Source organism: Podarcis pityusensis, assembly GCF_964106645.2.
Source record: "Podarcis pityusensis genome assembly, chromosome: 12".
Taxonomy (NCBI): Eukaryota; Metazoa; Chordata; class Lepidosauria; order Squamata; family Lacertidae; genus Podarcis; species Podarcis pityusensis.
In genome coordinates this window covers 4,213,829-4,328,728 of record NC_138037.1, presented here as the reverse complement: position 1 = coordinate 4,328,728, position 114,900 = coordinate 4,213,829, and the positions used below count along the sequence as shown (strand labels likewise).

At 47.5% G+C, this 114,900-nt stretch overlaps 4 protein-coding genes across 5 annotated transcripts; 2 read left to right on the top strand and 2 right to left on the bottom strand.

Moving 5' to 3' along the window:
* Window positions 1–308: 308 nt before the first annotated feature.
* On the bottom strand, window positions 309–37,483 carry KIF9 (kinesin family member 9). Its single transcript, XM_080974054.1, has 21 exons — window positions 37,325–37,483; window positions 32,917–33,023; window positions 32,534–32,699; window positions 31,054–31,160; window positions 29,426–29,638; window positions 28,160–28,243; window positions 27,265–27,357; window positions 25,802–25,949; window positions 25,441–25,505; window positions 24,261–24,338; window positions 22,903–22,971; window positions 20,366–20,470; window positions 19,264–19,319; window positions 15,782–15,872; window positions 15,034–15,167; window positions 12,623–12,823; window positions 10,552–10,760; window positions 6,363–6,542; window positions 4,701–4,816; window positions 3,384–3,488; window positions 309–623 (listed from the first exon to the last, which is right to left on the bottom strand). The coding sequence occupies exons 2-21, from the start codon at window positions 33,010–33,012 to the stop codon at window positions 516–518; spliced, it is 2,424 nt and encodes an 807-aa protein (XP_080830180.1). The 5' UTR covers window positions 33,013–33,023; window positions 37,325–37,483; the 3' UTR covers window positions 309–515.
* A 157-nt stretch (window positions 37,484–37,640) lies between these two features.
* On the top strand, window positions 37,641–82,786 carry KLHL18 (kelch like family member 18). 2 transcript variants are annotated; one of them, XM_080974136.1, is made up of 10 exons: window positions 37,641–37,991; window positions 53,764–53,894; window positions 55,973–56,113; window positions 61,601–61,799; window positions 65,336–65,496; window positions 70,943–71,079; window positions 73,629–73,851; window positions 75,685–75,789; window positions 76,641–76,752; window positions 79,923–82,786. In XM_080974136.1, exons 1-10 carry the CDS (start codon window positions 37,851–37,853, stop codon window positions 80,307–80,309), a joined length of 1,737 nt encoding a protein of 578 aa, XP_080830262.1. In that variant the 5' UTR covers window positions 37,641–37,850; the 3' UTR covers window positions 80,310–82,786. The 2 variants fall into 2 exon arrangements, with proteins under 2 accessions (XP_080830262.1, XP_080830263.1); XM_080974137.1 differs by having other exon boundaries at window positions 37,671–37,991; window positions 73,614–73,851.
* Window positions 82,787–88,782: 5,996 nt separating this feature from the next.
* On the top strand, window positions 88,783–98,445 carry LOC308459146 (cathelicidin-4-like). The gene is made up of 4 exons (XM_080974317.1): window positions 88,783–89,084; window positions 94,647–94,754; window positions 96,400–96,486; window positions 96,937–98,445. Exons 1-4 carry the CDS (start codon window positions 88,896–88,898, stop codon window positions 97,063–97,065), a joined length of 513 nt encoding a protein of 170 aa, XP_080830443.1. The 5' UTR covers window positions 88,783–88,895; the 3' UTR covers window positions 97,066–98,445.
* A 3,627-nt stretch (window positions 98,446–102,072) lies between these two features.
* LOC308459147 (cathelicidin-related peptide Oh-Cath-like) lies at window positions 102,073–106,541 on the bottom strand. The gene is made up of 4 exons (XM_080974318.1): window positions 106,253–106,541; window positions 104,933–105,040; window positions 103,826–103,909; window positions 102,073–102,434 (listed from the first exon to the last, which is right to left on the bottom strand). Exons 1-4 carry the CDS (start codon window positions 106,436–106,438, stop codon window positions 102,300–102,302), a joined length of 513 nt encoding a protein of 170 aa, XP_080830444.1. The 5' UTR covers window positions 106,439–106,541; the 3' UTR covers window positions 102,073–102,299.
* Between the last annotated feature and the right edge of the window lie 8,359 nt (window positions 106,542–114,900).

Sequence of the window (114,900 nt, the reverse complement as noted above, 5' to 3'; positions counted from 1 at the left end):
CTTTCCCCCCTATTATGTTTTTACTGTGATTTTATTTTATCGGTGTTAGCTGCCCTGAGCCCGGCTGTGGCCGGGGAGGGCGGGGTATAAATAAAATTTATTATTATTATTATTGAGGGATTCTGGATTCATTGCATTACCTATGAGAACATCCAAATTATCGAGTAAGCCTTGCAGTCCTGTTTTGCTTTTGCGAGGAGAGAATTGGTGGGACGCTCGCCTGAGAGCCTTTCCTCCCACATTGACAAATCTTCATTTGCACCTCCCCCAGCAGAACTCGGAGTCTTATTCCGACACTTTCAGCAAAGTTTATAAGTTTTCTCTCACTAATTTATTACCAATCTCTGTGACTACCATTTGGTGAAATGTACAAGTGTTATTAACAATGTAGATTCCCTAGACGTCTGTTATACTCTCTGCCTATTCCAAAAAAACAAAACATATTTTGACGCGCTCAGAGGTCCATTTCTTTAGTTCCACCCGTAAGAAATAAGACCCGGCGCGTTCCGGCTCTGCTACACGATGCTGAGGACGGAAGGGGGCTTGTTCTTCACCGCAGCTTGGACGGATCCAGGCTTCTTCCGCATTTGCTCAAGGGTAGACATGGCTCCAGCGTATTTGTGCTTTCAAACAGAGAAAGAGACGGGGCTGTTATTCCTGGCATTCTTGGGGGGGGGGGGTGTGCAAGCACTCTTCCAAAAAAATGCCTTGAATTAAGAGGGATACAAGATCTTGCCAACCAGAAGTTGCTTCTCAGAGCCCTGATAATCTTGGCTTTTAGTTAAAACAAAATCTATTTAAGCCTCCAGCCCATGTGGGGTTTTAGAAGGTTTCTTGTCAAGGCCTGGGAGGCTTACAGTAATTTTGGATGGGGTGCTCGGTGCTCAAAATTCCCACTGCTCTGTTCCTCCTAGGCCTTTTCTCCCCATCCCTTTAAATACTCAAACTTCCCCCACCCCTAACCTTGACATAAGTTGTAAAAATAGATTCAGCATTAGGTCAAACCAATAGTTCAAACAAGCACGAACTTTTTGCAGGCCTCTTCCATGAGACCAAGTGAGTATTTATAGAGTGCTGAAGTGCACAACGAGCTCCTCTGCGTCCCTTTTCGGTCTCATCCTGGCCTATTTCTGCAGGCAAAAGGCTGCCAGTTAAGCTGCCGTGTTGCATATGACGTTGTGATGCAAGTTCTGTTGTCCAATAATTTATAGAAGCGGCTGCACTCTCTGGCTTGCTTACTATTCTAGCAAAGCGCTTGCCACTTTCGATGGGCAGGTGAACGAGGGGAGAGGCCTGCGGCATGTTAACATCCTGCTGGAATTACGGTGCTGGGCCCAGGGGTAACCCGTGAAACGCGGTCCAGGACCAGACCAGAATCCGAAGGTTCTGCGGGAGTCGGTCCGACGGGGCCAAGGCAGGACACGAGGCAGGAAACCAGGCAAGGGCAGGTGCAGGATCTAGCACACAGCAATGTTGCTCCTGCAACATGGGGCAGGGTCCAACAGCCTTTGTCGGGGCAGAGGCCGGTCCTGATCCCCCGGTGACTCACCTCCCTGTTTCGCCCGAAGGCGAGCATTCCTCCTGTGAGTACAGTGGTACCTCAGGTTAAGTACTTAATTCGTTCCAGAGGTCTGTTCTTAACCTGAAACTGTTCTTAACCTGAAGCACCACTTTAGCTCATGGGGCCTCCCGCTGCTGCCAGAGCATGATTTCTGTTCTTATCCTGAAGCAAAGTTCTTAACCCGCGGTACTATTTCTGGGTTAGCAGAGTCTGTAACCTGAAGCATATGTAACCCCAGGTACCACTGTACTCAGGTCGCTCCTTCTCTCAGACCTCAGTCTCTGCAGCTCGGGAGACGTCGGTGGGTTACTAGACCCAGAGGCCACCTCAGCCTCCCCTGACCCAACCGGTAGTGGAGCAGCTGTAAGTGATGGCCCAGCTGGAGGCAACGAGGTCATCCCCGCATCTGGAGCCAGGGCAGGATCAGGCCCCTGACTCAGCCCAGCTGGTGCGTGTTGCAGGGGAACCTGTGCAGACTGGAGCTCTTCAGAATCAGGCCCCAGACTCGGTTCAGATGCCGCCTAAGGCAAAGGATCCGGTGTAGACTGAGACTCTTCTGGTTCTGAGCCCAAGCCCGAGCCCCAGGCCATCACATACTGGGACAGATCTCTGTTTTGCAAGCTGAAAGCCAGCAGCAACATCCCGCCCTCTGGATTCTAACCAGCAGCAACTCATAAGCTTTTGTCTGCACAACTGGATGAGACCAAAACAGAAGATGAACATCCAAGAACCCGTCCCACCTTTTTACACACCGGTTGCTCGTTATTTGTGGGGCAAAAGGTTCTGCGAAATATGAACCCTTTAAATGCCTTTCTATTCCCGCTGGGGTTTAATAAGAGACATCGTTTTGTTGATTTTACTTCTGTAAGATCAATGCAGGTGCCAACTTTGATCCGTTATAGGGCATTAACGGGAATTATAAGAAGAGGTTGGCTGCTGAATAAGGCCAAAGGTCCATCCAGTCTCACAGCGGTCAAAATTCCCCCCCCACCCGCCCTGCTGTGTTGACCGGGATGCCCCAAGGAAAACCCAGAAGCTCTACTTCCCTGGAAAGCAAAGGATACAAGAGATGCCCGGCTGGATCAGACCAAGGGTCCATCTGAGTAAAATATTAGCCCCTGCTAGATGCCTCTGGAAAACTCAGAAAGAGGAGCTAAAAATACATGTCCTTTATACCTGAAGGAGCATCTCCACCCCCATCGTTCTGCCCGGACACGGAGGTCCAGCTCCGAGGGCCTTCTGGCGATTCCCTCACTGCAAGAAGTGAAGTTACAGAGAACCAGGCATAGGGCCTTCTCGGTGGTGGCGCCTGCCCTGTAGAACGCCCTCCCAGCAGATGTCAAGGCAATAAACAACTATTTTACTTCTAAAAGACACCTGTTTAGGGAAGTTTTTAATGTCTGTATTGTATTGTTTTTGATATTTGGTTGGAAGCCGCCCAGAGTGGCTGGGGAGACCCAGTCAGATGGGTGGGGTATAAATAAATTACAGTGGTACCTCGGGTTACAGACGCTTCAGGTTACAGACTCCGCTAATCCAGAAATATTACTTCGGGTTAAGAACTTTGCTTCAGGATGAGAACAGAAATTGTGCTCCGGTGGCGTGGCGGTGGCAGGAGGCCCCATTAGCTAAAGTGGTGCTTCAGGTTAAGAACAGTTTCAGGTTAAGAACGGACCTCTGGAACGAATTAAGTACTTAACCCAAGGTACCACTGTATTATTATTATTATTATTATTATTATTATTATTAGATAATGGCCATCTCCTGATTCCCTTCAGCATCTGATACAGAACCAACGGAACCTAGAGGTTCTCAGTTTTACCTTCCGGTCCACTTTTGCTTTGGCATTGTAGAAGGAGACAGAATCCGGGCAGAACGGCAGGACTTCCTGCTGCATCCGCTCAAACCTCTCCTGTTCGTCTTCATCCTGGAAGGAGGAGAAGAAGAGAGGAATGCAAAAGCCAAGAATGAAATAGTGGGGCACACAGCAAATTTGACCTACCGGATGATGGGAAGCAGGGCCAGCCCAGGACATTTTGGCACTGGGAGGGGACACACACCGCAAAACGGTGCCCTGCCCCACCAGGGGAGAAGTGGGAAGCAAAGACAGTCTACCTGGCTGATGCACGCGCCAAATATCTCCAACTCCAAAGGGGGAGAAGTCATGGTCAAACAGATGCAGGGAGCCCTGAGAAGACTAGGACTAGCCGCCTGAGAAACAGTTTCTATCCAAATGCAATTTTGGTTTTAAACGCAGTGTAAGGTAGCCTCTGGGACGCGGGTGGCGCTGTGGGTTAAACCACAGAGCCTAGGACTTGGTGATCAGAAGGTCGGCGGTTCGAATCCCCGCAACGGGGTGAGCTCCCATTGCTCGGTCCCTGCTCCTGCCAACCTAGCAGCTCGAAAGCACGTCAAAGTGCAAGTAGATAAATAGGTACCCCTCCGGCAGGAAGGTAAACGGTGTTTCTGTGCGCTGCTCTGGTTCGCCAGAAGCGGCTTTGTCATGCTGGCCACATGACCCGGAAGCTGTACGCTGGCTCCATCGGCCAATAAAGTGAGATGAGCGCCGCAACCACAGAGTCGGCCACGACTGGACCTAATGGTCAGGGGTCCCTTTACCTTTAAGGTAGTCTCTGTGGGAGTATATTGTATTTAATTATGGGGTATCAGAGTTTTTGGGGGGCTAACCAGGCTGGGATAGCAGGCTTGTTGGTTTTTGAATGTCTGATGTAGATTTTTTTCAATTTCGTTGTTCTCTATGGGACAATGACAATAAAGATTATCGTATCGTATCGTTGCAACACCAAGCAGTGTGTAGTGGAGGGAGGAATCGGGAAAGACCTCCCTTTTCCCCTCTTATAAATCATGGTGTGTCCTTCAGAAGATAGGAAAGGTCACCTTCCCTTCAATGAATCTTGCACTGTGCATCGTGTGACACACACACAAACACATCCCTTTCCTCCCCCTCCTAAGGGCACAGGGATTCTTGCAAGAGATATCGGGGGTTTTCTGGGGCTGCAACAACTTGGCAGTTGCCAGTGTGGATCAGCTCTTGGGTCCCAACAGCTGATTAGCGCTTAGCAGCTGATCAGTGAAACAGGGTGAGGAAGGCCAAGGTATGTGTCTCGGCTTTACTTACCAGAGTTAGGACTCTGTTAATTGGGATCATGCCTAGCCTTATGGCTCCCCCAGGCCTTAAGGCTTCCTGGACCTCCTCTGGGATGAGGAAGGACTCGTTGTACCAGATTTCGAATTCTGAAAGGAGGTGGGCATATGGTCAGTTATCTCCTATATCCTATAGATTGCCTGTGTTTTGTTTTTCTTTGTGTATTTTTCAAATCGCATTTGAACAACCAAGTCCATTTTGCCTGTCCGTAACCATCAGTCAAAACACGCAGGTCACACCATCCGCATGCTTGTTCTCTGAAAATTCACTTATCTGCACTTAAATAATTACACCCAAACCTCACTACACTCTGCAGATTCACTTATCTAAACAGTCGACTTCCTTTTTTTGTGCTTTGCTGGTCAGTGGCAGCCACTTTCAGTCAGAAAGCAGGAATAATAATGTAATAATAATAATAATAATTTATTATTTATACCCCGCCCATCTGGCTGGGTTTCCCCAGCCACTCTGGGTGGCTTCCAAGAGAATATTAAAATACAACAATCTGTTAAACAGGGCTGCCTTCAGATGTCTTCTAAAAGTCTGGTAGTTGTTTTCCTCTTTGACATCTGGTGGGAGGGAGTTCCACAGGGAGGGTGCCACCACCGAGAAGGCCCTTGGAGCTGGATCTCAGTGCAGTGGGCTGAACGATGGGGGTGGAGACGCTCCTTTAGATGTACTGGGCCGAGGCCGTTGAGGGCTTTAAAAGTCAGCACCAACACTTTGAATTGTGCTCAGAAACGTACTGGGAACAAGAGCAGATGAATTGAAGAGCCGAAAAATCTGACAAATGAGGGAGGGGAGGTCAGGCAAATCAGTTTTTAAATTTTGCCTCTCTTTTACTGATAGGCTGCAGTGATTTCAGGAAGAAACCATGGAGCAGGTCGGGAGTGGACAAATTCTGCATTAGAAACGTCCCCTTAGGAAATAATGGAAATTGTGGACTTGTTGTGCGAACACTCTCCTAACAAATGATTTCTTGGGAATGCACTGTGTTCAGTAAGCGGGACCTGTGCGTACTAAGGGCACTGTGATTCTCATTTCAGCCTGCTGCTATCATAATTTCTTTCAAGAATCTGGAACGTTTCATCTATTCCCCCAGAGTATTTTCAGGCCCTTCCGGTTTGGGGTCCTCTGTCTCTGCCCTATTCCAAGCCTCTGAAGATGCTTGGGGGTGCTGAACGCCGCCCTCCAACCAGCTAAAACCTTCTGGTTGTTCCAGCTACCGTATTTTTCGCTTTATAAGACGCACCATACCATAAAACGCACCTAGTTTTTGGAGGAGGAAAGCAAGAAAAAAAATATTCTGAATCTCAGAAGCCAGAACAACGTTGCACAGCGAAAGCAGCGATCCCTCTTGCTGTTCTGGCTTCTGGGATAGCTGCACAGCCTGCATTGACTTCATAAGACGCACACACATTTCCCCTTACTTTTTAGGAGGGAAAAAGTGAGTCTTATAGAGCAAAAAATACGGTATTTTTGACCTGAGGAAGCCTGCTATGAGACCAGCAACATATGGATTTCCTGTACTTCTGCCCAACAAGACCAACGCAGGCCATGTGCTAAGGCTTAGCGCATGCTCAGCGCACGCCGGGCTAGAAAGCGCATGCCAGGCCCTTTGCCCACCGGCAGTACCTGAGACCAGCCTGTTGCGGCACTGGTCCACTAGGTGCTGGCAATACTGGACTTCCGACCGGAGGTTCCGCAGCTCCTCATAATCCACCCGGTACTGTTTCTTCAGGTCCTTCATCTTCATAATCAACATGAACTCCTCTTCGTCAATAATGATTTGTCCGTCCTCGCTCTGGTATTCTCCTGGAGGGTCCAAGAACAGAACAAAGTTTTACGGGTTGGGAGTGCACCTCAAAACCACGATGCCGTCCATCTCGGGGCGTACAGAGGAGTTGAAATCGCTTGTGAGCTTGCAAGCAATTTAGCAATCGCCTGGAAATCTCTTGGTTTAGTTAATGCGCATCAGCACATCTCCTGAGCTGATGCTTTGGAAGCGGGAAATGTCGCAACAAGATTTAGAATATGAGTTGGGGGTGCAGATAAGAAGTGATATATGGGAGTCATGTATAAAATCAACAGAAATAGCTTCTATAGATCTAAGACTTAAGACTTATTCAGCAGAAAATAATACTCAGAGTCCATTGGACGCCATCAAAACCTTACCAGAAGAAAATAACAAATGCAGACAACTGCTGGAGATGTGGGAGTAAAAATGTGAACTTAGTACATATGATGATTGGCTGCCCGATGATAAGATCATTTTGGTGCGAGGTGAGGATATATATAGCAAGAGTAATTTTAAAAAAAAGTTATTTAGGGGATTTGAATTTAATTCTGAATTATATACCGGAAACGTGGGAGATTACAAGGGGTCAAAAAAAATGGATGTACCGTGCCATATTAGAAACAAAAAAACTTGTTCTGATGAATTGGAAGAGCCGCAAAAAGATCCCATTGAGCACATGGATTGACAATATGGACAGACTAGTTACATACGACCGAATTGCATATCGACGCCAATTAAGAATGGATAAATATGAAGAAATCTGGAAGGATTACTTAAGAGATAAGGCGGAAAGTGGTGGGAAGTAGGGGGAGGAGAGGTGGGGAAATATTGTTAAAAAGGTCGAGTTATAGGTATATCAGTCCTCAAATCTGAATTGTTAAATTGTGTTCTTAGCGTTATTGTGGTTTTGGTTGTATGTGTTTTTTGTGGTCGCTGTTTGTGTTGAAAAAATGATTAAATAATTAAAACAACAACAACAACAAGGGGGGGCACATGGGCCTACCCAAGAGGCTGGCCCACAATGACTTGGGTACAATCCCAGCATGATGTGGTTGGTGGCAGTCCGGCAGCCTATATGATGTCCTTCATTAGTTCTGCCTGTGCCGACTCCATTTCTTTTACTGTCCTCCACCTGCTCTTCAGTGAAAGCGGGGAGTCTGGGGAAAGCCCTGCCAGTTTCATCATAGAATCATAGAATCATAGAGTTGGAAGAGACCACAAGGGCCATCGAGTCCAACCCCCTGCCAAGCAGGAAACACCATCAGAGCACTCCTGACATATGGTTGTCAAGCCTCTGCTTAAAGACCTCCAAAGAAGGAGACTCCACCACACTCCTTGGCAGCAAATTCCACTGTCGAACAGCTCTTACTGTCAGGAAGTTCTTCCTAATGTTTAGGTGGAATCTTCTTTCTTGTAGTTTGGATCCATTGCTCCGTGTCCGCTTCTCTGGAGCAGCAGAAAACAACCTTTCTCCCTCCTCTATATGACATCCTTTTATATATTTGAACATGGCTATCATATCACCCCTTAACCTCCTCTTCTCCAGGCTAAACATGCCCAGCTCCCTTAGCCGTTCCTCCTAAGGCATCGTTTCCAGGCCTTTGACCATTTTGGTTGCCCTCCTCTGGACACGTTCCAGTTTGTCAGTGTCCTTCTTGAACTGTGGTGCCCAGAACTGGACACAGTACTCCAGGTGTGGTCTGACCAGAGCAGAATACAGTGGCACTATTACTTCCCTTGATCTAGATGCTATACTCCTATTGATGAGGCCCAGAATTGCATTGGCTTTTTTAGCTGCCGCGTCACACTGTTGGCTCATGTCAAGTTTGTGGTCAACCAAGACTCCTAGATCCTTTTCACATGTACTGCTCTCAAGCCAGGTGTCCCCCATCTTGTATTTGTGCCTCTCATTTTTTTGCCCAAGTGAAATACTTTACATTTCTCCCTGTTAAAATTCATCTTGTTTGTTTTGGCCCAGTTCTCTAATCTGTCAAGGTCGTTTTGAAGTGTGATCCTGTCAATGCTGGTGAAACTGGAAACCAGTATAAACTTCGCCAGTGGCCTCTCTCCTCACCACCCACTCGCCTGCTCTAAAGGATATGGGTGATAAAAAAAAAAACCTGAGTGAAGATGGCGGCTGCCAGCAGCGAGAAGACCTTTGGATTGATTTGGCAGAAAAACCAGCGTGTGAGGAGATGCTGCAAACTTATGGAGGGGAATCATAGACATAAAATCCACACAGAAATACATCACTGTTTGTTTCAACTCGCTTGTGGGGACAACTTGGAGGCCATGAAAGAAGGAAGGTTAACAACAGGAAGAATTAGAGGAACCATCAGAAATGACTATGAAAAGCAGTAGAGATACGAGATGATCAGAACCAAACTTGAAGCATGGGAAGCCCCATTAAAAAAATTATCATTTGGCAGAATATTTGGATTATTTGATATGTACATGTATAATTTGGAATATTTGTTGTGATTTGATTGGATTGTTAAAGTGGAAAACTTAATAAAAATGAATTTTTAAAAAAAGATAAAAACAGATGGTTTTTCTTTTTGATTAACATTTTATTTGAGTAATTTCATTCATACAAAGAGAAGAATGAGAAAAGAAAGAAAGAAAGTAAGTGAGAATGGGGGGTGGGGAATACTGTTACATTACCACATATTAATACACAGATGTCTCGCTATGTAACAATTTGGGCATCCAAGCTACGGTTTCCTATTCTTACTGTCCTAACACACACATAATTGTCAATAACCTCATATATTCTGTGTAAACTCATTCCAAATATCTTTGTGTTTATGGGAGGATGCATCAGGGAAATGGACCGGTTGTTCTGCCTTACCTTTCTCCAGAGCTAGGAGGTGGAGAAGGAAATAGAGAAGGAAAAGGAGGAAGACTCAGGTCAGGGTGACCAGCAAAAACGCTTCCACACAGAGGGAAAAGGCTAAAATGTGAAAAGGCCATTCCCAGGTGTGCTCGGCTAGAGAGAAAGGAGCGCTGAAAAATGCACTTTGGAATGAATTCTGAACACTGAACAAAAGATACATAAAGGTGGCGAAGACGCCTCTTCCTATTGGGCTAGGAATCTATTTAAGTGCCTGGCCAGAGGCATATAAAACTGCATTTTTATCTGCCACACCAAGGCAGGGTGAGGGAGGAGGTTCAAGGGCACCTGAAGCTAAATTAAAAGGTAAAGCGACCCCTGACCGTTAGGTCCAGTCGTGACCAACTCGGGGGTTGTGGCGCTCATCTCGCTTTATTGGCCGAAGGAGCCGGCGTACATGTGGCCAGCATGACTAAGCCGCTTCTGGCGAACCAGAGCAGCGCACGGAAACGCCGTTTACCTTCCCACTGGAGTGGTACCTATTTATGTACTTGCACTTGGACGTGCTTTCGAACTGCTAGGTTGGCAGGAGCAGGGACCGAGCAACAGGAGCTCACCCCGCCGCGGGGATTCGAACCGCCGACCTTCTGATCAGCAAGTCCTAGGCTCTGTGGCTTAACCCACAGCGCCACCCGCGTCCATGGAAGCTAAATTACCGTACATATTGGAAATGAGTCTCTCATCTCCCCATTTCCGCAACAACTTGTGATTTTAAAAAAATCCACGTAAAAATTCACTGTGTTAGGGGCGATTTCTCCTAATGAACACATTGTGGTATGTGGTTTCGACAATCACATTTCTTCGAGTGATTGCCCTTAATATAATATATCTAGGAATGTCGTTTCCCCCTGAATTTGTAACTTGGCGGGAGGACTGCATTGCAGAATCTGGAGAAAGGAATTTTGGAGAACTTCAGTTCTCAGGCTGCTTCTGAAAGCGTGACTTAGGTAGGTTCTCGTTTAAACGCAAACCAAATCGAATTTCTTTCCCCTCCCTAGTTGGCAGGCATGGCACGGCATCTCTCCCCGCCCCAACATTAACCTGAGTCTCTCCCGCTCTCGGGGTTGGACTAGATGACCCTCGGGTCCCTTCCAACTCGTAAGATTCTCTGACGCAGCCCAGGCCCTGCTCACCCTGCTGATCGCGTTCAGCTTTCTGGGCGTCCAGTGCCTGCTTGATGTTGTCCATCTCCGTTTTGAGCACGTTGATTCTCTGGGCAACCTCGTTCATTTTGCCTTTGCGGTCATTCAGGATGGCTTTGTTCTCCTTGAATATCCGGTTGATTTCGCTGCCGCGCTCGTTCTTGAACTCCTCAAAGGCTGCTGTCTTTGCAGGTGGGGAACTGTTTCCAAAGAATAATAATAATAATAATAATAATAATAAATTTTATTTATACCCAGCCAAGACCGGGCTCAGGGCGGCTAACACCTGATATAAAAACAAACTGATTAAGATACAACTTAAAAACAAGATTGAAATACAACATCAAAACATTAATATGGTAAAATGCACCCTCATTTCAATGGAAACTCAGATCAAAAACTTTTTGGGGGGATGAAAACGTCAAGTCAAGAAGAGAAGGACAATTAAAAAAAAACCCCAGCCATTGCAAGCCAGAGGTGGTATGTGTGTATGTTTGTGTGTGTTGACCATTTGGGACATTCTGTGGGGAGTCATGAATTTCCCTACAGAGCCAGGAGGAAAATAAACCCTTCAGGGCATAGGGTGGGAAAAGGCTGAGCTTTGAGGCTGGTGATAAGCCCCTTAAGAGTCTGCCTGAGTCATAATCATAGAGTTGGAACGGGAGATCAAGAGTCTTTGCAATGCGCTCTATGTGGGGCTACCTTTGAAGGTGACCCTGAAATTACAACTAATCCAGAATGCAGCAGCTAGACTGGTGACTGGGAGTGGCCACCAGGACCATATAACCTTGGTCCTGAAAGACCTACATTGGCTCCCAGTACGTTTCCGAGCACAATTCAAAGTGTTGGTGCTGACCTTGAAAGCCCTAAACGGCCTCGGTCCAGTATACCTGAAGAAGTGTCTCCACCCCCATCGTTCAGCCCGGACACTGAGGTCCAGCGCCGAGGGCCTTCTAGCAGTTCCCTCGCTGTGAGAAGCCAAGTTACAAGGAACCAGGCAGAGGGCCTTCTTGGTGGTGGCACCCGCTCTGTGGAACGCCATCCCACCAGATGTCAAAGAGAAAAACAACTACTAGGCTTTTATAAGACATCTGAAGGCAGCCCTGTTTAAGGAAGCTTCTAATGTTTAATAGGTTACTGTATTTTAATATTCTGTTGGAAGCAACCCAGAGTGGCTGGGGAAACCCAGCCAGAGGGGCGGGGTATAAATAATAAATCATTATTATTATCATCTTGTCCAACCCACCCTCTAAAATGCAGGAATCAGCTAAAGCATCCATGACAGATGGCCATCCAAACTCTGTTTAAAAACCTCCAATGAAGGAGAGTCCACAACCTCCTGAGGAAGTCGGTCCCACTATTGAACTGCTCTTACTATGAGAAAGTTCTTGCTGGTGTTGAGTCAGAATCTCCTTCCTTGGAACTTGAAGCCATTGGTTCGAGTCCTACCCTCCACAGCAGGAGAAAACAAGCTCGCTCCTTCTTCCATGTGACATCCCTTAAGACGGTGATGGGCAAACTTGGCCCTCCAGCTGTTTTGGGACTACAACTCCCATCATCCCTAGCTAACAGGGCCAGTGGTCAGGGATGATGGGAGTTGTAGTCCCAAAACAGCTGGAGGGCCAAGTTTGGCCATCGCTGCCTTAAGATATTTGAAGATGGCTCTCCTATCTCCTCTCAGTCTCCTCTTTTCCAGGCTAAACATACCCAACTCCTTCAAGCGTTCCTCATAAGGCTTGGTTTCCAGACCCCTGATCATCTTGGTCATCCTCCTCTGCACACGTCCCACCTTGTCAATATCCTCCTTAAATTGTGGCGCCCAGAGATTTCTGAAACTGGAGTGCCCAGTACTGGACACAGGACTGCAGGTGGGGTCTGACCGAGGCAGACTAGAGCAGTACTATTACTCCCCTTGATCTGGCTTTGAGTGAATTTGAACTATAAAAACGGTGGGTGCGCGCAGGCGCAGAGATGGTGGTTATCCCCACCATCAGTTTTCGGAACAGCACCCTAGTCGGCTACAGACAGGGCTCACGACCTTCCTAAGAGGCAAAAAACCAACCTGGGCCTCGTGCTGGGCTCCTCTCTTGGCGCAGAGTCAGAGCGATGGGTCTCGAAGCTGACGGCGTCCTGCTCGCGGATCAAGCCCTCCCTTGCCTCCGGGTCCTTGGTGACTGCCCCTACCTGGCTGCGGGAAGGAGAAAGGGTCTCCAGGTCCTTCCCAGAAAGAGGACTTGCCAAGCCTTCCTTCTTCAGAGTGGGACTGGGAAAGAAGAAGAGGGCAACGTTTTATGGCCGGATCCAGGGCTGAGCTTGAGCTCCACTGAGGCCGTGACCTGACCCTTCCTCAGCAAAACTGGGAGGTGCTCAGCTCTAGTTTGGGGCACTTGAGGATGCAGCTTTGAGGACCAGCACCCAAAGCTGGCCAAGGGGAAGACCGGTGATGAAGAGATCAAAAGTCCTGCAAGAGCTTTCCAGTCCTCTGGGAGCCTTTGGTGCCTCTGAAAGGGGGCATATTACCGTATTTTTCGCTCCATAAGATGCACCTAGTTTTTAGAGGGGGAAAGCTAGGGGAAAAAATTATTTAAAGGGAGCGCTGAGCAGAGCCTGTCTGCATCCCAGGCTCTGCTCAGCGCTCCCTTTCACAAGCCGCGTGGAGCGTGTGTGCGGCTCTTGCTGGTTTTTGCGGGAGGTGGGGGAAGGGTCAGAGGGCAGCCCATCAGTCCCTTCCTCCACCTCCCGGAAAAGCCCCCAAGAGCCACGCTCCCTTTAAAGAGCCGTGTGGAGTGTGTGTTGGGGGCTTTTCCCTGAGGAGGGAGAAGGGACTGATGGGCTGCCCTTCTCCCTCCTCGGGAAAAGCCCCCAAGAGACGCACACACGCTCCATGCGACTCTTTAAAGGGAGCGCTAAGCAGAGCCTCCCGCTTGCATTCGATCCATAAGACGCACACACATTTCCCCTTACTTTTTAGGAGGGAGAAAGTGCGTCTTATGGAGCGAAAATACGGTATATACAGTTCTCAGAGCCAGGACCAGAGAATTGTAGAGTTGGAAAGGACCCAAAGGACAATCTAATCCAGCCCCCTGCAATGCATGCTCCGCCATCAGGAGCGAGCCAGCAATAAAGAAACAGGATCTGCTCAGGAGTGTCAGGCCTAATGAGGACAGCAGCTCTTCTCAGAAGGTCTTGCCCCTATGAGGCAGTTGTGCAGACTGAAGGCCTTCCCAAAGCTGCCTAAGTCTCCTCCTCTCCCGGATCTTTCACAAGCAACCCTAGACGATGCCGGCATGTCTGCCTTTGCTCCTCCCACCTCATGCCTCTCTGGGTTCTGGGAGACCAGTGAGGAGGAGACACCCATGCTTCTTCACCAGCCTGATTCAACTCTGCCTCTTGGCCTCCATCATTCCACTCTCCTGCTTCTGCTTCTGGACTCCCCTCTGCCACATTCTCCCAGCCCACTGAGCCCTCTTACCTCTTCAGCTTCCGACACCACCTCCTCCCAGTCTTCCCACCACCACCACTCCCTTAGGGGGTCCCCCCAGCTGGTTCCTCCCACCATTCCTCTGCGTCCAATCAGTCCAGAACACCTGCTCTGCTCAAGACCTGCTCTGTTCCGATGCCTCTCCCGTATTCAGGGATCAGAAAGATACATGATTCTCCCTGGCCACCTCCTTTCCCCTTATTTTGTGCAGTCCAGCACGCTCCTGAAGGAGCGTCTCCACCTCCATCGTTCTAGCCGGACACTGAGGTCCAGCGCTGAGGGCCTTCTGGCAATTCCCTCCCTGCAAGAAGCCAAGTTACAGGGAACCAGGCAGAGGGCCTTCTCGGTGGTGGCACCCGCGCTGTGGAACACCCTCCCACCAGATGTCAACGAGAAAAAACAACTGCCAGACTTTTATAAGACATCTGAAGGCAGCCCTGTTTAGGGAAGCTTTTAATGTTTAATAGGTTATAGTGGTATCTCGGGTTACATACGCTTCAGGTTACAGACTCCGCTAACCCAGAAATAGTACCTTGGGTTAAGAACTTTGCTTCAGGATGAGAACACGCCTGCGGCGTGGCGGCAGCAGGAGGCCCCATTAGCTAAAGTGGTGCTTCAGGTTAAGAACAGTTTCAGGTTAAGAACGGACCTCTGGAATGAATTAAGTACTTAACCCGAGGTACCACTGTATTGTATTTTAGTGTTCTGTTGGAAGCCGCCCAGAGTGGCTGGGGGTATAAATGGGCAGGGTATAAATAAATTATTATTATTATTAATCTGCAGTGAGGGGGCACAGAGAAGCCCTGGTGTTGCCCACACCGGCTCCTGCCTCTCGGCCACAGGAGGGTCCACAACCCAGCTGCCAACCTCCCAACCCTGCCACTACAGCAGGCAGAGAAGCAATGCTCAGGGGTCCGCATTTGCCACGGCCCACGGGAGCGTAAGAAATCCGACCTGAAGACGCCTGACTGTGGGAACAGGAGGGAACCAACCTGACTTGCTCCTTGCCTCGCTTTGCTTTCGTTTTCTTCCCTCCGGGCTTGGATGAGAAAGGAGCGACTCCGATGCCAAATCCTTGCCCGTCAACTTCCCCAACCAGGTGGCCTTCGGCATCGACCAGTCCTGCCTGGCGACAGTGGAGATCAGAGGGGCTGTTAAGCGGTTTCAAATCTCTGCCCCTGGAATCTGCAGCTGGGATTCCACTCGTTGGGAAATGTGCCGCCTCCCCAGCAACTTACATACACACACACAAGCCAAACTCTGACGACATCAGAACATGAGAAGAGAGGTGCTTATTATGGGATGTTTGAGAGCAGGATCCGAGCGTGAGGGCCCACTGTCTCCTGCAGTTTCTGGCAACGGGCATTCAAAAGCAATTGCCGCCTCTGTTTTTAGGATACCAGGATTATTCAGTCGAATTGGATTGCATGGGTTTAAATTTGGGAGGCAGGTTAGGAGTGGAAATTGGCCGGGACACGGAAACACTGAGCTTTAGAGAACCGTGTTTTTCTGATGTGGACAAACAGAGCCATCTGAAATGCGTGGCCCGCAAAATATTGCCGGGCTGCAATGCCTCTCATAAGTTTTCCGGGGTGGGCCTTGAAGTGGAACCAAATATAGGAGAATTGAAATGCAAATGCTGAACTGGGCTCTGGGCTCCAGCCCAATGATCTCGGTTTCCCTCTCTCCCCCTCCCTCCTTCTCTCTCTCACACACGTATGCTAGTGCACAAACACCAACCTTTTGAACTGCAGACAGGGTTGCGTAGTCGTTTTTGTCTATCAGGGTGTATTTATTCCGCAGCCTGGCTTCCACTTCCTGCTCTTGCTGGCTAAAAAAGAGAAACATGCAACAAGATTTACCAGCTATCGAAGAAGGGCAGATGAAGATGATGGACTATATGGAACTTGCCGAACTGACTGGGAGACTCCGAGACCAGAGAGAAGAGATGGTGGAAGAAGACTGGAAGAAGTTTAAAGAATCTTTGAAAAAATATGTTAATATTTAAATCTTAGAATAGCTTTGGAAGTGGATATAGGCTGTAGGGTCAGAAGCAGAAGATAGTGTATTTTAAAAGAGTATTATTTGTAAGTGAATAAAATGTGAAGATTTTTAGGGTAAAAGTAAGTGTGGTTTAAAAAATGGTTAAAAATTATGATACAGTGGTACCTCGCAAGACGAATGCCTCGCAAGACGAAAAACGCGCAAGACAAAAGAGTTTTTCGTTTTTTGAGTTGCTTCGCAAGACGAATTTCCCTATGGGCTTGCTTCGCAAGACGAAAAACGAAAAAAACGAAAACGTCTTGCAAGTTTGTTTCCTTTTTCTTAAAACCGTTAATACCCAGGGTGACATCGAGGAGCAACTCATAGCATGCGGTGTGGTAGCCTTTTTTGAGGTTTTTGAAGACTTTGGTGATTCTGAAGACTTTGGGAAACCGTGCTTCGCAAGACGAAAAAACTCGCAGAACGAATTAATTTCATCTTGCGAGGCACCACTGTACTGTATATGTAAATCAGATAGGGGGACTTGGGGAAGCTCACCTAACAATGTTTAGAAAAAATAAGGATAAGACAATAATTTGTTTGTATTGTTTGTTTTTCTGTTTGTGTTGTTCAGTTGTGTTATAAAATGAATAGATTTTTTTTGGGGGGGGGAGAGAGAACCATGCACCCATACCGTTGGGCTGAGCTGTCATGACTGCCTCCTGCACCCGCTACCCCTGCTCCACCTTCTCCCAGGACCAGGAGAGGATTGAAGCGGGAGGAGAAAAAGGCGGGTGGCACGCAAGTGTAGTCTTTGCCTGCCTGAGCACAGCTTGGTGGTGGGGGAGAGGCGCAAGTCGAGGTCAGGGTCTCTCTGTTGCGGCAACTGCCTCATTGGGTGCACACCTGTGCTGGTCCCGGGGGGAAGGTTACCGTTGGCGTAGTCAAAGTCCAGTCCTGGGTCACTGGTCTGGAAACAGTTCACAAGGAGCGAGGCGAGGTCCGAAGCAGGAAGCCGGGCGGGGACAGGATCACTGGAAGGTCAGGTCTGGGTCCGGGCAAGAGCAGGTACTCAACGACGTTGCTCCCGCAACCTGGGACCGGGCTGACTGGCCTTTATCTTCTCTGAGGCCAGGGGCGGTCCCGGCCCCCAGGAGACCCGCCTCTCCTGGCCTTAAGGCGAGCACTCCTCCTGGGAGAAACCAGTTCCCTTCGCCTCTCTGCCCTGAGCCTCTGCAGTTCAGGAGAGGCTGAAGGGTTACTGGACCCAGGGGGAGACTCACCTGTAGGCACTGAGTCCTCAACCACCTCCGGAGCCAGAGTGGATTCACCTGGTGCCTGCTCCTGAGGATCCGGCACAGGTGCAGGCGCTTCAGAATCAAGGCCCTGCCCCAGTTCAGCCGGCCCTGGAGGCGGGGACTCCTGTGCAGGCTGGGATTCCTCCGGTTCAGCCTCTGAATCGGATTCCCAGGCCATCACAACACCTAGAAGGAGCTGAGACATAGGACTGATGGACATGCCTTTCCCTAACTTGCAAGTGTTAGAATTCCTGATCTATGATTGCAGTCATGGGACTTTTGTCTTTCACATGACGGTATATGTTTTGACTCCACAGAGTGGGAAGTGATGGAGACAGGATGTTTGTGTTACTGTGTTCCGTGAAGTGGGACTCTTGTCCTTTGTTCTTTTTCTCTTTGCTGTCTGATGCTAGAGAGAGAGGGAGCCATGTTACAGTGCTCCATGTGTGTTCATATGTAAATAAAGTAGATTAGCCAAAATGCTGAGTTGCTGAGGTCTGCCACGCCATGCTGTGAAGACTCTGTAGATCCCTAAGTGTGCCGGTGTCTGTGGGCATCGGTCGCTGTGATGTTCGGGCTGAAGAAAGCTTTTGAAGCTCCTGAACGATCGACCAGGAGGGAGAGAACATGCCAGTCGGGCATGTGTCTCTACCAGAGTCCTACTCGAGTGTAGGACAAGCTCCTGACAGCAAGTGTACTTTTGACAATAAAGAGTTAATTCCTTCCTCTGGACATGCCTAGCCTGAGAGCACAACAGGTACAGCATGGGGAGAAGATATGGCCAGAGAGAAACATGGCAGCTGAACCTGAGGTTCACCACCCTAGTTCTAGAGAATCAATGGAGGTTGTGTCTGTGCGTCCATGAAATACAGTGCTACCTCGGGTTACATACGCTTCAGGTTACAAACTCCACTAACCCAGAAATAGTACCTAGGGTTAAGAACTTTGCTGCAGGATGAGAACAGAAATCGCGCGGCGGCAGCAGGAGGCCCCATTAGCTAAAGTGGTGCTTCAGGTTAAGAACAGTTTCAGGTTAAGAACGGACCTCCAGAATGAATGAAGTTCTTAACTTGAGGTACCACTGTATACCCTAACACAGCCTTCCCCAACTTGGTGCCCTCCAGACTTTTTGAACTACAACTCCCATCAGCCCCAGCCAGCATGTCCAATAGTCAGGGATGGTGGGAGTTGTACTGCAAAACCATGGTTGGGGAAGGCTTCCCTAACAAATACCAAGCAGATGTGATGTTCTGCAGGAAAACGGCTGGGTGAAGAGAAGCAATGCGAGGCACCAGCCGGGGAACCTCCAAGCGAAAACCTAGAGGAGGGAGACTCAAGAGCCAGGGGGTTGGTGGTGGGACACCGAGCAGAGGTCAGAGGGAGAAGATTGGTGGAAGGAGGTGTCGGAAGCTGAAGGGACAATAGGCTTTAGTGAGCAGGAAGAGCCTGTGACAGGGAGCAGTGCAGACTCCGAGGCTGAAGCGGAGGAGCGGGGTCAAGAGACTGCAGAAAAATCCAGGGAGTCTTCCCCTCCTGCTGCGACAAGCTCCCCTCCCTGCTGGTCTCCAAGGAAGTGCAGAAGAGCAGGATGAGGAGGGCGGAACAGAGGTCAGAGGTGTGCAGACACAGTTTGATAGTGCTTGGGAAACATCCAGAAGAGGAGTCATCTTAAGGGTGGTAGAGGAGGGGTCCTTCAGTTCTGGCAACTGCTCCATAAAGGCAAGACCTGCTGGGAAGGGTTGCTGAGACCACGAGGCTGAATAAAGCGTTAACTTCACTGGCATCGAAGATTTGCTTTCTTTCTCGCTGGCCTGCGTCCGACTCCAGCCCTGACAACGGCATCGTAGGTGGACGGCGTGAGTGAGAATTACGAACACCAGTGAAGGGTTTCTAAGTGCAGGCGTCAGCGGGATGTAAGCACAGGCAAGCCAAAGCACTTACCCCAAGATCATTTTGAACTGGTTGAATATTTCGTGGATTTGTCTGATGCTCAAAATCTGGCAAAGCAGAGGGAATGACATAATGAGGCAGGCAGTCTGGCCGACGTTTCCAAATGTTTCACGGTAAAATGAGAGTGGGGGTCAGCAAACTTTTTCAGCAGGGGGCCGGTCCACTGCCCCTCAGACCTTGTGGGGGGCCGGACTATATTTTGAAGGGGGGGGGAGAACAAATTCCTATGCCCCGCAAATAACCCAGAGATGCATTTTAAATAAAAGGACACATTCTACTCCTATAAAAACACGCTGATTCCCAGACCGTCCGCGGGCCGGATTGAGAAGGTGATTGGGCCGGATCCGGCCCCGGGGCCTTAGTTTGCCTACTCATGAATGAGAGGGTCAAATTAGCTTCCTGCTGAGGTACCCGGTTGGCCGCTATGAGAAGAGGATGTTAGATGAGGGGCCTTTGGCCTGATCCTGCAGCCAGACTGTGTTTATCTCCCCTTAATCCGTATGGCCCTGCCTTGGGCCTCACTGCTTCCGAATGAGCAAGAAACTATGATTTGCCCAACCCATCTCTGAAGACACCCCCTGGATCTGCAAGATGACAACTACAGTGGTACCTCTGGTTGCGAACAGGATCCGTTCCGGAGGGGACGGGATCCGTTCACAACATGTGTTATGTACTGAAGTTCTCACCCTGGGCCAGCAGGGGGATACTGTAGATAGTTATGCAAATGAAGGATCGAAAGTGACGTTCGGTGATTGGATAGTTTTAGAAAGTTGTTACAGTAACAAGGTACTGGAGCTCTATATAAGCAGGCTGACTGAGCCCTTCAGTTCAGTTCTGTTCTGGCATCTGAATAAAGAGCTGTTTGAAGAATCGCTGTGTCAACAACATGAGCAGAATGCAACCCACGTCTGCGCATGCGAGGGTCGCGATTCGCTGCTTCTGCACGTGCGCGTGACATCATTTTGCATGTCTGCGCATGCGCGAGCGACGAAACCCAGAAGTAACCCTTTCCGGTACTTCTGGGTTGCCGCGGGTCGCAACCTGAAAACACGCAACCTGAAGCAAACGTAACGTGAGGTATGACTGTACGTACATCTAACTCATCTATGGTTCCATCGAGGTAACGGCGGACTTGAGAGCTGATCTCTGCCACCTGGATTTCATTCAGGGGCTCGTAAGACACTGGAGGGCGGTTGAGCTGCAAACGTAAGAGAACAGAAGGTCAACAGTTAGGTGACGGGAGAGGCAGGCCCATCCCTGTTCTCCATAATGCTAGAAGTTCTCCTGGCCATGCCAAAATCGCTTTCCGTCCAATGCTTCATGGAATCACAGAGTTGGAAGGGCCCCCAGAGATCCTCTAGTCCAGCCTTTCTCAACCTGTGGGTCCCCAGATGTTGTTGGACTACAACTCCCATCACCCCTAGCTAGCAAGGCCCAGAGCTCAGGGATGATGGGAGTTGTAGTCCAACAACATCTGGGGACTCACGGGTTGAGAACTGCTGCTCTAGTCCAACCCAATGCAGGGATCTCAGCTAAAGCATCCATGACAGATGGCTTCCAACCTCTGCTTTAAAATCTCCAAGGAAGGAGAGTCCACAACCTCCCGAGGGAGTTGGTTCCACTGTCTAACACAGGGGCCGGCAAGGTTTACCTCGCCTGGGCCGGTTTACTCAGCAGACATCCCTCCTGTGGCCCAGATTGCGTGCTCGGCCACATTTCCGGCGTCTGCACAGACGCGATTTTCAGTCTCTGAGCATGCGCAGACGCGATTTCTGGCACCGCAGAAGCGAGTCCCCACACTGCGCTGATTTTTTATATATATACATTTGTATTAGTCTTTTTAACATATCCTTTCCAACAATCATATAACATATCTTCTCATCTTATACAATATTTTAGACTTCCGTCATCACCCCTGATGATTTTCCGTTCTTTCTCCCTTATTCTGCATTTCTTAATTTTTCTATTATTCTTAATTATCATTAACTAATAATTCTCCTCATAGTCTTGCAATATTTGAGATAGTCCTCCTTACAGAACTTCTTGCAGTCCTACTAGCGTAATCTGTTCACTATCATAGCTCAGTCTCTTAGTCATTGCACTATACCAACCAGTCTTGTAGCAAAAGGCTGGCCATTATGATGTGTGCGTGTTGCTTGTTTCTATGGCTGGACAACTGCAGTGCAAAATTCGGAGAAATCTGAATTTCAATAATAATAATAATGTATTCTTTGTACCCCGCCCATCTGGCTGGGTTTCCCCAGCCACTCTGGGTGGCTTCCAACAAAGATTAAAAATACATTAAAATGTCACACATTAAAATACAATAACCTATTAAACATTAACAGCTTCCCTAAACAGGGCTGCCTTCAGATGTCTTCTAAATGTCAGGTAGTTGTTTATCTCTTTGACATCTGGTGGGAGGGCGTTCCACAGGGCGGGCACCACCACTGAGAAGGCCCTCTGCCTGGTTCCCTGTAACTTGGCTTCTTGCAATGAGGGAACCGCCAGAAGGCCCTCGGCGCTGGACCTCAGTGTCCAGGTAGAACAATGGGGGTGGAGACGCTCCTTCAGGTATACTGGACCGAGGCTGTTTAGGGCTTTAAAGGTCAACACCAACACTTTGAATTGTGCTCAGAAACGTACTGGGAGCCAATGCAGATCTCCCAGGACCGGTGTTATGTGGTCTCAGCAGCCGCCCCCAGTCACCAATCTAGCTGCCGCATTCTGGATTAGTTGTAGTTTCCGGGTCACCTTCAAAGGTAACCCCACATAGAGTGCATTGCAGTAGTCCAAGCGGGAGATAACTAGAGCATGCACACCTCTGGCAAGACAGTCTGTGGGCAGGGAGGGTCTCAGCCTGCGTACCAGGTGGAACTGGTAGACAAAGGACAGCTCTGCTTTGCTTTGTATATTGTTTTGGATTTGGCAGATTTGCCTTTAAATGTGAATCAAATTCTCCCCCATTCCCCAGGGCCAGGAGAAAAGTGGCTAAGAACAGTTTATGGGGAGGAGGGAGAGAAGCACGGTCCAGCTGCCCACCCCACGTTGTGTATTAAAGTTTCCTCACCATCCCTTTATCGGTAGGTGGCCCAATCTGGGTTGGGTGATGCTACCATCATAGAGCTGGAAGGGAGTACCAACGATCATCTAGTCCAACCCCCGGAAATGCAGGAATCACAGCTAAAGAATCATAGAATCATAGAGTTGGAAGAGACCACAGGGGCCATCGAGTCCCACCCCCTGCCAAGCAGGAAACACCATCAGAATCACAGAATCACAGAATCATAGAGTTGGAAGAGACCACAAGGGCCATCGAGTCCAACCCCCTGCCAAGCAGGAAGCACCATCAGAGCACTCCTGACATATGGTTGTCAAGCCTCTGCTTAAAGACCTCCAAAGAAGGAGACTCCACCACACTCCTTGGCAGCAAATTCCACTGTCGAACAGCTCTTACTGTCAGGAAGTTCTTCCTAATGTTTAGGTGGAATCTTCTTTCTTGTAGTTTGGTTCCATTGCTCCGTTCCCGCTTCTCTGGAGCAGCAGAAAACAACCTTTCTCCCTCCTCAAGAATCCTTGAGAGGCCGTCATTTTCAAAGCCTAACTGCGTCCCCAGAGGCTGATTCTCACCAAGCTGTTGTGCATGGCCAGCTCCTCCTTCAGGTAAAGGACTTCTTTTTCCAGAATTTTCACCATTCGCTAAGCAAAGGGAGAGAATGAAAGGTGAGAATGAAGCGGGAAAGAGAGAGAGAAGTAGAAAGTTCCAGAGCTGCATTTCAGTTTCCAGTCCTTCCTGGTTGCCGCGATCACCCCTACTCTACCTCAGCCAGCAAGAAGAGATTTATATTGCTATATTTCTTCTAGTTCTTCTATTTTTATTGCAGAAATTAAGAAACAGCCTTCCAGTGCATTTGCAGTAATCAGGGTGACTTACAACTATTGAAGGGATGCGGGTGGCGCTGTGGGTTAAACCACAGAGCCTAGGGCTTGCCGATCAGAAGGTCGGAGGTTCGAATCCCCGTGCGAGACCCTCACCCACGGACCATGTGCAGGTAGGGTCTCACAGCCCAAGCAGTTAGTGACCCCATTCACTTCCTACTGTTTAGGAAAGTTTTTTAATGACTGATGTTTTAATGTATTTTTAATCTCCTGTTGGAAGCTGCCCAGAGTGGCTGGGGAAATCCAGCCAGATGGGTGGGGTATAAGTAATAAATTATTATTATTATTATTATTATTATTATTATTATTACAGTCATACCTCATGTTACGGACGCTTCAGATTACGTCTTTTCAGGTTGCGTCCCGCAGCAACTCGGAAGGGGTTACTTCCGGGTTTCGCCGCTCGCGCATGCACAGAAGTGCTAAATCGCACTTTGTGCATGCACACAAACACCAAATTGCACCGCGCACCTGCGCAGATACAGCAATTCAGGCTGAGCTCTTTTCAGGTTGTGAATGGGCCTCTGGAACTGATCCCATTTGCAACCAGAGGTATCACTGTATTATTATTATGGTAAGGTAAAGGTAAAGGACCCCTGGATGGTTAAGTCCAGTCAAAGGTGACTCTGGGGTTGTGGCGCTCATCTCACTTTCAGGCCGAGGGAACCAGCGTTTGTCCACAGACAGCTTTCCGGGTCATGTGGCCAGCAGGACTAAACCGCTTCTGGCGCAACGGGACACTGTGACGGAAACCAGAGCAGCATACGGAAACGCCGTTTACCTTCCTGCCACAGCAGTACCTATTCATCTACTTGCACTGGTGTGCTTTCGAACTGCTAGGTGGGCAGGAGCTGGGACCGAGCAATGGGAGCTCACCCCGTTGCAGGGATTCGAACCGCCGACCTTCTGATCAGCAAGCCCAAGAGGCTCGGTGGTTTAGACCACAGCGCCACCCACGTCCTACTAACCACTCATCCGCTGACCAAACCTCTCTTCCCAGCCAGCCAGCCAGCCAGCCAGCGGAATTGCCCACACAGGGTAGCACCTACCTCAGGGTTTATTTTTTCATTCACAATTGGCTCAGTGGTCACCCATTTCATTCTGGTGGCAAAACGCAGCGTGGACAGCTGAAGAGAAATGAATGTCACTTAGCAATTGTCCTGGAGTCAAGAAAACCGTGCCCAAGAGCCTATCTGAATGCCAAATAATTATTTTGAATTCTTATCTGCCCTTCACCACAAGGTTCCAGTGCCGGGGGGCAGGGCAAAAATCCACCCTTGCTCTTAAAGGGGCTTGGAAATGGACTGGCATGTTAATGTATATGGGTTTATGCAGAGAAAAAAGGACAGAAAAGATGTTAAGTTAGGTGTGCTCAGTGCTTTTTTTCTGGGGGGATGCAGGGGTACGCATACTCCTAAACATTTTGTGAATCTTTGTACTTCTTTTTTCCAAATTCAAAATCCATTTTCATTTTGTAACATAAGCCTATTACATATACCTACATCTGGTGGGAGGGTGTTCCACAGGGTGGGCGCCACTACTGAGAAGGCCCTCTGCCTGGTTGCCTGTAACTTCACTTCTCGCAGTGAAGGAACTGCCAGAAGGCCCTCGGAGCTGGACCTCAGTGTCCGGGCAGAACGATGGGGGTGGAGACGTTCCTTCAGGTCTACTGGGCCTTTGCGGCCGTTGAGGGCTTTAAAGGTCAGAACCAACACTTTGAATTGTGCCCAGAAACATACTGGGAGCCAGTGTAGGTCTTTCAGGACCGGGGTATGGGTGGGGTTCAATCACATACAGGAGAATTCAGGTTGCAGACTGTATACCCTAATGTGGCACCCAGTGCAGTTAGGCTAGAAGTGGCGTTGCACAGATATCCCACCTGCAGTCTGAAGTGGAACAGTCCACTCTCATTCTGCTGCCTATGTAGAGCACACCTTAAACCAGGGGTACCCAATAATAATAAGAATAAGAATAAGAATATTTTATTTATACCCTGCCCGTGATGCTCTCCAGCAATTTCCAGACTCCAGCTGCCATCAAATCCAACCAGCACAACCAAAGGCCAGGGATGATAGGGAGCTGTAGTCCATATGGAGGCTGCTACATTGGCTCTCCCTGCCTTCAAACAATCCCAGTTTTTCATTTGGGTGCATGTGCCCTAAACACCTGGAACGGTCACTTCACTTCTATCCATGTCTCAGTCCCTTGAGTCCCCGCCAGGAGGCTTACCGTCTCCACAATGTGGATGGCTTCACTGCAGATGTTGGCTACGAGGACCGTGTTGCAATTCCCGCCTAGGAGAGACACAAAGAGAGAGAGAGATGATTTTCTTTTTAATGGGAACCTTGCAAATAAATTATAAATTTTAATGGCACTTAATTTTTTTCCTGGCCACTTTAGGAGCTGTTTAACAGAAAGGGGGAACAGAAGCAACTACATTTTAGAGATCAGGTGATGTTAAACTAAACTCAGAGTGTCGGCGTAGTGTCATAACAGCCCTGTCAAGGCCAGATTTGACATGAGCAGGGACTTGAACCCGGGTTCGTCCAAACCCAACACTCCAGCCAGTACCACCAACCCAAGTCCTTACCCAATGAATCCTTCAGGGTGTAAGTGAGCTTGCTCTGGCGGAAAGGAACGTGTTCCCGGTTACGGTCAGCCAACGCAATAATAACTTGTTCCAGGTACGACAGAGACCTGTTGATGTAAGTTGCTTCCTTCAGTCCATACCCCTCCGACTGTTAAAAAGGGGAAGCAAGAGGACTTGAATTATTTTATCTGGCTTTTCTGTATACCCACAGTGGCTAACACAGAAAAACAGAATAGACAAACAACCACATGATTACTAAACAACAGCAGCAAATTTAAAACAGAATTAAAATGCAAGAGAGCAACACACTAAGTTGGGCTGTGTACACACCACACATTAAAAGCACATTTCCTTGAGATATTTGAAGACGACTGCCATATCTCCTCTCAGCCTCCTCTTTTCCAGGCTAAACATCCCCAGCTCCTTCAACCATTCCTCATAAGGCTTGGTTTCCAGACCCTTGATTATCTTGGTTGCCCTCCTCTGCACACGTTCCAGCTTGTCAACATCCTTCTTAAATTGTGGTGCCCAGAAGTGGACACAGTATTCCATGTGTGGTCTGACCAAGGTGGAATAGAATGGTACCATTACTTCTCTTGATCTAGATACAGTGGTACCTCGCAAGACGAAATTAATCCGTTCCGCGAGAGTCTTCGTCTAGCGGTTTTTTCGTCTTGCGAAGCAACCCTATTAGCGGCTTAACGGATTAGCGCTATTAGCGGTTTAGCGGCTATTAAAGGCTTAAAGGCTTAGGGGATTAGCTGCTAAAAGGCTATTAAAGGCTATTAAAGGCTTAGCAGATTAGATAAAGGGGGGGGAAAGCGAAAAAAAAATCTCTAGACTCGCAAGACATTTTCGTCTTGCGAAGCAAGCCCATAGGGAAATTCGTCCTGCGAAGCAACTCAAAAACGGAAAACCCTTTCGTCTAGCGGGTTTTCCGTCTTGCGAGGCATTCGTCTTGCGGGGCACCACTGTACTATGCTTCTGTTGATGCAGCCTAGAATAACATTAGCCTTTTTTGCTGCTGCATCACACTGTTAAGCTTGTGGTCCACCAAGATCCCAAGATTCTTTTCACATGTACTGCTAGTAAGCCAGGAGTCCCCCGTCTTATATTTGTGCGTCTGGTTCTTCCTGCCTAAGCGCAGAACCTTACATTTCTCCCTACTGAAATTCATTCTGTTAGTTTGGGCCCAGTTCTCCAATCTGTTAAGGCCATTTTGAATTCTGATTCTGTCTTCTGCGGCATTAGCTACCCCTCCCAGTTCGGTACCAGCCGCAAAGTGACAACAAAATGAGCATCCCCTCGACACAATCACACAGAGACAGACACTTAATGCACACATTGTCATGGGGATTTCTTTTTCCGTTAGTGTAAAAGGAAAGGTAGCTTCTTGACCACTTAAAACGAAGTTAGCTAACTCACCGGCTGCAGGCAAAAACAAGCTCTCCCACCGGACTTACTTTGGTCTTTGCCAGCCTCTCTGAGCCTGCTAGATCCACCAGGTTAATTTTGGAGGTCACGTAACGGGCATCAGAAAGAATTCTGGAATGACACTGAGGTGGGAGATCAGGGACATTAGCGCACCTTGAACGCAAGAGGACTCTTGAATTGCACCAGAGGATCCACAGACCTCTGGATTTTCCCGACCACCCCATGAAAACGCCGCCAGCCCTAAATAAAAGGTGACGCAGTTTTTAATCGGGATCTGCCATTACGAGACAGGCTATGTTGCAGAGATTAATAGCCATAGGGGGAGGCGAGCCATTACTTTGTTATCATGCTTGCATTCTAAGATCGACTTGGCAAATCTTCCCTGAAAAGGCTAATTTATGGTGCAACTTGTCTGGGGAAATTAATGAGCAAACGCCTAGATTCTATTTCATCGGAACTGAGAAAGATGGCGTCTGCCACCCGAGGAGAACTTTTGGAAGGATTCGGCATAAATAACAGCGTGTGAGGATTTATTGCAAACAAAAGACTTACCAGCTTAAAAAAAAAAGGGAGAGCCATACAAAGTTCACACAGAAGCATAATACTGCTTACTTTAACTCGCCTGTGGAAACAACTCAGAGGCTATTAAGAAGAAAAAGGATAACAACAAGAAGATCGAAAGATGGGACTGGTGAATACTAAAAGCAGCAGAAATATGAGATGATCGGACCCTACTGAACTCGAAGCATGGGAACCCCCAACAAAAATTTATAATTTGGCAAAATATTTGGACTTTATGATATGTATTGGTATAATCTGGAATAATTAATGTGATATGATTGGATTGTTAAAATGGAAAACTTAATAAAAATTATTATAAAAAGAATTATTATAAAAAGAAAAGAAAATGCCGCCAGCCCTGACCTCGATGTAAATTGTGAAGATGCAATGGGACCTGGAGGAATTCCTGTTCAGAGCGTGTTGACCAACAGATCTATTGGTGTCCCCCTGGAGAAGGAAGTGAAAAGCAGAGGAATAAACCAAGGACAGAACAAAAGGAGTTCGTTTCTCTGCTACATTGATAGGCCTCTCCACAGCTACATTCTCAGGACAGCTTGCAGTGAGGAATAAACACAAAGGGTGCCTTCAGACTGCCTGTCTTCTAAGCAGTCCTCCTCAGTGGTTTGCAGGGAGACAAGATGACACTGGGTCAAAGGAGATTCTACCCTATATTATCCCATTCTTTACTGCAAAAAAGTCCAGTCTTTAGGGAAAGATGGGTTGGCGTAGAATACTTCCCAACCGACTATTTCAGTTTGGGCACTTCCAGGCAGTTGCTGTTTTAATAATAATAATAAAAAATAAAAAATTATTTATACCTCGCTTATCTGGCTGGGTTTACCCAGCCACTCTGGGCGGCTCCCAACAGAATATTAAAAACATGCAAAAACATCAAACATTAAAAACTTCCTTAAACAGGGCTGCCTTCAGGTGTCTTCTAAAAGTCAGTTGTTTTATCTCCTTGACACCTGATGGGAGGGCGTTCCACAGGGTGGGTGCCACTATCGAGAAGGCCCTCTGCCTGGTTTCCTGTAACTTGGCTTCTCGCAATGAGGGAACCACCAGAAAGCCCTTGGAGCTGGACCTCAGTGTCTAGGCTGAATGATGGGGGTGGAGACACTCCTTCAGGTATAACGGGCCGAGGCCATTTGCATGGGTAGGCAAACTCTGGCCCAATCGCCTTCTAAATCCGGCCCGCTGGCGGTCCGGGAATCAGCGTGCTTTTACATGATTAGAATGTGTGCTTTTATTTAAAATGCATCTCTGGGTTATTTGTGGGGCATAGGAATTCGTTCATTTCCCCCCTCCAAAATATAGTCTAGTCCCCCACAAGGTCGGAGGGAACAGTGGACCAGCCACCTGCTGAAAAAGTTGGCTGACCTCTGATTTAGGGCTTTCAAGGTCAGCACCAACACTTTGAATTGTGCTCAGAAACGTACTGGGAGCCAATGTAGGTCTTTCAGGACCGGTGTCATATGGGTGGGGTTCAATCACATACAGGCAAATTCAGGTTGCAGGGCCTGTAAGTGGCTGATTCAATGACTATAAAACACTTAAGAACAGAAATGTAACACAGCACAGAAGTAACATGGAGGAGAGAAAACGGAAGGCCACTCTGACTCTTCTTACCTCGAACAAGAGATTTAAAGCAATTTCTTCGTGGGGGGCTGCGTGCACCGTCAAGCCTTTCACATAGACGCCTTGGGGTCCCTCTCCTATAGACAGAGGAATGTCACTGGGTGTCGTGGCTAAAAGGTCAAAGATGATCTCATTGTGGATTTCCAGGTACGAAATTCGAACGGTGATGAACTGACTCCCGTGTTCCTCCATCGACTTGAATACCTGTAGAGAAGGATGGACGGATCTCAGAAAAATTTGCTGTCAATCAGGTTATCTGTGCTTTTTTTCCAAGATGGGAAGAGAGGGGGTTGGAGACCTCTAAATCCGGCTCAGAGTGGACCCGCTGAAATTAATACACCTACTCGTACTAGTGTCTGTTAATTTCATTTGGGTCTGCTCTGAGCAGGACAAGCGTTGAGTACTACCCAGGGGTGGTAAATTAAGAGCACAGCCCAGTCGGAAGTTCTCCCATTCAAGTGGGAAAATCATCCTGAGCAAGAAATAAGCAGGAACTGCAAAAGAGGCTCTTTGCAACCCAACTAGCTGAGAGCTCCTTTTTAAAAAAGTTTTTATTTAATTTTAATATGCCACATACAAAAGGAAAATATGAAGATACACAAATACCCATCACCTCCTAACAACTAAAAAAGAAGAAAAGAAAAATAAACAAAAACAACACCAATACATTAAATATTACTCACAATACATTTAACATAAAAATGACTTTTCCCTATATAGCTGACTTCCCGTCTACTCCTCACTTCTTCTATTTCTCATCCATTATTCACTACCATATTATAGCATATTTTGGCTTTAATGTTATTTATTCTATCCTAGGTTTTCCATCAGATTTAAAACTCCTACTGAAGCTGACCGGACACGGGTTAGAGCTCAATGTCGAGCCTACCAAGTGGCGGTAGCGACGGCGAAGAAGACTTTTTTCACCGCCTCTATTGCATCTGCAGAAAACAGCAGCAGGAGACTTTTTCAGGTGGTTCGCAATTTAGCGGAACCACCTGCTACATCAGGGCCCAGTATGGGCCACATGATCTCCTGCAATGATTTTGCAAAGATTTTTGCAGATAAAGTTGCAAAAAAACCCCAGCCAGATGGGTGGGGTATAAATAAATTATTATTATTATTATTATTATTATTATTATTATTATTATTATTACTGAAGTTATTCAAATGCTGCTACAGACTTCAAACTGCCATTGCTATTTTTCAAACAAATTTTAAGGACTTCCCATTTTGTGGTAAATACTTCCTTTGATTTCTTTTTTATTCTTTCTGATAAATGGTCTAATTCAGCATATTTGGTCATTTTTTGAGAGCTCCCATTAAAGGACCTCAGATAGCCAGATGGAGAAAGTCTCTTAAAGTTTAACAGGATATGCCAGGGATTGAAGTGTCACCTGGATGGGGGCCAAATAGGTGCAGAATCAGGACCTCCCGTGCCCCTTCACTGCTCCTTGTCTAGGAGGTAGGGGCTGCCCCAGGGCTCCCCCCCCCCTTTCTGTTCTGTCAGCGACAGCAGCCTTAACCGTCACAGGTTGGCAGGAATTCCCATGTGCCCACATGGACAACTGTTTTAGCTTCCTCCTTCATCGACATCACTGCATCGTGGAAAGGGTTACCTGTTGGATAGCTCGGGGTATGATCCCTCGATGCTTGTAGTTTCCCGTTGTTCCCGTCATAGTGAAAGTCTTGCCAGCTCCAGTTTGCCCATAGCATAATATAGTACCTGCAAGTTTCAAATGCATAGCTGTCAACTTACAGATTTAAAAATAAGGGACCAGCAGCCTCGAAAATACGGAATCAGTAGCCAAAATAAGGGATTTTCCAAGGGGCACAGGTATGTTCAGCTTCTGAGCCCCTCCGTGCCAAAGGCAGAACGCCCAGCCAGCAGCCAAACAAAGCCTCAAGCGGTGGTTCCCACAGCGCAGCAACCCGGCAAATGGGATGCAGCAAGGAAAACCACCGTCACCTCTCCACTGGGAAGCGCTGAGCAAAGGCGAGTCCCCAGGCAACGCGGCTGATTTGATTGGCACAAGGCATGCAAGCTCCACCCCACCAGTTGTTCTTAGACTCCTTATTGGGTGAGCAACACAGCCAAGCAACACAGTTGGAGCCTCCCTCCTCCCTGGCTGGCAGGGAGGGAGGGAGAGGAGCTGCTTCCGTTGAAACCCGAGAAATTTAAGGGACATCATCAATAAGGGACAGCAGCGGGACACGGCGCAGGGATAAGGGAATTTCCTGCCAAATAAGGGACGGTTGACAGCTATGTTCAAATGAGACACCGTGAACTCATAAGAAGAGTCTTCTGGATCAGGCCAATGGCCCATCTAGCTCACCATGGCAGGATGGTTTGAGAATATTACACCGATCCTGGATTGACTACACTGACTGCCAGTTAGTATCCAGACCCAAACCCAATTAAAAGTGCTAGTTTTGACCTATAAAGCCTTAAATGGCTCAGGACTGCAATACCTCAAGGACAGCCTCTCTCAATATGTGACAGACAGTGGTGTCTTGCAATAAATAAAGAAGAATCAAAAGATCACGCAGAGTCAAAAGATTCACAGTAAAGGAAAAACTTTACTGAGGTGAAAAAAACTTCGTTACAAGCAACGTGCAAGGAAAAGTAAGAGAGAGAAAGTGCAGCTTGCTGAGCGCAGGAATTTATTTCTCCTGGCTCAGCGTGACCTTGACATAGTCAGCATGACTAAGCCGCTTCTGGCGAATCAGAGCAGCGCACGGAAACGCCGTTTACCTTCCCGCCGGAGCGGTACCTATTTATCTACTTGCACTTTGACGTGCTTTTGAACTGCTAGGTTGGCAGGAGCTGGGACCAAACAACGGGAGCTCACCCCGTCGTTGCGGGGATTCGAGCCACCGACCTTCTGATTGGCAAGCCCTAGGCTCTGTGGTTTAACCCACAGCGCCACCCGCGTCTGGTACTGCATGCCTAACAGATTGGACCATCAGAATAGGATACAGGGCCTGAAGGAACATTCAGACTAGGCTGCCAGAGGAGTGCTGAGTAACACACATGCAACGCTGCTCCCATTCTTGATGGAAACTGAAGACTGCACAGGCAATGACAAGAACATTTACCATTATATCCATTTAGGGCCTGAGAGACCAAGTCTCTGGCCACTGCATCATAAACTGCATCCTGGGGGGCATCGTGAAGAACGCCATCTAATTTAAAGGACCAGTCTGTCTGCTTGTTGTTGACCACTCCTTTCGTGCGGTCTCTCTCAATGTATATTTCCATCGTCTGGAAAGTACAAAGAAAATGGAGTGTGGAAATTTGTAATCTTGAAGAACGTAAGAACACGGCGTGAATTTCCGTCGGCCCCCACAACCATATTCTGCTTTTCCTTAAAAATTAATTCAAAGCATCCTCGAAGCTTTAAAACAGAAACAGACCAGTAAAAGACATGCACAGAGGTAGACCAGAACGGTTTTGTTTCTGCTGAGCTGTGTTCACTGACCTTATTGTCTTCCCCGAACTTGATCATGTCTTGTGGGAAGTCACCTGTCGGCTTGACTCGTGCAAATGCGCTAACTCTCTTTGGACAGGCGCACATGGTGATGTGCACTGGGGGGGGGGGCATAGGAATGGAAAGGAAAAACAGGGAAAAAATGAATTTCTTCAAGGTTCAATTCACATCAGCACTTGAATCTCAAGGTTAAAAAAAAAAAGATTAAACCAGTGCAAATGATAGGCTGATTACTGTTATCTCTGGATCAGGAGCAGGAGCTCAGATTAAACACTTCCAGTGTTTAATAATAATAATAATAATAAATTTTATTTATATCCCGCCCTCCCCAGCCGAAGCCGGGCTCAGGGCGGCTAACAACAATAAAACAGTACAACTGTACAACACAACACAACACTCTAAAATCATTCATTATAAAATTAATTCAAATCAAACCAATGGCAACCATTGGGCCAGAGCTCCGCGAAGATTGCTGAAGGAGGGAGTCAGGCTGTGCCCTGGCCAAAGGCCTGGTGGAACAGCTCTGTCTTGCAGGCCCTGCGGAAAGATGTCAAGTCCCGCAGGGCCCTAGTCTCTTGTGACAGTTTTCCACCAGACCGGAGCCACAGCCGAAAAAGCCCTGGCTCTAGTTGAGGCCAGCCTAACCTCTCTGTGGCCTGGGACCTTCAAGATGTTTTTATTTGAAGACCATAAGTTTCTCTGTGGGACATACCAGGAGAGGCGGTCCCGTAGGTATGAGGGTCCTAGGCCGTATAGGGCTTTAAAGGTCAAAACCAGCACCTTAAACCTGATCCTGTACCCCACCGGGAGCCAGTGCAGCTGGTATAGCACCGGGTGAATGTGATCTCGCAGCAAGGACCCCATAAGGAGTCTCGCTGCAGCATTCTGCACCCGCTGGAGTTTCTGGGTCAGTCTCAAGGGCAGCCCCACGTAGAGCGAGTTACAATAATCCAGTCTGGAGGTGACCGTCGCGTGGATCACAGTGGCTAGGTCAGGGCGAGAGAGGTAAGGAGCCAACTGTTTGCTTGGCGGAGATGGAAAAATGCCGCCTTTGTTATAGCTGCAATCTGCGCCTCCATGGAAAGGGAGGTGTCGAAGATTACACCCAAACTCTTAACGGACAATGCTGGCACTAATTGCACCCCCGCAAGAGATGGGAGTTGCCCCCCCATCCCATATCGTTTGACACATAGAAGGTGAAATTCCAGTGTCAGAGGCAATATGGGAGTGTAGTTCTTCCCAGAGCCTCCCTAGTAGAAGCAGTTCCTTCCAGGTGTTGGTGAACGACAACTCGCATAATCTCTAACCACTGGTCATGCTGGCTTAAGGATGAAAGGAGAAGATCATCTGGAGGCCTCCATGTTGCCTAGACTGGTGAGGAACTTGATGCCTTCTAAGCTTTGCATGCAAGGAAGACACTCTGAACAGAGCTACAGACATTCTCCTGCCACAACTTGAAAGCAGCAAGACTGCTCCCTCAGTTTCCATGCCCAGCTCCCACCGGCAAGATGGAGTGGCGGGAAGGAACAGTTGATCAAACTCCCCCACCCTCCTTTTTGCGAAGGCTTCATATCAGAGACAGGCCTTCCTCCTTCTCACCCGCCACCAGTATGTCTCAGCAACTGAGCCAAGAAATATAGAACTCTGGGTTTAATTTTGAATAAAATGAAGGTGGGGTGTGCGTAAGTCTTCATTCCCTTGAGTGGAACTACTTCTGGAGCTATTCTAAGAAGCAACAGGATTTTGGAAACCAGAGATGCTAAAAGGCTGCTAAACCATCTAACCACAGGGACTAGGATTCGGTGGCCTTCCAGATGTTGCTGCGCTCTCATCAACAGCATCTGGAGAACCACAGCGCTTCAACGCTGCCTTAAGCAAAAAGGTTTAGCTTTTCTGCTTCCTTACAAAGAATCCTGAGTAACTTGGAGGTGGGAAAATAGAGATGTGAGCATGTATCTCCCCAACTACAATTGCTTCCAGGTGGCCTCTTCATTGAGCATTCACCCTGATTTGTTCGTGGGGAGATTAGATGGCAGGTGCTTCCAGACGCCATCCCAATCTGTGATGATTTGGCAACCTGAATTCTCTGGGATGTTCTCCTACTTGCAAACAGCAACTTTTTTGAAGTGTCTGGCATTGGCTGTTAAATGAGCATTAATTCTAATGTCTTTGCAGGGAGGCTGACATTGCATCAAAGGACATTCCAGTGCATTCCCTCGCCACTTTTCCTTATTGCAAGAAGTCTGATCTTTGGGAGAAGCACATTTAATGTACAAGACCTCCCGGTCAACTGTAATTGTGCAACCTGAATTTGCTGGGGGTGTTTTTTTAACTGAATCTCACTTGAAAATAGCAACATTCTGGAAGCGCCCCCAGCAATCTCTTGTTCCTCAAGGAAGAACAGACAACAGGAACCTCACTGTACTGCACGAATCGCCCATCTCTCAAGGGCCAGGGGCCAGGACAACCTGCAATTCACTGGGGAGGGCTGCTTCTGCGACTTGGGGTCTTTATTATCCTTCACCTGCCAACCCCCACCCATCCTAAGCTCTATTTTATTTTACAAATTATTTTTATTAGTTTTCCAAATTGATACAAATCAAACCCAATTGCTTTAATTTAATACGGTTTTTAAAAATCAGGTTTCCCGCTCCTGTTGCCAACATATGTCCATCTCTTCTATTGCTGCCACATCATTTCCCCCCTCCCTCCAGACGTTCTGCCATCAACTGCCAGGGAGCAGATGATGCTGGTCAACAGAGGGGGTATGTCTGTGGGGTGGCATCTTTGCCATCAAGCTCCACTCCCCTGCCCCAAAGTCCACCTGAAGGGAAGAGTGTGGAACTGGCTTAGCCCCCCTCCCCACCTTTTCCAATTTTCTCCTCCTTATAATTCATTATCACTGACAGCAATATTGTTATTCTTAAGCCTTGCATGCACCGCCAGAAAGGCGATATACAAGACTGCAATTCTCTAAGTAAACTGTGGAGTTTAAAAAGTTAAAGGGACCCCTGACCGTTAGGTCCAGTCGCAGACAACTCTGGAGTTGCAGCGCTCATCTCGCTTTATTGGCTGAGGGAGCCGGCGTACAGCTTCTGGGTCATGTGGCCAGCATGACGAAGCCGCTTCTGGCAAACCAGAGCAGCGCACGGACACGCTGTTTACCTTCCCGCTGGAGCGGTACCTATTTATCTACTTGCACTTTGACGTGCTTTTGAACTGCTAGGTTGGCAGGAGCAGGGACTGAGCAACGGGAGCTCACCCCATCGCGGGGATTTGAACCGCCAACCTTCTGATCAGCAAGCCCTAGGCTCTGTGTTTTAACCCACAGCGCACCTGTGTCCCCTCTGTGGAGTTCAGACTGCTGCAGTTTGGATCCTATTCAACTCAGTACATAACAACTTCTATCTAAATATTGCAAAGGAAGGAATGTGCAGCACAGGTTAGTAAATAAGTAAATAAGAATTAGTCATGAATCTAAACTGAACTTCTGTGGACAAGCACAGCAGCACAAGCACAGCAGCCCTCTGACCGTAAAACCCAGGTGCTGCTGGGTGGTGGAAGACAGTTATTGAGGGCTGCTGAAGAAAGAGATCAACATGCTTAGGGAAAACCCAAGTGGCAGACTGTCACTGGAAGGACAGATCCTGAAGCTGAGGCTCCAATACTCTGGCCACCTCTTGAGAAGAGAAGACTCTCTGGAAAAGACCCTGATGTTGGGAAAGATGGAGGGCAAGCTATGGTTTTCCCAGTAGTGATGTATGGAAGTGAGAGCTGGATCATAAAGAAGGCTGATCGCCGAAGAATGGATGATTTTGAATTATGGTGCTGGAGGAGACTCTTGAGAGTCCCATGGACTGCAAGAAGATCAAACCTCTCCATTCTGAAGGAAATCAGCCCTGAGTGCTCACTGGAAGGACAGATCCTGAAGCTGAGGCTCCAAGACTTTGGCCACCTCATGAGAAGAGAAGACTCCCTGGAAAAGACCCTGAGGTTGGGAAAGATGGAGGGCACAAGGAGAAGGGGACGACGGAGGACGAGATGGTTGGACAGTGTTCTCAAAGCTACCAGCATGAGTTTGACCAAACTGCGGGAGGCAGTGGAAGACAGGAGGGCCTGGCGTGCTCTGGTCCAGGGGTCATGAAGAGGCGGACACGACTAAACGACTAAACAACAAATATTTTAGCCCAGTCCCACCCGCATCTCTTAGCAGCCGGAGGACCCAAGAGAAAGCTGCAGCTGTTGCCCCAGAGAGAGAGAGACCCCCTATGCCCCTTGGGGGGCTCCCTCAAGAGGGGCAGATAGAGAAAGAAAGAAAGAAAGAAAGAAAGAAAGAAAGAAAGAAAGGAAGGAAGGAAGGAAGGAAGGAAGGAAGGCGGGCACACGCGGAGGCACTGACCCTCCCCCGGGGAGGCTTCTCCTGCTCCCGCCGCCGGCGAGGGAGAGAGCGAACGGGAGCGCGCGAGCGAGCGCCTGAGGCATTAAAAGAGCGAGCGCGCGGGCAGGGCGAACGGCGAGAGGGAAGCGCGCCGTCGCCATGGCGACCGCCGCTTCCCGTATCCGCCGTCGCCATGGCCACCGCCGCTTCCGGCTTCGAGCGCCGGCCTTGGCCGGAAGGGGACGCTCTCGCGCCCAAGGGGCGGGTAGGCGGGGCTAGTAGCTTCCGGCGCGTCTTTCTCTCTCTGTGCCTCCCCCCCCCTCCCTCGTCGGGCTGAGGCGAAGAAAGGGGCCGGCCTCGTCCGGGTTACGGTGGCCGGGCGGGGCCAGGCGGCGCCCGAAGCGAAAGCGAGGAGAAGGAGGGCTGGCTGCCCCTGCCTCTCTCCCTCCCTCCCTCCCTCCTCCGCCTCTGCGCGCGGCGGGCGCCGGTCCCGGCCGGACCCGGGGCTTGGCAGGCAGGCAGGCAGGCAGGCAGGCAGGCAGGCAAGATGCTGGAAGCGGCCGGGCCGGACCCGGAGCTGGACCCGGAGGACCTGGTGCACTTCTCGGTGGGGGACCTGCCCAGCCGGGGCTACGGGGTGATGGGCGAGATCCGGAGGCAGGGGAAGCTCTGCGACGTCACCCTCAAGGTAGCGCCTCAGGCGGCCGGGGGGGGGGGAGAAAATGGGGGGGGGGTCTTTTCTCTGAGGGAGAGCTGGGGGGTGTCTTTCCCTGAAGGGGAGGGGGGGAGATGTGGGGGCTGGCCCTGGGGGGGAAGGGAGGGGGAGAGATGGGGGTCTTTTTTCTGAGGGAGATTTGTGGGGGGGGGGTCTTTTCCATGAAGGGGAGGAGGGAGATGTGGGGGCTTTCCCTGGGGGGGAGGGGGAGGTGTGATGGGGGCCCCTGAGAGGGAAGGGAGGGGGAGAGATGGGGGTCTTTTCCCTGAGGGAGATTTGTGGGGGGGGGTCTTTTCCATGAAGGGGAGGAGGGAGATGTGGGGGCTGGCACTGAGGGGGAGGGGAGACAGATGGGGGGCTGTCCTGGGGGGGAGGTGAGGTGTGGCGGGGGGTCCCTGAGGGGAAGGGAGGGGGAGAGATGCGGGACTTTTCCCTGAGAGAGAGGAGGGGGTCTTTTCCCTGAAAGGGAGGGGGCAATTGTGGGGGCTGGCCCTGAGGGGGAAGAGAGAGAGATGGGGGGGCTGTCCCTGGGGGGGGGTGAGGTGTGGCGGGGGTCCCTGAGGGGAAGGGAGGGGGAGAGATGCGGGTCTTTTCCCTGAGGGAGAGGGGGGTATTTTCCCTGAAGGGGAGGGGGCAATTGTGGGAGCTGGCCCTTAGGGGGAGGGGGGAGGGATTGGGGGCTTTCCCTGGGAGGGTGAGGTGTGGCGGGGGGTCCCTGAGGGGAAGGGAGGGGGAGAGATGGGGGGTCTGCCCCTGAGAGGGAGGGGAAGCGGTGGGGGGGGTCTGGTCAGCATTCCCCTCCCCCCAACGAGGAGGGTATAAATAAATGAGGCAGACTGAACTGGTTTTCCAGCATACATGTTGCGCCTGTATCGGAAGGTAATCTTGAGTCACAGAGTTGTAAGGGGGGTCCCCCAGGGGTCATCTAGCTCGGCCCCCCTGCAACGCAGCTGCAAGAAACCTCGCTGCGAGTCGACCTGAGACTGATCTTGTAGGAGGTGGTGATAGATAAAACAAGCAGCAATACACACTCCCTTATTGTCTGTTCAAGCAGCACCCAAAAAAGTGGCTTGTTTTGGGGTGGGAAACGACAAAAATGCAATATTTGAATCGGCGTTGAACAATGTCAGGGCCAGCAGCAGTGTGTTGTGTTCACTGAGCTCTCTCCGCTAGAGTTTATTCGGCTTATTTTATGGATCCCCACCCCCCATAAAAGGTCGCTTTTGCTATGACAACTAAGGGAAGACGATCACTTCCCTGTAAGCAGCTGGGAATCGGGATGTTATGAAAGGAGGGCCTGTTGAAGAAAAACCATATAGGAAAGATGGTGGATGTGATTTGGGATGGGGTGAGGGGGAGGCAGGAGCAGGAGGGGTTGCCCTGCCCTTGAATCTCCAGGTCAGCTTTCCCCAACTAGGTGCCCTCCTGGTGCTATTGGATTCCAGCTCCCATCAGCCCCAGCTCCCATGGCTATAGGTTGGGGGTGCTGTGAATTGTAGTCCAGTAGCCTTCAAAGGGGACGCGGGTGGCGCTGTGGGTTAAACCACAGAGCCTAGGAGTTGCCAATCAGAAGGTCGGCGGTTCGAATCCCCGCAATGACGGGGTGAGCTCCCGTTGCTCAGTCCCTGCTCCTGCCAACCTAGCAGTTCGAAAGCATGTCAAAGTGCAAGTAGATAAATAGGTACCCCTCCGGCGGGAAGGTAAACGGCGTTTCCGTGCGCAGCTCTGGTTCGCCAGAAGTGGCTTAGTCATGCTGGCCACATGACCCGGAAGCTGTATGCCGGCTCCCTTGGCCAGTAAAGCGAGATGAGCGCCGCAGTCCGGGAGTCGGCCACGACTGGACCTAATGGTCAGGGGTCCCTTTACCTTTACCTTTTATCCTTCAAAGGCTGCCTTACTGTCAGTGGGGAGGGCCAGAGGTGTGCTTTAAGAGAGAAGATGCAGCAAGTTTGGGACTAAGGCGGTACCTCCCACCTAAAGGAAATGCAGGTTTATTTGGCATCCCTGAGTGGTGTAACCCTGACGGGTAGAAGGGCCCACAAGGAAGAAGTGGGGACCTATATGAGATGGGGTTTGGGATCAGATTGGGGCTGGGAAACGGGTAGAGCCCAAGTAGCAAAAAGCTGCAGTTGAGGGCGATACTACAAAGCCCATGTTTTTGTTCAGGCTAAAGTTTCCTGTTCAGCATTTGTTTGTTTGAAGGTATTATAATGAGGTGGCAGCACCTTGTTTGGGGAGCTTCTCATCCCGGGTTTGCCCTTTGATTATAATCCAGCGGAGGATAACTTCGGTCCCAATTATTAGGAGCAACCACATTTGCATAGCATTGCCCTTTAGTCATCGCAAGCTGTGCAACCTCTCAGGAATGTGTTCCAGGTTGCCCAATGGGGTTTTGAAGCCTAGGTTGCCGGTGACAGCAGTGCTTCCTAGCTAGTCCTGGTTTTAACGTTTTGTGGGTGGTCCGTCTGTAAACTGGATTTCGGCATCGGCCCAGCTTGTGGTGTTCCACCTCCTGCATGCAAATTGCAGCTGCACGCTCTCCTCACAGGAGAAGCAACCCAAGGACTGAATGACTCATGGAATGAATCCTTCTTCCCGGCTTGGCATGTGGCTGCTGTGAAGCAGATTGGCAGCGGTGGTTTGGCAAAGGGCATCATCAAAGGCTCTCATCCTTCTTTAAAGTTGGGATGCTCCAGCGTTGCAATCCTCCGGAAGTCCAGAAAACATTATCTGATCTTCCCTTTTAGACCTCCTACACAGTTTCAACAAGCATTATAGCATTAAAAACTTGCCCTGCTGGGTCTGACCCAGGTTCTAATTAATTCAGCAGTTCTGTTTCCAGCAATGAGGATATGATGGCATCAGCCTTTCCCCATCTGTGTTCTCACAGCATCCTGTATTCAGAGAAATGCTCACTTTAATAATAATAATAATACATTTTATTTATACCCCGCCCTCCCCAGCCAAGACCGGGCTCAGGGCGGCTAACAACCAATAATAAAAACAAGTTGATTAAAATACAACATTAAAACATTAGGATGCAGGCTCTTCACAGGAGGAGAAAGGACAAAGAAAGAGGGGGAGGGAATCAAACTGATTCTAAGCCAAAGGCCAGGTGGAACAACTCTGTCTTACAGGCCCTGCGGAAATAAATCAGATCCCGCAGGGCCCTGGTGTCATGAGACAGAGCGTTCCACCAGGCCGGGGCCAGTGTTGAAAAGGCCCTGACTCTGGTTGAGGCTAATCTAACTTACTTAGGGCCCGGGACCACTAGGGTGTTGCTATTTATGGACCTTGAGGCTCTCTGTGGGGCATACCGGGAGAGGCGGTCCCGTAGGTACGAGGATAAATGATGCCCTGGGGGATACCAGGACCTCTTACCCATAGGTACGAGGGATATATAGAGGTCCCAATCTAAGCTAGTATGTTTTATCGTCACTAAGGCTTAGCCTTCATGAGCCTGTTTCCGACCTTCCTCAGTCTTAAGGGTACCAGACTGAAGGCAAGTTCAGTCCCTTTTTTAAAAAGCAGGCATAACCTGTTGCCTCCTATATCAGGGATGTGGAGTCTCTGGCCCTCTGCATGTTGCTGAACTGCAGCTTCCCTCAGCCTCAGCAAGCATGTTCACTGACTAGGGATGATGGGAGTTGTAGTTGACAACATCTGGAGGGCCACAGGTTTCCCTGTCTCCTGTTTAAATCCATATTTTTTGGGGGGTGGATAGGTTTATTAGGTACAGAAAACCAGTATGAAGTCTCCCACCACAATGCACTTAAAATCCAGACAGCTCCATATGGCTATCCCTCAGCTGTCATCTAACATCAGCTGTGCCATATGGCAGTAGCCCGATGAGAGATGAGGAGCAGGGCCCACTTCAACAGCTCCACAGAGACACTAGCTGTTGCTGGCTCCTCCTCCCGCTGAACCATTTCCATTCAAGATGGTCATTGCAAGAAGTTCCTAACATTAAGGCCAGTTGCCCGACTGCATTCTCCCTCCCTCCTCACTCCATTTGCCTTGTGCGTCATGCCTTTCAGAAGGTTAGCCTGTGGGCAAGAACTGTCTTGTTTATTATTGATCATAATATTAAAGCTCTTTTAGCCGAAGAGCAGTGGTACAAAATGTTTTAAATGAATGACAGTCCCCAACCTCATTTAACCCACCATTTTCCTACCCCTGAACTAGATAGAGAAGTCCTGTAATATCTGAATGAAATGTTCAGGTTTTAGTGGGTTTCTGAGAAGGGAATGTTCATTGCTGAACAAACCTTTCTTTGTGCGCATGGTTTGTTCGCAGAGCACACGGACCCCTTATTGCAGAGGTTTTCAACCTTTCTGAGTCCACGGCTCCCTTGACCAACTACATACTTTCTGTGGCAACCCTGCGGGGCTCAGGTGCCCAGTTATATCACCCTTTTTCAGAGCTGGGAGCTTCTCACCCTTTTTCAAACACCCTCCCTTGTCCATTCCCAACAGCAGGGGTTGGCATACTGGCTGGCTGGGCGGGCTCCCTCGACCGCTTGCTTGCTTGCTTGCTTGCTTACTCTGAGGCCACCTCAGCTTCTGGCAACCAGCACTCCCTGACCAGCCCCAGAGGCACCATTCACCTGGGGAGCTTGTAGCCAGGGCTGCTGCAACAAACAGCTGTGCAAGCCTTTGGGTGGCAGAGGCGCAAGAGGGCATCAGAGGGAGGGAGGGAAGGAAAGAAGGACAGAGGGTTGCCTGCGACACCTCTGAGCATCATTCAAGGCACCCCAGGGTGCCACGGCACACTGGTTGAAAACCACTGCCTTGTTGAATAATGGTTATAATTTGGGGGTGCTATAAAAATCATTGTGGAGCAGAAGTATTGTGGCAAGTATTTTCTGCTGTTCCAAATATCTCCTTTCTCTCTCATGGTCATTTAAAGAAACATTTTTTCAATGCACTTGTGATCAATTTGTTTGCTCAGCATTTCCTCCCTTGATATTTGAAACACAGCTGACTTTGCACAGAATGCGATATTTCTCCTTGAGGGAGAGACCTTCCTTTCCTGTCCTCTAGGACAGTTGTCCTCCTTCCCACTTAGCAGGCCGACCCCGAAGGAAAGCAAACGTCATTACTCTCAGGAGACTCTCAAGCAGGTATAGCTGACAGTGGAATAATTTTCCTTAATCTGGTACAAAGCAGTCAACATTTCTTGGCAGAGCATTGGAGAAGCCTGAAAAACTGGGTGGAAGATCTGCCCAACAGGACAAGGTTTTTGGCAGCTTGTTTGTATTACATTCAGCATATTGAACTCTAAGCAAGTATTACTAGGACAGGTAAAAGATGAAGAAGATCTGGAATAATTCTCGGTCAGGGGTTCCGAAACTGTGATCCACTAACCGTCAGTGGTCCACGAACTTCATTCAGGTGCTCTGTGGATGTGTGACCGAGGATGGTCTATTGCATTAAAAATCTTGAGTTTTAATCATATTTTAATTGCTTCTTGAATTGTATTTTATTGTGTTACATTTTAGAATCTATGGAGTACAATAAAATCATATAAAAGTGAAGTGTGCTATAAAAATACCATTCAGAATCATAGAGCACCTAGCACAGAGCATTACAATTGCTGTACTGGGCACAAAAGCCATTATTAAGCGGTTTGCTAAGACCCTCAGCCGTTTTCAAGTGGTCTGGGGGCGGGGAGTTTGGGAACCATTGTTCTAAGCCACTTGCTCAAATGGGCATTTCACTAACAATACATTGAGCTGTGTAGGCAGAATTGCACTTTAATTGGAGGAGGAAGCAGGATTCTGTGCACTTGGTGATGGATATAAGCAGCTGTTGTGAATAATACCAGCTAGCAGTGCTATGCTGTGTCTTCTCCTTCCTGTCTTCATTGACCCTTCTGCCCAAGGGCTGCTGCTTAATGCAGTTTTGGGCTCTCAGACTCTGAGTGAGTCACAAATGGCAGTCTATATTGGAGAGAGGTTGTGCTGCTTGGGCTGGCTTCATAGTGATTAGTCACAACATTTTCCCCACAGTAAGCAAGGCCAGAGAGGGCAAGTGTTGTTGGACTACAACTCCCATCATCTCAGGCCATAGGCCTGGCTGGTTAGAACTGGCAAGCGTTGAAATCCATCATCTGGGTGTCAGTAAAGTCCCAGCTCGTGGTATAAGGAAAATTATGTATACATGTATCTTATCACAACACGGGTGGCGCTGTGGGTTAAACCCAGAGCCTAGGGCTTGCCGATCAAAAGATCAGTGGTTCGAATCCCCATGACGGGGTGAGCTCCCATTGTTCAGTCCCTGCTCCTGCCAACCTAGCAGTTCGAAAGCACGAAGTGCAAGTAGATAAATAGGTACCGTTCTGGTGGGAAGGTAAACGGCATTTCCGTGCGCTGCTCTGGTTCGCCAGAAGCAGCTTAGTCATGCTGGCCACGTGACCTGGAAGCTGTACGCCGGCTCCCTCGGCCAATAAAGCGAGATGAGCGCCGCAACCCCAGAGTTGTCCGCGACTGGACCTAACGGTCAGGGGTCCCTTTACCCTTTACCTGTCTTATCACCAAAACCAATTTGGGTTCAAATTGTTGAATGTCAGCTGACATCCACTGCAAGTATTACTTATTTTTATAACCTGAGATCACTTGCCTTTCATTTTAGTGCAGCAACAACTGGGACTGGTTTTTCCTCTCTAAGCCCTTCCCTTTTGTTTGTCACAATTGGATTTTCATTCTCAAGATTTCAACTTGTGACGGCTCCTAAGCGTTTCCATATTTCTGAATCAATACAGCTGTTACGTTTCTATTTGGAGGTATTGAATTACTATGATCTGGCCTTCTGCTTCTCCTCCCCACGCCCCCGTTCCTTCTTCAGAGGATATACAGTAATAGCATTACAGGATTACAAATCCATAATTTTAAGCAATTGGTAATGTAACCAACCAGATGTACGGGATATCAATTTTTTCACATATATGCTGGAGTTTTCAAGTTGGGAGGTGTCACAGAACAGCACCTGCTCAAAGGTATTATACCCAAGCAATCCTGATCCACAGTCGCACCCCCCCACCAAAAAACCCCCCAGCTCCAGAGAGGTTCGGGGTGGAGAGGACTCTCAGAACAAGGTTGGAAGGTGCCATGGTGGAGGCTGTGGGAAGGAGAAAGACTCTGGTGGCTTCAGCTAAGTAGAATACAAAAGGGAGAATTTCTCCTTTAACTAAACTCATGCTTGTGAAACTGCAACTGGAACAGAAACCTACTTCGGTGCTGAATGAAACCTATAGTTAGGGAAAGTGGGGTTGGTGAAAACGAATGCACTACCAAAAATTCTTGTTTTCTCTTCTGTTGAACATTCTGTAATGAGTGGTGTGACTGTCTTGAAAAGCTGTCAGTAGGAAATAAGCTATTTTTTTTGTTTCCTTTTTGTGGGAGATTGGGAAGACCACCTAGTGTTGTTTCTGAAACTAAACTAGGCTTTGGAGCGAAACTTCCTTGATGTCTCTAAATCATGCATTTTAAACGCAGATACCTGAATGCTCATCATTTTAGGAGTGTAATGGTAGTGATGTCTATCCGCTCCAACAAGGGGATGGTATGGAGAAGCATACATTTCCTGTGTAAAATATATGTGTGTGATATCCTGTGATCTTGTAGAATATATCAGATATTGAGGTGTCAGTTGAGAGGGCAGAAAAGTACCCAGAAGAGAAGAACTCCCTTTTTGCACTATCTAAGGTCCCCGTCCCTTGCTGTGTTCCTATAAGATGTTTCAGGATGGTAGCTCCAAACCTGAAGAACTAGCGTGATAGGATTATAAGAAGTTTCCTCAAACCAGGTCGTGCTTCTGGCTCACCTCACCTGACACTGCCTGTTCTGACTGGCAGCAGTTCTTGAGAGCATCTGTCAGAGAGAGGGGTCGTAGCCACCATCTCCTACCTAAGATGATTTTATATGGAGACGCCAGAGATTGAACTAGGAAGAAACATGTGCTCTACCACAGATCTCTTTATAAATGATGATCTGGGCAGCAGCACAACATCTCTGGATGGAGCCCTTGCTTTCATAGAGATTGTAACGTGTGAACGAACCAAAACTTATCGTATTTTTTGCTCCATAAGGCGCACCGGACCATAGGGCGCACCTAGTTTTTAAAGGGGGAAATCAAGGGGGGGAAATCTTATTTTCCCCCCAGCCCCAAAGAGCAGCGTACAGGCTGCGTGCAGCCTGTTCACTTCTCCCAGAGCTTCTGGGACTGCCAGGGGAAGCCCAGGTCCCCCCCCCCCCGAAGAGCAAAGAAGCCAAGACAGCGAGCAAGATCCATCCCGCTCGCTGTTTTGGCTTCCTCTTTAGCCGCGCGCAACCTCTCCCTGCCGGAGGGGTTGCACGCGGCTATGGCACAAGCCAAGACAGTGAGCGGGATGGATCCCGCTCGCTGTTTTGGGTTCCTCTTTAGCTGCGCGCAACCTCTCCAGCCGGGAGAGGCTGCGCGGGGCTAAAGAAGCCATAGCTGCGTGCAGCCTCTCCCTGCTGGAGGGGCTGCGCGCGGCTATCCCTGAAGCCTTCCGAGCGCAGCACAAGTTCCCACTGCGCTCCTCAGGCTTCGGGTTCCTTTTGCTGAAGCTGGAAGAGCAAGACTCTCCTGGCTTCAGCGAAAGGAACCTGAAGCCTCCGGAACGCAGCAGGAACTCGCACTGCGCTCCGAAGGCTTTAGGCGGCTATCCCTGAAGCCTGGAGAGCGAGAGGGGTCGGTGCGCACCAACGCCTCTCGCTCTCCAGGCTTCAGAGAAAGCAACGCGAAGTGCGGAGGGAGCTTCAGAGGCTTTGCGTTGCTATCGCTGAAGCCAAGGAGCCTGCATTCGGTAATCAGCAAGGTGATGTGGCTGTCTATATGAGCATCAGAGTCACTCTAAAAGCCCCCGTTGTCAATCTATTTGTTACCCTGGGAGATCAATTTACTGAATTTACAAGCTGAAATTTTCACCCCGGCCCTGTACATGGCTGGTTCCTAAAACCTTCCTACTCCGAGGAAATTGAAATAAGCATCCAGGAATTTGGGCCACTTCTCCAGCCCAGGACTGAAGTCCTTACCTCAGAGGCTTGTTATGAAGTAAAAAAAAAATATGAATGCGTTAATCACATTTGGTTTTGCCCTTCCTCCGAGGAGTATAGGAGACTTTAGATGAGATCATTCTCCTATAAATTAGGCGGTGGACTTGGGGAATCTGAAATTCTTGTATGCATTCTGCCAGCTACGTGTTGGTTGATCTTGAACCAGTTTTCTCTCTCTTTCTCTTTGTCTAATAGGCCTCACAGGGTGACTTTAAATTAAGGGAGGGGGGCAAGGAGAGCTGTGTGCACCCCCCTCCCCAAATCTCATGGAGAACAGGGTCAGTAAAAATGAGGAAAAACAACCAAAGAGACTATTTTCCATTTTAAACGATATTCCACAGAGCTTGAATCAAGGATATGCTGTTAAACTTGCAGCATCTAAAGAGATGCTTTGTTGTTGTTGTTGTTGTTGTTGTTGTTGTTGTTTAGTCATTTAGTTGTGTCCAACTCTTTGTGACCCCCCTGGACCAGAGCACACCAGGCACTCCTGTCTTCCACTGCCTCCCGCAGTTTGGTCAGACTCATGCTGGTAGCTTCGAGAACACTGTCCAGCCATCTCATCCTCTCTCGTCCCCTTCTCCTTGTGCCCTCCATCTTTCCCAACATCAGGGTCTTTTCCAGGGAGTCTTCTCTTCTCATGAGGTGGCCAAAGTCTTGGAGCCTCAGCTTCAGGATCTGTCCTTCCAGTGAGCACTCAGGGCTGATTCCCTTCAGAATGGAGAGGTTTGATCTTCTTGCAGTCCATGGGACTCTCAAGAGTCTCCTCCAGCACCATCATTCAAAAGCATCCATTCTTCAGCGATCAGCCTTCTTTATGGTCCAGCTCTCACTTCCATACATCACTACTGGGAAAACCATAGCTTTAACTGTACGGACCTTTGTTGGCAAGGTGATGTCTCTGCTTTTTAAGATGCTGAAATAAACCAAAAACCCTACATAATACTGGTGGCTCTGTTTCTAACATTTTCCTGACTCCTGTTTGATGCTTGTCAAAGCTCTACCAAATTCCAGTGTCTTATAGCTTACTTCTGAGAACAGGTGTGCCCTTGGCCATCAGTACGTGGAATAGGATGAGTCCGTAACTCAAGTCAAGAGTCCCAGAGGGCCTGCTTAACAAAAGGGCTTAAGAGGCCTTACAAAATTGAGATTGCCTTCTGCCAGGGGCCATGCTTTCAGCCAGGCAGCCTGACATATTTATGGCACCTGCAGCGTTCTGCGGAAGGCTTTATTGGGAGTTATTAATATTCAGGTGTGGGTGTGCGCAGGGGAGAAGCAGCCTCTCATTAAACTGGCACTGAGTGCTATAAAGGGAAAGCTTTGTACATCCTGTTTCCGAAAGTGGATCTGAGCAGGCAGGTGGCTGCGCTCGCACATTCCTCGCAAACTGTCTCATCGCCATGAAACGACATCGCAAGCAGAAAAACCTACTAAAAATCTCAAAGGTGAAACACGGGCTTCTTCTGCATGCCTACTACATACAGGGGTCTATAAGCATTAGCTTAGTTTACTAGCTGGACATTATTTGTGGCAGTTTCTGGATATTGCTGTTTCAGGTGTCAAGATTTGTGCCTCTGTGTCCCATGACACACGCAGGGCTGCCTTTGAAGACGGTTCGGAAACTGCATCTCGGGCAGAATTCGTCAGCCAGGTTGCTGACCAGGGCAAGACGGTTTGAGCATATTACACCAATCCGGACCCATCTGCACTGGCTGCCCATTAGCTTCCGGGTCCAATTCAAAGTGCTGCTTTATAAAGCCTTAAACAACTCAGGACCGCGATACCTCCAGGACTGCCTCTCTCTATATGAACTGACCCAGACCCTGAGGTCATCATCTAAGGCCCTCCTTTGGGTGCCTCCTCTAAAAGAGATCCTGAGGGTGGCAACACGAGAACGGGGCCTTTTCTGCAGTGGCTCCCCGTCTGTGGAATTCTCTTCCTAGGGAGGTTTGCCTGGTGCCTTCCTTATTCACCTTTAGGCACCAGGCAAAGATGTTCCTCTTTAACCAGGCCTTTTAAATGTGTTGTGGGCGAAGGGATCATCAGTTTATTCTTATTTTTATTATGCATTTTGTGATTTTTTAATATTGTAATTTTATGTTGTGAGCTATGAGATCTTTGGATATAGAGTGGTATACAGATTTAAAATAATAATAATGATGATGATGATGATGATGTCAAGACTGCAGAAGAGCATTGCTGGCAAATGAGAGCACATATCTCATTGGAAGACAGAGCAGGTGAATGAGCCTGTGAAATTGTGGCTGATATTTTTAGGTCCTGTAGTAGTGTAGTCTGAGTAGAGATGGGGAAGAAATTGGCACCAGGGCTTGTTTCAGAGGTTTGTCCCTGTATTTGTATCTACGTTACATATTGTCTTGCTGCTGCTGTACATTGAGTCAAACCATTGGTTCATCTCAGTGTTGTCAACACTGACTCTCTCCACCCCAGAGCAGCTCTCCAGTCTTTCAAGCAAGGATCTCTCCCAGCCGTATCTGGAGGTGCCAGTGATTCAACCCAGGGTTCTTCTGTGAGCCAAGCTCATATTCTGCCGCTGAGCTGTGGCCATTCTCTGAGCCGATATTTGCCCCGTTCATCTCTGCCCATATTCTGCAGACAGCAGCAAGGAGTTTTACAACATACTGTTCCGGAATTGCTTTATCGGACTAGTAATACATTTTATTAAACGCACCCAGATGGCACTCACAAGCGAGCTTTCCATCACAGACGCTGAAAATAGCACGTTGGCACAAATGTTTCTGCATGGAATGTTAATGAAATGCTCGTATGTCAACAGTAGGTTTGAGATCCTGCTATAGGTTATTTCCTGGTGCCAGTCAATCTGAAGTTTGTTCTCTTCAGCACTGTGGTGGCAGTAGCTCTCAACATGTAAAAAAAAAAGGCTTTTCCTGGGGGCTCGCTCTGCAATCTGCTACAGATGGCTTGGGCACCTTGCCAAACCTCTTATTTTTCCTGCCATCATCTTGGAATGTGTGTTTGATAAAACCAGGGAAGAGAAGTGGATTCTGAGCTCACCTGAACTGAGTAGCTTCGACTGGAACTGAACCGTCCTAGCCACATAACATTTCCCCACTTTCCCCCATTGCTCACCCCACTGCTTGTGTTTATACATCAACACAACTTGGCATCCTTTATGCCTAAGAATGTGGGCACAGGTGGTGCCAAAGATTTTGCTCAGAGCAAACCCGAGAGAATGTTGTTTTGACTGAGAGAGAAAGGTGCAAATCCAAGCCTTAGCACTTCCCACTCAGAGCTGACATATGAAATGTTCAAGCTAGAGAGTAACGCTCATGACTCGAGCTTTCCCTTCTTACACCATCCTTCAACCCACCACAATTAGGGTGTAACGCCTTTTGAGGATGCTGAGTCCTACAGCCACATGAAAGAGACGTTCACCCATAGGTACCAAACTGGCAATCTTAATTCCGGCTAGGGATTCATCCAGCCCAGCCTTTCGCATGATGAATTCTGCATATAAGTTAAATAAGCAGGGAGACAATATACAGCCTTGTCGTACTCCTTTCCCCATTTTGAACCAATCAGTTGTTCCATGTCCAGTTCTAAGTGTAGCTTCTTGTCCCACATAGAGATTTCTCAGGAGACAGATGAGGTGATCAGGCACTCCCATTTCTTTAAGAACTTGCCATAGATTGCTGTGGTCGACACAGTCAAAGGCTTTTGCATAGTCAATGAAGCCGAAGTAGATGTCTTTCTAGCTTTCTCCATAATCCAGCGCATGTTTGCAATTTGGTCTCTGGTTCCTCTGCCCCTTCGAAATCCAGGGTGCACTTCTGGGAGTTCTCGGTCCACATACTGCTTAAGCCTGCCTTGTAGAATTTTAAGCGTAACCTTGCTAGCGTGTGAAATGAGTGCAATTGTGTGGTAGTTGGAGCATTCTTTGGCACTTCCCTTCTTTGGGATTAGGATGTAGACTGATCTTCTCCAATCCTCTGGCCATTGCTGAGTTTTCCAAACTTGCTGGCATATTGAGTGTAGCACCTTAACAGCATCTATCGTATCGTAAAAGGGGTTTGTTGTTGTTTAGTCGTTTAGTCGTGTGGAGTTGAATAAATCCTCTCTGTGTGCTAAGATCCCCTCTAAGCTTAATTGCACAGTGGGGTATTTTTAGTAAGGAGAGAAGGGGAGAAAATCTAGGGGGGAGAAAAAGGAAGTGGCAGAGAGCATTGTGAGAATTCTGGCTCCTCCTGCTCCTAGCTCAAGATCTTCCTACAACTGTCTCCCGCCACATTCATCCTTGGTATCCAGGACCCAAGGGGATGTTCCCCATCCGATGCTCTGTTTCGGTTGGCGCTCTCATGAAAGACGGAGACCCAGCAGAGTGCCCAACTTAAATAATAATAAAAATAATAATTACTATTATTATTATTTCTACCCCGCCCATCTGGCTGGGCTTCCCCAGCCACTCTGGGCGGCTTCCAAAAAAATATTAAAATACTGTAATACATCAAACATTAAAAGCTTCCCTAAACAGGGCTGCCTTCAGATGTCTTCTAAAAGTCTGGTAGTTGTTGTTCTCTTTGACATCTTGTTTGACAACTTGCCCTTAGGTACACAGGGATCCGGTTGGGAGATCTTGCTCCTGACTTCAAGGCTCAAGTGCCGGTCGGGTGTCTCCCACAGAGAACCTTTTTGGATTCTAAAGGCAGCGTTCCAGCCATGTTCAAATGTGGCCCTTGAAAACCACAGGCAGAATGTTACCCTGGCTCTGTTCAGAATCAGACGTGGGAATCTAGGCTAGTAAGTGATCGGCATCATGTGTGCCTAACTTCATTTCCGGGCAAAGATTTTAATTTGCATCCTTTTGGTTTTCATCAGCACAGTTTGCCGGTTCTCCTTTTCAAGGGACTGCTGGAACCTGGTTGCTGAGGGAAAGGTTTTTGCAGTGGCTCCAGGGAAACACACAGACGGCTTCTTGCCATGTGATCTCACGTGTGGGTTAGGCGCTGTTATCTCGTTTTATCTGCCCAGCCGCCTCCCGTGGGGTTTTCCTAGTTTCCATAAAAGACCTTTTATGTATTTAGAGCTATGATCTGCCAACATGTCAGATGCAAGTAGATTCTGTGTCCGTGGGGAACAGGAAACTGCGGGTGTGTCTGCTGTTATCTCTCATGGCTGCCTTATCTGTGTTTCTCCCTGAGAGGAGGAGCACCACCGCTTGTGGGATTTTCAGAAGAATCTGATTAAGAGACAGTAGATTGCGCTGAGTAATTCTAATCGTAAAAGTACTGAATAGGTTATTGCTAAAGTGGCTGTTCTTGTTTCATAGAAGCTTAGGTTGTTGTGGATTCCGCTTGTGTGTACACACACAGGGATAGCTTAACGTGGTAAGCCTCCAGATGTTTTGGACTACAACTCCCATCAACCTCAGCCAGCAGGCTCATGGGAGTTGTAGTCCGGCAACATAGGGAGGGCACTGTGCTGGCTATCCCTGCCCCCTGATTCCTTGAAATACAACTCCCCTCATTCCCAGCCAACATGGCTGTGCTGGCAGAGGTTGATGGGAGTTGTCGTCCAAAGCTTCAAGAGGCAGGAAAGGATGCTGTAAGCATAAGCTTTCTCGTTCTATTTATTTATTTATTATTTTTTAAAAAAATATTGAACAAGCAGAGTCTTAAAAGACATGCAATACCAGCAAACAAACATAGAAATTATTGAGAATATACATACAAAAGAACAAAAAGAAAGCAAAAAGAAAAAGAAAAGGGGGGGGAGGGAGGGAAGAAAAGAAAAAAAGAAAAGAAAGAAGAATAAAATTATGACTAGAGTAAAAAAAATAGTAATATCTCATATTTCAGTCCGCAAAGAAAAGAAACTTCCGACTATACCCGTTGTACTAATTTTCAAATAAACTATTATTTACACAGTTACACAACATTGTTTTTCGTTAACTTAATTTAACTTTATCTAACATGTACTTTGTTACATGTACAGGGACGCGGGTGGCGCTGTGGGTTAAACCACAGAGCCTACGACTTGCCAAGCAGAAGGTCGGTGGTTCGAATCCCCGCAACGGGGTGAGCTCCCGTTGCTCAGTCCCTGCTCCTGCCAACCTAGCAGTTCGAAAGCACGTCAAAGTGCAAGTAGATAAATAGGTACCGCTCCAGCGGGAAGGTAAATGGTGTTTCCGTGTGCTGCTCTGGTTCGCCAGAAGCGTAATGGCCGCATGACCCGGAAGCTGTACGCCGGCTCCCTCGGCCAGTAAAGCGAGATGAGCGCCGCAACCCCAGAGTCGTCCACGACTGGACCTAATGGTCAGGGGTCCCTTTACCTTTAACATGTACTTTGTATTACAAGGCTCATTCAATATCTGCCAGAAAACTTTTACTGTTGCAGTACCCTTTGAGTAAGCATTCTCATTTTAGACCCACCCTTGTGCTGGCAGCCTATCATATTAAATATAAGGAAGATACTGACTTTTCCCACTGGTCTGGCTAGCCCGGTATTGGCCAGCTAATTGGCTCTTCAGGGTCTTGGGCAACTTGCTACCCACATCACTGCCAGAGATGCCAAGCATTTACTCTGCCTCAGAGCTTACACCAAACGTGGACTAGTATCCCATTCTGAAATGGCACATTTCCCCTTGGAACCAAATAGCCGATGTCTCTTCCCTTCTCTTTTACTACACAGGTCGGGGACCACAAATTCAGTGCCCACCGGATTGTCTTGGCGGCCTCCATCCCTTACTTCCACGCCATGTTTACAAACGACATGATGGAGTGCAAGCAAGATGAAATTGTCATGCAGGGCATGGATCCAAGGTAATAATAATAATAATAATTTTTATTTATACCCCGCCCTCCCCAGCCAAGGTCGGGCTCAGGGCGGCTAACAAGCAATAATAAAAACAACTTGAATGAATACAACTTAAAAACAAGATTAAAATACAACATAAAAATATTAAAATGCAGCCTCATCACAGGAGGAGAAAGGAAAAAGAAAAAATAAAGAGGGGGAGGGAATCAATTTGACTCCAAGCCAAAGGCCAGGCGGAACAACTCTGTCTTACAGGCCCTGCGGAAAGAAATCAGATCCTGCAGGGCCCTGGTCTCATTAGGCAGAGCGTTCCACCAGTGTTGAAAAGGCCCTGGCTCTGGTTGAGGCTAATCTGACTTCCTTAGAGCCCGGGACCACTAGGGTGTTGCTATTTATGGACCTTGAGGCTCTCCGTGGGGCAGACCAGGAGAAGCAGTCCTGTAAGTACAAGGGTCCTAGGCCGTGAAGGGCTTTAAAGGTCAAAACCAGAACCTTAAACCTGACCCTGTACTCCACCGGGAGCCAGTGCAGCTGGAAAAGCACTGGGTGAATATGCTCCCATGGCAGAGACCCCGTGAGGAGCCTCGCTGCAGCATTCTGCACCCACTGGAGTTTCTGGGACAGCTTCAAGGGCAGCCCCGCGTAGAGCGAATTACAGTAGTCAAGCCTGGAGCTGACCGTCGCATGGATCACTGTGGCCAGGTCGGGGCGGGAAAGGTAAGGGACCAACTGCTTGATGGTAATCCATGGGGAGTTCCTTTCGGGGGTGCAGCAGCTTAGAAACACTGAAAAAGGGAACTGATCCTTCTCAGTTGTGGAAAAAGGTCACCCCCGAAATGAAAAATTGGAATCTCCCATTTACTACTTAATGAAAATGACTTCAAGAATTTGTCAGAAATATTGAAACCTTACCAAAAATTGCTGGTACAGTCATACCTCGGGTTGAATGTGCTTCGGAATGAGCGCATTCGAGTTGCGCTCCACGGCAACCCAGAAGTAACGGAGCGCGTTACTTCCGGGTTTCGCCGCTTGCGCATGCGCAGACGCTCAAAATGACGTCATGCGCAGAAGCGCCAAAACATGGCACGCGCACATGCAGACACGCGGACACGGGTTACGTTTGCTTCTAGATGCGAACTGGGCTCCGGAACAGATCCCGTTCGCATCTAGAGGTACCACTGTATTGGAGAATCGCTTGAAGCAGGAGCCATCCTTACTCCAGATACCAGGAAGTAATCAGCGCTCAGAACGCACAAAGTAAGGTGGGAACTTTATGGTGCTTGTAACCAAGACAAACCACAACCTCCATTTATTCTAAACAATAAAAAGTGATATACAGAGTACAAAACATTGCACAAGTACAGTGGTACCTCGGGTTAAGTACTTAATTCGTTCCGGAGGTCCGTTCTTAACCTGAAACTGTTCTTAACCTGAAGCACCACTTTAGCTAATGGGGCCTCCTGCTGCCGCTGTGCCGCCGGAGCACGATTTCTGTTCTCATCCCGAAGCAAAGTTCTTAACCCGAGGTAATATTTCTGGGTTAGCAGAGTTTGTAACCTGAAGCGTATGTAACCCAAGGTACCACTGTACTAGAAAATTTGTAACCTCTGGTTTTCCTGCATTATAATACATAATTATAGTCATTACATAATTCATTATACAGTTACATATACAAAAAATGTTTTATTGATTTTGGGGTGAGTTTTTCTCCCCAAAACATTTGGAAACGGCAGTTCGTTCCTTTGCTTTTAGGCAAAAGTTCATCTAACTAAGCTACAGGAACATGAGGTTGTAAAGATGTTATAACCTTAGTACATCCCAGTTGCTGTTTTCCAGCTTATCTCTGCAATCCCAAGGTCTAGAAGCGCAATGTTCTGGTTGCTGTTGAAGGCCTGGAATCCTTGGAATCTGACAAGGGCCTATCAATCAACACAGACCTTGCCGGGGGTTGAACGTTGCTGCCCCTCCCCACCGACCCTCACTCAAACACACACACACACACACACGTTTTGAAGTGGCTTATAAAGTCATGTGTGTGTTTATTAACACCTCATGCTTTCCCATTCTTCTCTGGCCCATTTAGCGCACTGGAAGCTCTGATCAACTTCGCCTACAATGGGCACTTGGCAATCGACCAGCAGAACGTCCAGTCCCTGTTGATGGGGGCAAGCTTCCTGCAACTGCAAAACATCAAGGATGCCTGCTGCTCGTTCCTCAGAGAGAGGTGAGGGGGCTGCTTCCAGGGAATCTCGCTGCTATGACGAGGGTGTGGTTTTTATTTTTTTATATTTTTTCAATTTTTTTTATTGATTTTAACAGATAGAACATATAAAACATACAAAAGAAAGCACACTACAATACTACACAAAAGAAAAGAAAAAACAGAAATAAAAACACATATTCTTTCTAAAGTTCATTTTAAATTTCATTATTAACTGACTTCCTCGAATCCCCTCTAACTGAATTTCATTATATCTTTTTTTATAATAATTTTTATTAATTTTAACATATAAATTATAATGCATACCACAAAACTTCACCACTTATACAATCTTTTTTTGGACTTCTATCAGCACCTCTGATGATCCACCGTTTTAACCACTTCTTATGCATTTCTTATATTCATATTGCCTTTAATTATTCTTAACTAACCATCCTCACCTTTATCTATTTTTGCAATAGTTCCAATAATTCACCTCACAGAACTTCTTACAATGAATTTCATTATATCACCTTGTAACAGTTCTCCAAAATCATCTTTCTACTACAGTTAACTCCTTCAATCTACTATCTTCATCTCTTTTCTTATTGACTTAGATCCATATTAATATTCAACATCCTTTTTCAAATCCTAGGCCTATTTGGTACTTTCAAGTATTTTCGACTTATCTTATATTACAATATTTAGCTAAATCATCTTTAAATTTCTTCCAATCTTCTTGGTGTTCCTCTTCTTTCTGATCGCGGATTCTTCCAGTCAGGTCTGCCAGCTCCAAAAACTCCAACATCTTCATCTGCCATTCTTCTACTGTTGGTATTTCTTGAGATTTCCTTGACGCAGGGGGTGCTTTGTGTGACTGTTTCCCTTATCCCAAGGCGGAATCGTAGGCGCATCAAGATTTCAGAGATTCCGTCCGTCCTCTGCAATCCAGACTGCTACAAAGCAGGAAGTGTGTGCAAAACAGAGATAGCTCCTGATACGGAAGTGAGGCAAAATCTTTCTTGCACAGACACACACCAGGGAAAACCCGGCCAGCAGCTAGCATTTCCGGGGGCCCGTTTTGAGAAGAGCTTAAGGAACGGTGGTCCACCACCTCGGTTGCCATTTCCTGAAAGCAAAATCTGCTGTTGCAGCAGATATTGAATTTCCTGAAGGCAAAATCTGTTGCTGCAGCAGATACTGCCACTGTACCAGCCCCCAGGCACGGAAGAGGTGGTCTAAGGGCCCCCCTCCCAACCCCTAAGACAGGCATAGGCAAACTCGGCCCTCCAGATGTTTTGGGACTACAATTCCCATCATCCCTGACCACTGGTCCTGTTAGCTAGGGATCATGGGAGTTGTAGTCTCAAAAAATCTGGAAGGCCGAGTTTGCCTATACCTGCCCTAAGAAGTCTGTTGAAGGCATGGCAGTGGGGATTTAAAGATGTCTCCTATTTCAAAGCCTTCCCCCCAAGTTAACTTGAGTTGAGTTAAGAAACTTAAGAGTACTTCGTACGAGAGAACCACAGAGCCAGCTTAATACAAAGTTATACATTTCTGTATAATAATAATAATAATAATAATAATAATATTTTATTTATATCCCGCCCTCCCCAGCCAAAGCCGGGCTCAGAGCGGCTAACAACAATAAAAATAGCACAGTTTACATAAAATCACAGTCAGTTAATTGCAATACATTCTAAAATCAATTCAAAATCAAATTAATGGCAACCATTGGGCTAGAGTTCTATGAGGATTACAGGAGGAGAGAGGGGGTCAGGCTGTGCCTTGGCCAAAGACCTGGTGGAACAGCTCTGTCTTGCAAGCCCTGCAGAAATATGTCAAGTCCCGCAGGACCCTAGTCTCTTGGGACAGAGCGTTCCACCAGATCGGAGCCACGGCCGAAAAGGCCCTGGCTCTGGTTGAGGCCAGCCTAATTTCCCTGTGGCCCGGGACCTCCAAGATATTTTTGTATGAAGACTCCGTGGGACATACCAGGAGAGGCGGTCCCATAGGTACGAGGGTCCTAGGCCGTATAAGGCTTTAAAGGTCAAAACCAGCACCTTAAACCTGATCCTGTACTCCACCGGGAGCCAGTGCAGCAGGGAGAAAAGGCAGGTTATAAATACATATATATAAATAATAATGATGATACATTTAAAGCTAGATGAGACTCAGCTCTTCTTCTAGGTTGTTGGGATTGTCCTGTCCCAGCACCTTTGGATAGGTGCCCCGTTGGAGTGAGCCAAGGAGGCTACTGGAAGATGGTTTCTTATGAGCAAGTCCCAACAGTTGAGGTGCCTGGAAATCTCTCTTCACCATTTTGGAACTCCTCCTCCCTTTTTTTTAAAGAAAAGACCCCAGCTCAGGGGCTGACCAACCTTGGAACCAAAAGCAATAATAATAGTAATAATAATATTATTTACCCCGCCCATCTGGCTTGGTTTCCCCAGCCACTCTGGGCAACTTCCAGCAGAATATTAAAATACAATGATTCATTAAACATTAAAAGCTTCCCTAAAGAGGGCTGCCTTCAGATGTCTTCTAAAAGTCTGATAGTTGTTTATCTCCTTGACATCTCATGGGAGGGCGTTCCACAGGGTGGGCGACACTACCGAGAAGGCCCTCTGCCTGCTTCCCTGTAACTTTGCTTCCCACAGTTAGGGAACCACCAGAAGGCCCTCAGAGCTGGACCTCAGTGTCCAGGTATAATAATAATAATAATAATAATAATAATAATAATAATATTTCATATACCACCATTTATCAAAACATCCTAGGGTGGTGGGAGCTTAGTTGCATCTTAAAGACAAACTAATTCATTGTGGCATGGCAGTCTTGAACTATAGTGTACTTCACCAGATCTATGAAATGCTAATAAGTAGAACCAAGTGTAAAGGGATATGGGTGGCGCTGTGGGTTAAACCACAGAGCCTAGGACTTGTTGATCAGAAGGTCGGCGGTTCGAATCCCTGTGACGGGGTGAGCTCCCGTTACTCGGTCCCTGCTCCTGCCAACCTAGCACGTCAAAGTGCAAGTAGATAAATAGGTACCGCTCCGGCGGGAAGGTAAACGGCATTTCCGTGCGCTGCTCTGGTTCGCCAGAAGCGGCTTAGTCCTGCTGCCCACATGACCCGGAAGCTGTACGCCGGCTCCCTCAGCCAATAAAGCAAGATGAGTGCCACAACCCCAGAGTCGGCCACGACTGGACCTAATGGTTGGGGTCCCTTTACCTTAACCTAGAACCAAGTTTAGCTTACTCACTCTAAAAAATATGTGGTGGCCAAAGTTACAGAGACGAATCCCTTTAACAACCTATTTGATCTCTTACCCCTTACTTATTTTTAAATACTGATGATTCCTTTGCGGTGTCGCTTGGATGGCTTTAAAAGAGGATTAGACAAATTCACGGAGGATAAGGCTTTCTGTGGCTACTAGCCTTGATGACTGTGCTTAGAATCAGAACGAGCCACGATCAGGAAAATACTATTTCAAAAAGCAGGCGCTTAACAAAAGCCAGACCCTTAATTTGTCCACCAAATGCAGTCCTCTGTAGTAGCATTGCTCCTGAAATCTTTGGTGCCATGCCCCAAAAGAGTGCATTTGTGGACAGGTTAAACAGCCAGGGTCCTTGATGCAGAAAGTGGAGGCTGCCTTCCTCTGCCCCTGTAGGTTGTTCCCTTTCTCTGTAGAGGACGTTGCCTTCTTCTCAAGTTCACAGTAAGGCGCAGTAAAGGCAGAGGGCCCTATCCACTTCCTTGTCCATTTGCATCTAGGGCAAAGGTAGAGTGACCTAGAAGAGGAAATTGCTGAGCAGTCTGGCTTTATAGCTTTTGGACCGGTTTCGCTGGAGAGAATGCCTGGCTGAAGCTTCTGTGGAATGCTGCCCTGTAACTTGGGCTGGGTCAAAAGACATGCACACTTGTTGCCAGTTCATCAGAAAAGGAGAATTTGAAATATCCGTGGCCTGCCAAGAAGCCATTCTCTTCCCCCCTCCCTTCCACTCATACCATTGGGGTTAAGCCGCATCGTTGACGTGCCTCTAGTTAAAGGGTCAGAGGACCAGATGGGTCTGCAGCCAGCAGGGCTGATCTGCCGCTACCCGTATTGCTTGATTTCTCTCTCCCTCTCCCTGATGCAATTGTAAATAAGTGCTTCAGTAGAAGAGAGGACTGTGAACTTCACGTCAAAGCCTGCTTTGGGTAGTCTTTTAGACAGGGTGAAGAGGAACCTTCTTTCTGTTGGCCGGGAGGTGGGGGCTGTAGCTAGCCACGGTCATAGACAGATTCCAGGTGTCAAATCAAAGAGCCAATTACCGTATTTTTCACTCTATAGGACGCACCCGACCGTAGGACGCACCTAGTTTTAGAGGGGGAGAACAAGAAAAAAAATTACCGTATTTTTCGTTCTATAAGACGCACCAGACCACAAGACGCACCTAGTTTTTGGAGGAGGAAAACAAGAAAAAAAATATTCTGAATCTCAGAAGCCAGAACAGCAAGAGGGATCGCTGCTCTTGCTGTTCTGGCTTCTGGGATAGCTGCACAGCCTGCATTCACTCCATAAGATGCACACACATTTCCCCTTACTTTTTAGGAGGGAAAAAGTGAGTCTTATAGAGCAAAAAATACGGTATCTCCCTTTCTGCACAGCGCCTCTTCAGCGAAGCGGCAGGAGAAATGGAGCCCCTTCCATTTCTCCTCCTGCTTCGCTGAAGGGGCGCTGCGCAGAGAGGGAAAGCTACGCACTGCCTCTCCAGCGAAGCAAAGCCAGGAGAGCGAGAGGGATCGGTGTGCACAGACCCCTCTCGCTCTCCAGGCTTCAGTGAAAGCAACGCGAGGCCTCCGGAGCGCAGCGGGAGCGCTCCCACTGCGGTTCGGAGGCTTTGCGTTGCTGTCGCTGAAGCCATGGAGCCTGCATTCGCTCCATAAGACGCACACACATTTACCCTTAATTCTTGGAGGGGGAAAAGTGCGTCTTATAAAGCGAAAAATACGGTATATAGATTTCCAGAAAAGAAAAGGAGAAAACCGGTGGCTTTGCCAGTATAAGATATGCACACACTGTGCCGAAAAGGTTCCCCCTGAAAGAGACGAAAACCTCAGGTAAATGCAGGCTGCCAAGTAGGGATTTTATTTTATTTTATTTACCATACTTTCCCGTCTATAAGACGCCCCCTATTTTGTTGTTTAGTCGTGTCCGACTCTTCTTGACCCCATGGACCAGAACATGCCAGGCACCTGAACACACCCCAGGGTCAGCGTGGCTGTGTGACTGTGTGAAACAGGGTTTCCCAAACTTTGCTGGTTTTGGACTACAATTCCCATCATCCCTGACCGCTGGTCCTGCTAGCTTGGGATGATGGGAGTTGTAGTCCAAAAACAGCTGGAGACCCAGGTTTGGGAAAATCCTGTTCTAGAGGGTGACGGGGGTTGGGGACTGGCTTTTGCTTAGGTCAGACACTTTCTTAGCTGTTCAACTCTCTCATGTTCATCTGCACCATCCTTAAAGGCTTCACCCAAAAAACTGCCTGGGCGTGCGCCAGTTTGCCGAAACTATGATGTGTGCCGTACTCTACGATGCTGCCAACAGCTTCATCCACCAGCACTTTGTGGAGGTTTCTGTGTGCGAAGAGTTCCTGGCCTTGCCCTTGGAAGATGTCCTGGAGCTGGTCTCGAGGGATGAGCTCAACGTTAAGTTAGAAGAGCAGGTAGGTGCCTCCGAGGTCCCAAGGTGCGTTGGTTGCTCATCGCAAGGTTTGCCTTCCACCATTCCTGGTATGCCCCACGGAGAGCCTCAAGGTCCATAAATAGCAACACCCTAGTGGTCCCGGGCCCTGAGGAAGTCAGACTAGCTTCAACCAGAGCCACAGCCTTTTCAACACTGGCTCCAGCCTGGTGGAACGCTCTGTCTCATGAGACCAGGGCCCTGCAGGATCTGATTTCTTTCCGCAGGGCCTGTAAGACAGAGTTGTTCCGCCTGGCCTTTGGCTTGGAGCCAATTTGATTCCCTCCCCCTCTTTCCTTTCTCCTCCTGTGATGAGGCTGCATTTTAATATTTTAATGTTTCAATATTTTAATGTTGTATTTTAATCTTGTTTTTAAGATGTATTCATTCAGCTTGTTTTTATTATTGCTTGTTAGCCGCCCTGAGCCCAGCCTTGGCTGGGGAGGGTGGGGTATAAGTAAAAATTATTATTATTATTATTATTATTATTATTATTATTATTATTATTGAAAGCCAGAAGGGCTTGTGACAGCTAGCAGGTTGAATAAGAGGCAGATTTCAGTACAGGACAAGCGTAAAGAAAACCAGCAGCATAGCTGCAAAGCGGTAACAAGGAAGGGGGCAAGCAAAACCACCCGGGCGCAGGCTGAAAGCCTCCGGACGGCAAAAAGTATTCGAGAGACAGCAGGAAGCAAGTGAAAGGCTGAGTTCCACACACCCTTCCCTTGAGAGCTGCAATAGAAAAGGTTTATCTTATTTCCGGGGGACGCTGTGGTCTAAACCACAGAGCCTAGGACTTGCCGATCAGAAGGTCGGCGGTTTGAATCCCCGCGACGGGGTGAGCTCCCGTTGCTCGGTCCCTGCTCCTGCCAACCTAGCAGTTCAAAAGCATGTCAAAGTGCAAGTAGATAAATAGGTACCACTCCGGCGGGAAGGTAAAAGGCGTTTCCGTGCACTGCTCTGGTTTTGCCAGAAGCTGCTTAGTCATGCTGGCTACATGACCCGGAAGCTGTCCATTGGCTCCTTCAGCCAATAAAGCGAGATGAGCGCCGCAACCCGAGAGTCGGCCACGACTGGACCTAATAGTCAGTGGTCCCTTTACCTTCATCTTATTTCCACTGATGGTAACTCCAGCTTCCTAGGTCCAAGTGCAGAGAACCTTTTTGTGCAGGAAGAAAAGGCCAGGTCATCTCGGTGGCCAACCAAATATCACTTGGTGGCTTCCTCTGCGTTGTGGCCTCCCAGGCATCACTTGCCACACACCATCGTCAGATAAAATGCCACCCTACACTGCCTTTTATCTATGTCGCTCTTTGACATGGTGCTTTTGATGACTGCAAGCTCCCCTTAGCACTGCAAATCTTGAAGGAAAGTAAGTTGAGTGATCCTTCTGCCCATAAATCATGGGCTCAACCGCTGATCTCCGCGCTAAAGCAGCTGAGAATTATTTGTGTCTCAAGAGTGGGCTTGTCAAAGGGCTGTCCTAGCGAGGACAGATGTTTTTATGGGGGTAGATTATCGGGGGGGGGTGTGGCAGCCACAGAGGAAGTGCCTAGATAAGTCGTTTATGTAAGAGGAGGACTTTAGAGCAGTTGTGGGAGTCCAGGGGCAAGTTAACCCTAGGGGTTAACTTCCCGGTCTTCCCCTGCTTAAATGTATATTGTTAAAGTCTTTGTGGCTTAGGACCCTCGTATCTACGGGACCGCCTCTCCTGGTCTGCCCCGCAGAGGACCTTAAGGTCCATAAATAACCATAGTTTAGAGGTCCCAGGCCCTAAGGAAGTCAGACTATCCTCTGCCAGGGCCAGGGCCTTTTCAGTGATGGCTCCGACCTGGTGGAATGCTCTGTCCCAGGAGACTAGGGCCCTTCAGGATTTAATCTCCTTCCGTCGGGCCTGTAAGACAGAGCTATTCCGCCTGGCCTTTAATGTGAATTCAGCCTGATCTTTTATTTCCCTTCTCTTCCCTCCCCCTCCCCTTTTATGAAGATCACCCGCTCTGAGACCCCACAGCTAATTCTCCCCTGGCCTCCTCGCTGGCCCAAGTAGGACCAATTCAGCCAGCTAGCCCTGGGGATTATCTAATTGATTTTTTAATTTTATTGCCATTCATGTTTTTATACTGTATTTTACGCTGTTTTTATAATTAAGCGTTTTAAAGTATTTTAAATTTGTTGTTAGCTGCCCTGAGCCCGGTTTTTGAACCGGGAATGGCGGGGTATAAATAAAAATTTATTATTATAAAGATACAGGTTTTTGTAGCACTTCATTCTAAGCCCTCGAGTTCGGTGTTAGAAACTCGGATATATAAGCTAATCGCTAAATGGCACCTTAAACCTTGGTTACGGGTGCCACAATGGTCTGTCAAGGCACTATCCCCCCCCCTTCCAGTTGTGGGCTTTATTGTTCTTGTTAATTTTATTTCTCTGCGGCTTTAGGTTTTAAAGAGAATACCTCAAAGCGGTTCACAACACATGAAAATAAAAACAAAACATCAGATACAACAATCCAGAATAAAACAAAGTCAAGCTTCAATGAAAACATTGCAGGTCCTTCTCTTAAGTGAGATTTTGCTTCCTCCATATTTATTTGCCGACTAAATTTCCAGAGCTGCCCCATAGCAGAAGTTCTCGAGGGAGCCAGTGTGGTTAAGTGGTCAGAGCGTCGGACTAGGACCTGGGAGATCAGGGTTCAAATCCCCACTCAGTCCCGAAGCTCCCTGGGTGAGATTGGAGTCAGTCGCATCCTCTTGACCTTCCTCACAGGGTCGTTGTAGGGATTAACTGGGTGGCGGGGCTGAACCATGGACTCCTTGGAGAAAAAGGTGGGATATAAATGCAATGGGACGCGGGTGGCGCTGTGGTCTAAATCACAGAGCCGAGGTCTTGCTGATCAGAAGGTTGGCGGTTCGAATCCTCACGATGGGGTGAGCTCCTGTTGCTCAGTCCCTGCTCCTGCCAACCTAGCAGTTCGAAAGCACATCAAAGTGCAAGTAGATAAATAGGTACCACTCCGGCGGGAAGGTAAACGGCGTTTCCGTGCGCTGCTCTGGTTCGCCAGAAGCGGTTTAGTCATGCTGGCCACATGACCCGGAAACTGTACGCCGGCTCCCTCAGCCAGTACAGCGAGATGAGCGCCGCAACCCCAGTGTCGTCTACGACTGGACCTCGCGGTCAGGGGTCCCTTTACCTTTACTATAAATGCAATAAATAAGATCTTCAGTTTACCTGCTTAAGAAACTAGAGAGGGCAGCCAGGTGGAGATGTCAGTCGGCAATCTGGCACCCAGAGATCTCTCATGTGGTCGCAATGGACTCCCACGCCAGTCGCAAAACATGCCTGGCGCCTGGATAATTTCTAACACTGCTTAAGTCTAAGCTGGGTTTCAAGGCTGAATGAGTGTCGGCGCTTCAAGAGGACTGATGCTTTCATCTCTTCCAGAGTTTCCTAAAACAGGGCATCATAACCTGGAAACGTCCTGGCTAGCCTTTTTTTTTATATTTCCCTCTCCGCTTCCAACAGGTCTTCGAAGCTGCTCTGGCCTGGGTGAGGTACGACCGCGAGCATCGAGAGCCCTTCTTGCCGGAGCTCCTCTCCAAAATCCGCCTGCCTCTTTGCCGACCCCAGTTCCTTGCGGACCGCGTCCAGCAGGACGACCTTGTCCGCTGCTGCCACAAGTGCAGGTGGGTATGCGAGGGCTGAGCTGCCTGCTGCAGTTCCGGGAGGGGAATCACAACGAGAAAGCGCGTGGGACAGTGGCAGGCGCACAGCCCCAAACTCAGAATCCCTTTTCTACCATGCAGGCAAAAGAGAGTTTTCTTCCAGGTGACACGGCCAGGTCAGATTGCGGAAGTAAACACAATGTCCTCCTCTCTCTTGCGTCTCCTCTGTCTCTTAAGCTCAGGGCAGGCAATGGGCTATGTGAGCTTTGTGTCATCCAGTACAGTGGTACCTCAGGTTAAGTACTTAATTCGTTCCGGAGGTCCGTTCTTAACCTGAAAATGTTCTTAACCTGAAGCACCACTTTAGCTAATGGGGCCTCCTGCTGCTGCCGCGCCGCCGGAGCACGATTTCTGTTCTCATCCTGAAGCAAAGTTCTTAACCTGAAGCACTATTTCTGGGTTAGCAGAGTCTGTAACCTGAAGCGTATGTAACCTGAAGCGCATGTAACCCGAGGTACCACTGTATCTTGATGTGTGTTCACCATTCAGACAGGCAGGTGGTGGAATTCTGAGATGCACCGCTGCAGACATTCCCTGAGACAGAAGTTTTCTGCACATAATAAATAATAATAATAATAATAATAATAATAATAATAATAATAATAATAATTTATTATTTATACCCCGCCCATCTGGCTGAGTTTCCCCAGCCACTCTGGGCGGCTTCCAATCAAGTGTTAAAAACAATACAGCATTAAATATTAAAAACTTCCCTAAACAGGGCTGCCTTCAGATGTGTTTTAAAGAGAAGATAGCTACTTATTTCCTTCATATCTGAAGGGAGGGCATTCCACAGGGCAGGCGCCACTACCGAGAAGGCCCTCTGCCTGGTTCCCTGTAACCTCACTTCTCGCAGTGAGGGAACCGCCAGAAGGCTCTCGGAGCTGGACCTCAGTGTCCAGGCAGAATGATGGGGGTGGAGACCCTCCTTCGGGTATATAGGACCAAGGCCGTTTAGGGCTTTAAAGGTCAGCACCAACACTTTGAATTGTGCTCGGAAACGTACTGGGAGCCAATGCAGATCTCTCAGGACCGGTGTTATGTGGTCCCAGCGGCCACTCCCAGTCACCAGTCTAGCTGCCGCATTCTGGATTAATTGCAGTTTCTGGGTCACCTTCAAAGGTAGCCCCACGTAGAGCGCATTGCAGTAGTCCAAGCGGGAGATAACTAGAGCATGCACCACTCTGGCAAGACAGTCCGCAGTCAGGTAGCGTCTCATCCTGTGCGCCAGGTGGAGCTGGTAGACAGCTGCCCTGGACACAGACTTGACCTGGGCCTCCATGGAGAGCTGTGAGTCCAAAATGACTCCCAGGCTGTGCACCTGATCCTTCAGGGGCACAGTTACCCCATTCAGGACCAGAGAGTCCTCCAAACCAGCCCGCCCCCTGTCCCCCCAAAACAGTACTTTTGTCTTGTCAGGATTCAACCTCAATCTGTTGGCCGCCATCCATCCTCCAACCGCCTCCAGGCACTCACACAGGACCTTCACTGCCTTCACTGGTTTTGATTTAAAAGAGAGGTAGAGCTCCACTGCATACAGGAATTTGGAGGCAGAGTTAACGTGTGGCTGGTTGTTTGACCACTTTTAGGGTAGATCTGCACACAGGAAAAAACCTCTGTAAATAAGTCAGAAATTAAATCGTTATAACGAAAGAAAAAAACACGCTATGCAAACTCGCATAGAAATTTTCTTTGCTCTCCGGCGCCATCTGGTGTTGCATGTTTATAATGCATTCGAAACACTCTTTTTTTGACTAATGTAGCTGAGTCCTCAGTCTGAAGTGGTCCAGTCCAGAATTACACTGCACCGCCCTCATTCTGCAGACTGTGGAGCAGCTCTGACAAAGCGTTATGTACAAATGAAAATGGAGTCGCCTGAAGGGGAGGAACACGGCAGCGGCTGCCCGACTTCAGGAGTTCTGAGTTGTAGGTCTCATTCACACATGCATTCATAGCATAGGTGCTAAGTTCCTGCCTTGCAGCAGAACTTAGGTTTCTCTTGTTAAATAATTTTTATTAATTTTCAGTTACAAAAACCCAATATGCGCCATATTCTATTAATACCAAATAGCAATACCAATTCAAATAAATATCAGTTACATAGCTACTTATAAATTTTGTGTGGCTTCCCACGTGCTGTAGTCTGATTCCCTTTCATTCTGCCTCCAGACTATTGCTCAAACCAAATACAATCCACTCTTGATAAAATCCCTTGTACCACAGCTATAATAATTAACTTCAGTTCGCATTAACACATATAATTATTTGTAAATTCGCAAGTGAAGTTCTCCTTTCTTCTTCCTGTGTGAGGTTGTAATTTTCATCAATTGTCCCTTTAATTCTTTATAAAATATTATGTCCAAATTAGTTGTTTCTGATCTCCTTGTGCCTTATGGCTTTGTTGACTCAAAAGTTACTCTGGAGAGATCTCTCTTTGTTCTCAACTCTTCTGATTGCAGCTGTAAAATTCTCCTTTCGATTTCAAGCAGGGAGTCACCCAATGTCCTGACGGGCCTCCAAATTCTCCCCTCCACATCCAGTCAAAACAATTAATCATAATTATTTGTAGAAGAATGATCTGGTGCCCCGCCAAAGCCCCGGCAACTCTTCAAAGTCCAGTCCCTCCTCTCCTCAATCAGGGGGCAAGTAAGAAATTAACTCCGCAGAGGCTCCAAGTCTTTTTTATAATTATTCCAAACATTAATATTATCCTCACACAGTCCCATTTATCGTTATAATCCATATCTATACTCCCATCTACTTTCTTCTTCACTTCATTTTTTAGCATTTTCGGGGGGGGGGGTGTTGCTGAGCCATTTATGTAGCAAAGGATTTATAATTAAGTGATTGGCTCCCCGCCCCCCAACACATACCTTCTCGTTGCTCAAATGAAGTCATCTTTCCAAATAAAATCTGTACGACCTTGTAGCTGTTTCGGTTCGGCAGTCCTCAATCTTGTCCCATCATTACCAGCAAGCATCTGTACATTAATCCTAATTAATCTCTTAATGAACAGAAGAACCGCTGCTCTTAATGGCGGCATTGGAAGGTTACCGAGAGGCAAAGTGCTTTTGCACCCAGCGTCTCCCTACCTCTCACACAGTGCTGGATTTAGGTATAAGCTAAACAGGCTATAGCTTAGGGCCCCACTCTCTTGGGGCCCCCCCAAAAAATTAAAGGAAAAAAACTGGATGTACTTTTCCAAAATATAAGCTAAAAAAACAAATAAAATAAGACCTACATACAGCAACAGTGTTTTGTGTTGTGTAGGCTCCTATGGTGTAAGTCATGGGCCCCGCCTGCTAGCCTGCTCCCTAAAAAAATCACTGGTTTGCTCATTTTTATATATAGGGTGGCTACATTCTACATGGACTGGTTGTGCAAATGGCTTGAGATACCCGTTAGGTCCATAAATTACCATATAGCATATATTCAACACAAAAAACAGTGACAATTTGTTGTTGACAAAGGACAGCTGGACATATAAAGGGCCCCATTACCTTCAGTAGCTTAGGGCCTCATCAAACCTAAATCCGGCCCTGCTCTCACATCCATGTCGGAGCGAAAGCCATGTACCGAGGGAAGCTCACTCCCCCCCCCCCAGGCCCTGGGGGGAGTTTATAAAGATAATTGCCCTCTATCATCTTTGTTTATTGCTTCGCCCATGGTCTCCGCTATCATGGGAGCTGTGCCATTAAGGCAACCGGAAGCCGGAAGCCTGCAGAAGAAGAAGAAGAGTTTGGATTTGATATCCTTTCACTCCCTTTAAGGAGTCTCAAAGCAGCTAACATTCTCCTTTCCCTTCCTCCCCCACAACAAACACTCTGTGAGGTGAGTGGGGCTGAGAGACTTCAAAGAAGTGTGACTGGCCCAAGGTCACCCAGCAGCTGCATGTGGAGGAGCGGAGACGCGAACCCCGTTCCCCAGATTACGAGACTACCGCTCTTAACCACTACACCACACTGGCTCTTATGAACTGCCACCATGAAAGGGGACACAAAAGCCCTGGCCTCTATTTGATATAGGGACGCGGGTGGCGCTGTGGGTTAAATCACAGAGCCTAGGACTTGCCGATCAGAAGGCCGGCGGTTTGAATCCCCGCGACAGGGTGAGCTCCTGTTGCTCGGTCCCTGCTCCTGCCAACCTAGCAGTTCGAAAACCCATCAAGCTGCAAGTAGATAAATAGGTACCACTCCGGCGGGAAGGTAAATGGCGTTTCCATGCGCTGCTCTGGTTCACCAGAAGCGGCTTAGTCATGCTGGCCACATGACCCAGAAACTATACGCCGGCTCCCTCGGCCAATAAAGTGAGATGAGCGCCGCAAACCCAGAGTCGGTCACGACTGGACCTAATGGTCAAGGGTCCCTTTACCTTTACTATTTGATATGTAGTGTCTATTTTGACAAGTCACCACTTAATTTTGCAGCCAATCAAGCATGTATATATGAACAAGACTTTGCCTGACATCCAGTAAGAGAATGATTTGTATTGGTATTAGGCCCTCTTAATTACACGCTCTGTTAATTTGTGTAATAGGCTACATTTCAGCCATGCAAATACTAGAGGTTAATATACACTTGTTCACTGTCCCCAATCCATTTTCAAGGATATCTTTTAGCCAGGCGGGATAATTGGAGGAGTTGTTGCTAGGGAGGAGGTGTGGCCTGGGAGGGTCCCACATGCCAGGTAAGGGGGCTACTTTCATCCTCCAAGATTGGGGTTTCCCACTCCTGATTTCACGCTTCCAGTCAGCAAAGCATTCTGCTCAGATAGGTCATTGCCACGCCCATTTTACTTAAGCTGCTCTGAGGTGCAGGCTGCCGCATAAATGTACATGAAACGTCATGCGTAATCGATGCTTCATTTCTGGTTTTGAACTGAACCCAAATGTTGTGGAAATTGGGTTGGATTTCTTGGAATGTAATAAAAAGGAAATTGGAAATTTAGAATAGAACGAGCTTGTATCTTTTAGGAAGAATATCAGTTATTAAGATGAACGTATTGCCAAACATGCTGTTTTTATTCCAATCAATCCCGATAATATGCAATATGGAATGTTTTGAAGATTAGCAAAAAGATATTTCAGAATTTATCTGGCAGTGTAAGAAGCCGAGAATAAAATACAAATTATGAACAGATACTAAAGATAGAGGAGGCTTCTCACTGCCTGATTTGAAATTATATTATGAAGCCTCTTGCATTAGTTGGATTCAGGAATGGATAAAATTAACAAATACAGATACACTCTGTGCGCTTTGCGCATGTGCAGAAGTGCTCTGCTGTGCCGTGTGCGCACGCAGAAGCGGTCTTCAGGTTACGAAATTTTTGGGTTATGGCCAGGCCTCCGGAACAGATCCCGTTCGTAACCGGAGGTACCACTGTATATCATTTCCCATTTGGATTTCAGGGACCTCGTGGATGAAGCAAAGGATTACCACCTCATGCCAGAGCGACGACCCCACCTCCCGTCTTTCAAAACCCGCCCCCGTTGCTGCACCTCTATCGCAGGCCTGATCTATGCCGTGGGAGGCCTCAACTCAGCAGGTATCTTTCAACTCTGTTGCTTGCCAGGGATGTATGCCTAGGAAGCACCGTGGAATTGTAGAATTGGGACCCCGAGAGTCACCTAGTCTAACCCCCCGCGATGCAGGAATCTCAGCTGAAGCATCCATGAGACTGTCAGAAAGTTCTTCCCGATGTTTAGTCGGAATCTCCTTTCCTATAAGCCATTGGTTCGAGTCCTGCCCTCCGGAGCAGGAGAAAACTAGCTTGCTCCATCTTCCCTGTGACAGCTGTTTAGCTATTGGAAGATGGCTCTCCAAAGCAGCCTCTTTGGACCCTATTATATGCTGGCCTGTCATGACTCCCTGCCAAAGGGCAATGTGAATTGTAGTTTGGTGCGTGTGCCGCAGTGCTCAGACACACTGAATTAAAGTCCTGTGCTGGCAAGGGGGATTAAGAGCAACTCCTGAACCCATGGTATATCTGGGTTGGTCACCCAGTGATTTGAGTGTCACAATCCTGTTCTGATCCAAAAAGGGGATATGTTTGCATTGGCTTCCCTGATCTCCCTAGGTCAGGCATGGCCAAACTTGGCCCTCCAGCTGTTTTGGGACTACAACTCCCACCATCCCTAGCTAACAGGACCAGTGGTCAGGGATGATGGGAATTGTAGTCCCCAAACAGCTGGAGGGCCAAGTTTGACCATGTCGGCCCTAGATGAAAAGTCAGATAAAGATGTGTAGCTCATCCAGCTCATCCTCCCTTAAAGAACAATTGCATGCCCAAAGCAAATCACACAATATAAATCATGTGTGGAACAAAGCAGAGTTGGATCAAGACCAGTGGGTTCCAATCCGTGAATTCTCAGCAATGCAAGAGTTGTTGTTTGGGGCCTTTACCCCTTGCTGCTTGCTCTGTGACAAGCCTCGTAAACCCTGGCAAATTCGTCATCCCGTGGTATCCTGCAAGGATCGTTTGGGATTCTAGCAAGGGCACGTAGTCGTAGCTGCACAGAGGAAGGTGAGCCCGGCAGCCGTTCACCATAAAATATGAAAAAGGCCTGCCCTTTCCCTCTGACAGCGGTTTATCACACGGATAGTCTGAATCACTATAAGTAGGTGCAATAAATGCGAAGCTGCTGTTCATGAGTACCATATTTTTCCGTGTATAAGACGACCCCATGTTGAAAGGTAAAGGTTAAAGGGACCCCTGACCATTAGGTCCGGTCATGGCTGACTCTGGGGTTGTGGCGCTCATCTCGCTCTATAGGCCGAGGGAGCCGGCGTACAGCTTCCAGGTTATGTGGCCAGCATGACTAAGCCGCTTCTGGCGAACCAGAGCAGCGCACAGAAACGCCGTTTACCTCCCCGCTGAAGCGGTACCTATTTATCTACTTGCACTTTGACGTGCTTTTGAACTGCTAGGTTGGCAGGAGCAGGGACCGAGCAACGGGAGCTCACCCCGTCGCTGGGATTCGAACCGCCGACCATCTGATCGGCAAGTCCTAGGCTCTGTGGTTTAACCCACAGTGCCACCCGCATCCCTTGCAACCCCATGTATAACACGACCCCTATTTTTTCTAACCCCAAAATTAAGAAATTAAGTTTTTTAGCTTTGGGGGGTGGGGCAGGGTAGGTCACTTCCGCCGATCGCTCACCCACCTGCTCACAGCCACTGCCGATCACACACCTTGCCACAGCCGCCAATCGTCTGCCCGCTTGCCGCCACCTGAACAATATAACACAACACGATGGCCAATAGCAATGGCACTAAGCACTATTTATAGACTAATACAAATAAGCAGAAATTACAACCAAAGTCTCTACATCCTCTTCGCCACTCACGGTAGAATAATTTAAAAACTCGATATATACATAATCTGTTACCAAATATCGCCGGAACAGAGTTTCTGGATAACCAGTCTGTTTTGTTCAATGCTTCATCAGCCAATCCTGATCAATTCTTCATCAGCCAGACTTGTAAGGATTAATATGAGAAGGGTGCAGTTCAATTTCTTAACAAGCCGATCTTAGGTAAAGGTAAAGGGACCCCTGACCAGTCGTGGCCGACTCTGGGGTTGCGGCGCTCATCTCAATTTATTGGCCGAGGGAGCCGGCGTACAGCTTCTGGGTCATGTGGCCAGCATGACTAAGCCGCTTCTGGCAAACCAGAGCAGCGCACAGAAACGCCGTTTACCTTCCCGCTGGAGCGGTACCTATTGATCTACTTGCACTTTGATGTGCTTTTGAACTGCTAGGTTGGCAGGAGCAGGGACCGAGCAACGGGAGCTCACCCTGTTGCGGGGATTCGAACCGCCGACCTTCTGATCGGCAAGTCCTAGGCTCTGTGGTCTAACCCACAGCGCCACCTGCGTCCCACAAATATAAACAAATACAAACGCTGTAGAAAAAATGCTGTGGATCAGCGCTCATATGATACCAACATATGAAGGGGTTTTTTTGGCGGGGGGGGGAAGTAGTTTTAAACATTTCTTTCCAGTTCGTTGTAGATTATTTCCCAATACTCTTTTACCCTTTTACAAGTCCAGTGATGACCACTTTTTAAAACATGAGCAGCAAATTTCTATGCAGGCGACTCCCTGAACGTGGTGGAAGTCTTCGACCCCATTGCCAACCACTGGGAGAAGTGCCAGCCAATGACGACGGCCCGCAGCCGGGTGGGCGTCGCCGTGCTGAACGGGCTCTTGTATGCCATTGGTGGATACGACGGGCAGCTGAGGCTGAGCACCGTGGAAGTTTACAACCCAGAGACAGATTCCTGGTCCAAAGTGGGAAGTATGAACAGCAAACGAAGGTGAGTGAGGTCAATAATAATAATAATAATAATAATAATTTATTATTTATTCCCCCCCCCATCTGGCTGGGTTTCCCCAGCCACTCTGGGCGGCTTCCAACAAAGTATTAAAATACAGTAGTCTGTTAAACATTAAAAGCTTCCCTAAACAGGGCTGCCTTCAGATGTCTACTAAAAGTCTGGTAGTTGTTCTTCTCTTTGACATCTGGTGGGAGGGCGGGGTTCCACAGGGCGGGTGCCACCACCGAGAAGGCCCTCTGCCTGGTTCCCTGTAACTTGGCATCTCGCAGTAAGGGAACCGCCAGAAGGCCCTCAGAGCTGGACCTCAGTGTCTGGGCAGAACGATGGGGTTGGAGATCTGGGATCAGGGATACTGGACTGAGGCCGCTTAGGGCTTTAGAGGTCAGCGCCAACCCTTTGAATTGTGCTCGGAAATATACTGGGAACCAATGTAGGTCTTTCAAGACCGGTGTTATGTGGTCTCGGTGGCCACTTCCAACCACCAGTCTAGCTGCCACATTCTGGATCAGTTGTAGTTTCCGGGTCACCTTCAAGGGTAGCCCCACATAGAGTGCATTGCAGTAGTCCAAGCGGGAGATAACCCTAGCATGCACCACTCTGGTGAGACAGTCTGCAGGCAGGTAGGGAAATAGAGAAGAGGAGTGATGGGATCTTTAAAAAAAATAATTTTGAGTTTTGTGTCCTTGTTTCTCAATGTGATCCTTTTCCTGTATGTTTAGTGGTATTTGATGCATTATGACTTGCCGTTGTTTTTATTATCGTGTAGTAATTCTTTATTGCAATTGTTAAATTGTTATTATTTGCTGATGCACAATTTTACTGTTTACTATTATATTCTAATGGATTACGGTGGAACCTTGGCTCCCGAATGCCTTGGGAGCTGAACGTCCCGGCTCCCAAACGATCAAAAACCAGAAGTGATTGTTCTGGTTTTCAAGCGTTCTTTGGAAGCCAAACGTCTGTCATGGCTTTTGATTGGCTGCAGGAATCTTCTTGGCTTCCGATTGGCTGCAGGAGTCGGAAGCCGTGCCTTGGTTCCCAAACCATTTCGGGAGTCGAACGGACTCCCAGAACAGATTAAGTTCAGGAACCAAGGTTCCACTGTATTGAACATTGCTTTATTTGATATAAGTTGTTTATTTGAAAGTTACGTTTTTATTATGACTTCTTTTTTGTATCGGATCAGGTTGTTACTATGCATGTGATATTCACTGTCTATTTTGGGTTTTTTTGTTCAGCTTGTAAACCTCTTTGTGTGTAGCGATAGAGAAAAGGTGGTATACAAATTAAAAGAAATGAAACAAACGAAATCTCTGGTACTCTTGCAGCACTTAGAAGAGAAGCAAACCTTTTACAAACATATAGGTGCCCACAGTTTCCTGCATCTGTGTTAGCAAAATGCTCTGGGGGAATGTCAAACTGGATTCATTAGTTTAAACTGGAGCCCTTGAGACTCCAGCTCCCATCAGCCTCAGCCAGCACGTCTAGTGGTCAGGGGTGATGGGAGTTGGAAACAGAGCGATGTTTCAAGGGTCACAGCTTCCCCCTCCCCTGGTCTAGCTGGTACAAAGTCCAGGAAGGCTGGTGCTGTCCCTCAGCCAGCCAGGCGGCAGTTCCGGTGGGTCCGGAAGAGGTGAAAAGGAAGGCCTTCAGTGTTTTGTGATTTCCACAAGCTCACCAGACAGGCCAATGGGTTTAGAATGAGAAAGCAGAAGAAACTGGGCCATCGCAATTGGTCCAGGTAGAAGTGGAACCAGCCTGTAAGAAAAGCTTCTTGCCAAAAGCAGTCTTAACACCTGGCGCTTGTTTCAGTGCCATGGGGACGGTCGTGCTGGATGGGCAGATCTACGTCTGTGGAGGATACGACGGCACCTCCTCCCTCAACTCCGTGGAGGCCTATTCACCTGAGACGGACAAGTGAGTACATAATATAATAATAATAATAATTTATTATTTATACCCCGCCCATCTGGCTGGGTTTCCCCAGCCACTCTGGGCGGCTCCCGGCAGAATATTAAAAACACGATAAAACATCAAACATTCAAAACTTCCCTAAACAGGGCTGCCTTCGGATGTCTTCTAAAAAACAAAATAAAAAAATTCCTTCCAGTAGCACCTTAGAGACCAACTAAGTTTGTTATTGGTATGAGCTTTTGTGTGCTTGCACACTTCTTCAGATACCTTCTTCGTGTGCATGCACACGAAAGCTCATACCAATAACAAACTTAGTTGCTCCCTAAGGTGCTACTGGAAAGAATTGTTTTATTTTGTTTTGACTACGGCAGACCAACACGGCTACCTACCTGTTTCTAAAAGTCAGATAGTTGTTTTTTCCTTGACATCTGATGGGAGGGCGTTCCACAGGACAGGTGTCACCACCAAGAGGGCCCTCTGCCTGGTTCCCTGTAACCCAGGCATAGGGGAACTCGGCCCTCCAGATGTTTTGGGACCACAACTCCCATCATCCCTAGCTAACAGGAACAGCGGTCAGGGATGATGGGAATTGTAGTCTCAAAACATCTGGAAGGCCAAGTTTGCCTATGCCTGCTGTAACATCACTTCTCGCAGTGAAGGAACCACCAGAAGGCCCTCGGAGCTGGACCTCCGTGTCCGGGCTGGGGGTGGAGACGCTCCTTCAGGTATACTGTGGAGTATGTCTGGACATCTCCTCTCTGCTTCTAGCAGTCCAGATGCAAGGTGTGCTTTGAAGCCTTCACCTTAAATGTGGCTGCCACTCAGTTCCTTTCATTTTCTGGTCTCTTGCAAAGGTGGGTGGTGGTCACCCCCATGAGTTCGAACCGCAGTGCAGCTGGCGTCACCGTATTCGAAGGCAGGATATTTGTATCTGGCGGGCACGACGGACTGCAGATCTTCAACAGCGTGAGTTTTTTTGCTCGCCGCACCTCTTACCTTTCCCCCCATCACGCTGTTTCTTTCCTGCCTTCTTTTGAGGGCTTGTGGTGGGCTGTGACATCCTTGCTTTCCACCCTTACGACTGGCCTGTCAGGTAGGCCGGGCTGGTCAGTAACTTGATCCCACAACTTCGATACTGAAACACAATGCATTGGCTGTAGGCTTTGCACAGAAGCTCCAGGGCATGGGTCGGCAAACTAAGGCTCTGGGGGCTGGATCCAGCCCAATTGCCTTCTGGATCCGGCCCGCTGACGTTCTGGGAATCGCCGCGTGGATCGGCATGGGGATTCTGATCGTTTGGGGTGCACCATTTTCCGCCCCTTTCCCTCACACACACACTGCGGCGGCGCCTCCTCCTCCCTCCCTCCTCCCGGCTTCTCCCCGCCCTGCCTAGCGGAGGAAGGGGGCTGGGCTTTGTTGAGCGCCATTTTAAGCAGCCCCTCTCCGCAGCCAGTCCTTACGTGTCGCTCATTGTCCCTCTGCCGCCGCCAGCCCCTGCCGCTCGCAAGGCACAGGTAAGCAGCCACTGGGACTCGTCCGGTGCTGTGGAGAAGGGAGGGAAGAGTCAGGGGTTCCCCCCCAAAAAAATATAGTCCGGCCCCCCACAAGGTCTGAGGGACAGTGGACCGGCCCCCTGCAGAAAAAGTTTGCTGACCTCTGCTCCAGGGTCTGGAAAGTGGGCATGACCTATTTTTGTCCTATTGACCTATATTTGCTCACTTGACAGAGCCAGTGAAAAGTTTCCCTGGCAGCAGCGTTTGGGTCCCTCTCTAGTCTTTGCCCCTGCTGTGCATCGTGACTGTGATCACCCAAGAAGGCTCTGAGCACTAAATAAAACATTCCGCCCCCTTCCATGTCCCCTTCCATCCTGTTTGAATTTGCTCTGCTGCTTTCCAGATTCCAAATCTTTGGTTTTTAAATCTTGGGACTCGGTCATCCCTCACTGCTAGGGTCATTTAAAAATGTACATAAAAGATTCTCAGTTGACACCTGAAAAACGTTAAGCTGTGATAGCACCAATCATACAGTGGTACCTCGGGTTACAGACGCTTCAGGTTACAGACTCCACTAACCCAGAAATAGTACCTCAGGTTAAGAACTTGGCTTCAGGATGAGAACAGAAATCGCACAGCAGCAGCGGGAGGCCCCATTAGCTAAAGTGGTACCTCAGGTTAAGAACAGACCTCCAGAACGAATTAAGTTATTAACCCGAGGTACCACTGTAAATGCGGGACGCGGGTGGCGCTGTGGGTAAAACCTCAGCGCCTAGGACTTGCCGATCGCATGGTCGGCGGTTCGAATCCCCACGGCGGGATGCGCTCCCATCGTTCGGTCCCAGCGCCTGCCCACCTAGCAGTTCGAAAGCACCCCTGGGTGCAAGTAGATAAATAGGGACCGCTTACCAGTGGGAAGGTAAACGGCGTTCCGTGTGCTGCGTTGGCTCGCCAGATGCAGTTTGTCACGCTGGCCACGTGACCCGGAAGTGTCTGCGGACAGCGCTGGCTCCCGGCCTCTAGAGTGAGATGAGCGCACAACCCTAGAGTCTGTCAAGACTGGTCCGTACGGGCAGGGGTACCTTTACCTTTACTTTACCACTGTATATACACAAGCACAACTTTACAAGGTAGAATTTTGTTGTCTGCAGGTCCTTCCTTGGGTATGTATTTGTAATGTCTTGGAACACCCCCCCCCCCCCAAATCTAGCATCACTTATCATTATTATTGTGTTTAAGATTTGTATACCGCTCTATACCCACAGGTCTCAGGGCGGCGCACAATAAAATCACAATATAAAAACACAAAATACATAATCAAAATAAAAACAACCCAATAATCTCCCCTCATGCCATAGCTGTCAACTTTCAGATTTGAAAATAAGGGATCAGCAGCCTCACCTGTCCCGGGGACAGCCTACGGGATATCTAACAGTAAGGGAATTTCCCGCCAAAAAAGGGAAGGTTGCCAGCTATGCCCCATGCTGTCCTGGAAAGCTTCATAAAAACATGGGTTCAGAAAATGGAATAATTACAGAGAAAAACTGATGTCGCTGGATCAAGTTCATCAGTTTTGTTGAAATAGTTTCAGCTGGATTCTGAACACCTGTGCAATTAACTGTTCCTGTTTTGAATTTCATTGTGCTATTACACTCGTACCTTGGAATGAGTTTTCGTCCGTTCGACTTCCAAAACGTTCGAAAACCAAAGCGCGGCTTCCAATTGGCTGCAGGAAGCTCCTGCAGGCAATCGGAAGCCCCGTCAGAAATTTGGTTTCCAAAAATAGTTCGCAAACCGAAACAGTCGCTTCCAGGTTTGCGACGTTCAGGAGCCAAAACGTTCGGGAACTAGGCTGTTTGACTTCCAAGGTACCGCTGTACCTTCCTCAGTGAGTTGTGGAAACTGCTGCTCTGAAGAATGAATGAATGAATTTATTATTTCGGTCACAGACCAGTTCCAGCCCACATACAATATCAAGGAAGTTTGTTTTTTTTATGGCTCTGAATAATACTTTTCAAAGGGTGGGCTAGGGGGCACTGGGGATGGGTTTGTGAAACCAAGGGGGCAGTGGGCCCCCCAAAAAAAGTTTGGGAAGGTGGCAACAGGTGGTCCTGTGGGGTTTGTGCTTGCTTGCTCTCCTAATAATAATATATATATATATATATATATATATATATATATATATCCCGCCCTCCCCAGCCAAAGCCGGGCTCAGAGCGGCTAACAATGGTAAAAATAACACAGTTTACATAAAATCATAATCAGGCGATTGAAGTACCATATATACTTGAGTATAAGCCAACTTTTTCAGCACATTTTTAATGCTGAAAAGCCCCCCTCGGCTTCTACTTGAGTGAGGGTCCTTTCGGGCTGCTGGTTCTTCCTCTGCCGCTGCCACCACCACCAGGTTTGTGGTGTGGTGAACCGGCTTACACTCAAGTCAATAAGTTTTCCCAGGTTTTTTGTGCTAAATTAGGTGCCTCGGCTTATATTTGGGTCGGCTTATACTCGGGTATATACGGTACAGTCTAAAATCAATTCGGAGTCAAATTAATGGCAGCCATTGGGCTAGAGTTCTGTGAGGATTACAAAAGGAGGGGATCAGACTGTGCCCTAGCCTGACTCCTTCACCCTTCCTTCCAGGTGGAATACTACAACCACCACATGGCTTCCTGGCACAATGTCTCCAGCATGCTCAACAAGCGCTGCCGTCACGGCGCCGCCTCCCTGGGCAGCAAGATGTTCGTCTGCGGCGGCTACGACGGCTCCGGCTTCCTCAGCATCGCCGAAGTCTACAACTCCATGGCGGACCAGTGGTACCTGATCGTCTCCATGAACACCCGGCGCAGCCGCGTCTCCCTCGTGGCGAACTGTGGCCGCCTCTACGCCGTGGGGGGCTACGACGGACAGTCCAACCTGAGCTCCGTAGAAATGTACGACCCGGAAACCAACCGCTGGACGTTCATGGCCCCCATGGTGTGCCACGAGGGAGGGGTTGGGGTGGGCTGTATACCGCTCCTGACTATCTGAGCGGAGGGTGGGAGGTGGCACGAGCCTGCGTCGCCCGAAAGCCAGGACTTCCGCAGCCGGGAGCCTCGCCTCGAGGGGGTGATCTGCAGAGAGACTCTACGTCGACATCGTTTCCAGGTGCTTGGGCCATTGTCATTTGGGAAGCGCACAAACAGCCCCATGGATCAGGGCCACGTGGCTGTTGAGCGAGGTCCCGCAGTGTCACGAGAGTTTGGAGATTTCAGGCCGTGTGAATGAAGCCTCACCTGCCTCTTCCTCCTGGACTCTGCCAAGCTCCTTCCGTGCCTCCGCTGATGCTGCCTTGGTCCCCTTGTGATTGTGTCGTGGGTGTAAGTCTGCTTAGGTCAGGTGGGCTTTTCCTAGGAGTAATAAGACGCTTCTGTCGTCGTGCCCCTTGAAAGCTGGAAAGGGAGCTTCCCTCTCTTCCAGGGCGAGGACAGTACGTTGGCCAGGAAAACACCCACCGTCTTTTATTTCGTGGTCAACACAGAGGTGCAATTATTCCCTCTCCCCAAGGAAAAATGAAGTCATTTTCTGCAGAGAAACACAGTTCAGGAAGAGTCTGCCCCTTCCTACACCTGGCCACTAGGTGGCGCAGATGCACATGCAAAGCTCTGTTTGATGGTTTCGTCTCCATTTGCTCCAAAGGCAAGGATAGTTCCCCTTTTGCGTTCTAGCTGCCTGCAGAAAGCAAGAAAAGGCTCTCATGTCTTCAGAAACAAAAAGATAGGGCCACGGTGCAAGGAAGGCTTCGCAGCCTTTGCCACCAACACACAGCTCAGGAGAATGCCATGGCATTACAGGCTCTGCGGAGCTTTTGGGATGAGGCTTGCATCCCTGAAGTTCCTGGAGGGTTGTATTTTTGCATGCCAGAGCCTGTTGGCCGTGGGAACTATTCAGACGCAAAGCGTTAAGAGGGAGCGTGTAGCATAAGGGGGCCCAATCCTGTCTCTGATGAATTCTGAAACAGCAGTAGTTGGCTTGGCATCGTCAACACATCCATACAATTTCCTGGAAACTAGATGTTTCGGCTGAGCACCGTCATGCCCACAAAGTTGTTCCTGCGCTGCTTGCGGCGACCGTTCACATCAAATCAAAATTCTCATCCCCAGATCTGAGATTTTTGTTTAGACAGGAAATGCTCTTCCGCTTAGGGCGATCTTTGGAGACACACAAGCCTTAAGCAAAAAAGCGTATCTGATTTCTGACAGGGAGGAACTGTGACCACGTCCTTTTGTTCTTGGGGATTTTGAGCTCTCAGATGGTGGCAGTTTGTGCCCTGCAGGCTGTCGGGTGTCTGTTTTGATAGCTGTTGTAGGACATCCATTGTCTTGCTGTGGAGAGTGAGAAATAGCAGCTTCTAAGAGTAAATGGGAGGTTTACAGATTTATGAGCGAGGGGCAAAACGGCCAGGGAGAAACCTGTGAGTTAGGATAAGTATGCATACCCAATTCTTACGGGGGCAGCATTTCCTCATGGTGGTCCTTCCTCATCCCACCCCCCCTTAAAATTATCAGCTGTTTATCAGCACAGGGGCTACTTGGTTTTCAGACCAACACCTTCCTTACTCAAAGTCTAGCTTCTACTCTGTCCTCCGTCTATGCTAAGCACTATCAGGTTGCCAAATTTCAAGCTGGAAAAAGCTGCGTGTCTTCCCTTTCTCTCTCTCTCCACCTTTCAAGGAACTGGTAGCATCAAAGCCAAATCGAGGTACTGTCGAATGTGTGTGTGTGTGTTTTTTCAAAACCACTGTAGTTTAACACAGTGGCAATGAGTCAGCTCTGCTGTTCCGCCTCCATCATTCTTCTGTCTGAACATTACACCGCTCCAGTTTTGCACAAAGATCGAAAGGCCAGTTGGGTCCTCTGAACCCCACCTCCTTCTCCCCCCCTTAAGTTAAATGGGCTGTGCCCCTATCCGTAGGTAGCTTTTAAATACCTGTTAGAGCTGCTTCCATTTTAAAACGACTCCTGCCACCTACATTCCCGTTGGGGCAAGAGAGATTCCGACACCCGATCTTGAAATGAGACGTTTGCACACAAGTTGCTCAGAGGAACTTAACTCAGTTGCAAGACTTGCGAGCTGAAAATTGCAGAGGGAGGCTGTCGGGAGCGAGTGTTGAATTACGTAGGCTGGATGCGCTTGGGATTTCCGTAGCCTGTGATTTTGTGCATGCCCTTCATCCATGAACAGTATTGTGAATTTCCATAACTGCCAGGAGAAAACTGATTTCGGGCAAGAAACTCGAAACGACGACGAGAGTCCTGGATCGAGAAGGGGCTTCTGAGCATACCGGCGAGCCTTTCCGTATAAACGTAACAAGGCCATCCACTTGTGTCAATGTGAAATCATGTACTTTAAAAAAAAAGTGTTGTCCGTTCTTGTGGTGGTTGGTGAAATCCGAGGAAGAGTGAAGGTTAGGTGACGATACCTCCGCTCTCCCTAGCCCAAATATATTTAACTTGAAAGAAACTTTATTTCTCGGCTGCTCGGTCATTCTTTCTTGTTTCGTGAATGTGGCTTGCCTTCGGCGTATTTTGCCTGCGTTTTCTCCCTAAGCCAGTTTACTGTAATCCTTTTGTGGGGTCATTCACACGGGTTCAGATGTCGTAGAAATTACATGGCTATAGATTGCATGGGTGGCGCTGTGGGTTAAACCACAGAGCCTAGGACTTGCCGATCAGAAGGTCGGCGGTTCGAATCCCCGCGACGGCGTGAGCTCCCGTTGCTCGGTCCCTGCTCCTGCCAACCTAGCAGTTCGAAAGCACGTCAAAGTGCAAGTAGATAAATAGGTACCACTCCGGCGGGAAGGTAAACGGTGTTTCCGTGCGCTGCTCTGGTTCTCCAGAAGCGGTTTAGTTATGCTGGCCACATGACCCAGAAGCTGTACGCCGGCTCCCTCGGCCAATAAAGCGAGATGAGCGCTGCAACCCCAGAGTCAGCCACGACTGGACCTAATGGTCAGGGGTCCCTTTAGCTTTAGATTGCACACTCGTTTTTCCATAACTCCAGGTAAATGAACATTCAGGGCCCTAGTGTACATTCTCCTCTAAGTGTGGAAGTTCCTCTGGATGGCACAGCTGTTTTCCCACCTGGTCCTAACTAGGCTTCATCACTGCCCTTGTCCATGTTCCCACCACCACCACCTTGTCCAGTGACACTTGTTCCTGTTTTGAGCGTTCACTCCCAGATGTGGGGTCTTCAGTTCCCATACTGAGTAGCAGGCTTGGTGCCCTTCAAGAGAAGATCTCAAGGTGCTACTTCTCTGTAAGGTAAAGGTAAAGGGAGCCCTGACCATTAGGTCCAGTCATGGCCGACTCTGGGGTTGCGGCGCTCATCTCGCTTTATTAGCCGAGAGAGCCGGCGTACAACTTCCAGGTCATGTGGCCAGCATGACGTAAGCCGCTTCTGGGGAACCAGAGCAGCGCATGGAAACACCGTTTACCTTCCTGTCCGAGCGTTACCTATTTATCAACTTGCACTTGGACGTGCTTTCAGACTGCTAGGTTGGCAGGAGCAGGGACCGAGCAACGGGAGCTCACTCTGTGGCGGGGATTCGAACTGCCGGCCCTCTGATCGGCAAGTCCTAGGCTCTGTGGTTTAACCCACAGCGCCACCTGCGTCCCATTACTTCTCTGTAGTGGACCATATATCAGATGGGGTCTGTCAACCTGGGAAGGTATCTGTCACAGTCCGGTTCATGGGCGATCAAAGTCCCGGCTAGGGACGTCGGGACCGGGGGCAAGATGGCGGGGTGGGAGCAGGAACGGGAGTCCAGAAGCCAGGAGTCAGAAAGCCAAGAGTCGCAAGGGTCAGAGAGCCGGGAGTCAAGAAGTCAAGGGTCCGAGGATCAAGAGTCAAGAAGCCAAGGATCAGGAAGCAACGATCCCACAGCCAGCTTTTCGCAGGTGTGTGCCCAAAAAGCCAATCCGCGGGTCGTTGTGAAGGTACCGTATTTTTTGCTCCATAGGACACACTTTTTTCCTCCTAAAAAGTAAGGGGAAATGTCTGTGCGTGTTATGGAGCGAATGCCTACAGATGGCGGGGGATCTGCTGCAGTCGCGAGCAGAGGATCCATGGTTCCCCTTCCTTTCCCAAGAAAAGCTCAGCAACTTTGGCTGCCCCCCCCCCCCAATAAAAATCCTGGCTATGCTCATGTCACCTTCGCAACAAGAATATCATGGGGAACTTTGTCAAAGGCCTTCCTGAAATCAAGATACGCTACACAGCATCCCCCTGATCCACCAAGCTTGTAACTCCTTGAAAAAGGGGGTGAGATTCATCTGGCATGACTTGTCTGGGATTGCTCAGTCTGTAGTAATAATAATAATAATAATAATAATAATAATAATAATAATAATGTATTTGTACCCCGCCCATCCTGCTGGGTATCACCATGAAACTCTGGGCAGCTTCCAACAAAGATGAAAAATACATTAAAATGTCACACGTTAAAAACTTCCCTGAACAGCAACATGGCTCTTTAAATTGGTGTGTCTCCCCCGCCCCAGGTGAGTAAAAACTATGGGGTGCCAAGGGGGCTGGGGGCAAACCAACCATTGTGGCTTGATTATTTTCTTTCATGTTTGATTTAATGGCAGAGAGGAAATACCACGTGTTTTCTCTCCTTGCGTGAACTCTGCAGACTTTGATCTTGTGTGTTTCGGCTCCGAGGTTTGTTTGTTTTTGTAGGAAGAGGCCCAAAGAGAGGAGCACAGAAAGTCCTTTGATGCTGACCTCCCAATTTTGGAATTTGTCTTGCAGAAGAATGGAAGAACTGGACCTTCCGCTTTATCAGTGTAATAAACGAAAATCTGCCCTTTTCCCCTTATGGGGTATCCAAGAGCCCATATAGAGTCCTTACGTAGTTTCCCTATTGGTAGAAGAAAATAACAAAGGCCAACCAGAGAATATTGAGAAGCAAAGCAGCTCGTAAGCCTGATCTTTATTGATCTGTTGCAACAGGGTGCTCCCCTCAAACGCAGGAAAGGAGGAGGAACCACAAACAAAGGTTTGCCCATCCTTATATAGACATTTTAAATTGCCCGCCCTGAAGTCCAAGACCACCCCCGGACACATCATACCTACATCACAGAAAGGGCGGTCTACAGCAGAAATCTGAGTGTGTTATCTCCTGTCTGGCAGGTTACCTGTTAATGCTTACTTGATTGGATACCCTGGGGAGCCTGGCCAGTCTTTTGTAACGATAAATACTTAGTTCCTGAGCCAGGTCACAGGCTCACCCTATTCAAAGACAGACATACCCTTAAGACAGGATTTGTGAAGGAAAAGACAATGGGGAGGCTTTTCCATTTTCCTTTGACCTTGCAGAGAAAACATTTGGTCCGTTTGGGAATCAAAAATGGTTTCAGGTCGGTCTTCCTGTGCTGATCTATGTACGTGCTTGGTTGGTACATTTACGAACATTTAATATATATCTAAGACCTTAAAATTCTTATCGCAACCTTAAGCTTTATCAGAGAGACCTCGATGTATCTAGGAGTGCTCTTAATCTATTCATGTCTCCTAAATGTCTTTTCTCCTGGAAGTTTTTCACAGAATCACAGACTTGTAGAGTTGGAAGGGACAGGGAGAATCGTCGATTCCCACCCCCCGCAACGCAGGAATCTTCCATCCAATGTGGGGGTCAAACCCACAACCCTGAGATTAAGAGTCTCATGCTCTGCCGAGCTATTCTTGTCACAACATAAATATTACAGCACACTCGCAACTCTCTGGGAATTTCCAGGAGCCCCAGGGGACTCACATAAAAATCAGTTTTGTTTCTGACAATGTCGCCAGAGGCTTGCTGGCATCTGAAATATTTTTGTGTGTTTACAAATATACCCATTGTGGATAACCATGGTCTGGTGGGGGGTCCTGAATCGGTCAGGGGTTCGGAAATTCCCATGATCACCAAAAGCTATTGAAAGAAACATAAAGACGGATGCCAACAAATTGTGGATAGTACTAAACATCTTAAAAAGCAGAGACATCACCTTGCCAACAAAGATCTGTATAGTAAAAGCTATGGTTTTCCCAGTAGTGATGTATGGAAGTGAGAGCTGGACCATAAAGAAGGCTGATTGCCAAAGAATGGATGCTTTTGAATTATGGCGCTGGAGGAGACTCTTGAGAGTCCCATGGACTGCAAGAAGATCAAACCTCTCCATTCTGAAGGAAATCAGCCCTGAGTGCTCACTGGAAGGACAGATCCTGAAGCTGAGGCTCCAATACTTTGGCCACCTCATGAGAAGAGAAGACTCCCTGGAAAAGACCCTGATGCTGGGAAAGATGGAGGGCACAAGGAGAAGGGGACGATGGAGGCCGAGATGGTGGGACAGTGTTCTCAAAGCTGTGGGAGGCAGTGGAAGACAGGAGTGCCTGGCGTGTTCTGGTCCAGGGGGCCACGAAGAGTCGGACACAACTAAACAACAACACTAAACAGTCCAACAGACATTTCCAAGTTTAAAAAGTGTATGCATTTATATGCAGACCACCCGAACAGATGCATTTTTCTACACTGTATTTGACTGGAGAACTGGATTGCAAAATTCATAGAAATGCAGATTTCAAGGGAACGGCTGTATTCTGGTTCAAATATTGTTGTGAAAAATGCAGATTAGGCCGATTTGCCTTTAAATGAACCAAAGCAACTTTCCCCCACATTACCACAGTCGTGAAGCACATATTGCAGGTTTCTCTTCTCTCACACACATAACCCCACCCTCCGTAGCCGTTCGGTGGTTCACAACTGCTTCTAAGTTTCTGACTTGGAACAACAAAAAAAGAGAGATTCTCTGAGCATGTGCAGTTTCATGTTTTTATGCTCCCTGAAATCCTGGCACCATGACAACTGCAGCAATAAAACAGAGTTTCCTTCTGCTGCCCTGATGCTGAACGCATTTACAGCAGTGCCTTGGTTCCTGAACGACTTAGTTGTCGAACAAATCGGTTCCCGAACGCTGCAAACCCTGAAGTAAGTGTTCCGCTTTGCGGATGTTTTTTGGAAGCCGAACATCTGAGGCAACTCCCGCTTGAGTTCAGGAAGCTCCTGCAGCCAATCGGAAGCTGCGCCTTGGTTTTTGAACGGTTTCGGGAGACAAACGGACTTCCGGAACGGATTAAGTTCAAGAACCAAGGTAACCACGGAACTTGGAAATAAGCTCCATTTTGCTGCAGGAAAGCAGAATGTGTTTCCCTAGTAAAAATAATAAAACAAGCTTCTGTAACCATATACTTGCCCAGTCAACTGCCTAAAGGTAAAGGTAAAAGTACCCCTGACCATTAGGTCCAGTCACGGATGACTCTGGGGTTGCACGCTTATCTCACTCTATACGCCGAGGAAACTGGTTTTTGTCAGCAGACAGCTTCCAGGTCACGTGGCCAGCATGACTAAGCCGCTTCTGGTGAACCAGAGCAGCGCACGGAAACACTGTTTACCTTCCTGCTGGAGTGGTACCTATTTATCTACTTGCACTTTGACGTGCTTTCGAACTGCTAGGTGGGCAGGAGCAGGGACCGAGCAATGGGAGCTCACCCCGTTGCGGGGATTCGAACCGCCAACCTTCAGATCGGCAAGCCCTAGGCTCTGTGGTTTAGACTACAGTGCCACCCGTGTCCCTATACTGCCTATAAAACATTTTTTCAAATAAGGAGGTACCCTGAGGCCAGCCGGCCCCAGGTTCCCCTTAGCAGGCCCATGCCAGCCTGTTTCCTGCTTGCTGCATTAGATACCACTATGTGGTTATTTGTCGGCCCTCCAAGCTGTGGGGGATGCGGGTGGCGCTGTGGGTTAAACCACAGAGCCTAGGACTTGCCAATAAGAAGGTTGGCAGTTCGAATCCCCGCAACGGGGTGAGCTCCCGTTGCTCGGTCCCTGCTCCTGCCAACCTAGCAGTTCGAAAGCACGTCAAACTGCAAATAGATAAATAGATACCGCTCCGGCGGGAAAGGAAACGGTGTTTCCGTGCGCTTCTCTGGTTCACCAGAAGCGGCTTAGTCATGCTGGCCAGATGACCTGGAAGCTGGATGCCAGCTCCCTCGGCCAATAAAGCGAGATGAGCGCCACAACCCCAGAGTCGGCCACAACTGGACCTAACGGTCAGGGGTCCCTTTACCTTTACCAAACTGTGGGGCCCTGGACACCAGCTCTGAGCTCCACCCCCGAGCTCCACTGCTTTGTGTGGGATCTTCTGGAAGCCTGCAGCTGAGCGAGGAAGGGAACAGATTCCCTGCAAGCAGTGCCCTATATCCTTATTAATTTGGGGGCACCATGTTTATCCTGCTGCGTAAAAATCCCTTTCCAAGAAATTGGCTCAAAGAGCAGAAGGAAGCTCTCTTGTATCTGCTCCTATAGAAACTGAAAGCCTTGCATGTTATCCTAGCTTAGCGACGCATGTTCCCAAGTGGATTCACTGTTTAGGTTTTAGGAGGATGTGGGTGGCTGGAGTTTTCTGCCAAGTTGATTGAGCAAGTTCACGTCCTCCAACAGTTTGGCTTTTGATCTGGGGCTTCTGTCTCTGTCCCGAGACTAGAGAGCAGGGCAGCAGAATTCTCTTGCTCGGGCAGGAAAGAGGATCAGCTATGGAGCTCCTCCTGGTAGGAGCGATTTTGGGGGCCCTAGGAGTCTCCACAGCAACACTCCCAGGCTCAGAATCCCCCCCGGCGCTGCTCCCCCGGAACATAGCCAGGATGGCCGTCGAAGAATACAACCAGGAATCGGGCGGGCAAGCCGTATTCAGGCTGTGGAAGATCAGAAGCACGCGCAAAACAGTAAGTATGACGGGTTCGATTCCCTGAAACGTTCTCCTGTTCAGGGGTGGGCAGATCTGTCACTTTCAGTTTATTTCCATTGCTCATCTTTCCTTTTAAAAAAAAAAAAAATTATTGGAAATTTTATTTACAACATAACACAAACCCCCCACCCACCCCAATACAGAAATACAATAAGCATAACATACAACAATACAAACAACCAAATAAAAGACTTCCTTTATCCTGTATCTGGTCTCCTTCTTTACTCCTTATAAGCTGTTTCCTTTATGAATAATTATTAAGATTTTTCTAATTATAACTTAAATATCCATAAAGTCTCCTGCAGACATTAATCAAAACAAGTCCAGGTTTGTATTTTAGGGCACTGTTTTGTGAAGTATTCTCTGCGTTTTCCCCATGCTTTTTGAAACTCTTTTCTAGTGTGATCTCTAATGACCTCTGTTAGATAGATAGCCAGTTCAATAAACTCTAACAGTTTGTCTTGCCATTCCTTTTTTGTTGGCACAATTTCTTTTTTCCAGTTCTTAGCAGTTAGGATCCTTGCCTTGGCATAGAGGAATATTTTCTGATCTTCTCTTGCTATACCTGTGTCCGTTATCCCTAGTAGAAAAGCTTCTGTATTTTTCATAAAGTTATACTTAAACATTTTTTCAAGCTCATCATATACTATATTCCAGAAGCTTTTGATTTTTTCACAGGTCCACCAAACATGTGTAAGTGTCCCCTCTGTTTTACCACACCTCCAGCACAGATTTGTTTTTGTCTTATACATTTTAGCTATTTTGGTAGGTGTTAAGTACCATCTATAAAACATCTTGATTAGATTTTCCCTCAATACTTCATAGGCTGTAAATTTCCAGTTCTTTCTCCATAGTTCTTCCCATGCTTATCTTTCCAATCATAACTTCAGTGCTCCAGATGAAAATTCAGCACTTTGGTGCCAATCTTTCCCTATTTGCACATTTCCTCTGTTTCTCATTCTTCCAGTCTTAATTTCGGTTATCCATTTTTTTGCAATAATAATAATAATAATCCTGAAATTTTTGTCGTCACTTTAGTGCAAATCTCTCCCAACAAAGCATATTTTGCAAAGCAATTTCCTGTCTTTACAACAGAAAGTGCAAGGACAACATGCAAGCTTGTCTTTCTAAATAACTTTTGACATGGATGTTAGGATCCCAGTAAGGGAAAAACTGGTGGAGGGGTATACATTTGTCTTTGCACTATAAGAACTTGTAGACTTTGGCTGTTGCGGAAACAGTAACACATAAACAGTGTGTTTCCAGAGGGATGGAGGGTCGAAAAAGCTTTTATGTCAACTGGAGGGATTTTATTTCCTCTGTTCCACGTCACCATCCATGTCAGCTCAGGGAATATGGATGCTGTCAGGGAACTGACATCGGAGCCAGAGGCGGAGGTTAGGCTCTCAAGCGATGCTGGAGAAGGGCCCAGCAGGGAGAGAGGCAGCTCACCAGCTGAGGAAGGAAATCAGCGTAACACCAGGGATAAAGGGGGGCAGATGGGGGAATCGGCAAAGGGGCTCCAGGACTCATCGCTGGAGACCAGCAAGGAGAGCACGGGTCCTCCGCTACCCACACCCTCCCTGTGCAGAAGACTTCCGCGCAGGGAGAGTAGGAGGAGACTTGGGGTCAAACAGCTTTTATGCTGGAAAAGGTTTAAGAAACGCCCACTGACAGATTCTGCTAGCGACTGAACAGCCATGAGGTGAAGGGCTGTCCAGACAGAAAAGGTTTAACAAGGCAACCTAGCCAGGAGTGGCACCAACTTACGCACGAGCAACCCCTACATTTATTACAGATGCCTTGATTTATTTTGGTGTGTCACAATTTCTTCCTCTTATTACTTACTGTTTGTTTGCTTTGTATCTGGCGTGGTGTAATGTCCTGCTACTACAACTTTGGGTTGTTAGTAATGGTCATTATAGAATCCTAGAATTGGAGAAGAGAAGGGACCCTGGCAGCCATCTAGTCCAACCCCCTGGGATGCAGGAACTCCTGATTATGTCACAAGAAATTTTTTTTAAAAAAGAAATAGGAGTTCAGGGGAAGGGTTGAAGGGGGGGGGTTAAGGACGGGAACCAAAAAGCTAATGCACATTAATGGTTTCAAATGCAGAGGGAAGGGGCAATGGCCTCATTGCATTTTAAGCCGCTAATCTGAACATACCTTTAAATCCAACAGATTTTCTAATCCTATGAGGCCCTGATAAATCTGTTAAGTGTTCACATCGCCGCATATCTTTTTCCTGCCTTCGCTTTTAAACAGCCCCCGTTAAACTCTCTGTAACTCCACACGAAGAGCAGCAACTGAATTCCTGTTAACACTTTGTTTATGCTGCTTTTATCAAAAATGCAACCATTTCCCTGGCGCTCCAGCGACTCACTGGCTCGCTCATTCCCTATTGCCAAAAACTTACGGGGAGATTATGGAGGAAGACTGGCTGGGGCCCAACTGAGGGAAGAAGTCCTTTTGTTGTTCATCTTATGCATCAACGAGAAAATGCTTCTGAACTTTTCCTGCATCCCTCCAAAAAGGTAGAGGGAAAGACTGTAGATTGCAAGCTCCTTGAAGGCAGAGACCTGCCTCTCTGTCAGGAGCGAGCCAGCAATAAATCACACACAGAAAGTGGAGTTAACTCTTTATTAGAAGAAACAGGATCTGCTCAGGAGTGCCGGACCTAATGTTGTAAACAAAATCTGCCCTTTTCCCTTATGGGGTATCCAAGAGCCCATCTAGAGTCCTTACATAGGTTTCCTATTGGTAGGAGAAAATAACAGAGGCGAACCAGAGAATACTGAGAAGCAAAGCAGCTAGTAAGCTTGATCTTTATTGATCTGTTGCAACAGGGTCCTCACTCACCACACAAAGGAGGGAGGAGGAACCCAGAACAATGGCACACAAGGCCTTATATAGACATTTGAAATTCTCTGCCCTGGAGCTCAAGACCACCCCTCCATACATCATAGAAGGGGTGTAACCTAAGAACACCCCCCAGATATATCATACCTACATCACAGAAAAGGAGGTCTAAAACAGAAATCTGAGTGCGTTGTTTATCTCATCTGACAGGTTACCTGTTTAATGGTCACTTGATTGGATACCCTGGGGAGCCTGGCCAGTCTTTTGTAATGTTAAATACTTCTTGTTGTTGTTTAGTCGTTTAGTCGTGTCCGACTCTTCATGACCCCCTGGACCAGAGCACGCCAGGCACTCCTGTCTTCCACTGCCTCCCGCAGTTTGGTCAAACTCATGCTGGTAGCTTCCAGAACACTGTCCAACCATCTCGTCCTCTGTCGTCCCCTTCTCCTTGTGCCCTCCATCTTTCCCAACATCAGGGTCTTTTCCTGGGAGTCTTCTCTTCTCATGAGGTGGCCAAAGTACTGGAGCCTCTGCTTCAGGATCTGTCCTTCCAGTGAGCACTCAGGGCTGATTTCCTTAAGGATGGATGCGTTTGATCTTCTTGCAGTCCATGGGACTCTCAAGAGTCTCCTCCAGCACCAGAATTCAAAAGCATCCATTCTTTGGCGATCAGCCTTCTTGATGGTCCAGCTCTCACTTCCATACATCACTACTGGGAAAACCAGAGCTTGAACTATATGGACCTTTGTTGGCAAGGTGTTGTCTCTGCTTTTTAAGATGCTGTCTAGATTTGTCATAGGTTTGTCACTGATAAATACTTAGTAATGATAAATACTTAGTTCCTGAGTCAGGTCATAGGCTCACCCTATTCAAACACAGACAAACCCTCTCACCCAGGGGTGCCAACTTGAATAAAATATTGGGGGGGGGGGTGTCAGGTTAGCCTCACCCTGCATAATCAATCACATAGAATCATAGAATCATAGAATCATAGAGTTGGAAGAGACCACAAGGGCCATCGAGTCCAACCCCCTGCCAAGCAGGAAACACCATCAGAGCACTCCTGACATATGGTTGTCAAGCCTCTGCTTAAAGACCTCCAAAGAAGGAGACTCCACCACACTCCTTGGCAGCAAATTCCACTGTCGAACAGCTCTTACTGTCAGGAAGTTCTTCCTGATGTTTAGGTGGAATCTTCTTTCTTGTAGTTTGGATCCATTGCTCCGTGTCCGCTTCTCTGGAGCAGCAGAAAACAACCTTTCTCCCTCCTCTATGTGACATCCTTTTATATATTTGAACATGGCTATCATATCACCCCTTAACCTCCTCTTCTCCAGGCTAAACATGCCCAGCTCCCTTAGCCGTTCCTCATAAGGCATCGTTTCCAGGCCTTTGACCATTTTGGTTGCCCTCCTCTGGACACGTTCCAGTTTGTCAGTGTCCTTCTTGAACTGTGGTGCCCAGAACTGGACACAGTACTCCAGGTGAGGTCTGACCAGAGCAGAATACAGTGGCACTATTACTTCCCTTGATCTAGATGCTATACTCCTGTTGATGCAGCCCAGAATTGCATTGGCTTTTTTAGCTGCCGCGTCACACTGTTGGCATGCACGCACTCCTTGAATGGCAATGGCTATCAACTTTGGGGGGAGCCCAGCCCCCTCAAATATATTATTGGGGGGGGGCAGTCTGGTGAAACGCTCTGTCACAAGAGACCAGGGCCCTGCGGGATTTGACATCTTTCCGCAGGGCCTGCAAGATGGAGCTCTTCCGCCAGGCTTTTGGTCGGGGTTCAGCCTGACTCCCTTCTTTCTATGGGACCCTTTATGTAAGTCGCCTCCTTGGCTCTTTGTATCGCCCCCCCCCCCCCAGCACGGGTGGCCAGGCTTGGTGAACTTTTAATTCCTTGCCCCTGCTGTTATGATTCATGGGTTCCCACTTAGTTTTATTTTGATTTTAAATGTGGTTCGAATTGTATTTAAACTAATCATTTGATTTTGTGTTTTTAATGTCTTATATATTTGGTGTTAATACAATCATTTGATTGTATTAAACTAATCATTTGATTTTTGTTTTTAATGTCTTATATATTTGGTGTTAATACAATCATTTGATTGTATTAAACTAATCATTTGATTTTGTGTTTTTAATGTCTTATATATTTGGTGTTAGCAGCCCTGAGGGCAGGGTATTTTATTATTATTATTATTATTATTATTATATAAATTTTATTAGTTTTTTAACATACCATTTTCAGCAATAATTAAACATACTTTTACATCTTTACTCAAATTTTTTTGACTTCCATCAGTCCTGTCTGAAAATTTTCCAATCTAATCTCTCAGTATGCGTTTTCCCTATTACATTTCAAACTCATAACCAATATCTCTATCCTTTTTTCTACTTTGTAACACTTTGTATATTTCTCCTTACAAAACGTCTTGCAGTCCTACTAGCGTAATTTGTCGATTACAGTCGCTCTTCAAATAATTCATATACTTCTTCCAATCTTCTGTAAATCTCTGGTCCCGCAGGTTTCGAATCCTTCCTGTCATTTTGTCCCATTCTGCATAGTCCATTAATTTCGTCTGCCATTCTTCTTTCGTTGGAATTTCTTCTTGCTTCCAATTTTATTATTTATTAATTAATTAATTAATTAATTAATTATTCTATTCCATAGAGATTTGACTGGGGGGTTCACTTCAGCATGGACTTCACCATCAAGGAGACCCTCTGTCAGAAAACGGGCAAGTACAGGATTGGAGACTGCAAATACAAACCGAATGGGGTGAGTGACAGGGTTGGGCTCTGGTTCAAATACCGTATTTTTCGCTCTATAAGACGCACCAGACCACAAGACGCACCTAGTTTTTGGAGGAGGAAAACAAGAAAAAAAATATTCTGAATCTCAGAAGCCAAAACAGCAAGAGGGATCAATCCGCTGCACAGTGAAAGCAGCAATCCCTCTTGCTGTTCTGGCTTCTGGGATAGCTGCGCAGCCTGCATTCGCTCCATAAGACGCACACACATTTCCCCTTACTTTTTAGGAGGGAAAAAGTGAGTCTTATAGAGCAAAAAATACGGTACCTGATGCATGTGGTCCTGCCTCCAGATGCTGCTGTTGTTGCTAAACTGGAACACCCCCCCCCAATCATTCAGTTTGTAGAAACACGACACACACACACGACATACGAGACGCTTCTGTTATAAATTCATAGAGAATCAGCCGTACATTGGATCTGTACCGTTCCACTTTTATTTTACACCATGAAGGAAGGACTATCAAAGGGGGGAGACTTGACACAAGGCAGCCATAACCCCCCAAGCGTACCAACAGGTCCGCAGCGAGCCCTATCCAGTTGGCACGCCAACCTTGATGGTCCTAGACAGAAGATCATCACACTCACAAAGGATCTGCATATGGAAGTGGATTCAGTACGGACTGAAACCAAGGACAGTGACCAGCCCTTCCCTCTGGGGGCAGGAAACTGCGAACTCCTCTTTGTCCTCTGGAAAGTACTCATGGGGAGGGGGAAAGGGGGAACCAGCCAGGTGACAAGACACTCAGGTTACCACCACAACTCCTCCCTCAACCCCTCCTCTTTGTGATGTGTCAGTGATGTAGTTATGGGGTGTAGCATGGGGAATTAGTAGCTGATAAAAGTTGGGGTCTTCTTTTGTTTGTGGCTTCCATCTTGTTCCACCTTGTGGCAGGTGGGAGTCCTGTTGCGACAGTCTTCAATAAAGACCAAGTCTACTGGCTGCTGTTTTGCTCTGGTATTCCTGGCTGGTGTCGTTGTTTTTTGTCCAAGGGAGCCCTCAGATTTCTCCGTTAACAAAACTATAACTCCCATTGTCCCTGGCCATTGGCCACATTTGCCGGGGCTGATGGGAGTCCAACAGCTTCTGTGAGGGGGGGGCACTATGCAGGTCCCTCAAACTGGCAGAGGAAGGTGGGTGTAGACCACCATGGGTGTCATCCCTGAGGAGGGGGGTAACATTGCCATCCCGCCCCCTGGGATGTTCGCCGTGGGCGGGGCCTCCCTAGGACACTCGCGCCGCCCCCAGGTGCACAGCTAGCTCTAGCTCCGCCTCTGGGTCCCCCTCTTTGGTCTAGAACAGGCACGTCCAACAGGTAGATCGTGATCTACCGGGAGATCACTGGACGTTTGTGGCAGATCACCAGTAGATCACTGTCTCCCTCCCAAAAAAGCTCAGAACTTTGACCTGAACCCCCCCCAAAAACAGGGCTTTCCTCCTCGTCCCTAAAAAAAAAACCTCAACAACTTTGACATGAACCCCCCAAAAGGGGTGTAGATCACTGCCAGTTTTTAACTCTGTGAATAGATCGCAGTCTCTTGGGAGTTGGCCAGCCCTGGTCTAGAAGCTCAGGCTGAACCCTAAGAATTCTGACCCATTTTCCTCCTCCCCAGACCACCAGGGATTGTTCTGCCGAGGTCTCAGTTCATAACTTCATGCAAGATTCACCGCTGACATCTGTGAATTGCCACCCATTGCAGGTGAGCTGTTTGCCGGCTGAACTGGGACCATAAATGGGGTTACTGGGAGTGCGTGGCTAATTTAAGACTGCCATACGTCTGGAATCTTCCTTCCTTCCTTCCTTCCTTCCTTCCTTCCTTCCTTCCTTCCTTTCTTTCTTTCTTTCTTCTGCCCTTCCTCCAAAGATCTCAGGGTGGTTCACAACATACAGACCCTCCGAGTGTCCCTATTTTCCAGGAACAGTCCGGGATTTACAGAAGCCCAGTCCCAGTTTCTGAGTTGATCCCGGAATGTCCCTCTTTCCCTTAGGACATCCCTATTTTCTTTGGAGAAATGCTGGAGGACTTGAACGTATTGGATGCTTTGATTCAATCCCTGTGCTGCCTGTTTTGTTTGTGTTTTTTATCGCGAAACGGAAGCGGAAGAAGACCTCTGTTGACTCCTCCTCTCATTCTTCCGAATCTTTGCAGGCAAACAACCCCAACAGCAGGAACGCCAGACCCCAAGCGATGGAGGCCGCCCAGCCCAGAATATTTGTGGAGCAGTATTTCCCATCTTCCTTTTCTACTGCAGCTCTGACAGCCCCCGAAGAAGAGTAAAAACACCCCCTTGCCCTCGTCCGCCAAGCTGAGCATCCCTCTCGGAGTTGGAACCTTTCCGAAATCGCTTTGGTCCCATGGACATTTGATTTTCCGAACTCATTTGGCTGGTTAGAATATTACTGTAGACTCGTGCTATCCAAATATTATTGTTATTCTAGGATGCCGCTGAGGTTTCTGTGTGTTTTAAATGCAGTGGTACCTCGGGTTAAGTACTTAATTCGTTCCAGAGGTCCGTTCTTAACCTGAAACTGTTCTTAACCTGAAGCACCACTTTAGCTAATGGGGCCTCCCGCTGCCACCGCACTGCCAGAACACGATTTCTGTTCTCATCCTGAAGCAAAGTTCTTAACCTGAAGCACTATTTCTGGGTTAGCGGAGTCTGTAACCTGAAGCGTCTGTAACCCGAGGTACCACTGTGTTGCCTGTTAGCAACATACAAAGGGACCGCTTATAGACGCAGACTTTCTTTGGATAAATAGAATGATACTTGGAATGTGGGACGCGGGTGGCGCTGTGGGTTAAACCACACAGCCTAGGCCTTGCAGATCAGAAGGTTGGCGGTTCAAAACCCCGCGATGGACGGGGTGAGCTCCCGTTGTTCGGTCCCTGCTCCTGCCAACCTAGCAGTTTGAAAGCACACCAGTGCGAGTAGATAAATAGGTACCGCTCCGGCGGGAAGGTCAACGGCATTTCCGTGCGCTGCTCTGGTTCACCAGAAGCGGCTTAGTCATGCTGGCCACATGACCCAGAAGCTGCACGCCGGCTCCCTCAGCCAATAAAGCGAGATGAGCGCCGCAACCCCAGAGTCGTCCGCGACTGCACCTAATGGTCAGGGGTCCCTTTACCTTTACCTATTAGCAACGTACAAACGGACCGCTTATAGACGCAGACTTTCTTTGGATAAATATAATGATACTTGGAATGACTTTATGCAAAATATACGAGCTTATTGATAAAGGAATTTGAATCGGGATAATACAACTCTCTACATTTGTATACTAACGTGTGGAAACGTAACTGAAAATTTTAATTATTTTTATATTCGTTCACTTTTCCACCCTCTTCACCGCTTTTTTTTTAATAAGCGAAATTCTTTTAATAAAATATCAAATAAAAATCTAAAAAATCATTGATTTTCTAAACTCATTTGGCTGGTGGAATATTATTGTAGACTCTTTGTATACAAATATTATTAGTATTCTAGGATGGGACTGACAGGTGTGTGTGTTTTAAATGTTGCATTTTTCCAACACCACTGCAAGAGTTTGACAGTCATTCTGGTTCTCATAGACCAGGTTTTCCCAACTTGAATCTTGTGGGTCGTGGCCTGAAATAGTGGCTGCTTTTAATCTTAGTGCAATAAATACTTTTTACAACTTTGGGTTTCGTTGGTGTCTTGTAACGCTGCCTCGGTACCTGCAACCGAGCAGCAGAAAGGTTCAATTTTTACATTTTAATGTGGTCTCGGGTGGCAGATGCGATGATGTTTTGCCACAAATTGCCCATAAATTGCTTTGAGTGACGATTACAACTCGGTTTGCAGGCTCCATCAGAGGTTATCTGCAATAGTCAGTCATGGAAACCTTCAATAAAAATGAATAGTAATAATAAAACACCTTTTGCAACTGTTGTGTTGTTGTTTAGTCGTTTAGTCGTGTCCGCCTCTTCGTGGCCCCCTGGACCAGAGCACGCCAGGCACTCCTGTCTTCTACTGCCTCCCGCAGTTTGGTCAAACTCATGCTGGTAGCTTCGAGAACACTGTCCAACCATCTTGTCCTCTGTCGTCTCCTTCTCCTTGTGCCCTCCATCTTTCCCAGCATCAGGGTCTTCTCCAGGGATTCTTCTCTTCTCATGAGGTGGCCAAAGTCTTGGAGCCTCAGCTTCAGGATCTGTCCTTCCAGTGAGCACTCCGGGCTGATTTCCTTCAGAATGGAGAGGTTTGATCTTCTTGCAGTCCGTGGGACTCTCAAGAGTCTCCTCCAGCACCAGAATTCAAAAGCATCCATTCTTTGGCGATCAGCCTTCTTTATGGTCCAGCTCTCACTTCCATACATCACAACTGGGAAAACCATAGCTTTAACTATACGAACCTTTTGCAACTGTTGTTGTTGTTTAGTTGTTTAGTCGTGTCCGACTCTTCATGACCCCAACTACCTTGTGGCGAACCAACACCAAACCCATTGCCAGGATTAGTTAATAGTTAATCCAAGGGTTATGTGGTTTGCTTAGTCGAAATAAGAAATAATACCATTGCCCTATGTGTCAATAATGATCCAAGACTGGGTCTGGCAACAAGCCAACATTTCATTGACCTGCTCAATGGCAAAATGTAAACTCAGCCGTCCCACAGATACTTGCCACAAAGGACTTTATCATCAGAGCAATTAAAAAATATTCAGTTATATCTGACATTGCTTAGGTGACAAATGTTTTTAGAGCTTGTGAAGCAATATCCTACAACCAGACGGTTGGTGTTCTTGCTGTGAAGAGTTTTGTAAGTACTGTACTATAAATACTTTAACAAATTCCACATGACTAGGGAGGCAGAGTAAAATTGGTCTGGATTCCTCCGGCGCACTGGTTATAAAATGAGCAAGTCCGCGGTTAAAATGCACACGGTCGACGGGACCCAAAGACCTATGGCAAAAAAAATTCCACATGACAATAAAATGCTGGGTTGAGCCCAAGAAAGATGTTAAATTATTTTTGTATGCCACAACGGCCGCCCAAATATTACTTGCTAGAAATTGGAAAACACAAGAACTACCAACAGTGGAAGATTGGCAGGTGAAGATGATGGACTTTTCGGAGCTAGCTGACCTGACCGGAAGAATCCGTGACCAGAAAGAAGAGTAGTTCCAAGAGGACTGGAGGAAATTCAAGGACTATTTGAATAAATATTGTAATATAAAAAATTAGAAACTACTTGAAAGAAACAAGTAGGCCTAGGATTAAATTAAGTTATAATTAAATAAATGGGATTTAGAATGTTAAGAAAAGTGAATAAGATGGACTATAATTGGAAATTGTTTTAGTTTAATAATGATATTGGACAGCTGTTACTTTTAATTACAAGGAAACTCAGAAGGGAGGGACTTGAGGAAGTCAACCAAGATGTTTAAAAGCTTGGATTTGTGAAGAATTAAGTTAGTTGTTATTGTTTATATGTTTATTGTCCCTTCTTTTTTCTTTTTTCTGTTTCTTATTTTTTCTTTTTCTGTTTTTGTGTATCATCTTGCTTTGTGGTTTGTGTTATCACGGTGGAAAATCTAATAAAAAAATTATTTAAAAAAATAATAATAAAATGTTGGGTTGCCACTCCAACTAAATTTGGACACGCCTGGAATACAGTGTCCAGTTCTGGGTATCACAATTTAAGAAGGATATTGACAAGATGGAAGGTGGGCAGAGGAGGGAGACCAAGATGATCAAGGGTCTGGAAACTGAGCCTGATGAGGAACGGTTGAAGGAGTAGGTTTAGCCTGGATAAGAGGAAACTGAGAGGAGATATGAGAGCCATCTTCAAATATCTTTTTGAATTTTTTTATTTTCAATGCAAAATTACAACAAAAATTACAAACATTGAATCCAAAAAACCCCCCAGTACAAACAGTCCCAAAAAAACCACACAAAAAAGAACACACAAAAACACACATCTACAAATAAAACGATATCATCATTCTAATCTAGTCATTACATACATATTCACATATTGACTTCCTTCCTTTGTTCTAAGACCTCGAAATTTTTACTCTTTCTAAGTTATTGTGTCTAATGTAGATTACCTCTATCTTTACACTTTTTGCACCATTTTCCTCTTTCTTTAACCCTGCAAAGCATCATTCGTTACATACCGCTATGCTTACTCCAGAACAATGTTTTTTCATATACTCTTTAGCACATCCCCATTCTTTCAATAAATTTTGGTCCGATTGTCCCCTTATGAACGCTGTGAGTCTTGCCAGATTTATATATTCATAAAATTTAATTTGCCATTCTTTCATTGATGGATTTTTTCTCCCTTTCCAATTTTTTGCTATGAGTATCCTGGCAGCTGTTGTCTCATAGAGAAATACTTTCCTTTGATTGTCAGGAATGTCATTTGTGATTATACCTAAAAGGAATGCCTCCGGTTTTCTACTAAAAGATGTTTTAAACATCTTTTTGATTTCTTCATATATTTCATTCCGAAATTGTTTAATAGGTCATCTTCAAATACCGTATTTTTTGCTCTATAAGACTCACTTTTTCCCTCCTAAAAAGTAAGGGGAAATGTGTGTGCGTCTTATGGGGCGAATGCCGGCTGCGCAGCTATCCCAGAAGCCAGAACAGCAAGAGGGATCGCTGCTTTCACTGCGCAGCGATCCCTCTTGCTGTTCTGGCTTCTGAGATTCAGAATATTTTTTTTCTTGTTTTGCTCCTCCAAAAACTAGGTGCGTCTTATGGTCTGGTGCGTCTTATACAGCGAAAAATACGGTATCTTAAGGGATGTCACATGGAAGAGGGGACAAGCTTGTTTTCTCCTGTTCCGGAGGGTAGGACTCGAACCCATGGCTTCAAATTACAAGGAAGGAGATTCCGACTCAACGCCAGGAAGAACTTTCTGATAGTAAGAACAGTTCAATAGTGGAACGGACTTCCTCAGGAGGTTGTGGATTTCCCCCAATGTTTCAGCTTACAAGGGCTGAAAAAGGGCTGTGTCTGTGAAATTCTGGACATATTGCAACTCTATTTTTAAGCAGAGGTTGGATGGCCATCTACCATGGATGTTTTAGCTGAGATTCCTCCATTCCAAGGAGGCTGGACTAGATCATAGCTGTCAACTTTTCCCTTTTCTTGGGAGGAATCCTATTCGGAATAAGGGAATTTCCCTTAAAAAAAGCGAAACGTTGACAGCTATGGACTAGATGACTTCCAACTCTACGATTCTATGATATATATATTCTTTTTTGCAAAAGACAGGCCTGCTCTCGTGAAAATGAGTAGTGAAGAGGAACAGGAGGGTTCAAACATCGCAATAATTTATTCTGAACATATTACAGGCAGGCGGGAAATCGAAGGCAGGATCTAAAAGGCCTGTTCAGCGTTCAGCAGAAGAAACTGCTTTGCAGGCAAGCGGCCGGATCCTGCCTTGCGTCATTCCTAAAGCGGGAAAGTCTTTGTCAGGCTCTGTTAAAATACCCGCAGCAACGATGGCGTCTTCTGCCTTGGGCGGCAACATCCCCATCTTCTCATGCAATCCGTCCATGGTGTCGCCCACCTCCCGCGTGGGCAATCCCAGAGAAACTTCCCGGCCGATGCTTCCTAAACTTCTTCTTGACTTTCTTTACTAAATTACGAATCACACCCCTCCTGGCACGAATCCGCTAGAGGGAAAAGAGAAGCAGAGTTAGTACAGTGGTACTTTGGTATATATTATAAATTATTATTATTGGTCCAGAGATCTTCATTGGATCCCAGTACGTTTCCGAGCGCAATTCAAAGTGTTGGTGCTGACCTTTAAAGCCCTAAATGGCGTCGGCCCAGTATATCTGAAGGAGCGTCTCCACCCCCATCATCCAGCCCAGTCACTGAGGTCCAGCTCCGAGGGCCTTCTGCAGGTTCCCTCCCTGCAAGAAGTGAGGTTACAGGGAACCAGGCAGAGGGCCTTTTCGGTGGTGGTGCCCGCCCTGTGGAATGCCCTTCCATCAGATGTCAAGGAAATAAGCAGCTATCTTATCTTTAAAAGATATCTGAAGGCAGCCCTGTTTAGGGAAGTTTTTAATATTTAATGCTGTATTGTTTTTAACACTCGATTGGAAGCCGTCCAGAGTGGCTGGGGAAACTCAGCCAGATGGGCGGGGTATAAATAATAAATTATTATTATTATTATTATTATTATTATTATTGGTTCTCGAAGAGGGACGTGGGTAGCGCTGTTGGTTAAACCACAGAGCCTAGGACTTGCCAATCAGAAGGTTGGCGGTTCGAATCCCCGCGACGGCGTGAGCTCCCATTGCTCGGTCCCTGCTCCTGCCAACCTAGCAGTTCGAAAGCACGTCAAAGTGCAAGTAGATAAATAGGTACCAGAGCCTGGAGAATATTCCAAAATCAAAGTGGCCATTTTGACCTTAGTTACGCATGCCAACGCCACCAACCTCTCTTCCTCTGCTTCAAGTGTACTGGGTGGGTTTCTCTGCTGAGAAAATCTTATTTATGTGGCACGTGGAGGATCCGCAAAGAGCGCCCTGGGAGACGGCGCTCTCGTCCCTGCTGTGAAACAAGCCTTGTCCATCTCTGCCACACTGCAAGACAGGTTTCACTAACCTGAGGCCTGCCAGAGGTTGGACTACAACTCCCATCATGCAGTGACTGGCGCTGATGGGAGTTGTAGTCTAAAAATATATGGGAGACAGGTTGGCAAAGAAGGCTTTCCCAGTATTGTGCTTCCTATTGACATCCATGCATAATCCTTCTAGAACTCTAGCCCAGTGGTTGCCATTAATTTGATTCTGAATTTATTTTAGAATGTATTTCAATTAATTGATTGTGATTTTATGTAAAGTGTGTTACTTTTAATGTTGTTAGCTGCTCTGAGCCCAGCTTCGGCTGGGGAGGGCGGGATATAAATATAAATTATTATTATTATTATTATTATTATTATTATTATACAGATCTAAGGCTTTTCATCCATGCGCTAAATTTACGGTTTCGCACCTCTGGACACTTAGGAGAGAAAATCAACCCCACATTTCATTCACTCCTGAGGTAAACTTGCCTCCTTCTGACCCACGGGGTCACAATTGAGCTGGACAGGAGTCTGCAGCTGGATGGAGAATGTCCCGGAACACTCCTTCACCACCTGAGGAAATTCAATAAATTCAATTAATAATAATAATAATAGGACAACAAACCGATTGGTTCAAAATTGGGAAAGGAGTACAACAAGGCTGTATATTGTCTCCCTGCTTATTTAACTTATATGCAGAATTCATCATGCGAAAGGCTGGGCTGGATGAATCCCAAGCTGGAATTAAGATTGCTGGAAGAAATATCAACAACCTCAGATATGCAGATGACACAACCTTGATGGCAGAAAGTGAGGAGGAATTAAAGAACCTTTTAATGAGGGTGAAAGAGGAGAGTGCAAAATATGGTCTGAAGCTCAACATAAAAAAAACAACGAAGATCATGGCCACTGGTCCCATCACCTCCTGGCAAATAGAAGGGGAAGAAATGGAGGCAGGGAGAAATTTTACTTTCTTGAGCTCCATGATCACTGCAGATGGTGACAGCAGTCACGAAATTAAAAGACGCCTGCTCCTTGGGAGAAAAGCAATGACAAACCTAGACAGCATCTTAAAAAGCAGAGACATCACCTTGCCAACAAAGGTCCGTATAGTTCAAGCTATGATTTTCCCAGTAGTGATGTATGGAAGTGAGAGCTGGACCATAAAGAAGGCTGATCGCCGAAGAATGGATGCTTTTGAATTCTGGTGCTGGAGGAGACTCTTGAGAGTCCCATGGACTGCAAGAAGATCAAACCTCTCCATTCTGAAGGAAATCAGCCCTGAGTGCTCACTGGAAGGACAGATCCTGAAGCTGAGGCTCCAAGACTTTGGCCACCCCATGAGAAGAGAAGACTCCCTGGAAAAGACCCTGATGTTGGGAAAGATGGAGGGCAGAAGAAGAAGGGGACGACAGAGGACGAGATTGTTGGACAGTGTTCTCAAAGCTACCAGCATGAGTTTGACCAAACTGGGAGGCAGTGGAAGACAGGAGTGCCTGGCGTGCTCTAGTCCAGGGGTCATGAAGAGTCGGACACGACTAAACGACTAAACAACAAACAACAACAGCTATAGGGGAAATACGTGGGGCTGCTTACCCCATCTTCCTTGAAGTCACAGTTGGCCGCAGTCAGCAGCTCAGCAGCTGAGCACGTTGTCTCTTTCACAGTAAATTCCAGATCCTGAGGCTCTTCGCTCCGGGGGTCCTAAGAAGAAGGCGGACATTCCCAGGGAGATAACCATGAATTCTGGGAACAGCTCCATCTTTCCAGTCCCCAGTGGGGATTAATTTCTGAGCATCACAGCTGGCTGCTCTGCCCAACAGCTCTTTGAAGCTCTTTTTAATTTTGGAGCTGAACCGGTGCCAAGTGGAACAGCTCCGCTTTAGAACCACTGTGAGAATTGGCTTCCAATCAAACTTAGACAAATGCCTTGCATTTTATTAATTGTTTGCATCGAGGCAGCTCAATGCAAAGGACATGCCAATTTTGAATCACGACAGCCCAACCCAGAAATTTAAAGTGCTGGTGTGTTTTTAGTTTATGGCAGATTTTTCCCCCAAAAAGAAAAAATAAATAATTGTTTTAAATGTTTTGAGGAATTGATCTTGCTGTTTTATTCTTTCTATAAACAGCACTGAGGTTTTCCACAGTCGGGCAGTATATAAATTTTACGAAATGAAATAGAACAACGTTAGGTTGTATGCTATACAGAATTTGTGTGATTTCATGCCAGAGACGTACCTACCCGGGGGGAGGGTTTGCTAGTTGGTTTTTGGGGGTCTTTGACCTGGGTGAAATAAAGCCTAGTATTGGTCCTGTTTGATGCTATTAAAATCATACACAGACACAGAAACATATACATGAGCACTGGCGAACATCGCAATAATCCAGTGTAGGATATACCAGAGGGAGGCGGGTGGCGCTGTGGGTTAAACCACAGAGCCTAGGGCTTGCCGATCAGAAGGTCAGCGGTTCGAATCCCCGCGACAGGGTGAGCTCCCGTTGCTCGGTCCCTGCTCCTGCCCACCTAGCAGTTCGAAAGCACGTCAAAGTGCAAGTAGATAAACAGGTGCAAGTAGATAAACAGGTACCGCTCCGGCGGGAAGGTAAACGGTGTTCCCGTGCGCTGCTCTGGTTCGCCAGAAGCGGCTTAGTCATGCTGGCCACATGACCCGGAAGCTGTACGCCGGCTCCCTCAGCCAATAAAGCGAGATGAGCTCCACAACCCCAGAGTCAGCCACGACTGGACCCTTTACGTTTTTAGAATATACCAGAGTATAGTTAATGGGCCCATTTTACAGAAGAAAACCAAGGCAGGGCGGCACCGGTTGGCCCCAAGTCACATAAGGTCCCAAGTCAAGCGCTGTTCAGCGGACAGTGCTCTGCACGGTACAGCGGATCCGGCCGCTCACTTACCCAGTCTGGCTGTGGCTTAGCTTCCAGGAGCCGGAAGGCAAAAGCCACCTCTGCATTTTGGCTGTAGAGTTCAGCGGTTAAGGAAACGGCTTCCTCGTAGCTGAGCTCCACTCGCTCTGGGGCCAGAGCAACGGCGGCTGCAGAAAAGCCAAGGACAAACAAGATTCTCCAAAGGCAGCTCATCATCTTGAGTGCAGATTGGCTGCAGCAAGATCTCAGATCTCTTATCTGGTCCCCAAAGAAGGTCCTTTTTAAATGCTGCTTAAATGCTGAGGTTCTCTGGGTAGGGAGTGGGTTTCATAAGTCCCTGGGAAAGCCCTCGAAGGGACTTTCCCAACAGACACCCACCCCTGGTCATTTCACAAGACATGCGTGCCAGTCAAGGCGTCACCGAGCCAGCAGAGCATCTTCGGAAGGAATTTCCCAATTTTCTCTTTCCTCTCCCAAAAAGGAAATTGCAATAGTCCAGATTTTTTTTTGTGGGGGGATATTTCTGCAACTTCAAAGGTGAAGCAATGCATTCCTTCCTGTCTAATGATCCCCACTGATAATTGTTCCTATTTCTTTTAGCTGCAGAACATAAAGAACACCAGCTATGGGCCTTATTTTTTAAAATTTATTTTAAAAAATCCACACAAACACTCAGTTGTGGAGCCGGCAAAACTGCACAATGTTCCCCAGCCACAAAGCACTCAGGCGTAAGGAAGCAGCAGCAATAGCAGCAACAATTCAAGAGAATTTATGGGGGGGGGGTGTTTCAAGTTAAACCCCCAGACCATGCCCCAAACCAACACCATTCAATTTTATAAATATCCCCATAAAACCCACCACAGTTTTGCTACATTGAGTCTTGTTCAAGGTACATAGTATTTGCCTTCCCCTGTAGCAGAAAACCTTCAGAAATTCATATAAAATCAATCCAGTGTTGGATTTACGCCACTCCAATGTTCTCTTCAGAGGGACGCGGGTGGCGCTGTGGGTAAAAGCCTCAGTGCCTAGGGCTTGCCGATCAAAAGGTCGGTGGTTCGAATCCCCGCGGCGGGGTGCGCTCCCGTTGCTCGGTCCCAGCGCCTGCCAACCTAGCAGTTCGAAAGCACCCCCGGGTGCAAGTAGATAAATAGGGACTGCTTACTAGCGGGAAGGTAAACAGCGTTTCCGTGTGCTGCGCTGGCTCGCCAGATGCAGTTTGTCACACTGGCCACGTGACCTGGAAGTGTCTCCGGACAGCGCTGGCCCCCGGCCTCTTGAGTGAGATGGGCGCACAACCCTAGAGTCTGTCAAGACTGGCCTGTACGGGCAGGGGTACCTTTACCTTTACTTTTAATGTTCTCTTCAGGAAGGAAATGGCTATCAAGCGTGGAGCTTGGGACAGCCATATTCCCAAAAGCATGAGCCCACGTACTCAGCAGCCCCTCTGCCTAGGTGATAATCTCTGGCCACAATCCAACTCAATGGTGTAACGCTGGAAAATGTTGATCACTTCTCCTACTTGGGCAGTTGTCTTTCCACGAGGGCCAACATTGATGCCGAAATCCAGCATCACCTGAGCTCTGCGAGTGTGGCTTTCTGCCAACTGAAGTGCAGAGGGTTTGAGGAACATTAGCAGGGAAACCAAAATGCTTGTTGACAAAGCTATTGTACTACCAACCTTGCTGTATGCTTGTGAAACATGGACCACTTATAAACGCCATCTCCAACTCCTCAAAAAATTCCATCAATTGTGTCTCTGAAAATTTTTACACATCACTTGGGAAGACAGGTGAACTAATATCAGTGTACTGGATGAAGCAAAGATCACCAGTATTGAAGCAATGATTCTTCAACATCAACTTTGTTGGACTGGTCATGTTGTGCGGATGCCTGATGATCGTCTTCCAAAGCAACTACTCTATTCCGAACTTTAAATTGGAAAGTGTAATGCTGGTGGTCAACAAAAGAGGTATAAAGACTGTCTCAAGGCAAATATTAAAAAATGTAGTATAAACACCGACAGCTGGGAAACACTGGCCTGCAAGAGCTCCAATTGGAGAACAGCTTTTCCCAAAGGTGTTATGGGCTTTGAAGACACTTGAACTCAGGACGCAAGGGAGAAACGTGCTAAGAGGAAGACACGCTTGGCAAATCCACACAGTGATCAACTCCCGCCAGGAAACCAATGTCCCCAGTGTGGAAGGACACATGGATCCAGAATTGGTCTCCACAGTCACTTACGGACTCACTGTTAAGACCGTGTTTATGGAAGACAATCTTATTTGGCCATGAGGGATCGCCAAAGAAGAAGAAGAAAAATCCCTAAAGCATGAGCCCACGTACTCAGCAGCCCCTCTGCCTAGGTCAGGCATGTCCAAAGTCTGTTTCGGGGGCTTAATCTGGTCCGCTGGTTGGTTTAATCTGGCCTCTGTGGCAGTTTAGTTTCTGGGGTAAAATCCTAAAAAAACCCTCAACAACAACAACTTCAATCCTAAAAGAAGCTCAATAACTTTGGGGTAAAATCATAAAAAAACCCTCAACAACTTCAATCCTAAAAAAGGTCAACAACTTCACCCCCACAGCCCTTCATTTCATCAAATCTGGCCCTCTTTGAAAAAAGTTTGGACACCACTGGCCTAGATGATAATCTCTGGCATCCTGACACCTGGGTGCTAGAAAGGTAGCCATTCTGGAGACAATATGTACTGTATTTTTCACTCCATAAGACGCACTTTTCCCCTCCTAAAAAGTAAGGGGAAATATGTGTGCGTCTTATGGAGAGAATGCAAGCGGGAGGTTCTGCTCAGCACTCCCTTTAAAGAGTTGCATGGAGCGTGTGTGCAGCTCTTGGGGGCTTTTCCCCGAGGAGGGAGAAGGGCAGCCCGTCAGTCCCTTCTCCCTCCTTGGGGAAAAGCCCCCAAGAGCCACACACACACTCCGCGTGGCTCTTTAAAGGGAGCACAGCTCTTGGAGCTTTTCCAGGAGGTGGCGGAAGGGACTGACGGGCTGCCCTTCTCCCTCTTCGGGGAAAAGCCTGTAAGTGCCGCACACACGCTCCACGTGGCTCGTGAAAGGGAGCTCTGAGCAGAACCTGGGATGCAGACAGGCTCTGCTCAGCGCTCCCTTTAAAGAATATTTTCCCCCTTGCTTTCCCCCTCTAAAAACTAGGTGCATCTTATGGTCAGGTGTGTCTTACGGAGCGAAAAATACGGTATATTGATATTCAATCTTGCAAATCAGACTCTTAAGCTTAAGCCAAGAAAGAGTATTTGCTATAAGATTGAATATTAATATACATATCAAGACTTTGAGATTAGAGCACTGATGAAGCCCGGAAAACCACCTTGAGAGTGTGCTACCTGCAAGCCCCAGTAAAAGGGCCCCATTGGGGACAAACAGCAGCCTCTTGATTACTTGGACTGCCAGGGTGAAACTGGTGCCAAACGCCGGCACCCTGTCGTCTACAACTTCATTGTCTACAATGTCTAAACATCTATCTACAACTCCACTAGCTGGACCATAAAGAAGGCTGGTCGCCGAAGAATGGATGCTTTTGAATTCTGGTGCTGGAGGAGACTCTTGAGAGTCCCATGGACTGCAAGAAGATCAAATCTCTCCATTCTTAAGGAAATCAGCCCTGAGTGCTCACTGGAAGGACAGACCCTGAAGCTGAGGCTCCAAGACTTTGGCCACCTCAGGAGAAGAGAAGACTCCCTGGAAAAGACCCTGATGCTGGGAAAGATGGAGGACACAAGGAGAAGGGGACGACAGAGGACGAGATGGTTGGACAGTGTTCTCGAAGCTACCAGCATGAGTTTGACCAAACTGTGGGAGGCGGTGGAAGACAAGGAGGGCCTGGCGTGCTCTGGCCCATGGGATCACGAAGAGTCGGAAACGACTAAATGACTAAACAACAACAACACAACTCCACTAGCATCTCCCGGTATTGTGAATAACACCAAACTCACCTTTTGTTGGTATCTTCATGAACTTATCTAAAGGACTGAGTTAAGCATTTGAAAAATCTATTGAAACCAGAAATTATAAATTCATTTTAGGCTGGGTAGTTCGCAAGTCTCTGTGGCTTTGTTTAATGTTTTATATTTTTCTCAGAAGGTTGATAAAGTATGCATAATTATTGTTCTGTGTATATTAATCGCCAACGTGTTGCATGAGTCGCACAACTTCCATCAGCAGCACAGGTTGCATTTTTCTAGAATTCTGGAGACAATAGCAAACCCAGCTCAAGACAAGAGTGTGATTAAATTGGCTGGGAAACAGGAACAGTAACAAGTTGGCTGGGAAACAGGAACCTTGTATTACTTAATGGGTGTGAGGTGGAGGTCAAGAGAGGGACAGGGGCAAATCTGATACTCAGGTATCTGTCAGAAAACCCCTCCCAATTTGTGACATGGTTATGATGTATGTGTGATGTTTTACTCAGGGTGTTATGGGTAGTTTAAAGGTAAAGGTAAAGGGACCCCTGGCCATTAGGTCCAGTCGTGGCCGACTCTGGGGTTGCGGCGCTCATCTTGCTTTATTGGCCGAGGGAGCCGGCATACAGCTTCTGGGTCATGTGGCCAGCATGACCAAGCCGCTTCTGGCAAACCAGAGCAGCGCACGGAAACGCCGTTTACCTTTCTGCCGGAGTGGTACCTATGTATCTACTTGCACTTTGACGTGCTTTCAAGCTGCTAGGTTGGCAGGAGCAGGGACTGAGCAACAGGAGCTCACCCTGTCGCAGGGATTCGAACCACCGACCTTCTGATCGGCAAGTCCTAGGGTCTGTGGTTTAACCCACAGTGCCACCCGTGTCCCCATGGGTAGTTTAGGAAACTTATAAAAAGGGGAGCCATTCTTTGTTCGGGGCCTCTTCCTGCTTCTTCCATGTTGTGGATGAAGATTAAGTCTACTGGCTGCTGTTTGGCTCCTGTATTCTTGGCTGGCGTTTTTGTTTGGCAATCCCAGTGAGCCCAAGGATTTTCCTATAATACCCCCAAACACCTTTAGCTTAATGGGGCACAATATTCGAGCAGAAAGTGACCTTGGAGGTTAGCTATTGGACACCCCCACACCCCCACATCAAAATGCAGGACCGGGAACATAGAACCACTTTGCAACTACAAATCTGGTGTGACGCTCAGGTCACAAATCCAAAAGTTTATTTTAGCATTCTTTACAGCTTTGCAACGGATCCTGGGCCAAGGGGTGGGGTGGAGACCACTCAGATCTCAGTGCCCAACTTTTGTTATCGTAATTAACTAATTAACTAATTAATTAATTAATAACTTGATTGATTGTTAAATTTCTTGCTCAAGGCAACTCAAAGCAACTTGCAACCAGTTCTTTGCCTCAGTCTGGCCAGACCTTTGGAAGTGCAAAGTTCCAAAAAACCCCAAACTAAGATCATGGCCACTGGGCCCATCATCTCCTGGCAAACAGAAGGGGAAGAAATGGAGGCAGTGAAAGATTTTAGTTTCTGGGGCTCCATGATCACTGCAGATGGTGACAGCAGCCACAAAATTAAAAGACGCCTGCTTCTTGGGAGAAAAGCAATGACAAACCTAGACAGCATCTTAAAAAGCAGAGACATCACCTTGCCAACAAAAGTCCGTACAGTTAAAGCTATGGTTTTTCTAGTAGTGATGTATGGAAGTGAGAGCTGGACCATCAAGAAGGCTGATCGCCGAAGAATGGATGCTTTTGAATTATGGTGCTGGAGGAGACTCTTGAGAGTCCCATGGACTGCAAGAAGATCAAACCTCTCCATTCTGAAGGAAATCAGCCCTGAGTGCTCACTGGAAGGACAGATCCTGAAGCTGAGGCTCCAATACTTTGGCCACCTCATGAGAAGAGAAGACTCCCTGGAAAAGACCCTGATGTTGGGAAAGATGGAGGGCACAAGCTACCAGCATGAGTTTTACCAAACTGCGGGAGGCAGTGGAAGACAGGAGTGCCTGGCGTGCTCTGGTCCAGGGGGTCACGACGAGCTGGACACGACTAAACAACAACAACAATAGGAATTCTAAGGTCTTATATATATAAAATAAATGTTCGTAAATGTACCAGGCATACATATACATAAATAAATATAGAAACCACATGTCTGAAAACAGTACAGGAAAACAGTCCTAAAGCCATTTTGACTCTTTCAGTGACCTCAAATATTCCGCTGCACTTTGGATGGAAATGGGAAAAGCTTCCCCATTGTCTCTGAGCTCACAAATCCTGCCTTAAGGGCACATTTGGGTATGAATAGGGTGAGCCTGTGACCTGGTCTCAGGAATTAAGTATTTATCATCACAAAAGAATGGCCAGGCTATCCAGGTAATCCATGGTTCAGCAAACTAAGGCCCAGGGGCTGGATCCGGCCCAATTTTTAGGGGGGGGGGAATTATCCAAGCTTCAGATATATTCTTGCAACCATGAGGTTGCAAAACTGTTACGTTGGTCACATCTTTTAAATCACAATAAAAAGAAAACATTTAAACTTCCTTCAGCACACCTTTAGATTATTTTTACAAGGAAGATCAAACTAGATAGCAGACAAATAGTAGAATGCTAATTGGAGCCCAAATAATAATAGTTAAAAAAAAACAAAATATTGTGTAAAGAAGCAAGCAAGTATTACATGAGTCATTGGGAAATTGTCAGTTTGGATTCCTCTCAAAACTGGAAGAAATAAGAGGAACTGAAATTAATAGATGCGTAATAACTTAGTGACCTCTTCTCCACATTTCCACATCTATTTGCACTTTTAAAAAAGTTCTCCCCTTGCCACTGCCACAAGTGTGGCAGAGCTGGAACGATATCTGATAACTGGATGACATTAATGTTATTTACTTGGACTTTGTCATTTCAACCCAAGTGCAACTATTTCATATTTTTCATCTTATAACCACAACCCTGAGGTGAAGAGTCTCATGCTCTATGGACTGAGATATAATAATAATAATAATAATAATAATAATAATAATAATAATAGATTTATTTATACCCCACCCTCCTCAGCCAGAGCCGGGCTCAGGGTAGCCAACACCAGTAAAATTACAGTGAAAACATAATAGGGGGGGAAAAACCAATTTAAAATATAGGTTAAAATGCAATTCAAAATGCAGCCTCATTTATTGCTCCTGTTCAGAGTCATTTTTCAACAATGCAGAAACATTGACTGACCGAACCCAAAGGGTGCTCATCAATGGTTCCTCTTCATCCTGGAGAAGAGTGACTAGTGGGGTGCCACAGGGTTCTGTCTTGGGCCCGGTCTTATTCAACATCTTTATCAACGACTTGGATGATGGACTCAAGGGCATCCTGATCAAATTTGCAGATGACACCAAACTGGGAGGGGTGGCTAACACCCCAGAGGACAGGATCACACTTCAAAACGACCTTGACAGATTAGAGAACTGGGCCAAAACAAACAAGATGAATTTTAACAGGGAGAAATGTAAAGTATTGCACTTGGGCAAAAAAAATGAGAGGCACAAATACAAGATGGGTGACACTTGGCTTGAGAGCAGTACATGTGAAAAGGATCTAGGAGTCTTGGTTGAACACAAACTTGACATGAGCCAACAGTGTGACGCGGCAGCTAAAAAAGCCAATGCAATTCTGGGCTGCATCAATAGGAGTATAGCATCTAGATCAAGGGAAGTAATAGTGCCACTGTATTCTGCTCTGGTCAGACCTCACCTGGAGTACTGTGTCCAGTTCTGGGCACCACAATTCAAGAAGGACACTGACAAACTGGAACGTGTCCAGAGGAGGGCAACTAAAATGGTCAAAGGCCTGGAAACGATGCCTTATGAGGAACGGCTAAGGGAGCTGGGCATGTTTAGCCTGGAGAAGAGGAGGTTAAGGGGTGATATGATAGCCATGTTCAAATATATAAAAGGATGTCACATAGAGGAGGGAGAAAGGTTGTTTTCTGCTGCTCCAGAGAAGCGGACACGGAGCAATGGATCCAAACTAAAAGAAAGAAGATTCCACCTAAACATTAGGAAGAACTTCCTGACAGTAAGAGCTGTTCGACAGTGGAATTTGCTGCCAAGGAGTGTGGTGGAGTCTCCTTCTTTGGAGGTCTTTAAGCAGAGGCTTGACAACCATATGTCAGGAGTGCTCTGATGGTGTTTCCTGCTTGGCAGGGGGTTGGACTCGATGGCCCTTGTGGTCTCTTCCAACTCTATGATTCTATGATTCTATAAGAAAAGGTGGGATCATGGATTCATAGAGTTGAAAGGGACCTCTAGGGTCATCTAGTCCAACCCCCTGCAATGCAGGAATCTCAAACGAAAGCATCCCTGACAGATGGCCATCCAGCCTCTGCGTAACAACCTTCAAGGAAGGAGAGTTCACAACCTCCCATGGGAGACCGTTCCACCAGCAAACAGCTCTTACTTTCAGAAAGTTTCCCCCTTATGTTCAGATGGAATTCCCTTTCTTGTAACTGGGAGCCATTGCACTTTGAGAGCATACTGGCAAGGATGATGATTTATTTATTATTTATAACCCACCCATCTGGCTGGGTTTCCCCAGCCACTCTGGCCAGTTCCCAACAGAATATTAAAAACACGATAAAACACCCAACATTAAAAACTGTTGGGAAAAAGCACCAAGGCAAAAGCCAGCTCCAGATGGCTGGAATGCAAAACAGGATGTTTTGGTTTGCAGATGTA

Coding starts and splice junctions, on each gene's coding strand:
- KIF9 (XM_080974054.1), bottom strand. CDS start 33,012: ATGTGCGCCTGTCCAAAGAGAGTTAGCGCATTTGCACGAGTCAAGCCG. Junction 15,873..19,263: donor CAGTTCAAAATGATCTTGGG/GTAAGTGCTTTG, acceptor TCTCTTTTTTAG/CCAGCAAGAGCAGGAAGTGG. Junction 12,824..15,033: donor CGAGGCAAGGAGCAAGTCAG/GTTGGTTCCCTC, acceptor CTTCTTTCCCAG/TCCCACTCTGAAGAAGGAAG.
- KLHL18 (XM_080974137.1), top strand. CDS start 37,851: ATGCTGGAAGCGGCCGGGCCGGACCCGGAGCTGGACCCGGAGGACCTG. Junction 53,895..55,972: donor ATGCAGGGCATGGATCCAAG/GTAATAATAATA, acceptor TGGCCCATTTAG/CGCACTGGAAGCTCTGATCA. Junction 61,800..65,335: donor ACGTTAAGTTAGAAGAGCAG/GTAGGTGCCTCC, acceptor CGCTTCCAACAG/GTCTTCGAAGCTGCTCTGGC.
- LOC308459146 (XM_080974317.1), top strand. CDS start 88,896: ATGGAGCTCCTCCTGGTAGGAGCGATTTTGGGGGCCCTAGGAGTCTCC. Junction 89,085..94,646: donor TCAGAAGCACGCGCAAAACA/GTAAGTATGACG, acceptor TCTATTCCATAG/AGATTTGACTGGGGGGTTCA. Junction 94,755..96,399: donor GCAAATACAAACCGAATGGG/GTGAGTGACAGG, acceptor CCTCCTCCCCAG/ACCACCAGGGATTGTTCTGC.
- LOC308459147 (XM_080974318.1), bottom strand. CDS start 106,438: ATGATGAGCTGCCTTTGGAGAATCTTGTTTGTCCTTGGCTTTTCTGCA. Junction 105,041..106,252: donor CTAAGCCACAGCCAGACTGG/GTAAGTGAGCGG, acceptor CCTTCTTCTTAG/GACCCCCGGAGCGAAGAGCC. Junction 103,910..104,932: donor GTGACTTCAAGGAAGATGGG/GTAAGCAGCCCC, acceptor GAATTTCCTCAG/GTGGTGAAGGAGTGTTCCGG.